Raw genomic sequence first — 144179 nt, forward strand, 5'->3', positions numbered from 1 at the left:
ATGCATGGAGAATGAACTCCAAAAGAAAATGATGGAATTGGATGCGAACACCATGATTACTGATCTCATAGAAATGTTCCAAGAGAGAGCAAGAATTGAAAGGTTCAATACCATCAAGGATTTGCTTTCTTGCAAGTTGACTACAAGCGGCTCAGTTAGTCCTCATGTTTTGAAGATGAAGGGTCATCTTGAACATTTGGACAGGCTCGGTCTCCCAATTGTCCAAGAGTTGGCTACAGACATTATTCTCCAATCTTTGCCTGAGACTTATGATGGTTTCATCATGAACTTCAATATGCATAATATGGAGAAGACCACCACTGAGTTGCATGGGATGCTTCAAACTGCTAAAAAGAACATCAAGAATGAGATTAAGGATGTTCTTATGGTCAACAAGGGAAAGGGTATGAAAAAGTCTGGTAAGGGCAAGGGAAAGGCTTTCAAGAAGTCTAAACCCAAGTCCAAGCCCAAGACCAAGGATGAACCCAAAGCAAAACCGCCAAAGGAAGGAACTTGCTTTTTCTGCAAGGAACCTGGACATTGGAAAAGGAATTGCAAGAAATATATGGATGGTCTGAAGAAGAACAAGGGTAGTGAGACTACCACTTCAGGTATTCATGTTATAGAAATTAATCTTTCTACTTCTGATTCATGGGTATTAGATACTGGATCTGGATTTCACATTTGTACTAATGTGCAGGGTCTCAAAAGGAGTAGGAGTTTGACAAAAGGCGAAGTGGACCTACGAGTTGGCAATGGAGCAAGAGTTGCTGCTTTAGCTGTAGGGACTTATGAGTTATCTTTGCCTAGTGGACTTATTTTATCTTTGAACAATTGTTATTATGTACCTACCATGTGTAGGAATATTATTTCTGTTTCTTGTTTGGACAAGGATGGTTTTGAATTTATTATTAGGAATAATAAATGCAGTATTTCGCATAATAACATTCTTTATTGATATGCTCCACGCAGTAGTGGTCTTTATATTTTAAATGTTGAAGACACTAATGAAAAATCAATCTATAACATCAATGCTAAGAAGTTTAAGTCAAATGAGTTAAACTCTACTTATCTCTGGCATTGTCGTTTAGGCCATATAAATGAGAAACGCATATCAAAACTTCGAAGAGATGGACTTTTGAATTCATTTGATTATGAATCATTTGAAACATGTGAATCTTGTCTAATGGGAAAAATGACAAAAACAACTTTTATTGGACAAGGTGAAAGAGCTAAAAATTTATTGGGCCTTATACATACAGATGTATGTGGTCCATTAAGTACAAATACTAGAGGTGGATTTCAGTACTTCATTACTTTTACTGATGATCTCAGTAGATATGGTTATGTTTATCTGATGAAATATAAATCTGAATCTTTTGAAAAGTTCAAAATATTTAAGAATGAAGTACAAAATCAACTTGGTAAAAATATTAAAACACTAAGATCTAATCGAGGTGGTGAATATTTAAGCCAAGAATTTGTAGATCATCTAAAAGATTGTGGGATCGTTTCTCAATTGACTCCACCTGGAACACCACAATGGAATGGTGTGTCTGAACGGAGAAATCGAACTCTATTGGATATGGTTCGATCAATGATGAGTCAAACTGATCTTCCAATCTCATTTTGGGGTTATGCTTTAGAAACCGCTGCATTCATTTTGAATAGAGTTCCATCAAAGGCAGTTGAAAAGACACCATATGAGATATGGACTGGAAAAACTCCTAGTTTGTCTTTTCTTAAGATTTGGGGATGTCAAGCTTATGTGAAGCGACTAATTTCAGATAAATTAGCACCCAAATCTGACAAATGCCTTTTTGTAGGATATCCTAAAGAAACTAAAGGATATTACTTCTACAATGCTTATGAGAACAAAGTGTTTGTTGCTCGAAATGGTATCTTTTTGGAAAGAGAATTTATTTCCAAAGGAACCAGTGGGAGTACAGTACAACTTAAAGAAATTCAAGAACCATAAAGTAGCATTATACCTAGAATGGAACCTCAAAAGAATCAACAAGCAATTGCTGAACCAGTACAAGTATCACAAGGCCAAAGGAGGTCTGATAGGACACGTCATAATCCTATGAGATATGGATTTCTCATTACTGAGAACAATGATGTGATGATTGTGGATCAAGAAGAACCCACATCCTATTAAGGGGCCATAAATAGTCCTGACTCTGAAAATGGCTCGAAGCCATGAGATCTGAAATGCAATCCATGTATGATAAGCTATGTAGAAATCCATGTATGATTGTAAAGGGTTACACAGACGCTAGCTTCCAAACTGACATTGATGATTATAAATCACAGTCAGGATATGTGTTTTGTTTGAATGGAGGTGCTTTCAGCTGGAAGAGCTCGAAGCAGGACACCGTTGCTGATTCTACAACAGAAGCTGAGTATATAGCTGCTTCAGACGCAGCTAACGAGGCTGTTTTGATCAAAAAGTTCATAACTGGATTAGGAGTTGTTCCTAGTATATCCGATCCAGTGAACTTGTTATGTGATAACAATGGGGCCATAGCACAAGCAAAGGACCCCAGATCACATCAGCGATCCAAACACATACTTAGACGTTATCATCTCATTCGAGAAATCATTGAGAGAGGAGACGTGAAGATATGCAGAGTTTCGACAAATGATAATGTTGCTGATCCGCTAACTAAGGCTCTTCCACAGCCTAAGCATGAGAGTCATACTAGGTCCATGGGAATTAAATTTAATGTAGATTGGGCCTAGTGCAAGTGGGAGATTGTTAGTGATATGCACTAGGTCAATCATGTTTGACCATATTTTGACTTTATCATTTTGTTATTTATTGATTGGCAGTTTTTATCATTTTATATTAATGATTAAAATACTTGAATGGTTAATTATTTCTAAGGTCATCAAGTATGTGACTTGATAGTAGAACCCTTAGGTTTAATAAAAGAATTATATACCATCTATCCCTAGTCTTAATACAACATTGAGACTAGTATGATGTTGACTGATGATTATGTTTTACTAATCATGTATATGAGATATTAAGTCAAATCATAGGTGCTATTTGAGAAATAAGGCACTGGATGACCCACTGTGAGAATATTACATAGATCACTGTCATAAGTAATTCTCATTACAGTTCTATTAGTATAATCCTTTGACCTTGAAATCATCATGGATTTCTACATAGCTATTTCATATTTTGATATAGTCTTACATTATCTTTAACAGGATAATGGAATAGATTGTCATTGGATATGAAAGTAACTATGTGAGAAATGTGAGTGACTGAGAAGGAATTTGTCCCTCATTTATTTGAGTAAGATATCTATGGGCCCCTTGAAGAAGATAGACTGAAGTAAATGCATGGCCATGCTAATTGATAAGGAGTTATCATTTTCAGTCTACTTAGAGTCAAGAAACTAATGATTGAATATTATAAGGATGACAGGACTATGCCTTATATTCAATCTGGATATCGAGTGACAAAGGGATTAAAATATTATTATAAATGGTTAAATCGGATTATCGATATTCGTATAACTTGGGTAGTCATAAAGTCTTGCTAGAGGCTACTTATGACTTGTGGGCTGAAATAGGGATTTCGAGCCTACTGCCAACGTTATATGAACCTACAGGGTCGCACACTAAGAACAGGCCCCCAAAACAGTTATGGGTTGTACAAGCCCAATGTGATTAATTATATATATATATATATATATATATATATATATATATATATATATATATAATTCGTAATATATATATATATATATATTAATACATATATATATTAATTCGAAATTTAAGGATAAGTGTTTTTCTTAATTTATTATTTTTGGAAGATAATAAATATAGTAATTAATATATATGGATGATTATCAAAAAAGGAGTTTTTGATAAACTTAAACTTTTAGAATTGCAATGAGATTGAAATTCGAATTTGTCTCAAACCCTAGTGTTGTTTATCACTATAAATACACATTAAGCAATTGGTTTGAAAATCACGAAATTCATTATTCACTAAATCACAAAAATTCGAAATTGCTTGTGAAGCAATAGTGCTAGCACACAAGCACTAGTTTTGGCTAAAGTCTGTTCGTGTGGATACTCGTAGAGGACGCGTTCTTTTGGAGGCGTTTCTGATCCGAGGCCAGGTATCATCAAAGTGAACCACCTCCTTCCTTCCTACATTGCTATTGAATTCGACATACAAGTAAGTAATTATTCTGTTAATTCGAATTACATGGATCTTGGTTTGGGTTTTTAGATAAATTTTTGAAATTCCGCTGCGTTATGAACCTATAAAACCCAACACCTCTCAATTCAGAGAGAAACGAGTAAACCTAGGTTACCGAAATCGTATACTTGAGGATGAAGATGATATGAACCTTCTGGATGCGTTTTCAAATCTACTTTTAAAATTATAGATGGATTGGTTAATATGCTCCTTTAATCCTTTGCTTAAACCCATTAACTTATTCATTCCTTTTCAATTTTGTTTACACATAATGATTAATGATATAACCAAATCCCTCACTTTTACTTACCAATTTATCCATCCTTCTCACTTTTGTTTTTAATATTAATATGTAACACGTATAATACTCTCTTTAATCCTTTACTTCTTTTACTTTTATATTTTTCTATTTTAACCTTTCGTTTATCCAAAGTGATTAATTAATCACTTTAATTCTAATAATTACATATTATTTATTATCAAATAAATAATACGATGTCATAGGCTTTATAAAATATTCTTGATAACTCTTTAATATAATTTTCCGAATACTAATAATAAAATTATTAATACGGAACTTAACTTTATTTATAATATTTTTCTTGTACTTATTCTTTAATCTCGATATCACTTTTCTTAACGGATATTAAAAATCCAAATTAACTTATTCAATTCTTAATATCTAAAAGCGACTTACTCAGATATATTGGCTAAGTTACCGTTTAACTCAAGAAACTCAATCATGCACTTTAACCTAAAAATACAATAAACGTTCGCGTCCAATTTTAAAAGAATCTAGAAATTCCACGAAACATTAACCATAAATTTTTAAAAAACAATTTCACGAACACTGGCGTGAAAATTATTAGCACGAGACCTATACTGTATTTTATATTAGTTTCCTTAATTTTTTCATAGTCCCGCTAATACCCGCTCTTATGAATAATAATTTTCAAATTAAATTATTATTTTGTGATCATCTTAATAAACTTATTTTAACCTTGATCCATAACATGATTTTCACCCCAACCTACTTGACCTTATGTCCTAAATTAGGGCACGTGGCACGATTTAATACCTTAACAATTTACAGGATATTACAATATCAATTTGGGACAATACATCGATATATTGGGTTCCCTTCACGCAAACTCCACTTTCATCGTAAGTTGTTCCTCCCCATAAGCTTGAGTCTGAAATTTGAATCCGTTTACACGGTATTCCTTAAATGTTATGACTAATCTAAAAGGTCCCTTTGCGAGAATAAGAATGAAGGGATTTGTACAGATAGTTGGATCTTGAACATGTAGCGTATGAATGTATTATAAATTGGAATATTTTATTGAACGAATCGAGAAATTTTGTAAAATACTTACATATTGTTGGAACCAATAGGAAAAGTCACTCTCGTACTTCGCTTCAATTTGCAAAGTGCTGATTTCGAGGTTTCTTCTACGCAACTTGCCTACGAAAATCCTTTTATTAAGAAGAAAACAAGAATTAAAAGCTGAATCGTTGTTAATTACATTAACAGTTGTATTAAAGATTACTCTCTGTAATTTTTAATTTCTAAACAATTCAAAAGAACATATGTTCGGGCAGCAACAATCTCATCATCTTTAAGATATCTCTTGCGACAAGGACCCACTGGTTGCTCGTGTGGCTTGAAAATAGATAGTCTGTCGACATCGTCGTCGACTTTAATATCACAAAATTCATTCCTTTTCAGTGGCTCAAGAATCATTGGATCACCTTCTGAAAAGTAATAAGCTGCAAAGTTTGCGGTTTCTTCATTCAAGTATCTGCTACTAATGCTTCCTTCCACCCTGCCTTTATTGGTGACATTTTTTCCAGTTTTCTCAAAAGAATTGTTTCCAGATGTCACACTTAGTAAACATTGCATGTTAATATACTGATAAACTGAACTGGGAAACTTCAGAAATATTACCTTTCAAATGGATACATCCAGCGATACTGAACCGACCATGCCATCATAGCTTTGTACGGTAGATTTACGGGTAGATGTTCCATGGAGTCAAAAAATATGGGAGGGAAAATATGTTCCAGCTTGCACAATATCATTGGGATGTCAAGTCTCATACGATCTAGATCTTCCTCTGTCAGCGACGTGGAAGTTAACTCACGAAAAAAATACTCAACTCTGTTAAAGGCTCCCACTCTTCCTTTGGTAATAGCTCACGGAAAGCGATTGGCAGAAGTCTTTGCATAAAAATGTTGCAGTCGTGACTTTTCATTCCATGCATTTTCAAAACGGTTGTATCGACACATCTAGACAAGTTGGACGCGAAGCCATCTAGAAACTTCGTTAACTTAATCCACTCAAGTAAAGTTTTTTTCTGTCCTTGTCCAAAGCGTACATCGCCTTAGGATATCTCCAGTGACCGGATCTTTTGCTAACTCAGGCCAATCGCATATGTCATTCAACTCTTCTCTAGATTTTGCATGAGCTTTTGTTTTCCCGGTAATATTTAGCACAGTATTGAAAATGTTGTCGAATACGTTATTCTCAATGTGCATGACATCGAAATTATGACGAATGAGATTCATTTTTCAATACGGAAAATCTCAGAAGATGCTTTTTTTTATTGCAACCATAATCTTTCAATTTTGTTGCATTATTTGTCGCAGCCTCAATTTCAGAAGACTTCATAAACCCCAGATTGTCCACCTCTGCCAATAATTCCTCTCCAGTTTTTGGCTGTCCAAATATTTTATTCTCGCGTACTCCTTTTTGGAAATCAGTAGTATTACGGCGGTAATGGTGAGCACGAGGCAAGAACTTTCTGTGGCAATCAAACCACGATTGTTTTCTACTCTTTGTAAGCGAGAATGCATTCGTATTTTCCATCCAGTGTGGGAAAGCCAGTCTCCTAGATGTGCTTCAGCCAGACAACATGGGATAAGCGGGAAAATCATTAATTGTCCACATAAGTGCCGCTTTCATTTGGAAATTCCGCCTCTTATGAACGTCGAATGTTTGGACTCCAAATTCTTACAATTTGCTCAGCTCAGCTATTAACGGCTGCATAAAAATATCCATTTGTTATTTAGGATTTCTGGGACCTGCGACAAGAACTATTAAAAATATGAGCTCATCTTTCACGAACATCTCTGAGGGGGGATTGTAAGGTGTCACTATTACTGGCCATGGTGAATATTGCTGTCCGAAGCCCCCAAATGGTTGAAACCCATCAGTACACAAGCCTAATTTGATAATTTAAACTTGTTCCGCAAACTCTGTATGCAATTCGCTGAAATGTTTGCAGACCGGGGAGTCTGACGGGTGACACATCTTACCATCAACCATCTCGTGTTCTGCGTGCCACGTCATATGCTTGGTGGTGGCTTTAGAAGCGTACAACCTCTGCAGCCTCGAAGTTATAGGAAACTAAAACATTTTCCTACAAGGGACGTTAACTCGCCTTTTCACAAAATTTCCTCTTGGGGGGAGGGGGGTTTCCACCGTTAGTAATTGCAGATTTTGCATCGCGTTAACCCCGCGTGCTCCCCCCAGTAAATCATGCAATTATGGAAACATCAATCGATAACCTCAACCAGCAACCCAAGACCTTTAACCATCTTCTTTATTTCAGCAAAGTTCTTTGGCATCTTGTTGTCCTCTGGGAGAAGTTCTTGTATAAATTCGATCACATCATCTACTAAAGATACTGACCCACTATGTCGACATTTTATGTCCAACATTTTAACAGCTGCAGACAAGAAAGAGTATTTACTATTACCGGGGGATATAGGTTATTCTGCCGTACGCATGATATCATAAAAATGTTTAGCTTCATTATTTGAGTCCTCCTCCGTGAACACTACTTGTGGTTCGGCAGCATCGATAACCGTTCTCTGAAAGGAACTGAACTCGTCACCCTCCCTCATTTTCTATGTCAACTTCATACTCGGGTAGCTGTGCAACGGGACGGGGATTTAAAACATTTTCCTCCCCCTGAAAACCCAGACTTGATAATCTTCCACAAACCCTTCTACAAAATGTGTAGTTTCATCGTTTCAACATCTCGATAACTCGTATTTTTACACCTTGTCCTAGAACAAGGGAATTTGATCTTGGACCCACTCATACACGCGGGATGGTATAAAGCAAAATTTACAAACTCTTGTACGCGCTCGTCAAAACCTGTGTATAGCAACCCGCCCAGCAGCCGCCTATACATCCAACTTTGGGGTTGGATCCATTTCTGTAGCACATATAATTATTAGGGGTTTTTACTCGAAGATGACAAATACAATATAATTGACTTCTTTTAAAGTATGGACCTATCCCATTCGCAAAACTGACGCCCCTTAACTCGGCCACGATATATGCCTAGCAACGGAGAAAAATATTAGGCAGCCTTCCGGAGTCGTTCTCTTTCAATGCGATATTTAGTATATGCTTTGTAAGGCTAATTATATATTCCGTGAGGAATAAGCGTTACAAGACATACACTATATATCCACCAGGAGATCAAACGCTGAAAAACAACCAAATATTTTTCTACCGCTACTAGACATATATGGTTTTTGTGATCGAGTTACGGAAGCACCAGTTTTAACTGTACAAACTGTACAATCCCGTGTCGTTCAATCTCTTGAAAACACGGGACGCGAACTCTACGGCTAGGTTTACAATTTTATTCGGTGGGAATAAAATTGAGGACAATTCTGGTTGAAACAGCTTATAAATTAACTAATTATAAACGACAACAAAAATTAAAAGAATAATTGTACTTACTTGTTGCAGAGCAGAACCACAACAGATAAAAAGGATCGATGTGCAATGTCGGACTGCTGCAACCAACTGACGGCTATCGAACCTGTCATGCAATTAGTTTCAATATTTTGTTATTAAATAATTAATGAATATATTAATATTCTGAAAAAACAAATTGGGCAGCACATCCCCTAAAAATGAGCATCGCCCATTTTTCAAGAAAGTCCTGCAAGCAAATTACAATTAACAAACCAAAATACAATCCACATTAAACAATTAATTGACCTAAACATTTTAATTAATAACAAATTAACCTAAAAAATCAAATTATCCTAATTTAACAATTAATTGATCTAAAATTAAAGATAAGTAAATAACCTAAAATTAATTTGTAGCCTAATTAAACAATTAATTAACCTAATAAAATAAAAAATCTAAAACTAATAATTATCCTAAGTATTTAACATAAATTACAGTAATTTATTTAAATTGTTAAATTCTCTTAAATTTACCTAACAATTAAACTAAAACTTTAACAACTAAACTAAAGTTCTATTTTAATAATAATTTAAACTAAGTATTAGCCTAATTATTGAAATATCCATTTAATTAATATTTTTACTAATAATTTTACACAAGTAATTAACCTATAATTAAATCGAATTTATCAATTTAAATTTAAATTAAACCTAAAAGTTAATCTAGATTACCAATTAATATTAAAATTAAACCTAACATTTAATCTAATAAACCAATTTAAACTAAAATTAAACCTAAAATGCAATCTAAATTACCAATCTAAACCCTAAAATTAAACCTGAATATTCTGCCCTAATTTAATTATATCTAACAAAAACATTTTAATATAACAAATCAATTGACAAATCAATTAAAAAATCAATTAATTAACGTAGCAAATAATTAAAAATTAAAATAATCAAATAATTAATAATGTAATAAAAACACTAACTGATGAACGGCGGCGAGCAGAGTAGAAGACGGCGGCGAAGGGGAAGGCGGTGGCTGTCGGGCTGTGCAGAGGAAAACGCCGGAGGAAGAGCAACACGCCAATGAAAGAGAAACGTCGGAGGAAGAGCGGAGGTCAGAAACGGAACGGCGGAGGAAGAGGGGAAATGTCGAAGGAAAAGGGGAAGAAGAAGAAGGGAGCAGCAGAGATGAGAATAGAAAAACAAAATCAAGAAGCACAAATCTGGAAGTTAATAGGTTTTGATATTAGCGATGGACATGATCCGTCGCTGTTGGATTAATGAAACAGTGTGTTTCATTGGTCCAACAATTTAGCGACGGATTATGAATTCCCTCGCTAATTTAGCGACGGAATTCATAATTTGTCGCTAAATTGACTAAATGAAAACGTAGTGTTTCAATTTTAGGTCAAGTTAGCGACGGATTAGGAGCTCCGTCGATATAAATTGCCAAAAAATTGGCGCTGAACTTTGTTGTCAAGTTCCCCCCAAGTTAGCGACGGACTGCCGACAGAAAGTCTGTCGCTAACTTGTTTTTGCTATGGATGTGATTACCTTAGCAAAATTCGTCGCAAAACAAAGAAATTAGCAACGGATATTACGTCCGTCACTAAAATCCGTCGCTAATTAACTGTTTTCTAGTAGTGTATTAACTATTGTGGAAATGAATGAGATTTCAGTTTTAAACTATTAGCTTTGAGATTTCAGTTCTATGTTTGGGTTTCATTCCATCATGAGTTATGGTAGATCACTTGGTTCTTCAATGAAAGTATGGTTGTCGATGTTATTTCATGAGTGGTGGTATATCATTTTGCCAATTATTTAGTCGATTGCTTAGACATTTCAGTTTTAAACATTATTTTTCAATCGTGTAATTGACTATGGATGAACTCTATCCATATTATTACATTATTACGTTAGTCTCGAATTCATATGGTGGGTTTCTATTGAAGTATTGCCGTTATTTTGTTTGGTTTTTAAAAGAGAAATTTAGGTTACTTTTAGTACAAATCGTATGGAAGTATTGTAGTTAATTGACTAATGGATGAACTCTATGCTAACTATTGTACTCGTTTGAAAAAATCACATATGCAATGCAATAGTAATTCCTACCGATTTACTTGTTTTCTTGGCTTTCTTGTATTCTTTAGGTTCTCTTTCTAAAAAGAATGGTGGAAGAAAAGTTAGAGGATTTAAAATAAAAAAATAAAATAAAAAATAGTTAAAAAATTGATGAAATTTTGAATGTAAAATGTAACAAATTACCAGTTGGTCCTCCAGAAAAAACATCAAAATAGAAATTGGTATTGTCATTAGATTAATGGCACCGCTAAATGAACTTTATTGGTTTGAGATAAAAGATGAAAAAAGAAAGCTTTAATTACAACTTTTCAAGTAAAATAAAATACTATTTTCTATCATATTTTCTATTTTAATTAATTATATTTTTATAATATGTGACTATTTGTGTGTTTTTTATTGATCATAGAGTGAATTTTATATTGATTTAAGTGATTTACATACAAAAGAAGTAGTATATGGATTAAAGGCTATGCGATTTAAAAACTACAAGTATCTACTGCATTATAAAAAGTTATCTACTCATCAGGAAGCTGAAAAACATCCACCCAAGGATGTAAAATTAACGACTGGAAGAAACTTTGTGAACATTATAATGGACATGAACCATTTAAAATAACTTTTCAGTTTTTATATGTAATTGTCTTTTATCATTTGCTAAAAATAAGTAGTTTATTATCTAATTAGTTGCAAGTATTATGATTCCAATTATGTCTAACTAAGCTTCACGCATTGTGTTCTGAAAGACAGTACTACTTTTTTTCAAAGAATTTCGCAATTAAACGAGTTTACATCATTTCCATGATTTTTTCATCTCTGCAGAAGCTGAAATTCGAGGAAAGACTTAAAACTCAAAGAGTATCAAGCCTATCCTCGAGTTGTGCTTGTATATTTACGAAGAAACTCGATGAAATGCTAAATACACACATCGAGTATTGTTCATTCCTCGAGTTTCTTCATAACTGGACGAGTAAAACTCGAGAGTTTCAAGCCTTTCCTCTAGTATGAGCTTGTCCAGAAATCCTTGCACTCAAGAAAAGGCTTGAATCTCATCAAGTATATGTTCTTTTACGACTTTATGCTACTGAAATACGAATAAATTAGACTAGCTTAGTATAAAATAGTATGTTTGTAATTGTATTAAGCTTGGATTATTAATAATATGGCATGGACCTATAAAACCTTTATATTTTGGCTTTATTATAATAAGTGCGAAGCACTGTAAACATTAATAATTGGACGAAAATAGCCTTTCCTCGCACTTTAAAATCCAAATCTTATTGCAAACATTTGTATAAAATGGTACATATCAGTTTATATATGATCTTTTTATTGATTTGGTATTTAAATATTTTATCCTTCATTTTTACTCCATTTATGTATTTTCTAGAAAACATATGAAGCTGTTGATAAAGAGCAACCTGAAATGAGGCTCTATGCACACCATAAAAAAGATGACTCCTGGATTGACCCACAAGCGGAAGAAAAACATATAAGATTATTTTTTATAGTTATCTAAATGAAATTTTATAAAATATTATTAAAGCATATTTCTACTCTTAGAAATAAATGGAAGTTATTCGCTCAAAAGCACTTAAGAAAGGCGTTGCAATTGATGGGAGGAAAAAAATTGAGATAAGCAAAAATCTGGTTATGTTTGTGGACTTGGATATGGACCCAAACGGATATCAGTTAAATAATCAAAGTTTGAACCTCATTTACGAGCTGAGAAGTTTGAGTCTGAAAAGCAAGTTAGTGAACTAAATGACCAAATTCAAAATCAACAGGTGAAAATTAATAACTTTTTTCAATCATATACAAAACATCTATTGATGGCGAAAAAATATATATTGATGGCGAAACATCTAATGATTGGTGTGTGATGCCTTACTTAAATATATTTTAGATTTCGTTACACTTTTATTTTTCCTGTATAATTTTAAAATTATTCACTTAAATATGTCAGTTTGAAAATTGATATGTATTTTATTTTATTAAATTTTTTTTCTTACAAATGAGAATTATTAGTATGAAATAAATGGATGTTCCCCTAATTCAGTTTATTTTCATTTTAGAAAATATTTTACATGTTTGCATGCTATTAGTTATTTTATTATTTCGAATACTTACTCATTTACAATTTTATGTAATTTTTGATTTGATTTAGTTTTTTATTCATTGATTTTAACAAGAATTTAACATATTCAATTGTTTGAATATAGATACAATTGTAAATAATAAAATGTAATAACAATTTTGTGATGAAATTTATCAAGGAATTTCATCACCATATAAATTATCACAAAATACATTTATTACAAAAAAATTGAAATTTATAAAAAATGTGACATGTCAATTTCGTCATTAAAATCATAGTATTTTTCTATGATAAATTAATATTATCACAATTAACTAATTATAATGACAACTAATTTTATCATGTTATGCTAAACTACTTATTATGATAAATTAAATTTATCACAATTAACTAGTTATATGACAATTTTATCATGTTATGTTAAATTATTTGTTGTGATAAATTAAATTTATCACAATTAACTAATTATAATGATGATTAATTTCATCATGTTATGGTCATATATTTGTTGTGATAAATCAAATTTGTCACGTTTAACTAATTGTAATGATAAATATTAATTTCATCATGTTATGATAAATTACATGTTATTGATAAATTAACTTTATCACAATTAACTAATTATAATGAAAAAAACATCCTATATTTTAGAAAAACCCTAAACCATGACAGCTCGCTCTGCATCCTTCCTGTAACACTCCGCATATTTCTAACTTATTCTGTTAAGCCTAAACGGTACCTTGGATTCGTTTGAGTGGTTCGGCCACTTAAATTTGCGTTTTGAAGGTTCCAAACCTTTTAAAATGTGTTTTAAGATGTATTAGAAGTAATCTCGGAGTTTGAAACGTTTTCGATTTCAATTTCAAAATCTCAAATTTTCATCGGAGGCAGTAGCATTTCGCGGGCGCGACATGCATGAATCACGGGCGCGATTCATGTTTTGCGGGCGCGAAAGAGGTGTAGCGGGCGCGACGCGTGCACTGTACAGTCCGCTGATTTCTATTTAAACTCACCTTAACTCGACCTAAAATAGATTTTAAACACTTTTAACTTCTCTAAGAACCCTAATTCGGCTGAGGCTCTATCTTAGGTCATTCCTCCATCATTTCATCTCAATTTTGGTTCTTGGTAAGTGTTCCTAATCATTCTCTTGTGATTTCATCTATAGTTCGTCAATTCTATGAGTTCTAAATCCTATAGCCTATATGTGTGTGATTGTAGGCTGATTTGGGTTGGTTGAATTCTGAGTTTTATTGCTATTAGCCTAATCAAGAGGTATGTGGTTCAATTCCCTTTTGTTATGTGGTGTAGAGATTGCTAGATCGTTGTATGAATCAATACTTTGGGTGGTTTGATTGTATTTCTATATTGCTTTGAATTATAAATTCTGGAAATCTTAATTTGATTTTATATTAGTCTCTTGAATTTCAATTGTACATTGGGTGATTTGGTTTTAATGTTACAATTGATAGACTTATCAAATTGCTAAAGATTTTGGGTTATAAACTGTTTTTGATGCTTATTTAAAAATTTGGAAATTTCTTAAAAGCTAATCTTAGGTTGTTAGACATCAAACGTACATTGGGTGTGTTGGGGGAATCTTGTGAATGGATTTTACTATCGTTTGATTAACGCTTTTGAGATAAAATTATGTTTTAAGATTAAACTAAAATCTAGAAATTTCAAAGTAATGGATCATAGGGTATTAGATGCTAAACAATACATGGGGTGATTTTGAAAAATCGTTTAAATGGAATAGCGTATAGTTTGGTTAACATTTTAAATTTAAACTCGGTTTGAACTTATTACTAAGGGTTGAAAATTGTTTAGGAGATGGTTTAAAACTTGTTAAGAGAATGTTAGATTATCTTAGGATGTGGTTTGTCTTGAATTAAATAATATAAGGCATACAAGGCGTTATATATCATGTAGGGTTTCGGTTGAACTATTTTAGCTTCAAGTTGATACTTGAATGGTGTTGAATCTTATTGGTTCTATTTGAGGAGGCATAATTAAATGTACTTGGGGTGCTACTTGCTAAGTGTTAGCAAGCTAAATTGTTTATGGCATTATTAAGCTACAGTGTGAGTTCTTATTTTAAATAACTTTGATTTCATTTAAGGTTTAATTAAAGACTTTGGTTTTTAAACTTGGTTTATGGATGGGTCGGGTTAGACGTGGTCTCCCGACATGTTGTGTTGAGCTATACTGCAGTAAGGCTAACACACTACTTTGGGAACTGTAATTGTTTTGTAAAGACTATTTAAGTATTTAAGTACTTTGGTTTCGTTTTAAAAGATAAGAACTCACCTAAGCTTAACTTGCCTCATTTGTTAATTAGTTGTATGGATACTTGGTGGTATTTTGATTACCTTGTTTGAATCTTTGATTGTGTTGTGAAATGCTAGTCCTATGTGTAGTCTAGTATTCTTAGAGTTAGGAATTGTTCGGATTTTGACTTATATAATGTTTTAGATCCGTAGACTGCTCGTGCTTCGGAGTCTACGCAGGGTTAGCTGTTTGTCAAGATTCACGTGGACAAGCAAGTAGTGAGTTTATAGTGTTATTTACCGCTTTATTAAGTATCGCACGTTATTTTAGTATATCAAATGTTTGTGAACTATTTTAAGGATTATGGATCTGGATTGAAACGAGCTACTCGATAGGCTTGTATCGAGACTGTGTGCACCGGTAAGTACTTTGGGATTGGCTGACCAATGTCTGGCCTGCTTTGGAAATCGATGAGGATCTGTTCCCATCTACTTTGGGTTAAATATTTTGGGACTTTATTTCAATACTGTTTGTCCATAATCAAGTATATATATTAGTATAAAAGGATTTGTTTTAAGGGTTTTAAACTTAATAAATGTAAATAGCATTATGAACTCATCTCAGTATATCTGACCCCGTTGTTTTCCAAACTTTTCAGGTTTATGATTTTGAGAGCGTTGGTCATCTCCGATCTTTTGATTCCTCGGAGGTCTTTTTATGTTATCAGACTAGTCAACTGTTTTACTTCTTAGACCGCAGTAGAACTAGTTGTCTCTATTATTGTACTTTGGTTTGTCGTAGTGGTACGACTTTTATATTATTATACTTTGGCATGTTACATTGGATTATTTTTTATATGAGGCATGTTTCATAGTTTTGAATTGCTATTAAGTAGTTATATTAGAACTGCTATATAAGTTGTTAGACTTAGGTTGAAGTCTCGGTTGCCCCCGAGCATTGGTTTTCTTGCAGGTTATATTGAATATAAGGTTTTCCGCGAGGCTTGCTACGGGTTTCGGTACGACCATACCCATACCCTAGCGCCGGTCGCGATCCATGAAATTGGATCGTGACACTTCCCTCCCCTCAATCACCACCGCCAGCCACCATCTACCACTCCTCACCACCTCCAGTCTTCGACTCCATTACCGACATCCATTTACTTTGAGAACTTCCCGGAGAATTGGAATTACTTGGATCTTAGAAAAGATTTTGCTAAATATAACATTCATGGAAGAGTTATTTTGGCTAGAAAGATGAATAGATTGAATCGTCGGTTTGGCTTTCTGCGTTTAGATGATGATTAGAATGTCATTGATTCCCTTTATTGGATTAATAGGGTGATTATTGGATCATACAGGGTTAGGGGTTTTATTTCTAAATACCCTAAACCTTCAACTCAACACTCCATGCAGAACAAACCTCATGTAAACGTCCAACCTCCTGCTGCTCGCCGTGCAAAACCTGTGTTTCATGAATCTGTCAGAGAATCACGTTCCTACGTTCAAGTGGTTAACAATCAGACTTTTGAGTATAACTCCACTAGAGATCAATCAGAATTAGCGACTTGCTCGCTTATTGTTTCGGTTAAATTGATTTCAGATATTGTTGGAAGTTATGAATGTAATTCATGACTCAAACTCCTTCTTAGGAGGTTCTTTTTCCTTATTAAGTTTAATAATCATTCAGAACTCTTGGCATTCCAAACAAGATTTTCGCACAATTCAGATAGTATTTTTGTTGGAATCAAACCTTGGGATGATTATTTTACCTCAGGTGAGAGATTTGTTTGGATTACGTTATCGGGGATTCCGTTGTGTGCTTGGGAGGAAGATTTCTTCATAGGTTTGGGCAATAGATTTGGCAAGACAGTTGACACGACCCGAATTCCACCCTAATCCAAGTCACGACCGGCGCTAGGGAATGGGAATGGTTGTTCCGAAACCCGTAGCAAGCCTAGGACCTCTAGAAATTTTTCGCAAATATAATTAAAAGATCGCACCTCGCGTGCGATCCGTTTTCAGAAAATGTCGTTAAAACGTTTCTCATTTAACCAAACACATTTCTGAAATTATACATATAAGCGAAATCCGGTTTTCAGAAGTACTGGTTGGATAACCTCATTATTTCAACTCTCGCTTCCTTCTGAAAACCTGGAGTGTAAGCATTGGAAAACCAGGGACTTATCTTTCGCTTGCCTTAACACATAGGCAGCCCTGTTCCAAGCCACACGCCACCGTTAATATTTTTAATAAAATAATGTAGAGAATTTCTACGTCTCGCAACGGTGGTATTAAACATATTAGAATACACAGCGGACCGGTTACACATAGCCGGCGTATATTAAACATACTGTTTTTGACCCTCACAAAAACACACGAGGCCGACTCAGTAACTAGATACAATATTCCATTAAGCAGTCACCCAGAAGGTATACACATGCACTAGATCCTATCAGAGTACCTAACAAAGGACTGGTGGCACGGTTGCTGGCACATTACACTTATACTATTGCAGCATACTAAGAGTACAAAATCCTATGTACATTACCAAAGAAGAGCTTTCCTGAAGAAGGGATGTGGAAGCTCGACTGACCTCAAAGCTCATTTCTTGAAAAATGGGAAACAACAACAGGGTCAGAAATATAAATATTTCTGAGTGAGTAAACAGTTTACAAATAAATACCAAAATCGCATAATATATATAAAACAGTTATATATATAAAATATTATCAATACGTCGATCCATATGAACCCTAATCCACAATTTTCCTTAAAGACACACTCTTATCACGAGCTTATAGACAACAGAATAAAGACCGTGACCCGAGTCACTGCCGTCCAATTCTGTATCTCTGGTACCTGGACTGTAATCATGAAACTGCCATCGCGGTTTTACCCACGACCGTAACTGTATTACTGTCGTCTCAGGGTTTACCCGTGAAGTCAGGGCATCTACTTTCCCAATGACTTACACGACAGACATACCTCTATACCTCGACAGAAGTACATCTAGAAATCGGTGTTGGTGATCACGCAACCCTATTGCTGCCCAATAGGTAGCTCGTTCCAATGGACCTTTCTTGGCTAAATTTATACTACTGCGATTTATGGATTTAAAACAGTTGAATATTGATATTTCAAAAGTAAACACGTAAACTCACAGTACTGCTAAGTTACTACTTAGCCCTGCCGTATGTGTGACAGACTCCCTGGAGTCCTGGTCTGACTGTTGGACAGCTAGTCGGATCAAACATACAAAATACACAAGACAGCACATCAATATCTATTTCTGGTATAAACATCTAGGTCCTGAAACCTAGGTCCAGACAAATCATACAAACATATAACACTTAACACTTATGTTCTCGTTCTTTTAAAAATTATTTAAATTGTTCTCATCTCAAGAAAACATTTAGACTTCACTCTAGAAGTCCTTTTAGGTATAGCAATACCTAATTAAAATCATTTAATAGTATAGACTTGATTGCCAAAACATCTCACAGTCGTATACTAATTATTTAGCAACATCGTTTGCTAAATATTTTAAACCGGTTAAACGTTGACTTTAACTCTTTTAAATTCCTTTTTTAAACGTTTAACTTTACTTTTAAAATCTCATTTTAAAAGTCTTAGCTTAGGTTTAAAAACTCTTTTCACTTTCTTCCAAAAGAAGTTATCATTTTTAAACGTTTTAGTTCGACGAAACTACGTCAAACGGATTGGGAAAAAAGCCCCTAAAAGAATTTGCCCTTTTGGCGTCGGCCTGGTGCACGTTCGTGCACCCCTGGCTAGTGCACGATCGTGCACCCTGGATAGTGCATGTTCGTGCACCTCCAGATTGGTGCACGTTCGTGTACCATATGTGCACGTCCGTGCACCAACGTGCACAGCTCCGGGGAAACTCGATTCCCGGGGCATTCCGACGTGTTACAACCTCATTTTTCCGCTCCTAACACATATACACAATCCAATCTATCTATATTCACATTCAGAACGTAAAAATAATAGGTATACGTTCGATTCGATACGGTAACCGTTTATAAACGAATATATATTCGAAATATATCGAAATATATTATAATAAACGTTTAATACGGAATTAATACCTCGATTACTCGAGTAATCGTCGAAGAAACGGAGTTAGAATCGAGAAACAGACGAATCGGCTCGGAATCGCATAAACCCTAACTCTCGCCTGTTTCAGAGAGCAAGTAGCTCTCTTTCCTTCTCTGAAAGAAGGAAATGAATTTGCTGTGCAAATTCTTTAAATGAAGTTGTATATATATATAAGTTTGGTTAATTTATCACTTTAACTCAAATTTTTAAATAGTCGTCCGTAGCTTAAACGGAAATGGCTTTCGAATTTTGTGAAACTTTACCCAAAAATCTAATAAAATATAATAAGAATAAAAATATAATTTTTATTTTCATCCGACTTATATTTTATTTTCAATAAATCTCGGAAGATTTATTAGGTCCAAATCAATCCCACTTGATTAAACTTTCTACGTCCAAATTTCATGAAACTTTGACGATAGCTTCCTCAAATTATTTCACGAATAATGACACCAAAATTATTCGCTCGGGACTTATTTTATTTTAATTTAGACTAACGAATAATACTTAATTAGTTTATAACTAAAACTAATTAAAGTAAAGAATCCAAGGACCAAATGATACCTTTTTTTTCATAACTTGCCGCCCACTCATTTTCTTTCTTTCTTATCCTCTTACTTTACTTTTTTATTATTATTTTTTTAATATATATATATATATATATATATATATATATATATATATATATATATATATATCTTAACTTATATTCGTTAATTACACGTCGAGACTTCCGAGTTTCGACATTTTGTCCGAAATATTAAACTCTCCGATAAGAGTGTTATATTGATATATTAATTATCAAACTCCAGTCGTATTTCCTGTTCTATTAGTCCCGTCATATTCCTTTATTAAAATTTAAATCCCCGATTTAAATTTCAAACTTCTATTATTACGATATACTTTTAGGGATACTTATAAATTAAATTTATGATTAAATTTAATTTACGTATTCCCGGCTAATAAAATTCTTACACGTGGCTTATAAGAATACGGGGTATTACAACAGTGACTGTTCATACTATGGTGATTACAAAGGAAAGAATGGATTCAGGATCCGTCCTCATTTCTACCAAAATTAATCATATAAACTGCCCTTTCACAGTTAAGATTAATGGAAAAGATTATTCAATTCTTGTGCATGAATCAGAATTCCCAGTTTGTCTGGCAGGTATCGATTCTTCTTCGGATTCGGAAACATGAGAGAGCTCATTACCTGCTACACCGAACAGGTCTGCTTCTTCAAAACAACCTGAGTCTAATTTTGATGGTGATAGTTCCTCTCCTGATTCAAAGAACTACTCGATTAACTCGAAAGTTACGTTTCCAAATCCTGATTTGCCAACATCACTGTCGGTCGTGAAGTCCAAAACTATAAATAATGAGGGGCACCTGAACTCGAAGGCAGTATCAGCAAGCAATCTTGAATCCTTCTCTAACAGTATTATTGGTAACCGAAACAAGATTATTCTATCTAACAAAAAGAATTCTTTGTTCATTCCTCCGGTAGCAATAGAGGCTATGAAGACATGGGAAGTTGGTGTTAAACTCTGGTTGTTCGCAGCAGAAAACGAAGATGCAATTCTGGATCTTATATCACAAGGACTCTCCAAGGAGATTATAGTTAATTCCTAGAGAGTTAACTGCCAGGTTAATATATTTTTCCATGTCTACTTCGTTTAATTTTGTCTCATGGAATTGCAGAGGTGGTATCACTTTTGCAAGAAAACAACGTCTTTTTCGTTCTTTTGTGTCTAAGCATAATCTGTCTATTATGGGGCTGATTGAGTCAAAAAAAGAAAGTTTTGATGATTTTGCTATCAGGAGATTGTGGCCTTTTAATGATTTTGATTATTGTTTTGTTCCTTCAATTGGTGCTTCGGGTGGTTTACTTTGTATTTGGAATGCTACTACTATCAAACCAACTAGAATTATCAAATCATCGAGATGGTTAAGCTTGGAATTTCCTTGGTGTTCTTTTGTCATTCGCTTTGTTTTGGTTTATGCGAGTAATTGCCAAAGGGAAAGAGCACAGCTTTGGGATGATTTGTTACCTGAAACTCAAACTGAAAATGTTTGCTTCTTAGTTGGCGATTTTAATGAAATTCTCAATGTTTCGGAAAGCCTTAATCAGCGTGTTTTGACTTCATCCATGGTCGAATTTTCTGAGTTTATTTCAGCTTCCTCTTTGGCTGATTTTCGTTAAATGGCAGATTTTTTACTTGGCAAAACAACGTTTCAAAATCCAAGTTGGATAGTTGTTTCCTTTCTTCTAATGCTTTCCTAGATTGGCCTGCTCTTCTTCTCAAAGCTTTGCCTCGTTCATTCTCGGATCACGTTCCGCTCTTGTTTAACTTAGAGATTTCTCAAGATTGGGGTCCTAAACCTTTCAAGTCCATTAACGCTTGGTGGTCTCATCCAGATTTTAATGACTTCGCTGCTGCTTCTTGGGCTTCTATTGCCATCAGACTTCCGAATGCAAACCTGGTTACAAGATTGAAGAAATTTAGGCAGTGTATTAAATCCGGAAATCATGATACTTTTGGTGATTTAAATGCCAAAATTAATTCAGTTCAGCTTGATATTCAAACTCTAGAGACGGATTCGGAGACTAGAGAGCTGTCAGTTATAGAGACAACCAAACTTTCAGAGTTGTATTCGGATTTTGCTTTCACGACCAAGCAATTGGATTCTCTTTGGTTTCAAAAATTGAGACTCAATTGGCACCTTCACGGGGACAAGAATTCCAAATGTTTCCATACCATGGGTTCGGTTAATTCTAAGGGCAACTTTGTTTCAAATATTGTGGTGGATAATATTTGTTACTCTGAACCGCAGGAAATTAAACTCAAACTTCATTCGTTTTTCAAAAAACAATATACGAGTAACCCGGTTGTGCTTTATTGCTTATACTCTCTGATCATCAATCAGTTATCGGATGCGCAGGCAAGTTCTCTTACCTGCACTTTTACTGAAGAAGAAATTCGCTCTGCTCTATTTAATAGTGATGACAATAAAGCCCCAAGGCCGGATGGTTTTAACAATTTCTTCTATAAGAAATCTTGGAGTTTTATGAAAAAGGATTTCTTGGATTTATTTTTGAACTTTCATCATTCGGGCTATTTTCCTCACGGTCTCAACACTGCTTTCTTTGTTCTTATTCCTAAAATTAAAGGAGCCACTGATGTGAAAGACTTTCGTCCAATTAGCTTCATTAATGGGGTTTTTAAACTTCTCTCAAATGTATTGGCTAATAGGCTATCTCCTCTCCTTCCATCGGTTATTTCGGAGAATCAATTTGGTTTCATAAAAGGGAGGAACATACACGACTGTCACATGATAGCCTCCGAGTTAATTCATTTAGTGAAGCGTCGAAAGGAAGAGATTTTCCTTATCAAGCTTGATTTCAAAAAAGCTTTTGATTCGATTTCTTGGGATTTTATACTCAAGATGCTCACTCGGATGAATTTCGGCATTACTTGGATTAATTGGATCTCGGGTCTTTTGAAATCTGCCCAAGTTTCAGTTCTAGCAAACGGGAGTCCTTCCGAGAATTTTTATATGGGCAAAGGTGTTCGCCAAGGTGATCCTATTTTCCGATGCTTTTTGTGTTAGCGGTGGAAGGTTTGAAAGCAATCTTAGAGGAAGCAACTGTTCAAGGGCTGATTGGTGGAGTTAAAGTTGGCGGGTCTGTTAATCCAATCTCATTGTTACAATTTGCAGATGATACACTCCTTTTTATGCCGAATGATTTGGTTATGATTCAGAATCTCCTCCGCATTCTTTGATGCTTCAAGCTGATTTCAGGTCTTCAAATCAATTACAACAAATCTTCAATTATTGGGATTAATATGGATGATTTTTTATCTTCGAGGTTGCTGCTGTTCTTAAATGTAAGATAGAGTCTTTACCTATAACTTATCTCGGCTTACCTCTATCTTTCAAAGCTGCAAATGCCAAGTTATGGGCTCCGGTCATGAACAACTTTCCGAAAAAACTATCTGTTTGGAAAGGAAATCTTTTATATCTGGCCAGAAGACTTGTGCTGATCAAATCGGTATTGAGTAGTTTACCGGTTTATTTCATGTGTTCTTTCCACACTCCGAAAGCTGTTTTGTTATCTCTTGAACAATGTATGAGAAAATTTCTTTGGGGTGGTTCTTCTTCTAGTTTGAGTTTTAGCAAAGTGGCTTGGCATGATGTTCGTCTTCCTCGTTATCTAGGGGGTTTAAATATTACTCCCCTAAGCATCAAGAACAAAAGTTTACTCTACAAGTGGATTTGGAAGTCGATTATTGTTGATAAAACCTCTCTTTGGTTTCTTTTGGTAAAAAATAGCTTAGAAATCTCCTCTTGGATTGATTTGGAGAATCATGGTATTTCTAAGCTCTCTCATTTTTGGAAGGGTATTCATAATTCTGGTGTTAAAGATGATATCTCATGGGTTAATTTTAAATTCGCTGTTTCGGCAAGCCTTAATAATGGTAGAGGAATTCGCTTTTGGGAGGATCATTAGTTGGGTGATGATTTGCTTCAAACCAAGTTTAGTAAGCTTTACTCAGTTTTAAGGCAACATAACGTTACTGTTTCATATCTTCTGGCTGTAGATAATAGTACCATCTCCAATTTTTGCTGGTTAAGACGTCTTCGTGTGGGTGAGGAACACGACTTCAGGCAGCTGCAATCTCTTCTTTCTTCGGCTGTGGTGGACAACAGTACAAACGACTTTTTTTTCTGGCTGGGGAAGACAACATTTTTAGCAGCTAAAATGGCAGATTTGCTGCAGAATTTTCCGACCAGAAACGTTAGGGCCAGCTCTCAATGCTTTATGCAGATTTGGAAGTTTAATATACCTCCAAGAATTAAGTTTTTTTGTTGGTTATTGATCAGAGATAGAATCTCATCGAAGGCATCTCTTGTTCTTCGCGGAATCATTCATGAATCTCAAGCTTTTTGCTCGGTTTGTTCTTTGCTTGAAACAGGTAATCACATTGTTTTTCACTGCAACTACGCTTGGCGTGTTTGGTCGTTCATTCTTCCGCTTTGCAATGTGGTTTGGGTAGTTCCTTTTTCGGTAGAGGATTTCTTTACTCAATGGTGTTCGATTTTCAGCAAGAAATATGGAGATTTGGGAAAAAGTATATGCTTTCATTGCATTTGGGATATTTGGAAAGTAAGAAATAACCGAGTCTTTAAGGAAGAATTTAAGGAGATTGAGAGTCTTGTTTTTAGTAGCATTTGCAGAGCGGTAGTTTTTTTATAGAACTTTTAGTAACGCATTTCCTTATTCAGGAAATGACGTTTCAAGAAGTTTAGATTCCTTTACGGACTTTACTTAGTTCGTTTTCTTGCCTCTTTCGCCTTCCACTTCTTTGTGGATGAGCTTAATAATACTACCGATCATTTATCAAAAAAAAAACTAATTATAATGACAATTAATTTCATCATGTTATGTTAAATTACGTGTTATGATAAATAAAATTTATCACAATTAATAAACAATAATGAAAATTTAATTCATCATATTATGATATACATTACTTGTTATGATAACATATTTGTGTCATGTTATAATCTTTTGTCTTAAAAATTTGGTGTACGTAATGACAAATTTATAATAATTGTGATAAATTATTTTTGTCAGTTCATCATCATCTTTGTCATTAATAACTCGGGGTATGTAATGAAAAATTTATGTTAATTGTAATAATTTTTTTTGTCAATTCATAATATTTTTGCCACTAATAACTCAGTGTATGTAATGACAAATTCAGTGTTTTAAAAACCAAACCAGTGGCCGAACCGGTGAGGCCACCGGTTTCCGGTTCAACCGGTTAAATGACCGGTTCAACCAGTTTAATAAATATAAAAAAATTAAAAAAATTCTAGTTCACCGGTTTTTTATCGGTTCAATCCGGTCCAATCATTAACACCCTTTTTTACAGGTTCAATCCGGTCCAATTCGGTCCAACCAAAAGATCCGGTTTTTTGCATTTTCAAACTGGACCACTGATCAGTTCACGGTTCAACGGGTCCGACCGGCCGGTCCGGTTTTTAAAACACTAGACAAATTTATATTAATTGTGATAAATTAGATTCGCCAAGTTATTAAAAAAATTTCACTAGAAATCGATGTATCTTATGACAAATTTATACGAATTATGACAAGATTTGATTACTTGTAAAATAAATATTCATCAAAATACATATACACATGACAAAAAACTTTTATCACAATAGGAAATTTATTGTGACAAATAATTTATTTTGTCATAATATACTTAATATGACAAGTTTGCTTTGACCAGAAAAATTAGGTTGTGCGACAAATTTCGGGCACTACGTGATAAGATTTGTTCACAATAACGTTGTTGTGATAAATTTTAGGCATAACATGATAAAAAAATTGAACAAAGGATCACTTTACCCCCTGAACTTGGCACAAAATATCAAAAACGTCCAAATTAGCAAAACAGGATCACTTTTACCCTAAACTTGTCAAATTTGGTACAAAAACACCCCTTCCCACTCTCACCTAGGAGAGTGAGAACCACTCTCCGGTTTTTTATAGTGGTTTTCTTTTCCTAGATGATTTTTAATGGCAAAAGGTTTAAAAAGATCCTAATTTTTATTAATTCATTTTAAATTAATACCTAAATATTAAAAAAAACAAATGAATCTTTTTTTTATTTTAAAACTTTACAAATCGAATTGATGTTAATTAAAAATAAAGAGGACCATTTTGTATATTTTACAAAAATAATTAAATTTTTTTAATTATATATTTTATTATTTTTAATAAAAAAAATATTTTTTTAACACCGGAGCAGCAGCTCCTCCTCGATGGGTTTGCCTCATCATCCGTCATCTGGGTTCGCCGGAACCCAGATGCGTTTTTCATTTGGGTTCCAGCAAACCCAGATGCAAAAGGCATCTGGGTTTGCCAGCGAACCCAGATGGCTAAAGAAACAGACCCGCTGGTGGGTCTGTTCCACCACCGGGTCTGTTTTTCTTCAACAGGTTGGCCGGAAATTTTTTCGGCCAACCTGTTGAAGAAAAAAAATTCAAACTCTTTTGAAAAAGTTCAAAAAGATCCCTGAAAATTTAGTTAGAATTAATTAGTATTTAAGTGTGATTAATTAGAGTTAATTATGATTTTATAAATCACACTCTCCAATTAAGTGCCACGTCAGCATAAAGGGGCTTTTTGAACCGGTTTTGCCAAGTTCAGGGTAAAAGTGATCCGGTTTTCTCAATTTGGACGTTTTTGATATTTTGTGCCAAGTTCAGGGGTAAAGTGATCCTTTGTTTAAAAAAATCATAACAAGTAACATAAAAGCTGTTACTTTGTCTATTATATGGAATTTTTAGTTTTATTGCGTTGTAGCTATATTTTCTATAAGAAAAAAATTCAGCTCTATCATTTTAAATTTTCTTGTTCCGCTACCGGGTATCGATATTTAATAGATATGATATAAGTTTTATGTGGATGTTCGAAGTAGTTGATTTGTTCAAAGTATTGTGAATAGTCTGTTGTTTTGTTGTTTGGTAAGCTTGTTGGTGTGCTGTTTAATGTAGTATATTTGCTCTATTTAGTATCTACCAAGAAACGTACGTAAATGTCCGTATATCTCAAAAATCTAAATTCCCACCAGGGCGATCGAGCAGCTAAGAGGTATTCATGGTCTACTTTTTAAGACGGAGGGTGACTGTCAACCCTCGGCCGAATCCACCTATTATGATTGTATTTACTGACTTTTTATTGATGGATTAAAAAAAGTATTAAAAAGAAAAATTCACTGAATCACTACCCATTACAAAAACATATTTCAAAAAATATATATATAAAACCAGTCTACCTATTAATTTCTTATGACAAGATTACATTCTCCATATAAAAACATTCACATAGGTTTATAAGCATTTCGTTTGGAGACGCTTACTCTCAAACCCTTTCTCATAAAAACTAAAGCAGAATTACTGGGACTGGCAACATGATCTTCTCTAACTCGGATCGAAAAATTCCATATAATAAACGAAGTAACCGCTTTTATTTGTTGAAAGGACGTTCTCTTGCCTAAGCAACTCCTTAATCCTGAACTAAAAGCTGAAAACTTGTAAGAAGGCACAATTTTGATGCTTCCTTGCTCTGTAGTCCACCATTCTGGCTTGAACTCCAAGTAATCTTTGCCCCATATTTCTTCCATTCTTCCCATTGAGTAGAACGAATAAATTATTTTCATGTCCTTACGAACATAATGCCCGCTCGGAAGAACGTCTGGTTTGATAGCTGATGTCGGAAGAAACGGAATTGGCACGTACAATCTTATAGCTTCCAATACGACTGCATGGAAATAAATTAATTTATTTAGTTCTGAAACGCTTAAAGGCAGCATATTATTATTGGTTTCCTTGAAATTATCATTTAACTCATCTAGAATTTTATTCTCAATCGATGGATTACTCGCAATAAATAGTGTCTCTTCCGGCCGCCATGAGATTAAATGTCATGTCTCTCAGAAATTTGTTTGATTTCGTGATTGCAACGTTTTCTCCTCCGTCTTCTTCCTCCAGAAAAGCTGTTAACATGTCAAAATTGTCTTCGGTTTGGTTTTCGCTTGGGGTTCGTTTTCGGGTTATTATCTCCTCTCTTTTTGTAGTAACGCAATCCATAACAAATTTTTCAAATAAGTCCCAGGATCTTCTCATCTTCTTCTCTTCTCCGATCTGAAGCCATCTCTGCAACTTCCAAAATACTCTCGGAACGATATGTCGGAAATGAATAGCCTCCTCCATTTCATGAAAAGCCTTCTCGAGCGCATTGTGAGGGAACCCTGAAGCAAGACAATTTGGGTCATATCCTAACAACAAAAGACAAATACCATCAAACGTTAATCTTTGGATTACATCCTGTAAATCAAATTCCGACCCGATTTGGTATGCATGATCCAAAACCTGGTACAGGCGTTTCAAGATTTTGTCTTCCAGTATTCTTTCTATGGCAGCATCATACCTGTTCGCCTGGAAATATTCCGGACTCGAATCTTTGAATTTATAATCGGGATCGGTTTGAGGTTTGATACTTTAATGAACCTATGCAGATATTCACATTGAAAAACACTTAACCACGTGATCTAAAAGTAATAATCTGGGAGCTACTAACTCAGGCGAGATTAATACCGAAAAACTACTCCTAAGTTAAAACAATCCAGAGATTGCGAGATAAAAAGCATTGGGCTTGGTTTTTGATTGATTGATTTGTTGATTCAAAAATAATGAAGCTCTGAGCTATTTATAGCTCCTCATAACCAAGACTCCTAATTTAACTAGGACTAAGACTCTAAAAAGAAAATCACTCCTAATGAATTATAAATTCCTAATAAATAGAAAAAGCAATAATAAAAAGACTTTCCTTTGGGCCTGACTCCCTTGTAAGCCCACATGAAAACTCCTTATCCAGTAACCCTTTGGGCCGGTGTAAACAATGCCCCCAATAAGATTGAAACATTCATTTTCGGGCTTGTTCTTTTCTCAATCCTTCTTTTGATACTACCTGGCCCAACACTAAAGCCCAAACCACTGCAAGAAGATTTTAAAGGGGTGCGCATCTATTGACCTTTCGATACCCCTTTCGTGCCACGTCATCACCAGCTGTCCTCTACGATGTCACGTCTTAACTCCACGACCTTTCGGCTTCCTCTGATTTTCTCTTTTAAGAAAAATACTATCTTATTTATTCATTCACCTAATCTCTCTCTACATTTGTAAGACTTTCTCTCTCTAGACAAATCTCAAGTGCTCTCCATATCTCCTCCTGGTAAGTGCTCGTCCTCACCCTTTCTAATTATGAATCGCCCCTTCTTATATTTGTCTGACTGAGGTGCCCTTACTTTGCAGTTACCATGGCTGCTCCTAATGATGCTATCGCCGCTCAAGTGACCGACAAGATGAATGGGATCCACGCTGCTGCCCCGAACACCGACCTTCAGGTAATAGTAAAAACCAACGACGACAAAGAATGTGTCGGTCCAATCCTTGTTTCGCCTAGTCACCTATGCGAAATAGCCACTCCATTTCATGAAGAAGTCCCACCACGCTTTTCACTGCCTCATCAGCCCTCCGTTTGGGTTAACACGATGTTCAGAAACTGGCCGACCGAACACAAGGGGTACCAAGATTGGGTAAATAGATTAAAACCGCACTACAGCCAGCTATGGAAAGACATTGGCATTTACGACATGATCGGTCTCTGTAAGGCGAGCAGGCCTATCGCAAAACACTGCATCATGGGTTCCTCACTTTTTTGGTCTACTGTCGTTCACTGCTTTTGCTTCAAGTTCGGCATGATGACAGTTACCCTACTTGACATGGCGGTCATGCTTAATATTCCCATCATCGGCGAACGCATTTCGCCTAATCTGGACGCCGAAGTTCCCCAGTTTAAATTAACAAAGGCTCAGAGAAGCTACGGTCCCTTCATCAAGCTTTTCATGGGCGAAGAGCATTACAAGCCAGATACCCGAGAGCATATCGCCTTTTTGGCTTTCTTTGTAGCGAAATTCGTCCTCTGCACTTCTTCTTTTAGAGTCACCACCGACTACTTCACCCTGGCTACCGCCCTTGTTGAAGGCCGAAAATGCAATCTCGGAGAATTCATGCTCGCCCATCTATACAGAAGTCTGAACGAAATCGCCCCCCATGGCGATACACGTGTCTTGCAATGGCCAAGTGGTCCCTTATGGGTGTTTCAATTATGGCTCGCCCTCTACCTTCCGGAACTTTTTGAAGTTGGTCCTTAAATCAAGGCCGAGTTGTGCGGTTATCAACTGATCGCTGCTGGCACTCGCCTTCCCCATGTATTAGACGTACTGGAAGTTTTCACCAACTCTGTCAGAGCTACCGAGTTATTCTGCCCCATTTTGTCCCTTCAATATCCCCCTACTTGGTTGTATCTCCCTTGGGATACTGCCGATTCTGAAGAGGCAAGGGCCGATCCTCGATTAAAACTTGGCGGCCAATATTGGGGCAGCGCCCTAAAGTCACGTAACCTGATCGCCGGACTGGAATACAACCGCAGCAGTATTGAGGCATACTGCCCGAATTACGTCGCCCATCAATTCGGCTATACTCAAGGAATTCCCTGTCCTTTATTGATTGCTGTCAATAATCGCGGGACCTATAAGCCTTCTCTAGAAAACTACCCAGACCTTCAGTTCATCTGTCGCCTTAACAAAGCTTATCTTCCCCCTATTTTTGAAATTTCTCGCTCGTCTTTGTCATTAATCCAGACCCCTGAGTACGAAAGCTGGTGGGCTTCAGTCGTAGAGTCTTACTTCGACCTTTCTCCAAAAGAAATCCTCAGTCTTCATAATTTTTCATTGCCTCCTTTATCACGAAACCCTACTCATGCCGATCTGTTTCTTTTGCAGGCACCAAATCGTCCAAAATTCGAAGGTAATCTTTTTCATCTTTTCGAAATAGCTGAATTCGAACGTTTCTATAAGTTCAAATATGATCCCTTAGATCGCCCTGGTATGAACCCTAGGATGCAAAAACATAGGCGAATGGCTAGGGTAAAATATGACGAAAAATGAAGAAAGTGTGGAAGGAACACAACGAACAAAAATATTCCTATGAATTTTATCTTGCTCATATTCGCCCTAAGTTTAAATACAAGAGCCCACCAGTACCCAAAGTCAATATGTCCATTGTTGACCAAATAAAACTTCCTAAGAAAAAATTAAAAAGACAAAAACCTGAAATAACGAGCGAAGGTGTAACGTATACCGGCATCAGATGCCCTTCTGATGTCTAGGCGATAGCCGAACTTGTTCGAGTTGGCTATAATAGGATACCAGGTAACTTGACCGTTTTTCTCTTAATCTCTATTGAATTCGCCTTCTGACTTTATATGTTTTTCTTTCCTTAGTTGGTGTTCCGAGGTGGAACAAGGGCGACGTGTTCGATACTGACGGCGAGGAGCACGCTGAGTCAAAGAGGGCGAAACAAAAACGTCCTGCAAAGAGACCATCAAAGAAGGAGCCCAAAGCAAAGAGGGCGAAAAAAGATGTTTTAGGATCCTGGATGTTTGATCCCACCCCTGTCGAAACCCCGTTTACCAGGCCTTCAAGCGCGCAATCCTCTTCGCGGGGCGATACTGAAACGGCCGAGGAGCATACTGGGGACGAATGCCGTTCAATGGAGCAAACACCTTCTCAAAAATCTCATTCTGAGGCGATACCCACCATGTCCCAGATGTTAACTTTTTCGCCATTGCCGAAACTACTATCTCCTCTGAGTTAGTCTTTGGCCAATCTGTCGGCACAGCTTGCTTCCAAATCCAAGGTACCTCATATTTGTTTTACATCGCTTTAATAGTAAATTTAGCAGCTGATTTTTTATTATGGTAAAACTTGACAGATCCCTGATGATGCCTCGGCTGACTGCGATGACGTAGCGGCGAAAGCAGCTGCTTTCCTGGACTCTGATAGTGAAGTAGATGATTCGCCTGCCCCGGAAAGTGAAGTGCATGAAGTGACAACGGGCTCTGAAAGCTGGGGAGATCATCTGGACGCCGTTTCTGCATTGAAATCCCAAGGCGTTTCCCTTTTCAAATCGCCCAAAGATGTTGAGAGGCTACAGAAATCGGCAACTGCCCTGGCCGACGCTCCTCCAGATGTCATTAGTGAGAAAGCTCGCAGCGCCATGGTCACGTTGTCAGCATCGCTACCAGCTTTTCGGACTATCTATGATGAATCTACGGCGATACAATCCGAGCATGACAAACTACTCGCCCAGGAAAACAGTGTCAAGGAAAAGCTCGAGGGGCTGAAGTCAAACGTAAAATCGGCCGTGTCGACCCTCACATCTCGCCGGAATCACGCCAAGGAGCTCCAAGAAAAGATTGCTGCAGTGAAGTCAGAGCTGGAGATTGAAAAAAATCTATCGGCGAGCTTGAAGTTTCGATGGACAAGGATCTACTTGAAGGCATCGCTGTCAAGAAAGATCGAAACGCCCTGAAACAAAGCCTGGCGAAGATGAAACCAAAAATGGCGGAGGCTCGCACGCAGTTCAGTACGCTTTGCAGCGAGATAGGCGATATGTTCAGCCACTTTCAATTTTTTTAAGTCCAGAACAATTTGAATATTTTGTGTTGTAATAGTTTTGAATTTTAGCACCCATTGATCGGCCTGGTGGCCGTATCTTGTTACAATTTAACAGTTCTAGTTTTATTTTAATCGGCTAGGTAGCCGTGTTTTTTTGCTTATACTTGATTTTATCGGTCTCAACTTAGTCTGATATTTGATAATTTATTAATGCAAAGCAAAATTATTACATGTGTTTGAGAAAAACGGAGGACCCCTTGAAAAAACTCAAACTGTGACTATTGAGAACCGAAATTACGTTAATATGGACATCGGTTTAAAGGAGCGCCGAACGTTCAATGTTTTTATGAGCATTCGTTGACTTCGTTCGTTCGGCGAAAAAAGGCGATATATTTATCACTCCTCGTCGGCTCTAAATAGTCGTCGGTCGATATTATCCCAACAACTGGGGATGTATTTCTTTAGAAACTGACCGTTGATCGCCCTATCGTGTTCTTCTCCGTCAATGTTCGCCAGCAAATACGCACCGCCTGTCATCTTATTGGTCACGATAAAGGGGCCTTCCCAATTCGGGCTCCATTTCCCGAGCCGATTGTCCTTATGGCCAATAGGCAAGATTGCCTTCCATACCAGATCGCCCACCGCGAATGCTTTTCGTTTCACCCGCTTGTTGTATGCCCTCTCAACTCTTCTTTTCTGAGCTTCAAGGTGATCTAACGCCGCCAATCTTTCTTCGTCGAGATCTAAAGCGTCTATCACCATTTTATCAAAGTAATCGCCTTTAGACAACTTATTCTGATACAGACGGCGAGTAGACATCACAGTAAGCTCCATTGGCAACATCACGTCGTACCCATATACCATCCGGAAAGGCGAAGTTCCTGTGGCCGATTTCTGGCTTGTTCTATTCGCCCATACTGCTTCAGACAGCAAAACGTGCCATTGTCTTGGGTTCTCCTCGATCATTTTTTGGACGATAAGCTTAATAGCCTTGTTCGTCGCTTCGGCCTGTCCGTTGGCTTGTGCATAGTACGGCGTTGAGTGAAGCATCTTGATCTTCATCTGAGACGCCCACCAAACTATATCACCTCCTGTGAACATCGTCCCTTGGTCTTAGTTATTGATTCAGGCAACCCGTGCCGGTGAACGATGTGCTCTTTGAAGAACTTAACCACTGCTTCCTGCGTGGGCGATTTCAGGGGCTTGGCTTCGACCCATTTGGTGAAATAACAAGTGGCGATAATGACAAAAGTATGGCCATATGACGAGTCAGGATATATCTTCCCTATGAGGTCGACTTCCCATCCTCTAAACGGCCATGGCTTGATAATAGAGTGTAATTCTTCGGCCGGGACATGCTGTATAGGACCACGTTCTGGCAGGCCTCGCACCCCTTAGCGTATCTTATGCAGTCTTGCTCCATCTTTGGCCAATAAAAACCGTATTTATGGATCAGCCATCTCATTCTGGGGCCCGCCTGATGAGCGCCGGCTATTCCTTCATGTACTTCGGCCATTGCAAGCATTGCTTCTTTTGGGCCGATGCATCTGAAAAGTAGTCCTTCAAAGCCCTTTTTGTACAAGTCACCTGCTAAAACCACGTAATTCAGGGCCAAGGTCCTCAACCTCCTATTCGTCAGATCTGGTTTTTCAAACCATTTCAAGATCCCGGTTCTCCAATCTTGGGTGATATCGAGTTGGTACGCCGAATATTTCTTTTCATCAAGAGTGATGCCCCCAGTATGGAGATTCAGCGATTCTCTTTCGATTGTATCGAACTAAAGGTTCACCTTGTAACCGCTACCGTGTTGAGCCAGATCATTCGCGATACCATTGTCTGCCCTATCGGTGTATTCTATCCTCGTGTCCTGAAACCCTTCGATCAGATGCTTCGCCTTATTGCAATATCTCACCAGTAGCTCGGACTCGCATTTGAATTCTCCTTTCACACTGATCGCCTTTGCCCCCAGCTCGGATAAAATCTCGAGGCCGAATATTAGGGCCTCATATTCCGCCTGATTGTTGGTACACTCAAAATAGAACCCGAATGACAATTGGTACGATGCCCCTAAGGGTGAAATGATATGTACTCCGGCGCCTGCCCCCTGGCTAGTCCTGGATCCATCGAACCACATCTCCCACATGGCTATCTCGCAGCAACTAATTGTCTCCTCGATAAGGGTAATGCCAGGATGATCGGCTAAGAAATCGGCCAACACTTGTCCTTTGACTGCCCTTTGGGGAACATATACCAATGTAAACTCGGACATTGCAATCGCCCACTTCCCAATCCAATTTCTTAAGTATGGTTTCGATAGAATATACTTAATGATATCGGTCTGGGATAGTACGTACACCACTACCGGCGACATGTAATACCGAAGCTTGCAACATGTGAAATACAAGCACAAGCACATTTTTTCTATGTCGGTATAGCGAATCTCCGTATCGGTCAATCCACGGCTCAAGTAATAGACCGCTCTTTCGACCCCGTTATCTTCTTGGGCGAGCATGCACCTCAGGGATTTGTGTGCAGTCGATAAATAAAGCATCAATGGCTTATTCGGCTTTGGGGGAGTCATAACCGGAGGCTTGGCCAAGTACTCTTTCAGGTCGTCGAAGACCCTCTATTTCTCGCCGGTCCATACCCAATCATCGGTCTCTTTTCCTCATAGCAAGACATTCCAACTGCGAAGTCGGCCTGCTCTGTTTGCTATAAACCGTCTGAGGAAATTAATTTGACCGATGAGCCTCTGGAGTTGCTTCTTGGTTTTGGGTAGTTCGGCATTGATGATCGCCTTGGCTTTATTTCTGTCTATTTCTACCCCCTGCTGGTGAACCAAGAAACCCAAGAAGTTTCCAGACGTAACACCGAACGCGCATTTTAGAGGATTCATTTTCAACCCGTTACATCGTATGCGTTCGAACCCTTTCCGAAGATCGGCCAGATGGACTTCACTAGTATTTGATTTGACCACCACGTCGTTGATGTAAACTCCAAGGCAATCGAGGCCTCTGAACATTTTGTTCATCGCTCTCTGGTATGTTGCCCCCGCATTCTTCAAGCCGAAAGGCATGACGACCCATTCGTACGCTCCAATCGGCCCGGGACATTGAAAAGCCGTTTTAGAAATGTCCTCTTTGCTGATCAGTACTTGGTTGTACCCAGAATGCGCGTCGAGAAAACTGAGTATCGTGTGCCCCGCTGCTCTGTCTATCAGCATATCAGCCACAGGCTTCGGGTATTCGTCTTTCGGCGTGGTCAGGTTGAGGTTTCGAAAATCTACGCACACCCTTAACTTTCCATTTTTCTTCATCACAGGTACGATGTTGGAGAGCCATTCGGTGTACTGGGCTTCCCGAATAAACTCCGCATCTTCCAGACGCTTAATTTTGTCCTGGATGAGGGTATCCACTTCCCTCGACATTCGTCGGGGAGGTTGCCGAAACGGCCGAAATCCACTTTTCAAGGGGAGCTTATGTTCGGCGATATTGGGATCAAGGCCGGGCATCTCATCGTATGACCAGGCGAAATAGTCGCGGAACTCAATGAGTAAAGCGATCAGCTGACCTTTGAATTCTTCGTCTAACCCGGCATTGACATATATAGGCTTGGGCGATTCATCTGTCCCCAAGTTCACTTCGAGAAGGTCATCTTGTACTTGGACAGGATCATCTTCTAATTTTCCCGTAGCAAGCTGTATATCTCCAACTTTCAGCGATCCTGTTGGGTCTTGATCTTGGTCCTCGTATATGCACTCGGCTGATAACGCGTCACTAAGTGAGGCTAGCTGTCTTATTTTTCCCCTTATTTCTTTATGCCGTGATATCATTCTAAATGCTTGAGGATAGTAGATCATCCATTACCTCCTAGGGTTACTAATACTGGCCGATCTGAGTTGATTAGTAAGCGACGGACATTTATCTCCCCTTTCGAACTAAGGGATTGTATGTTGAGTACCTCCTCGTCATATAAACGTGCTTCAAGCACATTATGATCTTCGCCGAAAGGGTTGGGATCGCCCTGAACGACTTCGGCTTCACCGTCGTCTCGCCATATGAACAACATCTAATGCATGGTCGACGGTATACACATATTGGAGTGTATCCAATCTCGTCCGAGTAAGTTGACGATAAAAAACCCTTCTTCGATTTCTACTCGCCCAACCTTTATTCGGAGGGTAATGTATCCCTCAGCCGGCGTCTCGCCTCCGGCGAAATCAGTCATGTAGACATCAGTCGGGTCAAGCTGATCCCGATTTATGCAGAGTTTCTTAAGCATTTTCGCCGGTAGTATGTTAACCCCAGCTCCGTTATCAATAAGGACCCTGTTGACTGACACTCCATTCAAATCGGCCTTGATGTAAAGCGGCCGAATGTGCCTTGTCATTCTTGTTGGGGGCTTGCTAAGGGATACTACTGCCGTGCTGTCGGCGCTATCTCCTTCCGGAACGATCACATCACCTTTCAACGTCGCCTTCTGTACAGGCTTGCTTCTGTACGAATCGGGGAGCGTGACTACTTTGACTCCAAACTCGTCTCTCACAACCGGGACCCAAGCTTTCAATACTCCCTTTTTGTGCGAAACAACGACCTCGCGGTCTTTGGGCAATTTCGCCTTCAACTGACCATCTTGGTGAGATACGAGTACATCTCCGTAAGACGGTTTCTCGCTAGTATCTACCTGGCCCTTGTGAATTTCTGATTTGCCGGTTGTGTTGGCCGAATCATCTGCTCCGGTTTCTTGCTTCGGAACCCATATCTTCCTGACCTTGGGGTGTCGCTGCTCATGCGGCTCGGCGATCGTATCGCCCCGGTTCTTGACTCCCAACCTTTCAATTATAGGTCTGTTCCCTTTCTCGTCTCTAGGAGCCAATTTCGCATCATGATTAGCTCTCGATTCTTGTCTCAACCTTTGCATTCGCCTCTTTTGGGTTTTCGTCATACGAGGGGTCGCCTCTGTTGGCCGAAAAATCCTTTTGAACACGGCGGTCTTAGATCCCTGCTGTGGCTGATGCCTCTGCCACTGCTCCGTGGGCGATCTAGGTTTAAAGGTCTTGGGATGTTCCCTCGTGTTTTCGCCTCCCTTGGCTTTGAAACACGTACTGCATGATGGGCATGTCATTTTTGCAGTAGGCGAGCTATGGCGCTTTCTTTTCTGTTGCTGAGATCGCCCTTTCTCTCCTCGCCATTTTGAACCATCTGTCTCCACTCTGGGCTTGGGCCTTCTAGGATTCCACTTGCTCTGTATTTTCCCTTGCTCCAGGAAACTATCAAAGTGAGGCTGAACGGTATTAATCGAAACATACTTTGCATCGGCCTCTCTCTTTTGTTGGAAACAAAAGTTTCCCCTCGTTGATCGCCTTCTGGATCACGTTTCTGAAGTTTACACAGTTGTTCGTGTTGTGTCTCCAGGAATTGCGGTACTTGCAATAATCCTTTCCGACCAGCTCCTCTGGCGGCGGGATTACATGACCCTCGCTTAGGGCGATCCGTCCATCCTTGAGCAAAGCATCGAATATATCGTCGGCTTTGGTTAGGTCGAACGAATATTCCTTCTGTACCACCGCGGTTTTATTTTTCTTAACAAAACCAGGCTTTCGCAAGGCCGAACACTCCAGGGGCTTTGTTCCCAAAAATTCGGCCATGTTGACTTCATCCTCGGAGCCACTATCCTCACTATCAGACACAACAGCCACGTCCAGTTGGTCTTTGTAGTAGGTCCCCTTAGATGCGCCTCTCCTCTGCTCCTTCTCTTGGAGAAGTCTCTCGTGGCTCGTCACCCTGTTCGTTACCTCGAACACGTCACGAAACTGATGGCCCTCGAAATGCTCCCTCATGGCGAAGCTCATACCCCTCACTACCATAGGAACGCAATCGGCCTCAGACATCTTGGTGGAGCATCTAGTTCTGAGGTTCCTGAATCGGCCGATATACTTTTCTGCCGATTCACTTGGTAGCTGCGAGATTCGGGCGAGGTCGGCCAGGGTGACATCAGGCGGTGCCCTGTAAAATTCCTCATGGAAGAGGATTTCGAGATCTTTCCACGTGTCCACTGAATTCGGAGATAGCCTAGAGTACCATGTAAATGCCATCTTTGTCAAAGAACTGGCGAACAATCGGAGCTTCCAAAAATCATGCGCTGCTGCTTCGCCACATTGGGCCGAGAACCGGGCAACATGTTCGACCGTCGATTGCCCTTTCTCCTCGCCTGAAAATAGACTGAATTCGGGCACTTTGTAGCCCCTCAGGAAAGGGTACAACTTGTCGATCCAGTCTGGGTATGGTTTCATGTATGATGGGCGAGACATAGGTCTCAAGTCCACCCCGAGTCTCTCTAACATGTCCACAAGTTGCCCCTGATTGTATATATTTGGATCTCCCCCCTCTGAAAATGAGCGTTCGCCCACATTAGGTTCCTGGGCGTTGGTTCCAGTGGCTGCTCCTTGTGATCTGGTTTCGCCTTGAGGGTTCGAAGGGCTTGCCCCCGGGTGATCGGCCCACTTGCAGATTCGGCCTCATTCCTTGTCAAGAGCTTGACCGAACCATACGTATACCCCATCTTGTTAGGTTGCTGCGTAGTTTCAGCCGAACCACCTGGATGACCGAAACGATTCGGTGTTTGGTTCTGTTCGGCTCGCCTGTAACCCTGATCGGCAGTGGATTGCCCGAAAAAAAGTCATTCTAGGTTCTCCATTGCCTTGTTGAGGCCATCCAAGTTTCCTTGGATCTGTCTTTGGACCGACGTTTGGTCGGCGATGATGTTCCTCATCACTTCAGACATTTGATGCATGGCACCATCGAACATCTGCTTGTTCTCCTGTGCTATCTCGCCGCTCATGGCCGAGAAATCGGCCTGTGATAAAGATGGGCGAGAAGGAGGAAGCTGACGTGAATAATCTATCCCATCATCGGTCGCGTCCTCACTCTTGTCCTTAGGAAGGTTCCCCTCGGTATCCGTGGTATTCGGCACCTTGTTTGACTGGTTCACCTGTTTGTCCTTGGCCATGGTTTCAGATCTGTCCGAATCAGATTCGTCTAATGCGTCACCCCCCTTCAGCTGTTGTCGGCGTATAGACCGAGCGTGCCTGGAATCGTCCTTAAAGTCCGTTTTTGTGCTAACCATAAACTGAGTCCCCAGTGGAGTCGCCAAAAGATGTTCGCCTGGAAATATCCCGGACTCGAATCTTTGAATTTATAATCGGATCGGTTTGAGATTTGATACTTTAACAAACCTATGCAGATATTCACAGGGCTTGTTTGGTTAAAAACACTTAACCACGTGATCTAAAAGTAATAATCTGGGAGCTACTAACTCAGGCGAGATTAATACCGAAAAACTACTCCTAAGTTAAAACAATCCGGAGATTGCGAGATAAAAAGCACTGCGCTTGGTTTTTGATAGATTGATTTGTTGATACAAAAGTAATGAAGCTCTGAGCTATTTATAGCTCCTCATAACCAAGACTCCTAATTTAACTAGGACTAAGACTCTAAAAAGAAAATCACTCCTAATGAATTACAAATTCCTAATAAATAGAAAAAGCAATAATAAAAAGGCTTTCCTTTGGGCCTGACTCCCTTGTAAGCTCACATAAAAACTCCTTATCCAGTAATCCTTTGGGCCGGTGTAAACAATACCTTAATTCTTGATTGACTAAAGAATGAATTATTCTTCTCAGAAATCTCCAATTATCTGAATCAGCAGAAATAATTCCATCACCAAGAGGATCGCAAATCTCTCTGAACAAAGGGTCCTTTTAGTAATTGGCGAAGTTCTTGTTTAGAAGATAATCAACATTCTTGGGATCACTTGTTAGCAGAAAATCCATACCGCTAAACCAAGGTCCTTTGAATAAAAACGTACCACCAGCTTCTTGAATTCGAGACATATTTTGAGCAAGCCCCGGAATCATACCGACAATAGGCCAGTTGATGATTATAGATTTTCTGTTCAGCAGCCAATGCATAACAAAAACAATGGCTGCACAAATTATGGCCATATAGCTAAGTGGTGTCATTCTATTTTTTTAATTTTTACTTTGTTGCTGTAAGTATTCCTGTTAACACTATACATGTAGAGGAAGATAGAAGGGTAGAATTGTAAATTGGATAATGCAACAAAATGTGTTTATCCTTTTTCCTGAAATAAGCTGAAATTTGGGTACATTAACATTTAACATTCCTTGTTTGCTTTGGGTTTAAATTTTACACGAAAATAACTATAGTTGTTAACCAGTTTCACATTTCTGTACCCATTTTTTTTTTTTGATGAATGTAAATTTTATTAAAAAAAGCCACAAGGTAAACGACCAAAAATCGAGAGCTTACGCACAAAGGCTACGACTCAAGAGCAAGGCAAACAAAATAATCTAGCAATAATACAATCTGGACTCCTAAAGAAGTCTATACTAGAATAAGGAAATGACGGATCACAGTACTTGTAAAAATTAGTCGCTTTAGTGAAAACGAAAAACACGATGTCGTCCGGAGTTGTAGCTTCATTTTTAAATATTCTTTTATTCCTGCTTTTTCAAATATTCCATATTGTCAAGTCCCAAATAGAAAGCCAAATTTTCTGATTCAGAAGCAATGCTTTCCATTGAATTATGAAATCTTCAAGATTCTTTGGCATAACCCAAATCAAGCCAAACTTAGAAATGATCTTCTGCCAAACTGTTCTTGCGAACCCACAGTGCATCAAAATATGACCATTTGTTTCATCTTCATTGCAAAAATCACAAGAAATTTCACCCACTGGCAGTATGTTTCTGTCTGTCAAGAAGCACCGCGTGACGGAATACGGCCATGTAAGGCTGTCCAGGTGAAGAAGATGACTCTTGGCGGAGATATGGACTTCCAAGCAATTATAAAACCCGGCTTAATTGAAACTGAAGAGCGAGTAAGCTTGACAAAGTAGATGTTGGAATTTTTTACTACCGAGAAACAAAATTTGAAGAAATTATATTATGTATCTGATATGAAATAAGAAGAACTACAAGAAATACTCTAATAGGTAACAAATAATTTTGCTGCTAAATAAGGATATATTATAGCAACAGTTTACAAAATTGTTATCGTCAGTTAATATTTACGTAGCAGTCTGAAAAGTTGTTGCCGTTAGTTAAATTTTACTTAACATTCTAAAAAGTTGTAGTTAGATAAGTTTTACGCAGTATTTTAAAAAGTTGTTGTCGTTAGTTAAGTTTACATTTTAAAAAGTTACTGTTGTCAGTTAAGTTTTACGCAACATTTTAAAAAATTGTTGTCGTTAGTTAAGTTCTACGCAACAGTTTTAAACAGTTGCTTCCGTTAGTTAAATTTTATGCAACATTTTAAAAAAAATTGCTTCTGTTAGTTAAGTTTTACGCTGCAGTTTTAAAAGTTGATGTCGTTAGCTAAATTTTTTCTGCCGTTAGTTAAGTTTTTGCAGCAGTTTAAAAAATTGCTGCTTAATTAAGTTTTACGTGCGCGGCAATTTAAAAAGTTGGCTTCTGCTAGTTATGTTTACACACATAAGTTAGGTTTTCTGCAACAATTAGTTAAGTTTTATGCAAAAATTATAGAAAAGAATTTACATTTTAAGTTTATCTATTTAATAAAGAGAATATATGTAAATCCAATTATTAAATAAAATTATAAATATATTTATTATTCTAATGGTTCAATAACTCAAACCAACTGCAAGACCCAGAACCCAAATTCTGAAGAGTGACCCATGTAATGAAAAAACACAATTTTTAAAAGAAACAAAAAAATACAATCAACAAGCTCCCGTTTTGATTTTTAATTTTAACGAAGAAAAACATCAATTTCAATTCTAATTATGTATGCTTCAAAGACAAAGATGGTGGAGAGAAGAGTTAATTATGAAAGACGAAGAGGACGCTCGTATTTCCGTATTTCATAAATTCCACAATTTTTATGGAATTCAATTCAATTTTTATAAAATATGTGTTTGGTTTAAGTGAATTTTCACAAATTTATTTTTATACTTAGAATACAATATTCAATTTAATTTTTTTTTTGTTTAAAACTAATTTTATATTTAAAATATCGGAAAATCACACATAAAATTCATTTTCAAATAAAATTTACTTAAAATTGAAATAAATTTTACACTAGAATTGATTCAAAGAGGCCTTAGTTCTTTCATCGTGAATCAAGTCCATTTCTTCTCTTCTCTCTAAGGTATGCAATTTATAGCAATTTACGTTGATTTGTAGTATTATCAACAGCTGCGGTTTCTAGGATTTTTAATCTTGGATTTTCAGTTTCCTACCAGGTTTGTTTGCTTTATTTAAATTTCTTTTAATTAGCTCGATTTCAGTTCTGCATTTTGTTTTTCGTATTTTTTCGTAATATTATGCGTTGACTGCACTTAATTTACTTTGTTACTTTGATTTTTTCCAATAAACTAGAAGATAATCATGTTTAAACTAGTATTTAATTGTGTTTCAGTGTCTTGTTTGTAAATTATAGATTTTCGATAAGATAAGTATGCGCACTTCAAACCGTTGAGAGTTCTTGATTAGGTTGATTGAATCAGATGGTGTTTGTTGTGATTTCCTTTTTTCAGTTATATTTATGTGATAAAGTTTCAATTTCATGGATTGATTCTTGCTCATTACAATTATCGGATAGGATTGGGATTCATAAGGTTACGAATTCTGTTCTCATCTATTTTGTCATAGCCACCCCTATTTTATATGTCTTTGCATTAAATCTTACGGAATCTTGAATTTCATTGTAGATATTGCAGTGGTTTTACATTGGGGAATATATCCATGGGAACTTCAAGTATGTATTTTATGTCTTTGCATTAAATCTTACTGAATTTTTAGGGCACTGGAGACGATGATTACGTGGTGTTTACACCGGCCCACGGAATTACTAGATAAAGTTTGGGACGATTACAAAAGTACCTAAAATTTTAAAAATATTTACAAAAGTACCTGTAAACTTTTTTTATTTACAAAAATACGACTGGTTTAAAATTAATTATAAAAGTACAAAAAAATAAAAATTAATTACAAAAGTACGATTTGTATAATGTCGGTATAATTATGGTATAATTTTGGAATATTAAAACTATAAATCAGATAATTTAAAAATAATATTAAGTTTATTATTGGTATAATTTCAGTATATTTTTGGTATATCGATTATAAATTTTATATATATATTTTCTAGTTGATAACATGTATATTTTTTTTATATGTATTTTTCACTATAGTTGGTAATGAACTAGAGAATTTGTATATTGTTGGTATACTTTTAGTATATTGTTATGTTAATATTTAGTATGCGATGTGGTGTAATGTTGATGTAATAGTAAAATTTCAGTATATTTTGATGTGTACACTCTTGGTATACTGTTGGTATAATTTTGTTATATTATTAATTTAATTTTTAGTATACGATTTGATATAATTTTGGTAAATTTTTATTTAATATTAATAAAATCTCAATATATATAATGTTGGTATAATTTTGGTATAATGTTGATATAATGTTGATATAATGTTAGCTTATTAGTATACTGACATTATACCCACAATATACACCGTATGTTTGATATTATTTTTATTTTTTTGTACTTTTGTAAATATTATTAAGATTTTTGTAAATGAAAAAAGTTAACATGTAGTTTTCTAATTATTTTTATTTTTTTTTGGTAAATGGTGTAATTTCCTCTAATTAAATTAGTAGTTGTTTGCACTGACCCAAAACGAGCTCATATGGGCTAATTCAGATTTTTTGAGCCCAAAAGCCATCAACTATCTTTTTATTCCTATCTTAGCTTAATAGTTATCTTTTTTAGTCATTGTCTTATTTTTAGTCATTATTTTAATTATTTAGTTTAGTATGATCTAAATAAGAGATTGTATCTCACTAGATTAGGTTTTCTATTTTAGGGTTTGTCCCCTATAAATAGCTAGATTTAGGTTTGTATTAACTACAACTCAAATCAATCAAACAAATACAACTTCAAAGCCCTGTGCTTTTCTATCCCCAACCTCCGCGGTTGGTTAATTTAGGAGTAGTTTTCAGTATTAATCTCGCCTGAGTTCATAGCTCCCAGATTATTACTATTAGATCACGTGGTTAAGTGTCTTTAACCAAACAACACACTTTTCTGACTAAATTTCGGTCTAAAGCATACTTTCATACAGAACCCATTATAAATTCAAAGATTCGCGTGTCTGGAAATTTTCCACGCAAACATTTTTTGGCGACTCCACTGGGGACGTGTTATGGTCGACACAAGGACTGCATTTAAGAAGGAAAGTGTCAAATTCAGAATCTTTGCAAGCTGTGGTGCGATCATAGTTTTGATCAAATCATGTCCTATTATTCGAGTCAACTATCGGTGATCATAGAGAATATGAGAGCCGAACGTGCTGCTATCCAAAGGGAGATCATGGCCGATTTTAATAAATTAAATTCGGCTATAAATAATCTTGCTAAGGTGTTAGGAGGCGAACAGATCAAAGAGCCAGCCTATGACTACGAGATCACCGAGTTTTCTTTAATCTCTACTGAAGAGATTGATAGTGTTGATGAAATCCACACCGATGATGACATCGACGCCGATCTTGACGTTAGTGATACTGAGACCGAAGAAGCTTGCATCAATGATGATCCTAATATTAGTATTAACCTTGATGATATCAAGGATGATATTTCTAGGCAAGTCAACGATACTGGGGGGCATGGGCGATCTCCATTCCTTTTAAGCGGTCAAATCCCATCGGATTTTGTACAAAACGATATTGCTGATGATGAAAACACCGAGAGGCAAGGCCGATCACCATTCGCATTGATAAGTCATCCCGAATTGATTGTTAAGAATCTACCAAGGTATGTGTCGCGGTCAATGATTCATGGAAAATAGAATGAAATTTTTAGTCAAGGTACAACTTACTTTTTACTATATTTTCGGTCAAAAATTCAATATATGAAAGAGCAGATTAAGCTGATTTATAATAAAAAGTTTCGCTTTAAATTTTGGACGATCTATTTAAAACAACCACGAAAGAAAAGAAAAGGTTGATCGTTTAAAATTGAAAGTAAGCTGATCACAATATTACAAATTGGTTGATGTTGTGTTAAGTGATCGACTAAAAACGTTTTAAATAAGCGAAGGTGGCCGATCAATAATGACATTATTTTTAAAAATTAAATTGATCGGCCAAGTGACGATCAATGCATTTTAAGAGTCCAAGTATGTCGATTCAATGGGTTAAGAAAGTGGTTCAGTGACATTGAGAATCGGCCAAGTAAATTATTTGTGGAATGGGAAAAGCTAATATGGTGACATGGCGATTAAAAAGAGATTCAGAGTTCAAAAATAAGGGTTGCTTCGGAGATCAAAGACACGCGATAAAAATACATCTTCTCACCTTACTTGACATTCAGCTAAAAAGACGTGGGGGGCATTGTTTGCACTGGCCCAAAAAGAGCTCATATGGGCTAATTCAGATTTTTTGAGCCCAAAAGCCATCAACTAACCTTTTGTTCCTATCTTAGCTTAATAGTTATCTTTTTTAGTCATTGTCTTATTTTTAGTCATTATCTTAATTATTTAGTTTAGTATTATCTAAATAAGAGATTGTATCTCACTAGATTAGGTTTTCTATTTTAGGGTTTGTCCCGTATAAATAGCTAGCTTTAGGTTTGTATTAATTACAACTCAAATCAATCAAACAAATACAACTTTAAAGCCTGTACTTTTCTATCCCCAACCTCCGCGGTTGGTTAATTTAGGAGTAGTTTTCAGTATTAATCTCGCCTGAGTTCATAGCTCCCAGATTATTACTATTAGATCACGTGGTTAAGTGTCTTTAACCAAACAACACACTTTTCTGACTAAATTTCGGTTTAAAGCATACTTCCATACTTCCAGACACGCGAATCTTTGAATTTATAATGAATTTATTATTGTAAATATGTTTAATATGACAGAAAAAAATATAGGAAGGATTTGGTTGGAATGGATGGAGAAAGTGGATAATTTATGGGCTACCATGTATATAGTTTTTTTTTTTTTGAGAATCAAGAAAGCGCTTTATTAATGATTAAACACGGTTACAAGTTCATTAACCGGATACGGCACATTGCCATCGATAACGCAATCTCTACCAAAGAAAATACCCCATTTGGCTAAAGCATGAGCCACTTGGTTACAGGATCGTTTCACATATTGAAACCTAACTTCACGCCCCATGCATGCAGCCCTGCAGTCCTCTACCATGACCTGCAAATAATCATCTGCCTCGCCTGGACTCTGAAGCCTATTTGCTACGTTTAATGCGTCCATTTCACAGACTATTTTATCAATCTGCAAATCTCTAGCTATCTGGAGACCGAAGGAGACAGCTTTAATCTCTGCAACTTCCGCATTAACACAGCCATTTAAAACAGACACCCCGCTGCGAATAACGATACCACTTGAATCTCTGCAAACCGCGCTAAGAATCGAGAGTTTCTTCTCAGCCGACACTGCAACATCTGAATTAATCTTACACCATAATGGTGGAGGAGGAATCCAGACCTGTCCGCAACTCTCTATTGGTACCTCCCTATTCTTCGAAGCGTTCCCAGTTGCAATCATTGATTGAATACCATTAAATAATAATGGCGTGGGGGAGCGATGATTCTCAAAGATGATGTTATTTCTATCCGTCCAGATAACCCATAACGACATGACAAACAGTTGAAGTTCCTCCTGATTCAGAGACCTACTCATGGTAGTAATCCAATCCGGGATAGAATCACACCGAATACCAACCGTTCGCAGATTTAAGGGAGAAACCAACCAAAGCCCTCTCACCACTTCGCATTCTTTCAGGCAGTGCAGTGTTGTCTCCTCTTCGGTTTTACATCTAGGACACAGGGGTGATATTTATACTTTCTTCTTAATCAAGTTCCCAGTGCAAGGTAACGTATTATGCCCAAGACGCCATAAGAAATGTTTTACCTTTGGAGGAATTGCCAAGCTCCAAATTTTATTCTAGTAGTCTGAACTACCCTGAATATTAGACGGCCCCGCAACATCACGTCTGAGCATTTTATCCGCTACATAGTACGCTGACCTGACTGTGAACATACCCTTCTTGTCGTGTGGCCAGTATAGCTTGTCCGGTGGCAAACGGTTACTTATTGGGAGCTGCAAGATATTATGGGCATCGTTTTCAGAAAATGTACGCCGGACCTTCTCCACATCCCAACACCCATTCGCTTCATCAATGAACGTACTAACCATGCAATCATCCGACAGCGATAAGGCCCCAATCGGTCTCATGAAACTTGAATTAGATATCCAGTTATCAGACTTAGCACTAACTGACCTGCCATTGCCAATTCGCCAAGCCAAACCTGCTTTCAGAACCATTCTCCCTTCTTCAAAACTCTGCCACACATAGCTAGATCGACTACTCTCTGAAGCATTAAGGACGTCCGAATTAGGGTAATACTTAGCTCGAAACACTTTCCCACACAACGAATCAGGGAACTGGTGCAATCTCCAAATTTGTTTCGCTAGCATAGCTAAGTTAAAAGCCCGTATATTCCTGAAACCTAATCCACCCAACTTCTTCGCTTTACATATCTTCTCCCAACTGATCCACGTGATTTTACGTTTGTTTTCCGAGCCACTCCAATAAAACCTTGCAGTTGACCGCTGCATATCGTTGCAAAATGAGACTGGCAACGCAAAACAACTCATGATATAAGTGGGGATATATTGAACGATGGACTTAGTCAACACTTCTCTCCCGGCCTTCGACAAATACTTCTCTTTCCACCCATCCATTCGTTTATGGAGTCTATCTCGAAGAAACGCAAAAATAGGTTTTCTAGAACGGCCAATCAAGGTTGGCATTCCAAGATACTTCTGAAAATGCCCTACTTCTCTCACTTCCAGAATGTCACCAATCGCTATCCGGTGTCGCCGAAGCGTGCCTGAACTGAAAAACATCTCTGACTTGTCAAAGTTCACCATTTGGCCCGACGCTCGTGAGGATACTATCGTCTGCAAAGAAGAGATGGTTTATATTAGGACCTCCTCTGCACACCTTTCCCCCAGTCAAAAATCCGTCAGCCTCCCCCTTCCTAAGCATTGCCGAAAAACCTTCCATGCATAGCAGAAAAAGGTACGGAGAAATAGGATCTCCTTGTCGCAATCCCCGCTGAGGAATGATACGCCCGTGAGGTCTCCCATTTACCATAACCGAAAACGAAACCGTCTCAACACAACTCATAATCAACCGGATAAAGTGAGAGGGGAACTTCATCTGCCGCATAACACCCTCTAAAAACGACCACTCCACGCGATCATACGCTTTGCTCATATCCAGTTTGATAGCCACAGACCCCCGTTTGCTCTTCGACCGCTTCGCCATAGAGTGAAACATTTCAAAAGCAACCAAAGCATTATCAGTAATAAGCCGCCCTGGCACAAAAGCACTTTGTGACTCATCAATAACAGATGACAGAACGCGTTTCAATCTATTTGCCAACGTTTTAGATATAATCTTGTAAATAACATTACAAAGACGAATGGGTCTAAATTCCTTCATCGTCGTTGCCTTCGCCACTTTCGGAATCAAGACAAGATTAGTATGATTCATGTTATCAGGCATCACTCCATCATCAAAGAATTTTTTCACACAAGCTATCACATCATTCCCCACTATTCTCCAGTACGAACTATAGAACAAAGCCGACATCCCATCTGGGCCTGGAGCTTTAGTTGGACCCATCTGTCTAATTACCTGAGTAATCTCCTCTGAAGTCACCAGTCTGCTAATATCAATTCCCTGCTCATGAGAAATGTACGACTTAATGCAAGTCAACACTTCTTCTTGGTCCGATGGCACAGATGAACGAAATAGCTGCTGGAAATAAGATATAGCAACTCTATTAACTCCTTCCCCAACCTGCCAGACGTCCAACTCATCTTTAATACGGAGAATCAAATTATTCTTTCTCCTATTAGAAGCTTTTTGGTGGAAAAATTGTGTATTCTTATCCCCACTCTGAAGCCAGTCCGCTCTCGACCTTTGTTTCCACAACATTTCCTCCTTAAGGAGAAGCTCATCTAGCTCTGTCTGAATTACCGCAACCTCCCCATGCTGACCATCTTCACCATCGGTAGCTTGAAGCAATTTCAACTTTTCAGCTTTCTTTTTAATCTGTTTTCGGAGGCTACCAATGTTGTGGAACGCCCAATCCCTCATGCTGAAACCACAACCACGAACCCTGTCCATTATATTACCGCTGTTACCCTCATTTCCCCACGCCTCAATCACACAGGTCTCGAAGCTACCATGGCGCATCCAAAACGGTTCAAACCGGAATGGTTTCATCGAGATATGTTGCCTCTCAGTCTTAGTACAAAGCAAAATCGGACAATGGTCTGAATGGTGTCTTACCAGGTGGGAAACTGTCCAGTCAACAAACATCTCTTGCCATTTGGCATTAGCAAAAAACCGATCCAACCGAGCCTGAATAAGATGTTCTCCCTCTCGCCTATTAGTCCAGGTAAAATCATGGCCTTCATAACCCAAATCCGCTACACCACAATCATCAATTGTGGACTGAAACTCGTCAAGCTCCCTTTGATCCCTGATCCGACCTCCTCTCTTCTCAGAATTATACAAACAAAGATTAAAGTCACCGAAAACCACTAAAGGACAGGATCTATCCGCACACACCCTTCTCAGAAGATCACAAGTAAGCTTCTTATTACCTCCTTCCGGCCAACCATACACCCCCACCCCCCTCCATTGCATATCCTGGCTCTCATTCATAGCTGTAAACGCAATGTGATTTTCCGAAAAATCATTAATCGAAACATCCAACCCCTTATTCCAAAAAATAGCTAACCCACCTCGCCTACCAATTGGATCAATAATAAAAGAATTAAAAGAGTCAAAACTTCTGCAAATAGCACCAAACTCACCTCGGTTAAGTTTAGTTTCCATCAAAAAGAAAAAATTTGGGGAATTATTTTGAACAACAAACTTAAGCGCACGTACCGTCCAAGGATTCCCCACACCTTGGAGGTTCCAGCTCAGGATTTTCATTGCGTCCGGCAAGACTGCTCCGCAGTCTCCGCCGATATCTCGATGTTTCCAAACTTGTCTGATAATCCATCTCTAACCCTCTTTGAGAAAAGATTATTCAGCTCTGCACTCTCCTGGATCGTTGAGTAATTCCGTTTGGTTGAAACTACCCCCGCCTCACCACTTGTGGTCCCCTTCTCTCCTTTCCTATTCAAGTTTCTACTCCATGTTTTCTTCTTGCTGCTACTCCCTTTAGCTGAAACTTTCTTCGAAACCCCACAACCTTGCTTTCCTCTACCATCAATCTGCCCCAAACTCACGTTAACCTCCACTAAACCGTCGACCCTTTCAGCTCCCACTTCTCCTGCATGGATTTCCTGGACAGCTACAGTACCATGCAGAGTTTGCACGTCTATAGCGTTGGTTTCCTCATCTTCGTCTCTCCCTTCATCTTCCCCAAATAGGTTACGACAGACCCCATTTTGAGCGTTCTCATTTGATACCATAGTCCTTGATTGGGCCTCCCAACTCCTGCCTCCTGACCCCGTTTGTGGTCTGTTACCCATCAATTTCCTCCTCCTGGGCGTAGCCCGCAGTATGGGGCCATATGGCCATTCAGAAACTTCCGTCTGCTCCGGTTTAAACTCACACTGAGCCTCTACATGGTCCAACATTCCGCACCAGTAACAGAAGTTATGGATCCGCTCATATTTAAATGAAATCCAAACTTTCTCCCCTAACGGATTGATGGCAGTCATTCCTCGCATAAGGGGTTTATTTGTATCTAAAACAATCCGTATTCGGCTATATCGATTCCATCCACCCCCATTATCATCATCCCGTTCCTCCACTTTGCCAATTTTTGACCCAATTTTATCAACTGCAGCTTTCCCACGACAGTTAAGGGGCAAATCATATATTCTCACCCACATCAGACAGCCATTTAATAGAAGATTATTTGGTTGCATATTTCCTTTGACTGGTTCCATCAAAATTAGTTGTTTATCAAAGTGCCACGGTCCTTCTCTAAGGATTCTCGCTCTATCAACTCTAGAGAAAAACTCATAGATGAATAAATTATCACCAATATCTCTCATATTGAAACCCTTCGCAAGACGCCAAGCGCTGGCCAAAGCGTTTTTCATATGATTTAAACTATATGGTTTCTTTGTAAGCAATCTCCCCACAACATAAAATTCAGACCTTTCCTCGACCACCTCGTCAACCACATCTTCAAGGTTGACAGCAGTTTGTTCCTCCTCCGTCAAACGCAATTGGGCACACGCTTCCGCTAGCCCTTCCTCCATCCTGAGATCAACTTCCAATCCTCCAACCACAACCAAACGAACAAACGTAAACGAAAAAGATCGGATAAAACCGAAAAAAGGCTTCACAATGAAGAGAAAACCCTAACCCTAGGAAACCCTAGAATAGGAAAGAGAAACTCCACGGAACGGGAGAGGACGGTTACTTAGAACCCTTAATGCAGTGTTGACTTTAATTCTTATTAGCATGTATATAGTTTCGTTATAACACAATAAGTGTGTTATAAATGAGTATATACTCCCGCGTCAAACAATTTCCTAGCTAAATCAAACAACAATTTTGTAGCTAAATTAAACCTCTGTTGTATTTAAACAGATTCCATTTAAAATAGAATTACTATTTATGTTTAACTATTAATGATAACAATTTACTATTTTAGTGGAGTAATGTCATGAATATCAATTACAGTCTTATACGTTTTTATCCTAAATGTTGCTCTTCCACTTCTACGCATTAGGAAGTATATAATAGATAAACTACATACATTATAATTATATTCTAATTAGAATTCTAATTATAATGTATCTTTGTTAATTAATTAAATAAATAATTAACTGAAAGACCATAAAATCTCTATTTAACAGTAAATTAAGAAGGATTATTCGGTAAATTTGTCTGTCCCCCCCTCCCCATCCGTACTTTTATATATAGTATAGATATGTTGTTAAAATTACTCTCTTAAATTCAAACTTAGCAAGCGTGCACTTTATTATTTTTTATTTTGCATAAATACGTGATTATTTGTTTCTCTTGCCAAACATGACAGACCTCATAACAAACCCAATTTATTATTTTTTCTTTTTAATTTAAAGGAAGATGTAGTAATAATTGTGGGGGGAAAGAAAAGTCATATACATTACATCAAATCATAAGTATAACATGTGTCAATCTCTTCATTTCTTTAAATAATAACTTTTACTTTAATTTATTATTATTTATTTTTAAAATAAACACTTGTCAGTTATCATTCAATTTTTTACATTTTTTATTATGAAACAATTATTAATTTAATTTTTTATTTAAAAAACTTATTGTATTATTTTTAATTAAAATAATTTTTACATTTTATAATTTAACATTTATATATATACATTTGTCATTTAAGACATTTGTGTTTTATATTAAGTCTCTTTTTGATTTTTTAATTTAATTTAATTATTATCTATATTATTCATTTAATGCTTTTTACCATGCCAATTATATAACTAAAAAAAATTAAACAACTCAAAAGATAAAATTTAAATATATTTTAAAAGTTATAATTGGTACTAGAGTGAAATTAAAAAAATTAAACAGGTAGAGAAAGAAAATGTCAAGTATTTGTTTTGGAAAGTCAAATAAGAGCCACCACTATAGTTATTGATGATACAAATGATACAAAAAATGAAATGATATAAAAATATTTTATGTTTCAAGTGTGAAATTTTACCGAAAAATATGCTCATGATAATATTAAAAAGAAATAAAAGATGATGTTTGTGATTGGCACGTTTTAAAGATTATATCTTTTTAAAAATTTAATGTAAAAGGTCAAAATTTAAATGAAGTAACCCTTTAGTTTTTGAGCAACTTGATTGAATTTTATTAGAAAAATAAATATATTGATTATAGACTTGTGTTATCTATAATTTGTACAGAAGGATAACACTTCTTCATTTAGTATTTAATTTTTTTACTGTTTGATTACTTTTTAACGTTGATGGCAGGGTTAGCTATGTAATATTTTCCATTTATCAACTACTGAGCAATTATTATTATTGTGATTGTCACTCTTATTGATGCTATGTTGATTATAATTGTTGTGAGTGATATTTCTATTTCCTTATATATATTTTTATATTTTTATTTTTATAATATATAATAGTTAATCGCCTTGAAATTTTTAAAACCTCACATTTTGTAAGATGATTATAAATGACATCAATTTTTGACTTTAATAAAAATAATGTTATTAATTTTTTTATATGTTATAAAAACTAATTAAGCAACTAATAATCTACTAAAAAGCAACCAATTAGCAACTACAAAGCAACAATTGAGCAACTAAAAAGCAATCAGTGACATAGAGCAACAAAAAAGAAGCCATTCAACAAAATCTAAATTAAACTATAATTATTTATGCAATTTGTATAAAAAAATTTAGATTCTTTAAACTATCATTAATATACTTATGTTGTTTATTTGTAACTCGTTTTATTGTATTATAATGAATGTATTGATAATATTAGAGTTGAAGATACTGAGACCAATTTATCATCAATCAATCACACATCTCCATTGACAAAAAAAAAATCACACATCTCCGCGTCATTTTAAAACTTCACCTAAAAATGACAGGAGTGCTCAAAATCTTTAAAATACATAAAATAGCTTAGCATAATAATTTTAATCTCAGCTTCAATCAATAAAAATAAAAATAAATCATCCCTTGTACAGCTTCAGAGGGACAATCCCACAAACAACTACTGATTAGTCAATTAAATTAACGGTTAGAAACCCTTTAAAGAAGAAAAAATATAATTGATTGCTTACCTGTAATTCAAGTTAAGCCAGAATTAATCAAATTAAGTTCTACAATTTATCAAAATAGAAAAATATTAAGAAGTAACTCTAGTTTGAATAATAATTAAATCACATATATTGAATTAATGATTGCGTACTCAATTAGATGAGTAATTAAAATCTATTAATCCGATCAGAAGCTCAAGAATCCGATTACATAAACTACGTAATTATTGAAACATCAATTGTTGGAAGGGAAAAAAGCATCAACGATTTAAAAATTTCTGGAATAGTTTTCTTAATGATATCTGTAGCTCTGATTATCTTCAGTTTAGGTTTTGGATGAATCTAATTGTTAGCTAGATTTTGTTGAGTTTGAAGAATAGTTTTTTCGTTCATTGGAGAAGAAGGTAGGAAATAATATTATGCATCTGTTAGTTGAAGGGAGGTATCTTTCAAATATAAAATTTAAAAAAGCGTAAATGTGATGGAGTTTTCTTGGAAGCGTATATGTGCATAGTCTTAGCCCATTTCAAGCCTTTATGTAAGAAGCCCTTTACAAAAGAGAAAATTAGCCCAGATACGGGCGTTGGGCTTTTTAATTTGAAAACTACGGCCCCAAAAGTATGTTTTATGTTTTACGGTTATCTTCTTTTTAATTTGAATTTTATCAAATTCTTCGGCAACTATAGACTTCTCAAATTAGAAGAATCCCGTTAACTGAAAATGGTAACCTCCCTTTTGAAAGTCAGATTGCATGTTTCAATTTGCAAAATGATTCTTCTAAAATCTAGCCGGAAATAACTCCACAATCAAAATCACAATCCGTATCTCCAAATCTTTCCCTTTTGTTTGATTTTTGGTTGACACAAAATCTGAACTAGGTCTTCTTCAACAATGATTCCTGATATGAAATCATCCTAAAAAAAGACACCCGCAATTGCAAAATCGAAGAGGGTATCTACAAAAAGGAAGGTTGATTTTATTGATGCTCCAACTTCCGAGTAAGAACCGTAGAGTTCTTAGTAATCAAGAAAAAAATCAAGAAGAAAGTGATAGTGATTTTTAGGCATTCACAGTCACTGATAAGAAAAAGAAGAAAATTCTTGCTCCTCTTCCTCATATTGGTGTTAAGGTATAATATTTTTAATTCTTTATTTTCTTACCTTTAATTAATTTTTGTTAATTGTTTCATGTGATTCAATAATGTATATAGGGTTGTATAACTAAATATTGTGTATTTGGTTATTTTGTTTTGGCTGTGTTTAAATTAATAAATATTTGTTATAATTGTTTTCAATTTTTTTAATGCATGCTAGATGTTTGTAATCTGTTTTATGAAAATCTATGTTGAAAACGTTGTCATTCCTGCATTTCTAAAAAATAATTACTGTCAGTATCCATGTTAGTTAACCATTAGGTAACTATTAGTACACTATTAGTTAACTTATAACAGAAACTTTAATTCTGCAAGCATTTCTAAAGTTTTTAAATCGTCTTTGTTATTTTTTATATTGCAGTTTTTTTCTGTCAAACTGATGAAAAAAACGATGAACGAAGGCGGTTTGAGTTGAACGAAGAAAGCAGTCGTTGGAGTGGGACAAAGATAGGCGAACGATGAATGAAAACGGTTTGAGTTGAACGAAGAAAGCAGTCGTTCGAGTGGGACGAAGATAGGCGAACGATGAACGAAAGCGAACGATGAACGAAGGCGCGGTGGCGGGTAGCTGTTGTCTTTTTTTATTGTAATTGGGATATTAGCAATGATGTAAAAATAATGGTTAATTATTGTAAGGTTAACTATATGTTTTCTAATGGTTAATTAATAATTAACTAACTTTGTATGATTTTTTTACATAAAACATGAATATATATTGATAATTACTCATTTTTAATTACAGTTAACTAATATGTGACTAATAGTTAACTAACAGTTATTTTTATACGTATGATTATTTTTAAAAGGGTTAATTCCATATAAAATCACCACCTTTACATGTTTTTTCATTTTAATCACGTCCTTTAAAAAGTGTCAAATAAAATCACCACCTTTCATTTTTTTGAAAATCTATCACGAATATGAAAATTCGGTGAATTTTTGTTGACTTGACAACCGGAATCAACAAAAAAAGAGTAAGAGGAATGTATTTTGTGTGTTAATAGGACATTAGTCAAATTAAAACATATATTTGGGAAGAAAAAGACATTAAATTTTACTCATCGGTGATAGATTTGCAAAAAAAATGAAAGGTGGTGATTTTATTTGACACTTTTTAAAGGACGTGATTAAAATGAAAAAAACGTTTAAAGGTGGTGATTTTATATGAAATTAACCCTTTTTAAAATAATTAAAATTTGATGTTCAGCTGTTTTTTTGTTATATTTGAATAATTTTAAAAATATTTAGGGGGTAATTATATGTTTCCTAACGGTTAATTGTTAGTTAACTATACTTGTGTTGGTTATCATAATGTTAATTATCTTTTTTTATTAGTTAAAGTTAACTAATAAGTGATTACTAGTTAACTAATTTGGTGTACTGTTAATTTTAGGATATATTATTATTAGATTTATCTAAAAATGATTTTATGATAATAATAGTTTTTTTATTAAAATTAATTTATTAATGGTTAACTACATGTAAACTGACTGTATATCAGTTTTTTTTTACAAATAAATGAATTTATACTGTGTATTCATATTTGTTGATTATTTATTGATGGATACCGAATCCTACGATAGTTATAATGGAGTCGAGTCACAAGAGACCTATTTTCAGGTGATACCGGACTCCTAATAAAGACCTGAATATATGAGGAAGGCGGGTGAATCCCTTGAGATCCGCCGACGTACCAATGAAGACCGAATCCCTTAGAATCCGCCCAAAGCGCGTTAATCCGGGATTCGGTAGATCACCATATCTAGAAGTATCTTCCCATTTGGACACAATCTCCAACATGGAAAGATGAGCTATATCTTAGGAAGACGAGACTATTTAGTAAGACGTTCCTAAATAGGACTCATGTCTGAATAAGGTAGATCACGACAAATCAGGGTGAATCTCTACAATAGCTCGATCCCTACAAAGTATGATTCACTTAGCTATTATGACTCTACAAGGTATGCATTCATCTACTATAAAAGGAGCATGAGGTATGCCTAGAATCACAATTACATTCATATACTAAAAATGCTGCTCGAAGCTCTAAACTGACTTTAGCATCGGAGAGTTAATCGGACCACCACCGTCCAGTTAGCTTCTACCCTGTTTTGCAGGTCTCATTCACCGGTTCAGAAGGCAGACTCCATCAATTGGCGCCGTTTGTGGGAAAAGCTTAAACTAAAATTCAATTCGAATGAGCTTTTCTGAACTCAACACAAATTTCATTGAAGAAGATGACTTCTGAAGGAGTGAACCTGAAAGACAAACAACCAATGAACCCAAAAGGCACGCCGAAAATAATCAACGTTACTGAAGATGGGCTCCATAACTCCGGGGGAAGAAGTGACACCGGAGTGCCCTGTTTTTCAACACCCCAATATCAAACTAATCCGATGAGAGGAAGCAACCCAATTGCTTTCAACCTGAGCACCGATGAATAATCAACGCCAGGCATGGCACCACAGGATTTACACAGTGAGATGCTGAAAAAGGTACTAGAATCTGTCCAGGCAAATCTGGATAAATTGCTAGTGAAGCAAAAAGAACGAATGATAGGCACGAAGAAACTATGAAAATCATGAGGGATAACTTCAGCCCGACAGCAACAAGAAGAAGAGGAAGAACAGAAAACACAAATCCAGGCCGACAAGAGCCAAGGGGAGAAAATAACAGAAGCAAGGAACCCCGAAACGGAGGAAATGAGGAAAGAGGCGAGACAAGAAACCGACGAGAAAATGGAAACAAGAGTGACGAAGAAAATCCAGGCAATCAAGAGAATGGAAAAGAAAAATCCAACGAGCAATCCCCCGAAACACACAGAAATGAGCAAAATCAAGACGATGCCTGAAGCGGGTTAAATTCAAAAGGAGAAGAATGAAGGGAGAAGGATAAAGAAGATGCCCCATCAAAAAGCAAGCGACAAGACAAAGATGCGGGGAAAGAGCAGCCGAAGAAAACACACCAAGAAGGAGAGGGCGAGTCCTCAGAATCGCCCCAGAAGAGCAAAGCCACATATGTAGTCGAGGAAGATTTGGAAGAAAGGATCGCCAAAGCACTCAAAAAGCTGAAGTCAGAGGAGCTGGATATTGATGATCTTAGGCTGAAGGGATCGCCCCTTTCACCCGAGATCATGGAGGAAACCATCCCATATAGCATGAAGCTTCCAGTTCTGCCAACCTTCAACGGAGAAGGGGACCCCCGAGATCACACTTCCAGATTCGAAAACAATCAATTCGCCCGAATTCACCTCCGCGGCCTCTTCCGGAACATCCAATGGAGTTGGAGGGGGAAGTGGGGATATAACAGCCTCATCGCCTATCGGTTCTTCAACCGCATCGCCATCAGCTATGACAATAACACCATCGCTAGCAAGCAACACTGCCTCACCAGGAATTACAGCAACTTCGGCGTCATCTCCCGAAATAGGCTCGGCGATGTGAGCTTCGGCACCGCCCATTGGAATATCCAAATCTACTTTAAATCTGGAAAGGAAATCGTCAAAAGAAGAAGACATCATACAAAAAGAAAAGAAACACCAAATAAACTTAAAACAATAAATATACCTTGAAGAAAGGAATAATGAAGATCCGTCAGGCCTTGAGAAGGATCCTCCAAAGGAAACCACCGATGCCGAAGATGACTATTAACTAAAACATCTAAGATAGGACGTTGAAAGACACTATGGAATGATAAATCAGAAGCAAGGATCGACTCAGATAAACTTAAGGAGACGAATAGCTTTGGACTTGATAAGTAGAAAAACCATCCGAAAAATGAGGAAAAGCAAAATTATGATAAACTACGAAGAAACGCCTTCGCCAGCGGCCGTTCAAACAAGGAAGATAAATATGGAATCGCCTTTTCCTACCAAGTGTAAACACAAAAAAACCATCGCACTTCCTAAAATCTACAAAATAATACAGCACATTAAGAGAAGGGACATAGCTCCGAAGCCTAGACGCTTCCACAAAGGCGAGCACCACCTTAATCGTACCAGGATAAAGCTGCCCTAAGGCAACTCCTAAATCCCTACATACTTCTACCAAAAATGGATCTAAGGGAAAATTAAGACCAGCAGCGAACTGCTCTTCAAAAACAATCACCCTACAAGATGAACCAGGAGAATCGGAAGCGGCCATATCGGCACCGGGTAGTATTACCCTGTAGTCAACTGGAAAACTATACTTAAAATAAACATCTAAGACTTCGTTCCTACGAAGCCCTGATCTGGTAATGGCCATGGTGGTGCATGCATCTTCCACTCGACTAAGGGGCATCCTAGAACAGGAAATCACAAACACAAATACAAATTACAGATCAAACAGAGAAGATATTGAAGAACACCAAGAACAATAAAACATTTCCCAGAACAACAATCGCAGAAAGAGAAAGAAAACAGAAAAGCATCTTCAACACTTTCAAAGCACAACAAACAAAGGAAGAACATACCTGAGAATCTGAAGAAGCAAACTGTGGAAAGTAGAATAAGCAAATGAAGAGCAAGGAGAAGATAACTGAAGAATGAGAGTCATTTCGAAATAGAAATGAAAAAAGAAAATAGAGATATGAAGAGTTTTAAAATGACAAACATTTATCAAATCATTAAATAATGACACGTGACAAGAAAGAGAATCTTATTGGAGAAGATAAGCGACTCGCCAATATATAAAACGACTCGCCCATAATATAAAAAGACTCAGCTCCAAAAGAGCTAAAATCTACTAAGGCATGAATACCAATTACTTCAGCTCACTTGCGGGGGGGCTAATGATGGATACCGAATCCTACGATAGTTATAATGGAGCCGAGTCACAGGAGACCCATTCTCAGGTGATACCGGACTCCTAATAAAGACCTGAATATATGAGGAAGGCAGCCAAATCCCTTGAGATCCGCCGACGTACCAATAAAGACCGAATCCCTTAGGATCCGCCCAAAGCACGTTAATCCGGGATTCGGGTAGATCGTCATATCTAGAAGTATCCTCCCATTTGGACACAATCTCCAACATGGAAAGATAAGCTCTATCTTAGAAAGACGAGATTATTTAGGAAGACGTTCCTAAATAGGACTCATGTCTGAATAAGGTAGATCACGACAAATCAGGGTGTATCTCTACAAAGTAGCTCGATCCCTACAAAGTAGGATTCACTTACCTATTATGACTCTACAAGATATGCATTCATCTACTATAAAAGGAGCATGAGGTATGCCTAGAATCACTATTACATTCATATACTAAAAACGCTGCTCGAAGCTCTAAACTGACTTTAGCATCGGAGAGTTAATCGGACCACCACCATCCAGTTAGCTTCTACCCTGTTTTGCAGGTCTCATTCACCAGTTCAGAAGGCAGACTCCATCATGAATATTACCAAATGAAAAGAGTTCATTTTAATGCTTCGGGATGCAATTGAAAATCAAAAATCCAAAATAGGGTAAAAATGAAAAATTTACTACGTCGGGGTGGAATTGAAAACCAAAATAAAGGTCAGAGTTTTTTCAGCTTATTAACCTTATTTTATTGAATATTTTGTTATCAATTAGTAATAAATTTTATAAATTATGAAATATGAAAACTTGAAATTTGTAGATATTAAAAAGTTCAATGTCTTCAAATTTCGAAATTTTCTAATGTATATTTAATGTCTTAAAGTAATATAATTTAAAGTTTTTTTTTAAAAATTAATAAAAAAGGCTTTAAAAAATTTAAGGTTATAAATTTTAAAATTTTAAATATATAAAATGTTTATAAGTTTTTGTATACTTAGAGATTTTATATAATTTAATCAATTAATTAATAAAAATTATTAGATTAAACTAATATTAATAGTACTAATACTTTAGTTTATTTTAAGTTGTAGAAATGATTTTTTTAAACCAATCAATAATTATTTTTTAATTGTATTAAATTAATAAAAAATTTAAAAATACATCTTATTGAACATTTCATATATTCAAAAGAACATTACATAAATTTAAAAATGAAATTATGAGATTAAAAGATATTTTATTGTCATGACCCAGATTATTGAGCCGCGACTGGCGCTAGGGAATGGGAGTGATAGCTCCAAAACCTGTAGCAAGCCTGAAAATACATATTAATTTTTCGCAAATCAAATTATATCTCGTATATCATAATAATATCAAAATATACACGACCCCTGTTTGAAATACACATCAGAGTTAAAGCGCTTCACAAATAGAGTCTGACTATTCTAAACTACTGCGAACTTGCTAGAATGAGAGCCTAGTCTCATGACTCGTACTACTTCCGAGAATTAAAAACTTCGGAAGCTTCGATCTCCACATCGTACCTAACTCAACCTGTAAAAATTGGAGTAACAACGGGGTCAGTATAAAACTGAGTGAATACACATAATTACAAGTAATATTGCATAAAGGGTGAAAACGTTTAAAACCTCTTTATGTAGAAAATATTCTTTTTGAATTATACTTCACACGATCTTACTCCCAAACATACTTTGTATGTTCGTTCATACTATTAGAGGCCATGTACGTGTCATAAACTAAGCGTTTATGTTATAGACGTACTTGATATCCTTGCCTCGTTCTTACGTCTCATGTACGTTTATACTGCGTACATGCTTGACATGTTTTGTTTACTGTTATAGTTTTGATTGTCTTTATTTTTCTTATTAAGCTTATCTAACTTCATTTTTCTGACATCGATAGCAAAGCCAACCGATGTGTTTCATCTGTCTGACATCGATAGCAAAGCCAACCGATGTGTTTCATCTGTCTGACATCGATAGCAAAGCCAACCGATGTGTTACGCATATCTGACATCGATAGCAAAGCCAACCGATGTGTTTTACATATCTGACATCGATAGCCAAGCCTACCGATGTGTCTTTAATCATCTGACATCGATAGCCACGCCAACCGATGTGTCTTATCTCATATCTTAATTATTACTCTTGTTTCATATTGATTCTCGATATATATATATATACTTGATTTTATCTTTATATGAGTCCTGAGGACTATTATCAAGAATGGGTAGATACAGGTCTCGGGATACCTCTACCGAGATCAACCTTGTATCTCAGTTCTTATATTTGGTTGTACCATCGTACAAATTCTCGTTTTACGTTTATTATTTAATTATATATTTTCCGTTATGTTGTATTGATCCTTTATGGACCATGACATGCACATTGCAATCTACAATCATACATATATAACACACGCACGTATGGTATTTGTTATAATTAAAAGTACGTATGAGAACGTACTATATTTCTTTATAAACATATGAATAATAGTACATATGGGAATGTACTATACTTTTCTCGTGCATATTTGGTTCGATACTTATATATTGCTTAACCCCTTTCCCAGTATTTTAAACATATATGTTCTTTTCATCTATTTATGTTATTCTTAAAATAACGCAGTAGGAAAGTAATCATTTTCAAAACATACATACATGTACTTTTTCAAACATATTATTAAACATATAAGTATTCATATAGTCGTCCGTATATGAAAATACGCGACTTTATGAATATTAACGAGTAATTAAAATGTACTCACAGTGACTGCTATCCAATCTACCGCAATGCTACCAATCTACCGCAATGCTACCAATCTATCACGCAGGTTCTATGCATTGTCCGATCTTGTAGCTATTCCAGCTCGTCGGCCTGGTAGCTCGTCGGTACGTCCATTACTTATCCAAATTACCTGTACGTTTAATTCATAAACGTAAACTTAGTACCGAAATCCTAAGTTGTAAACTTAGGTTATCACGATCTTATTCTAAATACGTCTTTTAACTTTGATCGTGTTCTAATACTTAGTCGAGATACTTGTTATATCTCTTAATCGTATTCCTATACGTATGATACTTTCAAACTTTAGGGTTTAGTTTCATTCCGATGAAGTTTCAAGTAGTTTTCAGGACAATGCGCAGGTGCTACCTGCGCACTGACACTGTTTAGTAAAACGACGATCTCTCCCAATTGAACCGTTGGATCAAGATGAAATTTGACAGAGGCGTTTCTAAAAGGCAAATCTATAAACTGACCGTTGAAATTTTGAATCTGACGAGTTTCGGGTAGTGTGCGAACGCACACCCTAATTTTTAAGGAGTGTGCAATGTGTGCGAACGCACACCCTTATTTTTTAAGGAGTGTGCGAACGCACACTCAATGTGTGCGAACGCACACCCTTAACAGCCCCCGGAAAGTCGTTTTCCGGGGCTTTTCAGCCATCCCGACGTGCTATACATCCAACTATACAAAACCCGCATCTCGGTTTTCATTAAAACGCTATTATAACTTCAAAAACGTCAAATTTACGCTTAATTCCCTAACCCTTCAAAACAGCCACCTATTTCATCATTTTCACACCAATAATCAACTTCTTACCTCAGTTTAATTCTCGGAGATGATAGAGCTTCCAATTCCGAAGAGATCGCCGCTTGAATCGCTTGAATCGGACGTCGGACGGAGAAACGGCGGCGAAACGATCGTAATCGACGATAATCCCTCAATTCTCTCGATCATTCTTCCCCCTTCTCTGATTCAATCTTCTTTATATGTATATCTTGGCTAAATTGCCATATTGATCCTTGTTCTTTTTGTTTACTATCCTTTATCCTTTAAACTTTTCTTTTGTACGATTTAGTCCATAACTAAATCGATAAATTCTTTTATTATAACTTATACGTATTATTTATATCCAATAAATAATACGAAACTCGATATTAATACTTTCCCGTCAAAATTTAGAATTTCCATTTTCGACACAAAGTGGCTAAATTACTACTTTGGTCCCTGTACTTTATTTTGGGCTTTTCTTGACATTTTTCCATTTAATTCCAATTCTAACTTTAGAATTCAACTGTAACCTTAATTTCCTCATAAATAATTTCCTGAAACCAACCTACTAAAACTTATTTATCTAAATTTTATCTGAAAACTTTCTGATAACGCTACCCTGACGAATCCAGACTGGACACGTTTTCCAATTAGCTAATTAATTATTTTGGGGTATTACATTTATATTGTTATATTTTAGAAATATTTATTTTTCTAAAATTTAATTGAATTAATTAAAATTTGAACCTATAAAATTTTAATAATTTGATGGTTATGAAATTGAAGAGTTCATATTTGCGTTTATAAGCTATAAATTTTAAAAGTTTTTATATATTATTAATATTTATGATTGTGAAACAAAATGTCTTTTAAAAAATTCTAATTCTATATTTAATAATTAATTTTTAATTAATATAATTTTAAATATTTACGGCTTTAAAATTTGAAAACTTATAATGTATTAAAAGTATATATAAGTTATTAAATATAATCATATTAAGTTTAATAACTAAATTTAATTTGTATTAAAAAGTTCAATAATTTAATCTAATGTAAATTTAAAATTTGCGCAAATTTTTATTTCTAATTTTATTAAATTTACAAATTTAATTTTAATACACACTTAATATAAAACATTAAATTTAAAAAATTAAAATTTATTCAATTTCACATGCGCAATTCACGGGAATCGGCCTAATTATATCATGGTATGATGAAGTTTGGGACATTTGCAAAATTACCTAAAAAAATAAGTAGTGTTGTAGAATTTAACCAAAAAACTGAATGTTTTTAATCGTAACTCAAAATTTTAAATATTTACTTTTTTACTTCGCAGTTTCAAACTGTTTTTACAAAAATAGTGTTTGAAAAACACAATTTGAAATTGTATTATAAATCGTTTTGAATACAATTTCTAATGAGGTTTCAAACGGTTTTCAAAAAAATATAATTTGAAACCGTTTTATAAACCGTTTCAAAGACAATTTCTAATGGATTTCAAACGGCTTCTAAAAAAATAATTTGAAACCGTTTTAAAAAAACCGTTTCTAATGAAGTGTCTAATGGGATTTCAAAGACAGTTTCTAATGGAGTTTCATACAATTTCTAAAAAATCGGAGTATTTTTATAAATTTCTAGAGTACGAAAATAAAAAAAATAAATTGTCAAATCCGAAGTATTTTTAGCCATAATTTTAAAATGGGAGTACTTTTTGACAAATTCCCATGAATTTCTTTCCTACATCAAATGTATATAAACCAATCTTTTGATAATTGGACACATATTCTGAATGTTTACAATTGTACAACTATATAAATATGTATTCAGACATGCAAGTCACTCTTACACTAAGGGTAAGATCTTGATATGTGTGTGCGATAGAATTGAATTTGCCGATAAGACTTTGAAAATGCTGTCCAAAGCAATCCAACCATCAAAACTAATTAATCATTGAGAAGCTAAAACATTGTTGATGTTTCAAGATTGCATTTGTTGCACAAATGTTAATTCTTGAATGCTCATACCAATGTGATAAAATCGCCTCTAAATGCCAATTAATTGCTCTCTCTAGTCTCTACCCTTCTTTTTTCTATATAAACACTTATTCATTTCCTTCAACAAATATCCAAACCAACACAAAACAATTGTACGTATATCTAGTTGAAGAAAATGGCAACTCTTTCGCCTGAGGCTGTCGTCGCCAAGGATCAGACATCCGTCGAGGAGAAGGCGAATGGCAATGGCGTAGAACACAAGGTTTCTAATGGGATGAATGGTGAAAATGGAGCTAATGGGGTGGCTCGTGACGACGAGCCGGCTAAGGAGAATGGTGAAAATGAGGAGATGATGAAGATGGTTGGAAAAGAAGAAGATGTGCAAAAGAAAGAAGAAGAAGTAGGAGTTGAGGTTGAAGCTAAGAGTGGAGTTGCTTTTCCGGTTAAGTTGGCTGATGGGAAGCACCTTATAAGTGTTGGCTTGAGGAAGAAATCTATGCTTGGCATGGGAATCAAGATTTATGCCTTTGGTATCTTTTTCTATCTTTTTTCTCTTCTCTCAATTTGCTAATAAAACTTTTAATTTTTATCAACATAGTACCTAAAATTCATTTCCATTTTTAAGTTGCTTCAAATTTATCTTATCAAAATTAGTCTTTATAGAAATAGCAATTTGTAACAACATATTTTTAGACATACTACTATATAAGAGGCTACATCAAATAATAAGTAGGACTGCGTAAAAATCAAACCGAAACTTAATTAATAAATTTGGGTTGGTTTGATTTGACAATATGAAAAATTGTTTTTTTTTGTTCGGTTTGATTTTGAATATACAAAAGTTTAAGTTTGGTTTTAGTACAAACAAACTAAATAAAAAAAAAAAATCAAATGAATGGATTAGTTTGGTTCTGTTTGATTGGAATTTTTTTATATCTTCATAAATTCGATTCAATATAAATAAAGTAGCATTTTTGTTCAGAGCGATATATGACGTCTGACACGACAACCAACGTGATACCCCATTTTAAGAATATGTTTTATCCGGTCGATCGCCATATCAGATAATAATGAAAATTACAGTTTAAGTACTATTTTGATATAAATTGAAATTTCGACACGGAATTGAAATATAAGATAAAAAATTTATATCACTCCTATTTTTAACCGATATTGCAAGTCTAACTGAAAAATTAAAGTGACAAAAAAAAGGTGCTGAAAAGATGGATGTGATGAGTGTTTGGAATATATTACAGGGATGTACACAGACAATGAGAAGCTGAAAGCAGTGATGAAGTCAAAGATAGGGAAAGCTCCAGCAAAGGCAACAAAGGAAATGTATGAGGCAGTGATTGACAGTGATTTGGAGATGATGGTGCGCTTGGTCATTGTCTTTTCTAACCTCACCATGAACATGGTCAAGAGGAACTTTGATGAAGGTTTAGGAGCTGCCATTAAAAAACTTAATGGTGGAAAGAAGAATGATGACCTTTCTAACAAGTAAAATCTCCTTCTCCTGAGCATTGCTCGTATAATACGTTAATTTTGCGAATTTTGTAGTAACAAAAAAATGGTGTTTGAAAATGATAGGGTGATGGGTGAAGCGTCGGATAACATAAAGCTAACAAGTGGATCGGTGATTGAGATTTCCCACCTTCCTGGCTATGTGCTCGAAACCAAAGGTAAAATGCTTCGGAACTTTGAGAAAGTTGCGTTTTCCGTTTCCGAAATCTAATGTAGTATGGATGTTTTACTTTTGATGAATGCAGTGAAGGGAGAAGTGGTTAGCAAAGTTGAGAGTGAGCTTCTGTGCAGGGCATACTTGCATATGTATCTTGGGGACGATCCTTTCGACAAAGATGCTAAAGAAAAATTCGGAATGTCTTTGCTTTCTCTTTTTTAGTTCACCACATTTCAATAATGTCTAGGTTCAGTTCCTAGCAAATTGCTCAATAATGGTGAGATTGTTGTCAATCCCCATTTTATGTTGCCCCATGTTATTCGCACAATATATCGAATTTGTTTTGTTCAAGTTACGGTTCTATCATGTCCTTTAAATTTGATAATGATATATATGCACCAACTTGATAAAATCTAAAGAAGTAAATGTTTTTCAAACAAAACCAAACTAATCGGGTTGGTTCACTTTGTTTAGAATTGCATCGATTCATGTCGAGGGGGAAACACGAAACTTGAATCCAATTATAGTTAGACATGTTTAATTGCATAATTTGATAATTATATTTCCAAGCTTTGAGCAAAACTGATTTATTATAAATCACTGTATCGACAGGTGCGCAGTATCATGAAGTTAGACACAAGAAGTTCTTACATATGTTACACAATTTGTAGTTTAAGTAAAAGATGTCTAAAATCCATAAAGAACCTTCCTAGGATCCAACTGCCCGCTGCAGTAGCTTGATGACACAGTAGACAGTTCTTGGTACCCTTTCCATTCTTCAAAAGGTTTCAAGATAATTGTGTTCTCAATAGCAGCACAATCCACTCGTAACATGCTTTTGTAGTCCTCATCCCCCAAATCTTGCAGAGCCTTCGCCTTTTTGTCCCATGGATTCCACACAACTGCATAATCAACCATTCCCATCAGTTGAGCCAACTTGTGAATTACACGGAAAAATTATTCAATATCGATTAAGTTTTTTATTGTCATTTCTACAAAACTACTTACTTTATACTAAAAAATAAATTTTAGATATTTATATAGATAACCAAGTCGAGCCGACTGGAACTCAATTTTTAATTATACTAACGAGCTTCGGCTCAAGCTTCTATAATAAAACTCTAACAAGTTCAAGTCGAGTTTTGAATTTTTTATGTTTAGATAGCCAGGATAGTGATATAATCCGAACCTGCATCAGGCATGCCATCTTTCCGCAGCACAAAAGTTCTCTTCTTCTCGTGGTCAATAATAGCCGTCTTTGTAGGAGTGCTCAAATATACTCTATCAATCTGAAATTACAGTATCCAGAAGGAATTACTTGAATGCATATTACATATATAAACAAACATATTGAATGCCTAATTACAGTACCTCAGAATCAAAAGTAATTGCATCCGCCTGCTCCGTGAACCTTTCTCTTCGCATTAGATTATCAAAGTAATCGAGCGTCTCCAAGCCCTCAACGCGCACTTCACTGCAGTTAAAACCGCATTTTACAAAAGTTTCTCGAACAAATAAAAAATGTATATCCACCAACAGAAAATTTTAATATATGTGAGTACAGCCAAATAGCAAGTTGTGTTAAATTTATAAGACTAACCTGATATCTGATACGGACAAGTAGTTGCAAAGTGCAAAATTATAAGAGAAAGCCTTGTTATCTATATTTCTCACACGTGGTATCAAAGTAAGCTTGCCGGGACTCAGAGTGATACGAAGCCGCAATTCGAAGCTGCAAAAGACAGCAGATGTAAATATTTATTTATGTGTTGTATGTCTTGGTCTAAAGCAAGCAGTACAAATATACAATTTGCACACATACCTACGCGGCCATGTCTTCAGATCCTCTTCTGTGGACTTCAAGATCAGATCCACGGATGACTGATGATTCACTAGCGGCAACGGAGAAGGATCACTGTCCAATGACCACAATTTGTTTTTTGAAAATCCATGTTGTTCAAGTAAACCAAGATTTCCAAACTGAAAAAGCAATTGGTTTATAATTTTGACGGTCAAAAATTGAAATAGAGTTTGCTTGGTTCAATGTCACAAGAATGACAAACCTGTGGAAAGCAGACTGATATACCTCCCCTGAAGGCTTTATGCGACTTCCAAACAGCCTAAAAGACAAGAATAAAGTAGATTTAGTTTACATAACAACTCTAATCAATATAACTGAGTTTGAGGCAAACATTAATCAGTCTCTTTTGAAAAACAACAGAAGTGCGTAACTAAGAACTCATGAAAAACTTAAATCGAAAGCAAATGACCGAGTTATATAAATTTAAAAGTAGGTTTAACATGTACTCATTATCAATTTCTTAAGTGTAAACATCTGACTAGACCAGCTAATTTGTTTACCATCCAGTTGAGACAAGACTGCAAGAAGAATAGTTGTTCGGAAACTGCTAGAAGGAAGTGGCGGCCTTCCCTTGACCAAAGTTCTCAAGATTGAATTACTTCAGACATCAAAAAGTTAAAACATAGAAACTAATTGCTCTTACCCCTTAAAGACAGAGCTATGTCACAAAAGGAGTCATTTCTAGATCATAGAATGCTTAAGCAACAGTGAGGGCTCAAAACTAGTTTAAAATAGCCATGAAAAATGGCACCTCACCTTGCTGCTCATAAAAAGTAATTCTTCCCGGCGTTCATTCTTCCACGAAACAACCTGCCCACCGTACAGAAGGACCTGAAACCATTTGGAGGAAACTGTTAAGGACTGCAAAAAGTTAAATTTTTGCCTATGTTCAACAGTAGAATCCTTCTATAGTACTTGGAAGGCACAGCAGTTGTTTGATCTTTCAAACTATAATCCTATGGTAAATTGGGTCCTACTAAAGCAAAGAAAAGACAGAGAGCGCTAGGTGATCGAATTCGAGACCCAGTGTCCCTCTTCCCCGAAGACTATGTAGCATAGAAACTTTTCGTGTTCTACGTTTCAGTGTTTCATTCATTTTCGGAAAGGTTTCTGAAACTCTTATCATATTATAATTATCTATCGCAATCAATTTCATCGAATCTTTCTCTCTCCGTTCTTCTAAATCATAACACCATCACCCCCAACCTTCAAACTTTTCAAAGAATCTAATCTCATAACTTCACCATAATGTTTCCTTTTTTTCCCTTTTCAGTTAAGATCATTGATTTTACAATTCTACATGTGGAAACTAAAAACTTTCTTTTTCCAACATCATCATTTGCACCAACCCACAACAATTGAATCATTAAAATTCCATGATACAAGAAAATAATCAAATTAGAATCAAGAAAACTCAAAGGAGACAACTTTAAAAAAGAAAAGAAAAAGAACCTCGGCTGATGAACCAGCAGGCTCAGTCAAGATAAGCCTGGGAAAACCATCAGCATCATGAAGTATATTCAAAGGCATGGGTTTCAGCTTTAATCTTCCCCTCAACAAGCTACTCACTTTCCCTTTCTTCCACTCCAGCTGCACACAAATTCATATCAGAAATCAACAAAAACAAAAATAAAACAAAAGGGTATGCAGTAAACTTACGTTTGTTGATGTAATAACAAGTATTATTAGTTCCTTAAAATTGAGAATAATTTTGTGAGAGAGTCGGCTTCGAGTATATATGAAAAACAAACCCACCACCAACTACTACATAATCATAATGCGTATGTTAAATAGATATATTTATATATAGTAAGTGGGCCTCCATGAAGTTGACATTAAGACAATGAAAACTAAAACTAATTACTACATTTTTTTTTTTCGAGTCATTGGATGCTCTGTTCGTTCATGTCTCTTTCACCTCAACCAGTGAAGGTGTGTTGTTAGTGTTTGATTGTCTCTACTTTTTTTTTTTTTTGAAATCATCAAATCTCATTAAATCGAATATGAAACAGTTACATTTGTAAGAAATTCGGAATAATTCGAAAACTAAATCCGATGACCTGACATGGAACAGACAACATGCTGCCTGATTCGCAGATCTTACTTACGAAAATAAAAATAAATTATTAACTGTTTCGCTAAATAAGTGCAGTCTTCGATCACTCGTCGATCAAAACTTATCCAATCACCCACAAACTCAGAGCATTCTATTCAATCACCACTTGATAACTCCTTCATAAAAAAGAGACAGCAAACTCCTACATAAAAAGGAGACAACAAACCTTTCACAGAGAAAGGACAACAAACCTTTCATAATGAAAGGACAACATAAAACATTCAGAAAAAAAACAAACAATGAAAAACAAATAAAACTAATATAGCTCATAAACGATTCCATTTTATTGATGAAAGATCTTCGATCTATCTTCACTTCTTGGTAAATGAATTACGCTTCGTTGATAGGTTTTAATCCATCAAAAAAATGAAAAAGAGTCGCTATTTATTATATTCTATCAAATTAAAATAACATAAATAAAGGGATGGCTACCGTCAACAACAAAAATCAAACCATTGACGGCAGCCGGAGAAGAAAGATTGTCTCTACTTTTTCTTTCCTTCTTTTTCTAAATCTTTCACAATATCTCTAAGTTAAAAATGGCTCAAATCTCAATAAATTATAGGCCTAATTACTCAAAAAACCTCATCTTATAATATTTTTTCGATTATATCCTCACATAGAAAAAAGTTCATTTGTATCATTTTTTTGATTTTTTGTTCTCATCTCTACCCTAAAATTTAAATTTTTGACAATTAAATTAATTAAATGATGAAAACATTATAGAGAAAACCACAGAAATATTAATATTTAAATAAAAAATAACAAAAATACACACCAATCTAATAATTTACATTGATACCAAAAAAGATAAAAGTTTACATATTCTAACCAAACCACTAAATAAGAGACACATGGCACACACAAAGCAAAAAAAAAGGACAAAAATGTGTCATAACTGGTCAAAAACGCGTCTGACATGCGTCAGAATCGCGTCTGACACGCGCGTCAGTCACGCGTCAGCGCGTGTCAGCGAATTTCAGCATGTCAAAATAATTTAAACATGTATCAGATATGTATACGCTATGTATCTGTTATGTATCTAGAATGTGTCACTGATTCATTTTCTCGTATTTTTAAAAATAAATGTAAATAATAAATATATGTGTGTGTATATATATATACACATATGTATTAGTTTATGTACTATTTATGTGTATATGTATAATATATTTTAAATTTAAAGATATATGTATCACATGTTTTAAAAACGCATAAATTACGTTATAAAAAAGTATATATATTATATATTATGTAATTAAAAATATATATATGTTGCTTCTAATATGTATTCGATATATGTATTTAAGCAATGTGTCTTCCTATTAAATATGTGATGTTTGCTCCGTCCTTTTATTTTTCCATGTTGCACGAAGTTTTGCATTTTAGCTCAATTTATTGTTTATATTTATAATATATTTACGATGTATCGGCCATGTATTTACAATGTATTGCAAGATATAGATGATACATCGGTAATGTATTAAAATTTTACTATTAATTTTTCTCCTCTATATCTATGATGTATTCATGATGTATCGATAATGTATTACGATATCTGTCATTTTAAAATTTATTTCGTTAAAATATCTAAAAAAATTAAACATGTATCATCTATGTATCTGCTACGTATCAGAAATGTATCATCTATATATCACTAATACACACATGTATCAGTCATTTTGAAATTTATTTTGTTGAAAATAATCATTTTGAATTGGAGATGGATTCTAAAAAATCGTAATCAATGGTGTATCAACTAAATTCATTTCGTTGAAATAATAATGAAAAAAGAACATGTATCTACAATGTATTAATGGTGTATTTTATGATGTGTCGACAATATGTATTTACGATATATCAAAAATGTATTTGGAATGTATCGGCGATTAACCTACAATGTATCAGTAGTGTATATATGATGTATTGTTAATGTATCAAATATGTATATACATAATAAATTGAACCAGTAACTATATAATGTCTTTATTAAATTTATCATTAGTTGAAATTAAATTTACACATTCAATTTTATATCAAAAACGTAAATATTTATATTTTTCTACTTTACATAACAAATCAAATTTCAAAAATAATTCAGATAAACCTCAAACATAACCAGTCGAACCTAAAATTTTAAACCGTTCAGCTAGGATTGCCACAAATTCTTGATCATATCATTCCCTTCAAATTCTGAATCAATGAAATCACCATTAAAAACAACACAAAATATACAAACATAAAATTGATTATAGCCTGACTACATTAGCTATATTTGGATTTGTTTCAGACTCCATGTCCATACAAGAAGAAGGCAATAATCTTTAACATCATCACGCAACAATACCTTAATTAAAATGATCAAATCCATAGATCTACCACTACATTATAAAAGAAAATCATTAGAATCACAAATCAAAACTCATAAAATAGAAATTATAATATAGCTATAAAAAAGTAAGGTTCTTTAAGAGTTATAGCTCCTAAATGCATCTGTAGTTGCTAATTAAATCATTCCTTCCTTTTGACTAACAAAATAAAACCATTAAATTACTCATTAAAAACCTCCATAACAAAGAGGTCAAAAGTCACACACTAAATCATTCATGTACTGCAAACAGTAAGCATGCTCCCACACATCAATACCCACAAAAGGAAGCAGAGTTGGTCCTTTAGTCATCAACAGATCCTAATTCATCATCGTCTCCACCGGCAACTTGTTATGTTCCTTCTCCAACCTCAGCCACACCCACCCAAATTCGTTGACGGCTCCGCCTTCTTTGTTCATTTTCTAAACCAGCTTCTCCAAAGACACGAAGGAGTTACTATGGTGGACGAGTCGCCGTTTCTAATGGCCGGTGAAGAAGCTCGAGAGAGTTGTTGTAGTTTTTCACATAGGCTTTGTGGTGCTTCTGATGATGAAGCATCTTGATCTCACTGCTGATTTATGGCTTAAGAGCATCGTAGGAGAACAGGAGATCGGGGAGAGTTAAGGTCTTCAGTTCCGCCATGGAAATTGCTCATTGGGTAATAGTGAAGAATCCAAAAGCAAAAATTAAAAGAAAAAGACAAGAAATTAGAAACCCAAAAGCAAGCCATGGCAGAAAATGAAGAAGTTGAGTGTTTGACAGATCTGTATAAAGAAAAGAAAAGTCATATGGGTATAAAATGTAATAATTATGTCAACTCAGCTATTTAGTGTAAAACCTATTGGATAGAAGAGAAAACTTAACAAAGTGTTGGTATTTGAGAAAGAAACTACCGCAATAGTAATTATTGTGTAATTTTCTCAACATTATAAATGATTAATAATATTAATATTTAATTAGAATATAAGCTGAATTTAAAGGATCATTTTGAATATTTTTCTAAATAAAAAAAGGTCAAATTAGCTCTTTAGGGTAGAGACGAAAATGAAAAATTCAAAAAAAGGTACAAATGAACTTTTTTTTAGGTCAGGGTATAAGAATAAATGTTAAAAGGTGGGATTTTTTTAAGTAATTAGGCCTAAATTATACCAATGAGTAAGTGTCAAGTCATTAAAAATGTAATTTTACAAAAACTTCTTAACAGAAGAATTGACGGAAAAAAAAAAGTCTCCTCTTCTCTCTAGGGTTTATCTAAAAAACTAGGGTTTGGTAGGTTTGTTCGTCTTGAATTTTTCAAGTTTTAGTCTAGACTCTCTAGTATTCAGTTTTTGCTGCAGTCCCTGTCCTCATGGAAGGAGGGGTGTTACGTATAAAAGCAAAGGAAAAAGAGTTGGCCCTAATAGAGGAGGAAGCGGAGGAGATAGTGCTTGAGGAGGTGGTTGGAAAGACGGATGATGTGAAAACCCTATTTAGTCTGAATGGGAAATTATTCATTAATAAAACCATAAACGTGGACGCGATGAGAAGAATGTTTAACTTAATATGGAAATTAAATAAGGGTTTTGGGTTGAAACCATGGCCGGATAATACGTTTGTTCTGCAATTTTATTCTTTGAGAGACAAAGAGAGGGTTATACAAGGCATCCCTTGGACCTTTGATAATCATCTCCTATTACTGAAGGAAACAAACCCTAACGCTACTCCCAATGGGATGGTATTTGACATGGAAGCCTTTTGGATACGAATTCTGAATGTCCTAATTGGACGAATGACAAAAGATATGGCGACTATAGCGGGGAGAAGGGCTGGAACAGTCATGATGGCCGATGAGGATAGGTTGGGCGGATGGTGCAGATACTTACGTGTTCTGGTTGAGATTGACGTTTCAAAACCATTGAGTAGAGGGGTTATGGTCAGAGATGGTAAGAACAACCCTAGATGGCTCGAATTTAAATATGAAAGGCTAGGGAACGTCTGCTATAAATGTGGAAAGCTGGGTCACCTAGACCAAGACTGTGAGTTGGAGCTGGAGTTATCAAAGAGGGAGAATCTCCAATATGGGGAAGAATTGCGTGCATCACCTCTCCAAAAAATCAAAAAAATTCAACAGCTTGATAAGGAGAGGGAGGAAGGATTAATAAAGGAAATCAATCGCAAGCTCAATTTCAACTGCGACAAAGTGGGTGATAAAGGTACTGAACAGAATCTAGATGTGGGGAAAGAAATGGAGGGGTGTGGAAGTTTTAATGGCAGTGTGGACATAATACATGAAGTGAACAGTAGCATGAAAAATTGTGAACTAAATGATGAGCTTACTCATAAAACAATAAAAACAAATGCGGAAAGGGCCTTAGTCTTGAGTAAAGGGGAGGCAACAAAGTTGGCTGCTGTGAATTTTGAGAAGGGGAGCAGTAAGGGGTTGTCTACGGGTGGAGGTAAAAAATGAAAGAAACATGCATATACTACGCCGGGAGGTAATGCTCCTATACAAATCATCCAGAAAATTCAGATGGGAGATGTGAATGAGTCCAGTAATATGGACATTGACGGTAAAGTGATTACCAAGAAAGTGAAAGAAGGTGGTGTTGGTGTATTAAATGCAATTATATCGGCTGACTCGGAAGTAGACCGGGTCCGCTAGGAGCCATGAAACACTTATTCTGGAACTGTCGGGGTATGGGAAACCCCCGAACAGTTATTTCTCTACGTTGTATTATCCAACGTTACTCCCCCGATTTGGTTTTCTTATCCGAAACCAAGTTGGACTTAGCAAGGATAAAATGTATTTTCAGTAGGTTGAATTTTGAAGTATCTATTCCAGTGGATAGTTGGGGTGCTAGTGGAGGCCTGGTCTTGGCATGGAGGGTGGGGTTCGAGGTGACTTTGCGTTCAAAATAACCAAATTACATAGATGTACAAGTTTCTTAGGGTCGAGGCGTTTGTAGCTAGCGTTTAACTGGGTTCTATGGTTTCCCTAAGGAGAACGAAAAGTTCCTTTCATGGGAGCTTCTTCGTAACTTGTCTTTAGAGGATCATGAGGAGTGGATAGTGGGCGGTGATTTTAATTAAATCTTTTGGCAAATTGAACGAACAGGGGGTCGTATAAGAGAATAGAGAATGATGAGAAACTTCAGGGAGGCGGTTTCGACGGCTCAGTTAGAGGAACTGCCATCAAAAGGTTCTCATTTTACTTGGTGCAGGGGCAATGGTGATCGTGAACCAATCCTAAAAAGACTTGACCGTATCCTTGGCAACTCAATTTATAGAAGTACTTTTCCTGCAGCCACGGTCTTTGTTTTTCCTAGGGAGAATTCTGATCACTCCCCGCTGCTTCTAGAGACAAAATATAGAAGCAGTTCTAAGCTTGAGAAAATATACAAAGCCCAACGATTCGAAGCAATGTGGGTCAGAAGAGCGGACTATGAGGAAGTTATTAGAGATGCTTGGGGTGCGGACATGGTGACAAACTCGGCTACAACCTGGAACAGAATTTCAAATTCTTTGCCGCAGCTTTGTAGTTGGAATAGAACGTGGTGGGGAACTTATCAAAACGTATCCGAAAGCAGAGAGAATAGTTGGCTAGCCTTCATGTGGGGGTTCCTAATGCCGAGCAATACCTAAATATGAATATGGTCGAAGAAGAGCTGAATGAAATGCTTCATAGTGAAGAAATGATGTGGAAGCGAAGGGCAAAAGTGTCATGGCTGAAAGATGGAGATAAAAACACCTCGTTTTTTTACCAAAACGCGTCATTGAGAATACAGAAAAAATAATATTGCTGGTCTCTATGACAACGATGGAGTGTGGAGGGAAAACACAGTGGGGATGGGTAAAGTAGCGATGGATTATTTTCAACATCTTTTCGCTAGCTCTAATCCTACAGATCAGGATGCAGCTCTTGAGGGAATCAGTAAGAGGTTATCTAATGATATGGTGGCTGATCTGAGCAGGCCAAATGCAGAAGAGGAAATTTTACGAGCTCTGAAACAAATTAATCCTTATAAGGCTCCGGGTCCAGATGGCATGTCGCCTTTATTTTATCAAAATTATTGGCACATTGTTGGGAGGGATGTGAAGTTTTGGTGCTAGATATTCTGAATGGGGGCAAGTTTCCAAATAGGTTTAACCATACGCATGTAGTGTTGATTCAAATAGTAAAAAACCCAGAAACTATGAAAGATTACAGGCCTATCAGTCTTTGCAACGTGATTTATAAAATTGTCTCTAAAGTTTTAACAAACAGACTGAAATATGTCCTCACTCACATTGTCTCGGAGAATCAAAGTGCGTTTGTGCCGGGTCGGCTGATCACGGATAACATTCTGGTTGCTTTTGAGTGTTCCAATCATATGCGCATGAAGAGGAAGTCCAAACAAGGTTTTATGGCCATGAAACTCGATATGAGCAAGGCCTATGATAGAGTGGAGTTTTGTAGACACGATTATGGAGAAGGTTGGTTTTCCTAGGAGGTTTATGGAGCTGATTATGCGGTGCATTACCTCGGTTTCGTTTTCGGTTCTTATCAACGGCTGTCCTTAAGATATTTTCGTTCCAAAGAGGGGACTCAGGCAAGAAGATCCGCTATCTCCATTCCTGTTCATTCTTTGCGCAGAAGCATTTTCTGGTATTATATCCAATGCGGTTGGGTCCAAAAAGCTGCATGGTATAAAGATTGCGAGAACTGCGCCGACTATTTCACATTTGTTTTTCGCTGACGACTCTGTTATTTTTCCTCGAGCAAATGAAACAAAGGGAGCTGAAGTTAAAAAAAAATATTAAATGCTATGAGATGGCTTCGGGACAGGTTATAAATTTTGATAAAATGGCTGTTTCTATTAGCCAAAATGTGGAAGCTGTCTCTCGGAGAGCTTTGGCTAGAAGTTTAGGTGTGAAGGAGGTGGTTCATCATGACCGATATTTGGGTCTTCCGACTTTTGTGGGTAAAAAGAGAAATCTTCAATATTCTTCTTGAAAGGGTGTGGAAGAAATTAAATGGATGGAAAGAAAAGTTCCTCTCGAAGAGTGCTAAAGAGGTGCTCCTCAAAGCGGTTATTCATGCTATTCCCACGTATACGATGGGGGTTTTTAAAATGCCTATCTCGGTTTGTAGAGAGCTTCAAAGTTTGATGTCTAATTTTTTATAATAGAAGGGGGACGGTCAGAAAGGTATGGCTTGGGTGGGTTGGGAAAAGATGTGTATGGCAAAGCGGATTGAAGGTCTTGGCTTCTGAAACATCGAATGCTTTAATACGGCAATGTTAGCTAAGCAGTGTTCGCGATTGGTTAATGCTGAAAATTCTCTAGCCTCAAAATTAATCAAAGCTAAGTCTTATCCGAGATCGTCTTTAATAGATGCAAAATTATGCCCGAGAGCTAGCTTCATGTGGAAAAGCATTCATAGCGCTATCCCAACTCTTCGGAAAGGGATGAGATGGAAAGTAGGTAGGGGTGACAGCATTAGAGTTTTCCATGATCCGTGGATCCCTCGTGACGGGTTGTTTCATGTGTTTCAGAAAAACCCTGCTGTGGATTCGAACATGATGGTTAGAAATTTTTTGTCTTCAGATGGTGCGTCTTGGGATATACAGGTGGTCCGAGATTCTTGTAGAGAATCAGATGCTGATGATCTCCTCCGCTTGCCAAGGAGAAATGTTAATGCAAATGATTCGTGGGTATGGAACTACTCAAAGACGAGTCATTTTTCGGTAAAATCAGCTTATTTTATGGCGTTAGATGGCAGCAGATCAGCGAGCTCTTCTGGGAACACAGGGACGGGTTTTTTGAAAAGCTGGAACAACATTTGGAAGCTTAAAATTCCTCCCAAGATCTAGCATTTTGTGTGGAGATTGATAAATCCAAGCTTCCCGACTAAGAGCTCCATCCTACATCGAACTCAGATGGGCGATGGTTTATGCTCCAGGTGTGGGATGATTGAAACAACAGATCATGTTTTCAAAGACTGCACATTGGTCTGTGGCATTTGGTTTGCTAGTTTTTTTGGTCTGGATTCGAATAGAGGGGACGGTGTGGATTTCTTAACCTGGACAGACTCTTACCTGCAATCTTTTCAGCAATCTGAAGTGGAAATGTTCTAGGTCATGTGTTGGTCGATTTGGTTCGCCAGAAACCAATTTTGTTTTAATAATGTGGATATTCCTTGCAACAAGGTTATAGCCTTGTGTAACAACACTCTCTCTGAGTATGTGGCTGCAAATTTGTTGGGTAAGGAAGAGATTGTGAGAGCTGAGGTTCATTGGGAGAAGCCTACGGAGAATTGGGTAAAGCTGAATACAGATGCAGGTAAAGTCGTGGGTGGAAAATGGGGTCTGGGTTGTATTGTCCGAGATAATGTAGGAGATACGATGATGGCAGGTCATAAGTTTTTGAATGACGACGTTGATATCACCATGGCTGAAGCTGAAGCCGTTTTGTTTGGGTTACAAGCAGCGAAAGATGATGGGTTTTTGAATATCTTTGTGGAGAGTGATAATCTCCAGATTATCAATGCATTACGGGGGGAAGTAGCTTATATCAACGAGCTGAATGATATTATCAGAACCATATTGGTTGAAGCTAGCTCGTTGGATTAGGTGACGTGGGGATTTGCTCCGAGCGATGCCAACAGAATGGCGCATGGTTTAGCTGCTTTAGCTGTGAGTGAAGAGTGCTGCATCTGCATGGAAGAGCATCTGCTGTTCTGAATGATATTGCAGTGGAGGACAAGAGAAATAGAGGAGATGGGTTAGCTGTTAGGTTATTTTAGTCTTGCTCTCTTTTGGCTGTTTTTTTGCTTTTTGCTATTAGTTTTTTCATTAAAAAAAATCATTACTGGGTATGAATTTGAGAAAAAAATGAAAGTTGGTGTATTTTTCTGAAATGTTTTAGAGAACATGATTAGATTGAGAAAACGTGTAAAATTAGTGAATTTTTATAACATTACCCCTTAAATAAAACACATCCGACTCAATCACCGTCTCCTTCGAGTCTGTCATCACCTACTTCAAACCCACCGCCGCCATTAGCCTCGTCTTCCATGGAAAGTACGAGATCTGGAAGACCAGCATGGAAGACAAGCTGAGCTCCGAAAGCGGGGGCAGTGGATGCAAAGGCGCGCGGTGGATTGGAAAGGGCAGCCTGCCTGTTTTTAATCAATTTATTTTTAATAAAAATTAAATAATTATATATTTCTATAATAATTTTTTTTATTTGAGACTTATTTGAATTTTTATAAGATAAAGAACTTTTTTGAATTTATTCAAGTAAAAATAATATGAAATGATTTTTAAAATTAATTGTTTAAATGTGTTAATTTTTATTGTAATAAAATCATCTTTTTTTTTTATTTATGATGATATTGAAAAGTTAAAATTGCAAAATAGAATAAAATGATTTATTAAAAAGTCGGAATGCTACAAAAAAAAAGTAAAATTTGGCTGTTTTTCAACCTATTAATCAATTAAAATCTATACTAAGACGGTATTATTTCTGATCTATTATGTCATATATCCTACTCGTGTCGTAATTTTAAAGAAGTCACGAAATAAAAAAGTACAACTAACAAATACAAGCAAATATCACAGTTGGATTCTAGTGGAGATGATAATATATTTTTTTCTAAAACAAATGATAATAGAGATTATGGAATATTTTAATAAATGTGATGTTTATAAAAGTTGGATAATTGATCACCACACACGTGTAAAGCTGGAGATATATAATATGAAAAAGTTTAAACCTCTTACCTAGTCTAAATAATTAAATATTAAATTTTTCATTGTTGACATTCATGAAGAAATATGTATAATGAATAAAAAGTTACATAAAACATATATGTTGAATGAAATCTATATAAACAATTCTTTTAAATACTTAATATTTAAAGAGGTAATGTCAAAAAAATTCACTAACTTTACACGTTTTTTTATTTTTATCACAGTATTTAAAAATCGTCATTTTCATACACTAACTATCAATTTTTCTCAAATCCATAGACTGTTCAAAAATCCGGCAAAAAATGCTGATGTGTCACAATCTGATTCGTTATGACATGTCACTATATAATTGCCAACTCAACAATTTTCACCGGATTTTTGAACGGTGTATGAATTTGAAAAAAATTAATAATTCGTGCAGAAAAATGACGATTTTTAAAGAGCGTGATTAAAATGAAACAACGCGTAATATTGTAAATTTTTATAACATTATCCCTTTTTTGTAGTTATGTTATTTTAGATATAAATTAATCTGATTCATAATTCTTAATTGATATTATATACATTCTTTTAAGGGACATGTACAAAAATGATAATGGACTGTAGCATACAATGTTTTTCAGATACATCCGTCTAGATGACGAGTTAGCGATCCGCTTCACAAAATTCAATAGGACTATATTGAGGTACATCAGCAAATTTAAAAGACTAAACATATTCATTGCAAATAAATCATAAAAAACTAAAATTATTGTGATAAAGTCAAAAAAATATGACTAATTCTTATCCCTTAAAAATTTATATGTAAATTCATTTTTTTTTATCCATTTACTCAAAAAGTTAACATTACCGTTTAAGCCGTTTTTATACTTTAAGAAAGTGGACTGTTAAATACCGTTCCAATTTAACTACATACCGCCTGTATTATTACCTTTCTATCCTTTACATAAAAAAACTCACATTCAAACTCTCTCAGCTCATATTGAAATCCGAAAAACGACGATTATTATATCGAGCTCAAATGTTCGATTCTACCGGGTAAGTAATCGTTTTTAGTTTTTTAAAATTTATAAAGGTTTTTTTCGATTTTTTTTAAATTTTTTTGCTGCTGACGCGATCCAGACGCCTTCGTATCGTGTCCGCCGGAGCCGTACTGCTGCACGTCCACAATGGACGTGCAACAAAGGGGACGTGCTGCACCACGTCCCCTTTTGATTTTTTTTCAATTTTTATTTAAAATTAATTATTTATAAAATAATTACCTGGTAAATTATTTAATTAATAAATTAAATAATTGTTTATAAATTAGATATTTAATAAATTAAATAGTTTAACGGTAAATTAGTTTGTTAATAAATTAAATAATTTATCGCTAAATTAATTAACATTTGTATTTTAAAGTTAGTTTAGTTGGTAAATTAATTAGTTGAATTTAATTTATGTTATTTAATTCAAATATTGTTATTTAACTAATATTATTTTAAATTGGTAAATGCAGAGACAACCTGGTAGAGGAAATGGTCCAATGATACGTATGGATATTGAGGGGTCGGGAGCTCGACATATCCAGACCCGTAATGTGGCCCCCTCACAATGACGACAGAGAAACCAGACGAGAACTAGTGATTCAGATGATGGTTAGCCCGATATCTTTCAGAGTGATGATGATCCGCAGAGTTTAGAGGAGCTAGCACCCCGCCCTCCCTCCCGATGGAGGACCGATTCATCGTCCCTTGGTAAGTATAATTCAATTATTACGTGAATTTGAAAATATTGATAAAAATATAAATTTGTATTAATAATTGAATTCATAATTACAGAGTCGACCAGACGATCTCAGGTAAACCCTGTTGATGATTGGATCGTTCGTGCTCCAGTGTCGGGTAGACCCCGTGACGTTACTGTGATTCTCAGTTTTCTTGGTCATGTTGCTTCCAACATATGGGAGGGGGAGTTTAGAGGCATGTTGAAGTGCCAGAACAGATACTCTATTTCTCAAAAGTTGGTGTTGTGGTATAAGAAAACCTCAGAAGAGGTTAGGGGTCTGATAAACCATACCGGTTTGGCACATCTCCCAAATACTATGTATGCTCACCTGGACGTTCCGTGGAGCGTTAGCAGCCTGACACTAGCTCCTTTCACATGACATTCGGGGAGATGACTATTACGCTGCATGACATGTGCTATATACTCCACATTCCAGTTGAGGGATCTTTGATTACAGATACGCCCGATAAGTTAGATTTGCAGCGTTCTTGTGTAAAGATTTTAGGTATCAGTGTAGAGAGATTATTAACTCATTCTGGGGGGCATTTGGCTCCCAGAGAGGAATTTTTATTGAGTCGGTAATCAAGTTATGTAGTTGGGGTGGTGCGGGTGAGGTTGAGACTGACGCCATAGCTTGGATTTGGCTGACGTTAGGTTGCACCTTATTTCTTGAAAAGAGTGGACACAAGTTCATACTGGTATGCCTTTGGGAGGTTAGGGATGGGTTGGGGGATGCGCCTTCTCAGTCTTAGGGCTCCGCTACATTGGCGTACCTGTACCGGCAGCTAGGAGTGGCTTCTAGGGGTGATTGTCAAGGGTTGTCTGACACTACTTCAGGCATGGATTTATGAGTACTTTGCTTTCGACCCAACCGTGAGCGACTAATTCTCGATCCTGTTTCTCCACGAGCTAGCACTTGGAGCGTATCATCTTCGGAGAGAACAGATACCCGGCTTTATGCATTACGCACCCGTTTAGACCAGCTTACTGCAGACGAGGTACGTAAATTAAAATAAAAAATTCTAATTACTTAGTTGTTGTTGTACTAATTTCTTGTTTCTTATTTTATTTTGGAACAGGTGACGTCGCTGCCTTTTGGCGTCGATCCTGCTATCACCGTTCCCAGGACTGCATACATGAGCTGGATACAGTACAAGGACATCTCAGAGCCATATATGCTTGTTAGGGTTGTGCGTCAGCTGGGTTACGTGCAAATTATACCTCCTCCTATTTATCGGCCTGAGAAGGCCGTGAGGCCGTGGAGTTCACTTCGGTACGTGATGCAGACCTTCAGAGTTGCTGCGACTGACAGATGGATATGTTTCCATTTGATCACATGCTTTCGTTCCTAAAGTTATATGCAGTGGCTGTTTCTCCTAGCGCATGTGCTCCAGAGTACTTGGAGTGGTACGCCCGACATTCGCACCCTCGGCTGCTCAATACTGATGCATTACCAGCACAAGCCCGCCCTTCTCGCTCCAACACCGACTATGTAAGTTTTTTTTAACTTTCTAATTGATAAATATATTAATTGTAACTCTAATTGTTAATTTTAGTTATAACTCAAATTGTCGTATCTTTGTTTTGTAGTGGCTTGCTCGTTCTACTGCTTTGAACCAGAGTTTCCTAGGCACCATGAGTACTATTCACGCGCAACATAGTCAACATTGCATGATGGATGACATTCCGGAGATGGAGCAAGCCATAGCTGCGCATGCAGAGGAGTTGGAACAGATGATGAGAGAGTTTAGACTGACTGATTGAGATGTATTTTGTATGTTGTATTTTGCACTCTGTTATGGATTATGTATGTTGTATTTTTCACTCTGTTATGGATTATTATATTTTCTTTATATTAATTAATGTTTTAGCATTTCCAGATCAATAATGGACTAAAAGGCTCCTTTTATTTAGATACTCAAATACAATAGTTTAAAAAGTTTACACATTGTTGGTATAATTCAAACACGGGGCATAAGAAAAACAGAAGAAAATGGTTAAAGAAAATCTTGTGAAATTGGCCAAGTGTCGTAAAAAGGCCAAACCTTTAATAAAAGTTTCACAAAAGTCCTGACCTTTTAATTTTGTCGATTTCGGCCAAAAAAAAAATATTTGGTTTCAATTGTGGCCAACTCTCAATTTGATTTTAATTTGCCTATGTGGCGCCTACGTGACCGCACATATATTGAAAGGTTAGGACTTTTGTGAGACCAAATAATCCATTTTGACCAAAATCGATAAAATTGAAAGGTCATGATTTTTGTGAAACCAAATAATCAATTTTTGGCCAAAATCGACAAAATTAAAAGGTCATGACTTTTGTGAAACGTTTGTAAAAGGTTTGGCTTTTTTTACGAAATTTTACCTTAAATTTAACACATGTAAAAACAACACATGCAATAATAAGTACTTAAATATATAATAAAACTGTAAACATACATTTGTAAGTCGCAGAATACGAAACAGGTCTGAATCCATTCAAACGGAAGCACCCTGACAATCGCCTCCACTATTCTCTCCTACTCTCATACAATCTAGCCCAAGTCGCAACAGTATTATCGCAGTGCCTATACCATATAAAGTGTATAGGTGGGGCAGACAAATTGTTAAGTAAATCTAAACGAACAAAGTGAGCGTAACTTCCTAAATGTAGGATGACCATCTCTACTTCAGGCCGTGTGTGGCGCTCGGAAGCATGTAAAGGCAGAACGGTACAACTACCCCAGTGCGGCTCTCCGGGTTTCCCCCTTTGTATAAAAATCACTGCTGCATTGAAAAGAGTGGCATTAGGGAACAAGTCATCCACTACCTGCATCCAATGTGCAGGTTCGCAACGACCGCCTTCCCACGTGATACGTGCGATGGCTTGGTTGATCCCTTCGACGCAAATACCAGCATAGTTGTACCGTTCGCGGTGGTCAGCTAATTCGTTTGCAATGTTCTTTCTCGCCAGATCCCAGCTTTCTTGGTTCCTGTATATGTAATCAGCCACAACGCCAAAGCCACAGTTGCAGTCTGCCCTCACATCAGTACACGCTGTAACAAACGCCAAAATGATTTCTGGAATAAGGTGCTCATACTTGATAGAATCTGTAAGAAAGTATATTAACAATATTGTTAAACCTAAATATAAAGATATGTTGAAAGTAAATATATTGACAACATTAATATATTAAAAATCACCTGATGTAGGAGGGATGGAAGCCCGACCTCGAGATGAACTACCACTGCCACGGCCACTGCCATTTAAACTGTACTCCCAACGACTCGGGTTCCGCCTAGTGGATGAACTCCCATTCGGTCTACCTCTGACATCGGTTTTCACCTTGGGTTCACTGTAACTTGATTCCTCTGGATGGAGTCGATTGTGGATCATAAGGGATATATCGCGAACCACGGAGCGATCCTGAGTCATCACCTCTCCAGCGATCCCTTAAAAATAGTGGTGATCCTCTAACTCGACAGCACACCCGACCTGTTTGGATATGTCAACCCCATCACTAATAACAAGCTTCATCCAAAAGGGGTGGATACTGTCCAGATTGATCGGGATACCTGATAATAATAAATCGCAAACATTTTAATTTTTAATAACAAAAAAATATTTATGATTAGTGAAAAAAACGTTTTGCGTGTTACCTGAATCAATAACTCCTCTCAGCTCTCATGCACATGGAATCTGATGTGTCGACCTCAGCACACAGCCACACCGTACATGAACATCGGTACTCAAATCTATTATACACTCCAGTTCCTTATCGATTAAATCCAGACAATAATATGAGACTTTGCATGATAGGTAGTTGAATGGGAAACCCTAACACCGGGAGCTTACATTCCGCCTTGACTGCTCGAGTGTGAACATGCCAATATATATAACATTTATATTAATAATACTACAATTATTAAGTATCACTAGTAGTAGTATCAAGTGTAACAATAACATACCGAATCTCACTGAGCTGTGACTGTATAACCATATCCACCTTCGTCCACACTGTATCCAGTGGACCGGTACTAGAATCAAGCCACTGCTTCAGATGAGCATGTGAACTCTCCACTCTACGTGTAGTGGTGTTTCCAAAATGCATCACATTATTCATCCACCCACAGCAGAACTTTTCTTTGTGTTCCAACCATGTCCCCTCAACATATTGTGCCACAGCTAGGAACGCCCTAGTTCAATTTCTCATGAGAATCACAGCCGCCTCATACTCTGTCTCAGTAGGAGCTTCAATAATATTTTTCACCTTCCGTTCTTGATTCCCTCTGCATAGCCTCTGTCTAACCCACATAGTCTGTAAACTTTGTCTTCCACATCCTTGATGATGTGCCACGTGCAATGTAGATGAGAAGTACGTGCGGATACCTATCTCACTGGTCTAACCAGGCCTAACTCCCGATCAGTAACAATAGCTGTCGGGTGGACATCATCATCAATCAAGAGCCTCAGTCTCTCTAATACCCATCTATAATTCTCCTCAGTTTTATCCTTTATAATTGCATACACAATAATAAAGTTCTTGTTGCACGGAGTCATCCCGATAATCTCAAAGAAAAACATCTTGTATTTGTTGGTCTTGTAGGTAGAATTCATATCGATTATCCAGCGGTAGTCTCAGAGTAATGATAGGAGTAAAATACTCCTATGTATTGTATTTTTCCCGCATGCTTTTGCTATGTTTCACCGTGCTTTTCTAGTATTATACCTTATAGCATGTGTGGGTATTTTAGGGATATTGGAGCATTGCGGAGTATTTTGGCATAGAAAGAGGGAAGAATCAAGGAAAGCAAGCAAAGAGCAAATCCGGGAGCGAAAGAATCGAAGACTTTGTGAAGTCTATAGGTTGCACGAATCGTGCAACAAGCTCCCCTAGCCTTGCACGATTCGTGCACATCAAAGAAAGGAAGCAGATTACTTCCAGGATTCTTGCACGGATCGTGCACTATTGAGTAAGTGGACTTGCACGATTCGTGCAAAGGCATAACTCTGGATTTCAGAACTGGAGCAAAAAGGACAAGGCTTGGGACCACTTCCTCTTTTGGATAGACACAACCTGTACATGGATGTTTTATTTTCCTCTTTTGTGTGGCCTATATAAGGCACATTATCTCTACACATCAAAGATACAACACTTATTCTCTACATATTTTTTAGTCATCTTTTAGGAGTAGAATAGTTTAGGGTTTGGTGCCTTCATAGTTTCCACCATTGTTGGTGCTTGGAAGCCTTTATTGCTTTGTAAGAACAAGATTTATTTATTGAATACAAGCTTTAATCTTTGATTCTTCATTATCTTCTTTATGATTTATTGTTCTTCATTGCTATTAAAGATAATCATTCTCACTTTTGTTATGTTTATTAATTATTGCTTAGTTATTGCTTTAAGTTTAATCATGAGTAGCTCAACTCCTAGTCTAGGGGTTGTTTATGAATGCCATACATGATTGCTAGGTGATTAGTTAGGGTTATGTGTGTTAGTGTTTTGTTGTGTTTATTAGTCTTAATGCCTATATTAAGTTGGCCTCTTAATCTTTGATTCGTGTTTGATTAGTAAGGGCAAGAGTTAAACTAATCAAATAGAACTAGTTAAGCATAAGATTCACACCTAGATGCACGAGAGTGATTTAGGAATTTAGCGGTTGTTTGAGTTTGCGGATTAATCGGATTGATTGGTGTAGTCGACATCCAATTGCGCGAGAGTGAGTTGGATTTCGACTTATTAATCAATTGTCGGTTCTTCGACTTCCGGCTCGAGAGAGCGGATTTGCATACCTTAGGATGGCTTGACCCGAACCAATACCCATATACCCGACCTATTACCTAGGAATTACTTGGCATGATTAGCAACTAGGCGCTTTTAATTACTGTTTTAATCCTTTAATTAATTAGTTGTTAGTTGCTTTTACTTTATTTATTATTGCTTGAGTTTATTTCCGTAGTGTTAATCAAAAACCAATCTCTCGTTAGCTAAACGAATTGAAGTTCAAAATCATATTTCATTCACTTTAAACCTCTCATCTCTGTGGGTTCGACAATCCGGACTTAAAGTCCACTTCATTACGAGTTGGAAAACTTGTCAACAAGTAACCTCACAGAATCTGGATGCGCCAGAAAAATGTGAGTCAACACACTAGTTTCCGAATCGGCAAGCGTCCAATGAACATAACGGCCCTCCACAGCCATATGATAAAACTGGCCCACCACGTCCCTACCCTCAAAATCCGACCTCTTCAGGTTATCTCTGTAGTTGTTAATTTGTCTTCTGGTAGGGTTGTCAGATGGATATTTCTACTGTAGGGCCGCCCAAATAGCACACGGCTTAGCTTGTGCCGTGCTCATATCCCGCACAATTTGTTTGGACGCGGGACTCAGTCCACTAATCTGACGATGTCCATTGGGATAGACAACCAAGTCAAGGTTATGCATACTCGTACTCCCGAATTTTGCAACGACTTTCTATGCATATCCCTTCAACAGCACCACAATCGCGAAAGGGTATTTACACGTCTTCGTCTTCGTATTCTTCTGTCCAGAGGATTTTGAATTTGTGAACGTTCCTCTATACCGCTCACCGCGAGAACATTTCAAAAGCTTTCGTGTCCCCCCATTTTTGTGGAAAGAAATAAACAGCTCGAACTCAATATGAATGGCAACTCATTTCAACGTCGCTTTTAAACTTTATTTCGGGATTAAACTGTGCACTATAATCGATACTGTTATCACTAAAAACTTCAAATTGAACCTGTAAAGTAAACATAAAAAAAACTATTAGGTGTATATATTAATAATTGGCTTATAAAATATTTTTAAAAAAATTAAAACGATACGGGAAGGCTTCTGCAAGTGAAAACGTCCCCCGTGAACGTTTCCACCTAGTTGAGACGTCGAGGAAGGACGTTTCAACTAGGTGGAAACCTCCTCGTTGGACGTCTCTTACTATTTGGGACGTCCTATGTGGACGTCCCTTTACCTGCCAGACGCGATTTTGGGACGTCCGGCAGGTGAACAGTGCGAAAAAAATTATAAAAACGTAAAAGAAACGTTAAAAACTTAAACAATACCTTGGGAGAAGCCGGAAAATTTGTTTCTGGTACTTGATACTCAAATCCCGATGAATTTGAAAACTTATCGGTCATTGCGTTTTTTGAGATTCGAATAGGTTGAGAGAATGTGTTTTTTTTTCAATTTTTAATAAAAGGTCGAAGTTGTAATAATTAGTGCTGTAATTAGTAAAATTAGGGCGGTATTTAACAACACCCTTGAGAAACCCAAAAGTGTTTTGCTGTCTTTTTATGGCTTTTGGTATTTAATCCGAAAATAACTAAATAAATTGTAAATAATAGCTAAATAAATAATTAATAATGCGGTATATATACTAACCCTATTCACATATACTATACTAACTTACAAAAACTTATTCTTTATGTATTCTACCACAACTCTTTCAAAATCCGAAAGTCTTGCAATAATGGCAAGTAAAGTCTAGTCTTGTGCCCTCCGACGACAAGTGGCAGAGATTGTTGTTAGTGTGTTTCCCAGTAAGATTGTTGTTACTCTCCAGCAATCATTGTGTTTTGTTCTTTTTTTTCTCAATATTAAAGAAATTTGTCTCCCACTTTAATTAAAGGTCACTGGGTAGTGTTTGTGCATGTATGGTGTGTACGTGAATCCATATTTGAGCATCATAATTCTGCGTTTTAAGCTCTTTTTGTGTGGTTTTTTTTACTGTTATGTTCCTCATGGATGGAAATCAAGGATTGATGGATTTTAATCAGAGAATAATAGTGGAGGGTGAGGAGGAGTTTGGTCTAGATTAGTCTGGAGTGGAGACTGAAGAGGAGATAGAGGAATTCAGATGGTATCTAGTGGGACGGTTTCTGACGGATAAACAAGTGAATTGGCTTGCTGTAAAATTGGTTCTTTCTCCTATTTGGAAGCCGGTGAAGGGTGTCCATATTACTGAGGCAGCTAAAAACTTATTTCTATTTCAGTTCTACCATGAACGTGATATGCGAAGGGTGATAGATGATGGACCTTGGACTTTTGAATATCACTTATTCATTTGTCGGCAGTTTGTGATTGGTGAAACGGCAGCGAGTGTCGAATTGTGGGATGCAGATTTATGGGTTCATTTGGTGGATATTCCGCTAGGGTTGGCATCTAAGAAGCTAGGGGAGGATGTGGGAAATTTCTTGGGAAATTTTATTAGTCATGACAATCGTGTTAATAAACTACAAGAAGGAAGTTCTTTGAGAATTCGAGTTAGTATCGATGTTAGGAAGCCGCTTAAGAGAAGGATGAAAGTAAAAATAAATGTGAATGCTTGGGGTTGGGGTTGGATTAATTTCCAATATGAACGTATCCCTATGTTTTGTTTCTATTGTGGTGTTATGGGGCACTCAGAAAATTTTTTGTTCAAAATACTTCGATAATCCAATACCGAAGGAGATGTTACCGTATGATTCTAGTTTGAGATATAATTTGATGAAGGGGAGAATGTCATTGCTGGATAAATGGTTGAGAGGCGAAAGTCCGACGAGGGAGGGGTTGGAGGTTGCGGTGATGAGGTGGAAAATTTGAATTCAAGAATCTCTAAAAATCTAACTCTTACCCAACCTGACCAGAAAATTGAATTTCAAAATAGAAGTAAGAGCAATCAACTAGATATGATTCGTGGGAGAGATCAGGGGAGAGATAACGGGTGGAGTTTGGAAAGTCAGCTAGAAATGTGGCTATTGGAGGAACAAGTAAGCAACAAATCCCTGTTTTCATGGGCAAGAAAAATAATTCGTTTGATTATGAAAATGATGCGGTAGTAGGGGATGCAAAGAGGAAGAGAGTGGCTAGTAAAATTGTGCTTCTAGAATTGGAGAATGGGCCTATTTTTCATTCAACTGATATGATGATAGACTCAAGTAGTGACAGATCGGCGGGCCTTTGAATCCAAGCCTGCCCAAAGCAATGAGTTGCTTAGCGTGGAATTTTCGGGGTATGGCCAGCCCACGTGCAATTAGATTTCTGAAGGAGATGGTCAAACATAAGAATCAAGCGATGCTGTTCTTGTGTGAAACATTGGTTACTCCTGTTCGTATTGGTGCGTTAAAGTCTGCTTTGAAGTTTGAGAGTATGTTTTGTGTTGATAGTGTGGGAAGAAAGGGTGGATTAGCTATGTTTTGGAAGGGCGATATGAATGTTGTGATCAATGGTGCATCTAACAATTACATAGATGCTGAAGTAGTGGAAGCAGATGGTCGAAGGCGGAAAGTTACTAGGTTTTATGGCTGTCCGGAACGAAGTAGAAGAAGAGAGTCTTGGAAGATTATTAGAAGGTTGAACGCTGAAAATAATGTCCCTTGGTGTATCCTAGGAGATTTTAAAGATATGTTGGATAATGAGGAAAAACGTGGTGGTGAACCTCAACTAAACTGGCTCTTAACTGGCTTTCGGTTGGTTATTATTGATTGTGGTCTAGTTGATATTGGGGCCAAATGTTATCAGTATACTTGGTCTAGAGGTAGAGGGGATGGAGGGCGTGTGGAGGAGAGACTGGACCGAGCTTTCTGTTCAGAAACATGGCTTCAATTATTTCCTGAGTCCGTGATGTGGAATCTTGAATCTACATCTTCAGATCACTTACCTGTTTTAATAAGCCGGAGAGATGATGATAATGTTGTGTATGATAGATCTTTTAAGTTTAATAATGTGTGGGTGGAGAAGAATGGATGTAAGGAGGTTGTTAAGGAAGTTTGGGGAGCTGAGAGGGGTAGAGATATTGTTGAGAAGCTGAAATGTAGTAAAGTGGCGTTGGAGGCTTGGGGGAAATCATAGAAGCATAATTATAAAAAAGAAATTAAGAAGAAGAGGAGAGAGCTTGTTCGGCTTCATGCTAGACAAGAAGGTGCTGGGTCAAGTCGTTAAAATATGGTTCAAGAAGAGTTTCATGATCTGTTACGAGAAGAAGAGAATTATTGGAAGCAGCGTTCTAAGGTTTTCTGGCTGCATAGTGATGATGCTAACACTAGATTATTCCGTAATTTCGTGTCAGCTAGAAGATCTCAAAACAGAATGTCAAAGATTAAAGACGGCAATGGTGTGTGGAGGTATTCAAAAGGAGAGATTGATGAAGTTATTGTAAGTCATTTATGATTTATTTAAAGATAACAATAATAATACTCAGTTTGGCTACGTGGCTATCCCAAATCGTGTTGATGAGGAACAAAATGTCGATTTATGTCGTTCTATTTTAGCTGCAGAGGTTAAAAGTGCCGTTTTTCCTTGCATAATGATAAATCACCTGGTCCAGATGGTTTTAACCCTGGAGTTTATAAAAAATATTTGGATATTGTCGGGGGGGATGTGGTACGTGTTTGTAAGGAGTTTTTTGAATCTGGGGTGTTGAAAGATGGGTTAACAAATACAGTTATTGTTCTTATTACTAAGATTAAAAACCCATAGACTGTTAGTGATCTGAGACTAATTTCTCTGTGTAATGATGTGTATAAAGTTATTGCAAAGGTCCTCGCTAATAGAATGAAGAAAATTATGCCTTGCATTATTTCAAAAAATCAAAGTGCGTTTGTTGAGAAGCGTTTGATCACAGACAATATCTTGATTGCGTTTGAATTTGGTCACTATCTAAGACAGAAAAGGAGAGGAAAGTTTTATGCAGCAGCTTTGAAAATTGACATAAGTAAGGCATATGAGTATGTCGTTCTATTTTATTAGAGTAATGATGTTGAATTTGGGTTTCAGTCACAGATGAGTTAATCTTGTTGTTGCTTGCATCACTGCTGTTCGCTACACTAGCATTAGCGATAATCATAGTATGAGTCCCATCCTGCTGAGTAGGGGTCTGAGACATGGTGACCCACTGTCCCCTTATTTGTTTATTATATGTGCTGAGAGGTTGTCGAGTATGTTAGTCGATAGTGAACGTCAGGAAAGAATTCATGGTATCTCGATTTGTAGAAGTGCTCCGTCAGTGAATCACTTATTCTTTGCAGATGACTGTTATCTTTTTTTTGTGCTAGTATGGAGGAGGCCGAGGAAGTGAAGTTTATTCTTGATCGATATGAGCAGCTATAAGGTCAAAGAGTAAACTTTAATAAATCCAATATTATGCTCAGCTCTAATGTTAATGCAGAGTTTGGGGTTATCATTGCGGGCATTCTTAATGTTATAATTGTGTTGGATCAAGGAAAATACCTAGGGCTACCATCGCTTATTGGTAGGAACGAAAGGTAAAGGTCAATATATCTGATTTATTCTCAGCAGAGGTTGCTGCCAATATATTTTGTGTTCCCCAGAGCTTAAGGAACGTTTCTGATAGTTGGTTTTGGCTCCCGTAGAAGAGAGGAAATTTTTCTGTTAAGAGCTGCTATAGGCTGATTAAGGGCAAAGAGGTTAGCGAAGTGAATGGGTTGTGGTCTAGAATTTGGAGCATGCAAATCCCCATGCACATACGTAATTTTATTTGGGAGGGTGCTCTGGTTTTCTTCCAACGTATGACGTCTTAGCTACCAAAAGAGTTTTCATTTATGCTGCTTGTCCGGTTTGTAGGTGTGAGGAGGAGTCAGCTAAGCATCTTTCTATCTCTTGTAGTTTTGCTCAAGTTTGTTGGAGAAATACAAGTATTGCATGTGTTTCCTGGTTTTAGTGGTGTGAGTTTTGCGGAGTGGGTTTTGTCTTGGCTGGGCATAGTGGACGAGGAGTCATCTTCCTTAGCTGCTATGATTTGTTGGCAGATCTGGGCTCATAGGAACAGTGTTGTTTGGTCGAAGAAGAGGTTAGCAATGGCCGATATTTTGAATTTGGCAGGTCACCAACTTGTTTCTTGGAGGAAAGCCCGTGTTAGTAACCCGGAAGCTGTTATCAGTAGAATGGTGAGAGGGGATGGGAGTGTCGTGTGGACGAAATCGGCAACGGGTGTATTGAAGGTGAATGTTGATGCTTCTTGTAGGGGTGATGGCAGCTCTATAGGAGTTGGGATTACAGTTCGTAATAGTTCAGGCATCCTTATTCAAGCTAGGGCTTTTAAGTTCATGGGTAATTTTGACCCTAGGGTGGCTGAAATAATGGGTATTCGTGAGGCATTAAATTGGATGAAAGGTGAACATACGTTGGTGGTTGAGTCTGACGCGATGGAGGTCGTGATGGATATTCGTAACCTAGAAGAAGCGGAGTCGGGTTTATTGGTATTAGATTGTGTTGATTTAGCGAAACAGTTTACTAGTTTGAATTTTGTTTTTGTAAGGCGATCTACGAATCAGGCCGCGCACGTTTTAGCGCATTATGCTCGTTCCATGTCAGGTCATCAAGAGTGGTATAGTCATTAGCCTGAATTTCTTACAGCTGTTATCGCTAAGGATATGATTTATCAATAAATATCATCTTTCCATTCAAAAAGAAAAGGCTAATCCTCTGAAAAACCCTCCACCTTTTTGTCCCAATTCGTTTGCACCCTCACGTTGTAAAATCTTCAATTTTGCCCAAATTTCCACCTTTCGTCTTTTAATTGCACCCTCAAGGTATTAAATTGACATCTTTCCACAGAAAAAAGTTCAAACCAATACTTTATATTTCAACAAATATTCTAAATAGTACCCAATATTAAAATTATAACAATAAAACCATCTTCTTTAAAAAATCCAAAAATTAATAAATTTCACATCCACATTCATTCAATCTTACCGTTTTTGGTTCTGCAAAATTAGTTAAATTAATTTTTTTGACATATAATCAACAATTTAGAAAAACAATCGGGTATTCCTCGATTAAGAACAACCCAGATATGGGTTGTTCAGAGCAGCCCAGATCTGAGCTGTTCTTCCTTGAATAACAGCCCAGAGCTGTTCTTCCGGCTGTTCTTCCTCCTTAGGAAGAACAGCCGAGCTGTTCTTCTCAAAGAAGAACAGCCCAGGGCTGTTCTTCATTGAAAAGAACAGCCACCGCCGGAAATTTTTTCCGATAGTCGGTTAGTGGTGGCTTTTTTTAAAAATTTTAAAAGATATTTTGTTTCGGTTTAAAATCGAAGGATACACAATTTTTTTTAATTAGATTTAAATTTAATTGATATAAAATTAAATTAATTTTACAGAGTAAAACTGGAAAAATATGGTCCGATTTAAAATTAATTTTATATTTTAAAAGTAATTTTTTTAATTTTTTTAATGATATTTTTAATTGATTTATATTTAATGTGAAATTTATCAACTTTTGAAATTTTAGGGAAGATGGTTTTATTGTTGAAATTTTAATGTTGGGTACTATTTAAAATATTTGTTGAAATATAAAGTATCGATTTGACTTTTTTCTGTGAAAAGAGGTTAATTTAATACCTTAAGGGTTCAATTGAAAGACGAAAGGTGGAAATTTGAGTAAAATTGAAAATTTTACAACGTGAGGGTGCAAACGAATTGGGGATAAAAGGTGAGAGTTTTTTTTCCAGAGGATAAGCCAAAAGAAAACTTACAAAAACTTACAGATAACACTTCAACTCTTATTTTTAATTTTGAAACTTAATATTACAAAATAATAATTAAACCAATACAACATATACAAAATCTTAACTAATACCCATTTGCAGCCACCATTAACAATGAAAAACGAATTAAATCAAGTTTATACGTTTCAGATTTTCAAGAACTGACTGGTTTAATTGAAATATCCTTATGAAAAAATTTGTTATTCGTACACTTTCGAATTCCACACAATAAAAAAAACCATAATAACTGTCATAATTTTCAATATAGACCCATAAAAATACTACTCTCCCACTGAATCATGAAATCCACACACGAACAAAGAGAAATTCAAACCACATCCTTTTTTTAAAGCATACTATATCAAATACTGCTAATAAAGCCACAATAAATTAAAAAATGTCCTTACGTTTCCACAATTTCATCAAGAAAGCACTTAAAACAAGAGATTATAGAATGTCTCGCCAAGAAGTCAAGAGTGGGCACTTTATTATGGAAAACAATCCAAATAAAAGTCTTGACCCGAGATAGAGCTTCAAACTTCCAAAGTTCAATGAAAGGAGAATAATTCGATGATCTAACGATTTCAAAATACACATCTCCGTCATAATTTCCAGCCAATTAATTTTCCCAGTTACGTGTACCACAGAACCATGAGTATTTGTAAAATTCTCATTAACCCCACCAGATACCTCTTCTCGACAAGCGACATTCCAAAAGGACTCACCGGCTGTTTAACGTCCATCACCAACAAACAAATCCATTGCTAAGTTGTCAATTTACAAATCAAATGAATTTTAATTTGGTTAAGAATTTATTTTAATTTTAATTTTTATAAATTTAGTCATTATTAATTCAAATAATTTCTATTAAAGAAATCAATTTATAGATGGAATGAATTGTAATTTTGACAATTAAATATTAGTCATAAATTTGAAAGAGATAAATAGAAAAGCAAAATTCTTTAATTGTTAATAGATCCAAATTAATTGAGATAAAATCTTCCATTCACATGTCCTCTTCTCTAAAGTGGTCCAAGATATTCAGAATTAGATATTTAATAGGCTTCCAAATTGATGAATTTGTTCATAGTTGAGATTGCGATTTTGTAATTTGTACAGAAAGAAAAAAAGTATTAAAATCAGATGGCTCAAAATTTATTTGGAGTCTATTTAAAATTAAGAAAATATTATCGATTAGCAAGATATTTCCTCGACCACGTAATGTCTTTATCTAATAATAAACAAAAATAATTCATTTGTTTTTAATAGATTTTATCCATAATAATTAGATATTACTAAATATTGCCCATAAATTATCAGGTACCACCTCTTTTTTTTTATCTTTTTATCTTTTTAATTAAAAATTTAAAAACATTAACTAGACGTTTACCGAAAATGTTTCCCCATTAAAAAATATTTACTGAAAACGTCTCCTCCTCTGGGGAGATGTTTGTCTCTCCAGAGGGGGGACGTTTATTAAAGGGAGACGTCTTTGAAAAACATAATCTGAAAACGTTCCCATTTTTTTGAAAAGAAAATTGAAATTAAACTAAAATTACTTTTAAAATTAAATGAATTTTTTTTTAAATTCAACGGAACACAGTTTTGAAACTAAACGAACTTTTTTAAATTAAGTAATTTTTTTGAAATTAAACAAAAAAAGTTTCATATTAAATTAAAAAATTTAAATTAAATTTTTGAAATTAAATGATAAATAAAATATTTATTATCCATTCTTTGTGCTTAAATGTGAGTTGAGATAATTTGAATGTGAGTTTTAGAATTAAAAAAAAAATTAGATAAAAAAAGAAGTCGTACCTAGTAACTTAGCGGAAATATTTAGTAGTACACACAGGGTATTACTATTTATCATTTGCTAAAATAAGTAAGGAATCAAAGATGACGACGAACTATTTTTACGATTCGTCCAATAAAGGAAGAACCCATCCTATGTTTTTGTATTATTCAAATTTTTGTTTAGTTTGTCTTTAGTTTATTTTATTTTTTTTGTTACTTTTTGTATTTTTATATTTATCGCCGTTTTATATAAAAATTGTTATTTATTTAGTATTTTTTAAGGACGAAAACATTACAAAATTTGGAGAAAAAAGGAAAAAAATTCAAAAATAAACCAAATATTACTCAATTAGCCAAAAGCAAATTCTTTACATTCACGACAAAATAAGGAGAAATTTTACATTTTCTAACCATTAAATAATAGACATATGACACTTAAATTATAAAAAACAAGTGAGAAAAAAGTGTGAAACAGCTGTAAAAACGCGTTAAAATGCGCTAGTAACTCGTCTGACACGCGTGTCAGAAAAACGCGCCAGTCACACGTCAGCGCGTGTCAGTTTGGTCAACGTGTCCGAATTATTTAATCATATACCATTTATGCATCTTTTATGTATAGTTAATGTATCATAACATATTTGCAACTCAATTTTAATTTTTATGATTTTATTTGGTTAATTAATCAACCAATTACACTAATTAAGCAATTGTACTAAATTTTCATTATTTATCTGTTTCAGGTCTCCAAGAACCCAGAAACTTGGATCATTTGAGAATATGGTTTTGTCATAATGGATTCATTAATGGTTAATTCCTAAAAAAATCACGAACTTTACACGAAGTTTCATTTTAATCATGACCTTTAAAAGTTGCCATTTAAAGGCACGAACTTTCATTTTGTTTCAAATCTATCATTTCAGTGTATTTTTGTTGACTAAATTCTTCAATAAACCATTAATGAAAGACCCAAATTATAAATCGACATTAAATCTTATTATCTTTTAGTTAGAGTATATAGGATTAGGAATTTTTGTTTCGATAAAATACACCGGATTTTACTTTGGCGATAGATTTGAAACAAAATGAAAGTTCGTGCCTTTAAATGACAACTTTTAAAGTTCATGATTAAAATGAAACTTCGTGTAAAGTTCATGATTTTTTTAGGAATTAACTCATTCTTTAAGTAGAGATATTTGAATTAGTTTTGTTCATTGAAAATAATATATCGGGATATTTGAATTATTTTTATTCATTGAAAATAATATATCGGCGATGTATTTATAATGTATCAGTCTCTTCAAAATTTATTCGTTGAAAATATTTATTATGAGTTGGAGTGTCTCTCTAAAAATTATAATAAATGGTGTATCCATGATGTATCAGTGATGTATTAATGTTGTATATATAATGTATCTAATATGTATACATAATCACATATACATAAAAAATAAACCAACTTAAATTTTAGTTAGAGAGTTAAAAGTTTAAGACAAATCAAGCAATATGTTGTGAATAAAAAAAATATAATTTAAAATTTATAATCTATGATGTATCTATAAAATTTATTTCATCAAAATAATCAAAAAAGGATAAAAAAAATGTATCTATGATGTATCCGTTGTGTATATGTGATGTATCGGCAATTTATCTATAATGTATCGGAAATTTATCTAATGTATCAGTGGTGTATATAAGATTTATTACTGATATATCCAATATGTATGTACATAATAAACTGAACAAACAAATATATAGTGCCTTCAGTAAATTTATCATCAGTTGAAGTTAATCTTACACATATGAGTTTATATCAAAAAATGTAAATATTTACATTAGAAACATAACAAATTTAACATCAAAAATAATTCAGATACATCTCAAAAACAAATCATGTACATTTCAATAACATTTCAGATACATCTAAAAAACAGCATAGATACGTCTCAGAACTATCTCAGCTACATTCTTCAAAATAAATGTAGTAGACTAAACTTCTTGCAAAATATATTGATGAAACTATCAAACTGCAAAACAGAAGAGAAAAATGAGTAAGTAAAAACATATTAATAAATATCACATAATATCAAAGATATAAAAATAATATATTTCAGATACATCGAATAAACAGATAAGATACACCTCAAAAACAGTATAGATGCGTTTCAGAATTTTTAAAGAATAATAACATTCTACATTTAGATTTTCAAAGCAAAATGAAGTATTTTAAACATCTTACAACCAAATGACAACTTTTTTCGCATCGAAATAGCTTCGCAAAATCAGGCCTATGTCATTCCTCAAATATTCTAGGAACCATTTAACTATTTCATTTTGTGCATATCTAGAGATAATAGTATTCCAAATAAAACCAAATTTCTCTCAGACATTCTATCAAACAACTTATATGTATCATTAATTACTCTATATTTAAAATATATATTTAAAACTTCACTCATAACAAACAAATTTCAAACAAACTCCACTATTAATAACTGTCAAATAGTTATTATTTAGTGATTGAACAAAAAGTTAGCTCTGCAACAAGAAAATATTGATCATAATACATGGACTATAGAATTAATAAATTTAATTGGAAATATTCATAAAATTAAACCCATCACACACCAAAATCAAGAAACAAAATAGTGGAAAAAGAATAACCATGGTGGGCTTAAACTTTCCCCTAATTTAACTCGAAGGATTGAGGTGAAAGCTTAAAGCGGTGGCCGTCGATTTCTATGTCCAATCATATCGAAAACTAAGTTATCGGCGGTCATACTATGAAGAAAGAAAAAAAATTGACGGTAAAATACATAGCTTAACTTGACGGAGCAATGAACAAAATTAAATTATTAAAAGTATGAAAAAAGAGGAAAAGAAAATTGACATACTGAACTTGACGGTGGCTTTGGAAGACGTTGATGATAGTAACAGTCATTATGTTTCTTGAATTAAATATTGTAGACATGTGTAAGCAATTAAGAATGGTTAGAAGATGAAATAATTTGAAATACTAAGTCATCAAAAGTAAAAAGAAATTGTCATGAAATGTTAGAAAAAATGAAAGTGGCTAATAGAGTTAAACATCAGCGTGAATGTGATGTTCTTATAAATTTCTCTAAAATTTAATTGTGGAGGGACGAAATAAATAATTTTTCACCGACCAAGTAACAAAAATAAAAAGTATAAAAATCTGAGAATGATTTATGTCTCTTGTAAAGTGTCTATTTATGTGTACGGCCAATTAAACATTTATTATTTGAATCATTCTGTTTGAGTTAAGATATTTATTATACGGTTCACGATTCATATTATTCAAGTATGGATTTTTCTTACTCAAATCGATATATTTTATCATCAGAATATATTTGATCTTCAGAACTTTAGGTGTTGGTTTATTCAATTGTAGATTGAAATATGTTTTACAAATAATTATCATTTGAATTTAATTTCAGATAAATTTTTATATTTGATATCAACAAAATTAAATAAACTTCATATGATTTTCTATTTTTACGAATTTCGTAATTGTAATTTAATCTCTTCAATGAATCCATATATATAAAAAAAATCATAACGATCAATAGAAAATCATTTTAAATGAAATGAATTAAATATTATGTGTAATAAGTACTTTTCTAAATGCTTTATGGAACAGTGGAACCCTAACCCTGCCAGCTCCAGCCTCCATGCTCCGTTCATCGCCATCTCCAGCCACTAGACTCCGTCAACCATCAACATCTCAACAATATTTGGACAGAAGCTGTTCGTCCCTCGTGCTAACTTGCAACAAGTTGTGAAAGGACACCATAACAAGATCAATTTGTTGATTTACTTTGAAAATTATCCGAGGACATGGAAATATCTTGATTTGGAGAAAGGTTTTGCTAGTTATGGGGTTATTGGTGACAACAAAACCTACCAAACGTAACGTTAGCTTTATTTTTCTTAGACATGAATCTAACAAGGAAACATCATGGATCATTGATCGGTTGAACATGATTGCGATTGAAAAATTTTAGGCTACGTGATTTTATCTCCAAGTTTCCGGAGAAGAAGACGGGTATTGTACCAGTGAAAACTTCTATCATAGTTCTTGCTACCATATTGTAATGCCCTAAATGTCTTGAGGTATTAGATTTTTCCAGGTGTTTTAATTTACGATAATTTTAACCAAGGAGGTCAAAAATAAGATAAAATATTAAGGATTACGACCAAAGGCATTCTATTATTATAGTCGCGAAATAATAATTGTGTTTGAAAATTATTATCCATAAGGACAAGTGTGAACACGACTAAGAAAAAGTTAAGAAAATTGATATAAAATAAATTATAGGTCCCGTGCTGATAATTTTCACACCAATATCCGTGAAATATTTTAAAATATTTATCGTTAAAGTTTCGTGAATTTCCGAGATTGTTTTGAAATTGGACGCGGACGTTAATTATGGAATTGAGTTAAAGTGCGACATTGAGCTGGTTGATCTAAATTGAAAATTAGCCAATGTATTCAAGGATTTGGAAATGAGATTTTGGTTTCCAGAAACCAAAATCTTCATCATTTCCTTTCATTTTCTCACGAATAAGAGTTCAAGCTAGGGTTATGCCGATTTCAATCAGTTTTTGACGTTTCTTGATTCGAAACTCTCGTAATTAAGCGGGTAATCAAGATACGATTCTCGATCTGTGATTCGGTTGGAAAAACTTTGGATGTATTTTGATAATAAAGGTTAGGGGTTTAATGGTTTGTATCATTTTTATCGTTTTTGGATTGGATTTAGAGTTTTGGATGCATTTTTGGATTAATATGTGTATTAATCTCGTTTCGGTAGCACAAATTTGAGTGGTAGTTGGTCGGTTTTAGCCCGGAGGTGAGAAACTTGGGGCTATGCGCTGCACAGCCATGTTATGCAGCCGCATAGTATGTAAATGAGATTGTGCGGTCGCACAGTCTGTCTTGCGACTGCACAACGATCTATTTAACGTTTCTTTGACTTTTTTGACCTATTTTCATATCCAACACCTGATATAGACTTGAGTGGACTTTAAGAGTGTTATAGAATAAGAACAAGAAAGAGTTTGAGAATGTATGTCGAGAAAGTTACAACTAGAACGCGATGAGTTATGTTTTACGTTTTATGGTGTGTCTTGTGTCTAGAGATGTCTCTACAATAGGATTTTCATACAAGTTGTGTTTTGAATCCTTTATAGATCCGAGGAGGCAACCATCGACCCGGAGCTTAGAGTTTCTTTGTTTTTTGTGTTTTGTGGATAATCGTTATCTATGAGTTTATATGTTTACTTTTGAGTATTTAAAAGTGCACAATTTTAATCGCAAAAGTTTTAATGATTTGCATATGATATTTGAAACTAGTATAAATCCGATGAAATATGCTTCCTATTACGCGGTAATAGGACTGCTTGATCACCCATTTTAATCAGAATTCTCGATGATAATACTCATGAAATATAAAGGAGGATAATGCATGATAAATACGAGGTTAATTTGGTGGAATGTTTTGGGACCTACATCTAGGGAGTTAACTCGGTAGAATTATTTCGGGACTCACAACTTAGGATAAAGTAATGGTAGCGATTACTTTGGTGGAATTATCTCGGGACCGTACCATATGGATCGATTTAATTTAATATGATATGAGATGGTTATGATACGAATGAAATACAAATTAAATATTTTGGATTAGGGTTTCAATCGGAATCAGTATTTGGATGCATATGAATGAAATGTTTATAGCACTTGTTTTATGTTCAATAAATACTTATCTATAAATTATATGAAGTCACTCAGTATAGCTGACCTATGGATTTCAAACATTTCAATTGAATAGTATTTTGAAGTGACGGACTTCTATCATTCCAAAAATCAGTATTTTTGAAGCATGTAAGGAAATAGTACTTTACTCCATAGCGCTGCATTAATCCATATATGTCAAAACTTATATGACAGTTTTTGTATAAAATAGCATAACCAAAGTCATAAGAATATCAAACCAAATTGAGTTCCCAGCTTTAAAGTGGTGTCCGGAAATCATTTCAATAACTTAAATATAATGTAAACCAATGTTTACAATCCCTAAGTAGTGAGTCAACAAGATACAATAATTATCAAGTTCAACCTCACATGTCGGGTGACACAAGTCTAACCCGACCTAATACATCCAATCGAAGTAAAAAAATCCATTTATATCCGGAAATACATTAATAAACCAAATTTACCATTTTAGAAATAAGGGAACTCAAATTTATCTTAAGAACTCACTTAAGCGCAAAATTAGTTAATTGGGCAATTAACAAAACGCACAATTTAAAACATCACTCACTGTAAACAACTTATATTGTTCATTAGGTATATCTCATATAAAAACTAAAACACTTTAAGATCAAATCCAAAATTAGGCCAAAGCACTGAAATAATCGAATTTGGCAAAATTGCCGAAAATTGCCTAAACTAGCCAAACGATTCAAAACCAACAATCGATGAACCAAAGTATGGTACTAATGATTTAAAAACATTAAAACATCATATAAAAAATATTAGATCTGTAGGTATAATACTCTTAGTCCCAATTTCACGTCCTTTATTCGATATAAATTTCCATATTGAAATTTCTTAACTGACCTTCTCGGGTTTATTTACTTTAGTTATTGCAGAAATCTTTCCAATGCCGCCACTCCAGCGATTCAAAACCTGACACGTGGTTCAATTGGCGATGTCAAAACTTTGGAGTATACATTCTTCCCCCCTTATAGAAATTCGTCCTCGAATGTTCATATACACTTTCTTGTTTACTTTGTACAATCGATATTCTTGCCATTTTCCATAATGATTATACCTTAATCATCTCATGATACTTGTCGATACGTGGAATTGTTATTCCAATTCATGTACTCCTTAAACAATAACGTCAACTGCCATTGACGACCTTCATATCATTATCTTTTTCCATAATGACTTCATTCGTACTCTTATGTATTATGACTTTTTACCTTTGATCTCTTCTCTTTATCTCTTTTCTTTGTCTTATATACACAACTCTTTTTATCTATTCTTTGTCTGATATTCAATACTATGAACTCTTGTCCTTGTAATAAAACTTTAACTTTCATTACTGATATCCAACGGTAGTTCATTATACTGATATCTTATTACTAGAGATGATAATCCTCGTCATTAAGCTTTATTCATCTGTCGTTTAATGATGTAAACAAGTAGCTCGTACCTATTAATCTTCTTTGTTTGGTCATTGTCACGACTTGATCTTGATCTCCAATATCTTCTTTTTATGGCGATGCTAGCAGCATCCACATGCACTTACGATTTTTCTTTCTCAATCCTTTCCCTTTGTCCAATACATTTAGTCATATCATCAATCCTTATTAAATGATGTGGACACTCGATTAACTCGTACTTCACTACTTACGTAGTCTCTTTCACTTTCTAGTCGTCGTGATGTTGAGAATTTAATTCTGTTATCAACTATCCTCCTATGTCTTGTCGTTCCACTTATCACATAAAAACTCCATTCTTTACTATCGTCTCTCATCGACGGTCATCCATGAAATGAATCCTCATGACGTATCCTTATAAGGTCTTTGCTTTCCTTGTAGGGGCTTACTTGATTTATCTTTTGCATTTTTATGCCTCATATACTCCTTCATTAGTTGTATACTCGTTGACTTACTCTTTTCATATAAGTGCGTTGCACTATTCTTTAAATTTCTCGTCTCTTCTTACCTTTAATTCATCTGTTCCTCTAATTTGGTTTACAACAAACTGGAATCATCATACTTATCGCTGAATTCTTATCTTAGTAAGACAACGTGTAACCAATACTTCGATAAGCTTCTTGTGCTTATACTCCCTGGCTCACTTACTTAAGTGCGACTCTATAATCCTTTTCCAATTTTTTACACACATCATAATGTTCTTTGGTGGCGTCGTCACTTGTTCTATGCTCAATTATTCTATTCATACTTTACATATCTTCCTATCTATTGGACGCATTATGTTTACTTATTTCCAATGAGGATTCTCGATCCTTTCATCTTTTCTCGTCGTGTGCTGCCTTTGGCAGTGTCATCATTCTCATTACAATTGCTTATCTTATTCATCTTTTATTGATTTACGGGTCTATCAACCCACTCTTTTCTATCCTTTCGAGTTTGTCCCCGTATCCTTGCGGAGATCCTTGCCAATCCTTATGGCAAGGGTAAACATTCTTTATAATCCTTATAATATGTTGATTCTTATGATCATTATTATATTTGAATCCTTGTTGCCGTATTTGGCACTTTACAATTTATCCTCATCAATTTCCTTTCGATATTACTTTCCTTGTTAGGTTACCCTTCGCAATTGTCTACTTCACTTTCTTACTCCATAAGAGTTATCCTTCCTTTACATTTTCATTTGCTTTATCGTCTTTTGTTCTTTAGGACTTCAATATTAACTTTGGTACTAACATTTAGGTTATACTTTAACGTTTATATCTTATTCATTTCCGTTTTATCTCGTCTATATTCGTCTTGTTCTCTTAATACATTATTGACATTGTTTATCCTTCGATCTTAAATATTCTTTTAGCATTCATCATCACAATCCAACTATTTTTCATTTATCTTCTCTTTCCAATACTCGATCTTAGTTTGGCTCTTAGTTTCCAAACTATCTCCTTTTTCTATCATGTAGCTTTAGGTTTACCTTTTCTTACTATCCATAATCCTATTAATTCCATTCGCAAATTCTTTCTTTCATCTATACCGTAGATATAGTCTCTACGATCTTTCTTCAATTTCTTATTCTTAATCATTCACTAGGATTAGTAGCGTTGGTACTATAATCCTATGGGACTCCTTTCTTATCCTTTACTCTTATTCTTGTCATATTTCTCGATCATATTCTATTATACTTTTCGTATTCATCTTCATCTTCATCGTATCTCGTATATCGTGTTTCTATCATCGATATTGTTTATCAATAGCGGTCGCGTTCTAATCCGTTTGAATTCCTCAACGTGTTGCGTTCTCGGTAACATGCATATCTTCTTGTCGTAGTCTTACCGACATCCTGACTGTCAGTGAGGCTGATTCTGTACTTATGTCAAATCGATCCCTTCAGTTCCTATATGTTTTATGACTACATAGAGTCGACACATCTTGTCTTCTTATTATCTTCCCATATGACGTTCTATTTTTCTTTCCTTGATTACTCTTATTGAGTACTATATGGTATATACAGGTTGTTCAAACCTTGCCGATACTGATTACCTTAACTGATCTCTTCGCATCCTTTATATCCTTATTCTTTCTTATATACGAATATGTCTTATGTGTACCTTGCTCCTATCTCTCATTTCATATTTTGATCATACTATGCTTTTACTCTTTATTAGCTGAACCTGAAATTTAAGATCTGAGATTCCACATCTATCAATCACGTTTATACTTTCTGTGGTTTGCTGATCCGCTTCATAATCGCCAACTTGGTGTTGGAAGTTCCCAACTTTCAATTCACTTACCACAATACTTATCGTCTATCTCTTAATATTTCTTATCATATACTTAAAACCATTCCATTCCATGTGGAGCTGGTGTTAACTATACTTAGTTGATCCAATTCTATACTCCATACTCTTGTCGCCAGTTTATTTGGCTAGTCACTTCTATCCATATATATCCATCATTGATACTCTTATAAAAACTACTTCGAGTTCTTAGTTTGATGATCATAACGGTTAATCTTCAAGTAACCATCTTAGGAACATCGCGTTCCAATAAAAATTTATCCAATGGTCCAATAAAAAAGTATTACAGTTTTACTAGACCTTCATGATTTGTAAATCATGTCTAAAGCTTATCTTATTGATGCATAGCAAACTGTGCATGTTCCTTGCGTTATAGTATACTCCAGTCGATCTTTCGATTACAGCTCTTTATACACGTTTCCTCTTATCCCGTAGCTTGATGTCCTCGAGATTTCGTCTAAAAGAGCGTTCACATTCTAACTCGCTCTATCAAGATTAACTGCATATACTAGAAGCATAAGTTCTATGTTCTCGCAATTATACGTATTCGTTCTTCTCGTGGCCTTGATTGCAACTTGATCTCGAGCATTTTACTTGCGTTACAGAGTTTTGGTCTAGGTATACTTACATTAAAAGCAAAACTCTTGAAAACTCTTTCAAATAAAACGACCCATCTTGAAATTTATATCAAAATTCCATTTAAATCTCAGCAAAATTGTGCACTAGGGTGATGACACCTCTCATCCCCAAACAGTTGCCACAGTTCACCTTTTCGTCTGAGCATAATGCATATGATGCATGTCCTATTGATGCATGTATTGACGTATGTAGTGATGCACTTCTATCAATATCGTGACAATGATTAATGACTATTGCGGTTTTAGGCACAATTATGCTTTCAAAATCGTTTAAACAAATAACTTTAAAAAGTTATAAATCTTGATTTTTGTAAGTTCTCTAGACCTTTAAACTCTGTAACTAGTAAGTTCTTCAACTTCAGTAACTTCTAACACTTTCTTTATTCACTACTTGACGTCTCGATCGATCAATTTTGATAACATTCTTTGCTTTACCCTAGGTATGCTGAAGTATGACTGTCTTATTGTGAAACTCCATCTCCCCATGATTCTATCTTAATATGCATATCGAGCATGCATATCCTATTGGAAGAGAAATACGTGTCTATATCTCGTATATGCATGTCACCAATAAACAAACAAGAGTCTCACAAAACAATCAATCATACTTATCGCAAAGCAACCCATGCAAAAGACTTGGATCAGACAGAACTCAACTCTATAGCTACAGTAGTTCCTAGGTCACTTAATCGACAAAACATATATTAGCAGAGGTAACTAAAGCAACTGCTCTGATACCAACTTTGTCACGATCCAAATTATTGAGCCACGACTAGGTCTAGGGAATGGGAGTGGTAGCTCCAAATCCCGTAGCAAGTCTAGAACCACTATAAATTTTTTGCAAAAATTGTATTATCATGCATAATACGTTTTCAGAAAACTCTTTTAAATGATATAATTATAGATATTAAAATATGATATTCCTTTTCTGAAAACCGATGTGAAGCGATACCTAGAAACTAGGGTTTTATAAAGCGATATTCCATATCCATCACTGCCCTGTTTTTAGTCATAACCATGACCAATTCCACTCCTGGCAATTGGTGCAGAAATCAAACGGATGCAAACATATCTTTATAAGCAATTTACTTGCAAAACCATATCAGAGTTTACATTTAAAATAATCCGTTTGAATTAAAAAAAAAAACTGAATCATTTACTGACACCTATTGACTACTGCAGCTCTATAGGAACTCGTACTTTGTGCAAGCCAAGTGACTTCTGACACAAAGGAGATGGTCTGTCTGATCCGACTCCGATCACATGAAAACATCAATAGTGTGGGGGGGGGGGGTCATTATTTGGGGAAATACTGAGTGAGTTTGCATATTACTAACGGTATTATACAAATATAACATCGCATGCTCGAAACGTATATAAATCAATGCATGTATAAGAAAATAATATAACGTTCTCAAGCGATAGATCCGATCGAAATCCTAACCTTAAACTCCTAACTTATCTTACTGTATCATATTCATATCGAATCATTTCATAACGAATCGTTTCATCCAAATGGTCCAGTCCCGAGATAATTCAACCGAGTTTAACCACGACCAATCAATTAATCTCAAGTCGTGGGTCCCGAGATAGTTTAACCGAGTTCAACCCACTGGATACGGGTCCCGGGATAGTTCCATCGAGTTCAACCTCGTATCTCTCATTCATATTCCAACTTCCATATTTATATCATGCGCATTCATCTCATCAATAACAATCTAGACACGCTAGACTGACTCAAATACTGATGATCACACAGCTTATTGACACCCAATAGGTAGTCAGTTTCTTAAATTTAAAACAATCAATAAAACAATATACCATAAGAACAAATCATATAAATGCGATGTGATTGATAGTAATAATCATAATATATGAAATAGCTTTTATAAAATAATACGCGAAAGTAAAATGCAACTCACTGTGACTGCTGTCCAAAAAAATGCAATATAAGTATCTAAATCACGCAAGTTCCATGCGTTGTTCGATCCTTTAGCTATTTCCGTTCGTCGCCCTGGTAGCTCGTCGATACGTCGATTACCTATTTAATTCACATGTACGTTTAATCTATAAACGTCATCTGAATACCAGAACCCTAATAGTAACTTAAGCCGATTCATCTCGCTCTTTAATACAATGCTTACCTTTGATGAATTCTTAATCGTATTTCGATTCTTATCTTAATTAGGTCTTTAGGTACCAATCTCAAATTGCGTCCCAGTCTATTACAAAACCCTAATCATAAACAATATGTTTTACGTCCAAAAATAACGTTTTCGGAGCACAGAAGTCACGATCAGGTCAGGGTACTTCATGCCGGGCCTTAGGATGGCATTTCCATGAAGAAACAAGCTTCGCACATCCTCCCAAGCCTCCCTCACTTCGTGAGGATGGTTCCTTACGTCGTGAGGATCCTTCCTCACGTCGTGAGGCATTCCTCACGTTGTGAGGCATCCCTTACGTCGTGAGGATCATTCCTTAAGTCGTGAGGAACCCCAAATGGACCAACAGTCCGTCTCGACATCATTCTAATTTCCAAAAGAACCTTAAATCCATTCCTTCATGCTTCCATATCAATACAACACGATTACGATTAGTTCGACATGTTCGTGACATAACAGCCCAAAACTCTTGATTTCCAGAGAATGAAACATCAAAATTACCTTGATTTGCAGGAGTTAGAAGATAGATAATCCTTTCCACTTTCCAACGCAACGAGAATCGATCAATTCCGAGTCCGAACGAAGAAATTATGCCGATTGAAAGTTTGATCGCGTCGCGAGACTATGTCTCACGTCGTGAGACACTTTCATACAGCTCCAAATGTCGTCTCGAGTTGCTTCTGACACCCCAAACTCATTGCGACATGCTTTTACATCAATATAACACCAAATCCAACTCGAAAATGTCAAAAACAACGTGGTTATGGTTGATACAATTGAACACATAATAACAGCCCTATTACTCTCAATTTCAGAAATCAAAACATAAATATTACCTTGATTTGAAGGGCTTAATTGATAGAAAATCAAATTTCTGAGAGATTGGCGCAAGAACCACTCGGTTCAGATGAGAAACGGTGAAACCGTGGCCGATCGAAGTTGATCGCCGTTTTCTTCATTTTCTATCTTCTGTAACCTTCTTCTTTTTTCTTAAATTATCTTGATTCATATGATTCCTAATATATAGTTTGGCTAATTAGCCATTTTATCCTTCATTTCTTTAACTTAAACCAATTCTCTTTCAAACTTTCTTTTCTAATCACACGGTTAATTATTCAATTTAACTCAAGTACGTACGTATTATTTATACCCAAATGAATAATACTAATCCAAAAATTATTATTTTCTGCTAATAATCTTTTAATTACAATTCCCGAATTAATATTTTATTTACTAATTTGGGACTTTAACTTTAGTTTAATAACTTTTCTAACCACTTCCCTTAATCCCAATCTCACCTTCTTTATTCGATATAAATTTTCAAAATTTCCATACTTAAATTTCTTAACCGACCTTCTCGGGTTTATTTACTTTAATTATTCCAAAAATCACTCCAATGCCGCCACTCCAGCGATTCAAAACCTGACACGTGGTCTAATTGGCGATGTCAAAACTTTGGGGTATTACATTTTCCTTGTGCTATCAATGCTCGGATAACCTCTTTTAGTTCTACACACTCTTCCGTAGAATGCCCAAAATCTCTATGATATTCGCACAACTTGCTGTTCAACAGGGAGTGGTCTATCAACCCTCGAGATTTCAACTGTCGAAATAGAGTCGTCAGCGGTTCTGTAATCGGGGGTGCCTCTGCAACCACTGACTTTTCAGGGTTGGCGGGATCAGTGTCGACGAAAGAATCCATAACCTCTTCATAGATTAGTCTAGAGTTTATGGTTTTCACGCCCTTTGGTGGGGGCATCGCACGATAGTTGGGCAGCAGATTCTTTTGCGTACTGAGCTGTCCTATTAATGGATCAGTGATTCTTCCATCGTCTATCAGGTCCTCGATAGCATGCTTCAGTGTGATGCAAGAATCAGGGTAGTGGCCCTGAGTCTGATGAAACTCGCAACAGGCGTTAGGGTTGTAGTTTGGCGAATTCGTATTCGGTGGATTCCTAGGTGGCCTAGGTTGCAGGAAGTCTTGCTTCATTAATATGTCTAAGACCTTTGTGAGAAGAATGAGAAATTATTAGAATCTTCTTCCTCCAGGACCCTGTCGTTGGACGAAATTCACACTGGCGCTTTTGCTAGCAGACTGGTAGTTCGACCGATAACCTCATGTCGGTTCGTTGTGTTTCTTCTCAGACTCTATCTCTTCCACTTGAATCCCATCTTTGAATAAATCCTCAAAAGTCTTGGGATTCATATTTTGCAGCCTCTCGACCCAGTGTGGGAAGACATTCCGGATGACAATTATGACCCGTTATTTCTCAGATGGCTTCTCTTTTAGTAGCGCAGCTTTGTCTAACCACCTCACGAGGAATTCAGAAAATGCTTCTCTAGGTTTTTGCTTTGTCATCTCCAGGTCCCTGAGGGTGACTTCTAGTTTGGAACCGCAACCGTATTGATTCATGAAGATGGTGGGAAATTCGTTCCAATCTCCCCTCGTCTTCATAGGAAGGTTATAGTACCATCGGGCTGCGTTCCCTTCTAACGACCTTGGGAAGGCCCTGATAATTTTCTTGTTTGTCAGGATGGTGGTAGTCATCCCATAGATGAATTGGTAAAGATGTATGCGGGGATCCCCCCCCCCCCCCCCCCTTCTGCTGAAATGGCTCAGATCTGGCATTTTGAATTTTGCCGGTAGGTTTTCATCCTCTGCTTGGGAATACTCATCCAAATAGATGAGCTAGTTTCCACCGATGGTGGCCGGGAGTTGTTCGATCTTCTTCACCAGATCCTAATAGGATTCAGATTGCACTGACTCCTGGTTTTTGGGCTTCTCATTCTCGACTTCCACTTTCAGCTGTTTTTCGTACAATGCATTAGTGAACCATTTTGGGCTGACTCTTTCCCCTCCGAGCATGTCATTGTCTGCTCTTTACTTCCTTCAAGACTCGTCGTTTCTTGTTGCTTCCGCTGTTTGGTCATCAGTGGTGTTCTGCTCATTGTTTTGGCCACCTAGTTGAGCCCTTATGATGTTCTCGAACCATTTCTTCAGGTCTTCATTCTGTTGCTTGACAGAATCCATGACTTCCCCTTTCATCTGGTTGAGTTGGCCTTGAATGACAGGAGCCCTGTATTCATTTCAGACATGCTGATTGAGCTGGCTGATCGAGAGAATATGCTGGAGGCACTTTTGGAACCGGTGTTACTGAGTCGGTCGCAGACTAACTTGGCTTGCTGTGCTTGCGTGAAAGGTGTTACTGGTGACTTGGGAGGGCTCTCGAGTCTGAAGAGTTTTCATGATTGCTTTTGTCAAAGAGCAGTAGGGCGAGTAATTTTGGTGGCTGCATCCACAAGGGGTTAGTGCATAATTTTTATGATACTGGATGTATGGGATGCATGATATGCAGATGCGTGAGATGCAGGGTCAGTTTTGAACACATAGCACGTAGCAAGTTTGGCACATAGAAAAGTTTGAAATCACAGAGACACGTTGTTCCTTCCAACCTTATTTCTCCCACACACATGTTCCGGGCGAGGTTTATTCCTATGTATTTTGGTCTGGACCCTCGCATCGCAATGCAAGGGTTGGATTTCCTGCAAAAACCTCTCTTCTAGCAATTCTGAGGCAGATAAACAACATTTGTCGATGTAATAACTATAAATCCCTTTCTGGAAGGAGTTTGAAAATATGTAGGGTGGACGTGGAAGTCTGCTTTGAAATCCGTAACTTGATTTAGCCCTGCGGCTTTATCTAGCGAAAGGAGTTTTCACTAGACTGGTTATTGGAGGTTTGATTAAGCGAAGGTGTATCACTTAATCGGATTTGTATCTTTTTAGATCTGGCTTAACAGGAAGTTTTGAAAATCTGATTTTTTGAAACTGGAAAATTTGTTAGGCCGAACCTAAGACTAAGATTGAAATGGTAGTGTTTTTGAAACACTGGATTTAGAACCATTACGTTGACAATCATGCCTTAAGTACAATCATTATATTGGGTATTTTCCTAGAGGGTAGTGCCTAAACTGGAATGCATGTGGGCTAAGTTATTGGGTTTTGGTAGTAACTGGTTTAAGGCTCCCACAGACAGATATACCTTTGATAGGTTTCCTCAATCATGAGTACAAACGACCGAGGTACTAGGCTGTGAGTGATACTGGTCCGCATAAGACGTTCTAGGCAGTGGAGTGCAAAGCCAGAGCGTGAGAGCGGCTATGAGTATCGGGGCTGGAAAGGGACTCCTAGAAAGTATGTGAGAAGAGAAATTTCTAATGCAATGCAACAGGTGCGAATATGTCTGGAAAATAAAGCCGATGATTGATAAGGCGCAAGCCGTGCGGTTTAGGTCAATCGCAACTGTTTTTGTAAAAAATTCTGAAAACATTTTTATGTTTATGTTTTAAAAACTATTGATTTTAATCCCCAGTGGAGTCGCCATTGTGAATGGAGCGGGGTTCGGGGGCCCCTCACCCTAGGCTTATGGCTGACTTCTCGATCTGGAAATGGTTTGAAAAATGGAGTCGCCACCTAGTTAAACTAGGAAATTCCTTTTAACAGATTAGATAGCCTTACTCGCCTCCGTTACGATTATCGTGCATCGGACTAAAGACTAGGGTTTGTGGACCTCCCCGAGACACTTGTGCTTAGCTTATCGGTTACCGGATTTATTTAATGTACATATTCGTATTATATCTCATCTCAACAGTATATGCAGTTCACAAGATATAAATAGCTTAAGTCTGGCTGGTCTGGATTGATTCCATGCACAAAGCCTAAAACCGGATGTATAAATGTGAATGATTGATTTTATCAGGTGAGTCTTGAAAAACCTATACAACCGTTTACTACATTTTCGTATTAGTCCTACGATGTCTAAGTGATGGGCTGGAATTGCATTAATGGGCCAATTTTAGGTGATTAGTCCTTTAACCGGTTATTATTTGATTTGGAATACTTTTGGAAAGTAGTAAACAGTGCTGGCATGCTCACGGACAGTTGGATATATGATAGGAGTAAAATACTCCTATTTACTCGAGTCGTTTCATTATGTTTTTATCCTATTCATCGTGCATTTTGAGGTGTTTGTGTGCCTTATTATGTGTTTGAGCTTTTCAGGGCATTGAAGCGTTTTGGACCATTTTGGAGCGTTTTTGGCCAAAGAAAGTGGAAGAATCGAAAAAGAATACAAGGAGCGAAGTCTTATCGAAAAAAGCATGATTGAAGCCTGTCTCGATCGAGACAGACACTTATGGAAGTGTCTCGATCGAGACAAGAAAGGAATTTCAGGCAGTAGCTTTTGGAGAAGCTTGTCTCGATCGAGACACATTCCTTTAATGAATATCTCGATCGAGACAAAGGTTAAACATTGGGCTCAGATTTCGAATTTTGAAGACACAAGACTTGAGGCCCACTTCCTTATTTGGCCAAACACTCATGTAATAGGTTGTTTTTTATTCCCTTTTTGGAGAGTACTATATAAATATTTTTATCTCTATTTTTTAGGGTATGTCTCATTAGTGTAGGAGACATCAATTTTTAGTGTAGTTGTAATTTCTTTTGCTCTCACTTTTATGTGGGGATCTTTATTGTTCTTGGTGTTTTTCATAAAGAATTTCCAGATTTTGTTCTTTTTGGGATTGATCCTTATTAATGCAAGCTTTTATTATTGAATCTTCATTATCTTGTTTATGTTAGTGCTCTACAACCTACTTAAGGTAATCTTTCTTACTTTTAATATGTTTATTGAATGTTGTTTAGTGATTAATGTTAGAGTAGTTATGGTTTGCTAAACCCCTTGTATGGGGGTTCCTTTTGATAGTTGTGTGATGATTAGTTGATTAGGGGTGGTTTGTAATTAGGTTTTGATGTGATTTTTGTGCTTATTGACCTAGGTTAGATTGATTTCCTAATCTATGGTTGTTGGACTAATTGCTTAGGCGAGGGTCACTTAATTAGTCGGATTTAGAAATCACATGTTTAATGCTTAATCACGCGAGAGCGGTTTAGGTTTTATTTGGTTATAAGTTAGCTTCGTGATTGGATTCAATTGGTATTATCGAAATCTAATTACGCGAGAGCTGTTTAGGTTTAGGTTTTCATAAAGAATTTCCCGATTAGCAACCCTTAAACGCTTTTTATTTCTTGTTTATTCCGTTGTTTAGTTAATCGTTGCTTGATTAGTTTATTGTTAAATTTTAGTCTTGTTTACTTTAGTTGTTTTTAATTAATTGTGATCCAAAACTCATGCTATTTGTGTGCTAAACGAATTGAGTGGCAACTAAACTCATTCTCATCATAACTCTACATTCCTCGTGGGTTCGACAACCCGGACTTAAAGTCCACTTTTATTACAAGTTGGTGAGTAAAAATCCTCCAACAAGGTTTTGGCGCCGTTGCCGGGGAATGAGAGCACTTTATGATTGATTGAAATTAGTTGAAACTCGGTCGAGTTAACTTTATTTTCTATTTTTGCTTTTATTACTTTTATATTTTGTTTTCGTGGTTTACGCTTGGTGCTCTTGTCTTTGGTTGTGTAGGAAAATTGTATATTTGTTGGTTAATCTTCAAATGTTATTTTTATGGTGAATCTATTTGGACGTGAGTGATGGCATGGGATCCGAATTGTGAGATTTGTGGGGATTTTAGTCATATTGGAGCCGAGTGTCCCACACTCTATTCAAATTGAAATGACCATGACAACTATGTGGGTGATCAATGGCAAGCTAGTGACCCTTGTTTCGACATGTATGATCCGGAGTGGCACAACCCTCAAAACTATGGTTGGGACAACAATTGGGAGAACTTCAATGAAAACTTGAACTTCTATTCAAGCTATTACCCACATCAAACCAGTGGGACCTCAATTCCAATTTTGGCAATGAACCACAACAATCACATGGTTTTCAACAAGATGAAATGTTTGGTGAATCTAGCAAAATCGACAAGATCATGGAGATGTTAGATAGAATGGAGGTACATCATGAAATTCAATCTACACATCTTCATAACCTAGAGATACAAGTTGCTCGGTTAGCTAGTGCTTTGCAAGAGACAAACCAAGAAGGATTACCGGTCGTAATAGAAGATACTCCAACACATCATGTCATAGCCATCGAGTTGGAAGATGAAAATGCTTTAGTAGAACATCCTCCCACAAAGCTTCACATAGAGATCGAAAGAGAAAAGTGCGAGGATGTTGAACTTGAAGCTCCAATTTTCAAGCCACTTACTTGTCCCATGAGCTTAAATGATGAAAGTGGAGAAAAATTTGGTATAACGGTACTCTACGAGGAATTCAACAAATTTTTGACTATAAAGATCCATACTTAGAGGGATTTGATTCCGAGTATGAAGGAAATAATACCAAACCTATGAATATGCTTCATGCTCCCCATGTTCATTATTATAGAGAACAAGCATATTCCATATCATCTAAGCTTTATTCGAACGAGCCAACAAGGAAAAAGAGGGAGAAGATGCTACCACGACGGCTTCCGCATGTTAGGTTGTATTTTTAACAATCTTACGCAAAGAGTCTAGCTTTGGACTCCAACTAAAGCGCACTCGGGAGGCATTCCCGAGAGGTTCGAATTAATTTCTTGTCTTTTAACTTGTTTTTAGCTTAGTTATTTTCAGTATTTTATTTGTTGTTTTAATTTTTGTTGTTCGATCTTATGCTGGGTGTGTGTGATTTGTGTTGTGTAGGCAAAAAGGAAAAAATTCAATTCTACTCAGATATGGGTGTCTCGATCGAGACATTCATTAAAAGAATGTGTCTCGATCGAGACAAGAGTAAAAAAACAGGCAGAAAGTTTTGGAGGGGTGTGTCTCGATCGAGACACACATCAAGTCCATGTGTCTCGATCGAGACAATCATTTAAAAAGGAGAGACTTTTTGATTCAAACACAAGCACATGGATAGATGAGGTGGCACGATCCTAGTCATTCCATGAAAACACAAAAGACATGGATTGATGAAGTGGCAACATCTTAGGCTTTCATTTTGAATTAAGAATTTATCCATAAAAGTCTACCTACCACTTCATCTTCTCCACCATTCTTTGCCATTTTTAACAAAAACAAAGCTTCTCTATCTCTCCTCTAGTAAAATCCAACCACCACTTTTTTCACCACCAAACAACCACCAAAAGAATCCAAACAAAATACATTTCCGAGCATCCTTTTTGCCAATCTCAACATGGTATTGATGCGGCAAGGCGAGCGGAATTTCCTACGGCGGAGGGGCCGGTGGAGTAACCTAACCAAAGGCCGGCAAAGGAAAGAGTGAGGAGGATAGGCAAGGTAAATTGGGTGAATCTTCCCAACCCAAGCAAGGGGGGCCAGTGGTCGGCTTTTGACCATCGCTTCAATGAATTGACCGAACAAAACCGCCAGGCTTGGGAAGACCAAAAAGAGATGCTAGAGCGGATGGAAGCAAGTCAAAGGAGGGGAATGGCAAGGATCGAATACAAGCAAGGCCGGTTGAAGGCCAACATGGACAAGCAAATGGAGAATTTCTGAGACTATGTCAATGGTTCGGGGATAACTTGGATCGATACACCACCTCAATCTCCCGCCACTCCGGACTTCGATTGAACAAGATTTGATTTTCTAACTCAACTCCTATTCAATTTTTTTTATGTCTTATTTCGTAGCATTGAGGGCATTGCTTAGAAATGTGTGAGGAGGGTTGGAAAATTGAATGTAGTTGTCTAGGATATTTTTGTTTGTTGTTTGTTGTTTTGTGTGTTGTTTTAGCTATGTTTCTTTTTGATTGATGTCTTTTAATAGAATTTTGGGTCAAACCTTTAGCATATCCCCCTAGCTTAGTATTTTGAGCATGTTAGTTAAGTTGATCAAATGCTTGCAATTGTATCAAATTTTATGTCCCGCATAATGAATGTTTGAATGGTGTCTCTCGGGCTTACAATTCTTGTGTGATGCTTACTTAGCGAGATGCCAATTAGATGACATAATTTAATAGGATTAGGGTGAAGTCACTTGTGAGCAATTTTGACCCTTATTTCATGATCGACCTAGCTTGATGCGGATTCATGATGTGTATGTAATAGAATTGTTAAATTCTAGGTAAAATTTGGGCATGCTTGACATAGTTGTTTAAGTCTCTAGCAATGGAAAAAACACAACCTTATTACTTAAAATTTCGAGCCAAAAATTCTTTGTTGTGTGTTTTGCATGTTTAAGTCCTAGAACTTGCTCTTATGTCCGTTTGAGATTACATTGTTGAGTTTTAAACAATCAAATGATTTTGGCACTAGGATTAACCCCTTCTTAACCCACTTTAAAAAGCCTACCCTTTTACCCTTAGATAACACAATTTGAGCCTAAAACCAATTTCTTGTTTCAACCCAAAAATTCACACAATTAGACCTTTTCAAAAATTTACCTAGAAAACACCCTAATTTGACTTGATGAGCTTATATGAAGAAAAATGAATCTTAGCTTGATGGCTATGAAAAATTTATGAACTTGTGCTTCAAGAAAAGTTGCCTTGAGAAAAAGAAAGATAGAAAAATAAAAGAAAGAAAGAAAGAATAAAGAAAATCAAGAAAAAGAGAAAAATATAAAAAAAATATAAAGTGAATAAAGGCATTGATTATTTAGAAAAAGTTCATGTGTTAGAAAATTTTCCAAGTTAGATCATTTGTGTATTAAAAGTGTTTGTCAAGTCAAGTTTTAACCAAAAAAACCACCTCTTTTACCTACCCTTAACCCTTAGCCCCATTACAACCCTTAAAAGTCCAATTGATGATTGTTGAGAACCGAACTAAATAGTGGAGTCCGGACTTTGAGCAAGCCTATGATGACTTTGCATGCGTATTGTTTATACCCCTTGATGTTGAGCGAGTGAAATCTAGAGAGGAGTATGCATTGCTTGAAATAGACAATTATGCCTTGTTTTGCCCAAAATAGCTTGTATCTAATTTGTTTACACGTCCCGCATATGATAGCAAATTCGTAATGTGTATTGTGTTGATAAGCATGCTTTCGTGATTGTAGTCTTAATGCTATCATCTTATGTCGTTGACATTGCATCTATCGCTTGTTTGCATCATCTTGAGTTGTAAATCCTTGAAGCATTCATTTGGGCATTCATTGTTTGGAACATTTTGTAAATATGTTGCGGGTGTGAGTTCATTAGTTAACATGCGTCCTCGAGTAAGGTTCATTTCTTGCTTGAGGACAAGCAAGGGGTTAGTGTGAGGAGGTTTTGATAGGAGTAAAATACTCCTATTTACTCGAGTCGTTTCATTACGTTTTTATGCTATTCATCGTGCATTTTGAGGTGTTTGTGTGCCTTATTATGTGTTTGAGCTTTTCAGGGCATTGAAGCGTTTTGGACCGTTTTGGAGCGTTTTTGGCCAAAGAAAGTGAAAGAATCGACAAAGAATACAAGGAGCGAAGTCTTATCGAAAAAAGCATGATTGAAGCCTGTCTTGATCGAGACAAACACTTATGGAAGTGTCTCGATCGAGACAAGAGAGGAATTTCAGGCAGTAGCTTTTGGAGAAGCTTGTCTCGATCGAGACACATTCCTTTAATGAATATCTCGATCGAGACAAAGGTTAAACATTGGGCTCAGATTTCGAATTTTGAAGACACAAGACTTGAGGCCCACTTCCTTATTTGGCCAAACACTCATGTAATAGGTTGTTTTTTATTCCCTTTTTGGAGAGTACTATATAAACATTTTTATCTCTATTTTTTAGGGTATGTCTCATTAGTGTAGGAGACATCAATTTTTAGTGTAGTTGTAATTCCTTTTGCTCTCACTTTTATGTGGGGATCTTTATTGTTCTTGGTGTTTTTCATAAAGAATTTCCAGATTTTGTTCTTTTTGGGATTGATCCTTATTAATGCAAGCTTTTATTATTGAATCTTCATTATCTTGTTTATGTTAGTGCTCTACAACCTACTTAAGGTAATCTTTCTTACTTTTAATATGTTTATTGAATGTTGTTTAGTGATTAATGTTAGAGTAGTTATGGTTTGCTAAACCCCTGTTTGGGGGTTGCTTATGATAGTTGTGTGATGATTAGTTGATTAGGGGTGGTTTGTAATTAGGGTTTGATGTGATTTTTGTGCTTATTGACCTAGGTTAGATTGATCTCCTAATCTATGGTTGTTGGACTAATTGCTTAGGCGAGGGTCACTTAATTAGTCGGATTTAGAAATCACATGTTCAATGCTTAATCACGCGAGAGCGGTTTAGGTTTTATTTGGTTATAAGTTAGCTTCGTGATTGGATTCGATTGGTATTATCGAAATCTAATTACGCGAGAGCGATTTAGATTTCGGTATATTAATATAATTTCAATTAACTCTAATTGCGGACTCGAGAGAGCGGATTAGACATTTTAGAAAGACTTGACCCAAACCAATATTTCAAACAACCCCCGGTTACCTAGGATTCATAGATTTGATTAGCAACCCTTAAACGCTTTTTACTTCTTGTTTGTTCCGTTGTTTAGTTAATCGTTGCTTGATTAGTTTATTGTTAAATTTTAGTCTTGTCTACTTTAGTTGTTTTTAATTAATTGTGATCCAAAACTCATGCTATTTGTGTGCTAAACAAATTGAGTGGCAACTAAACTCATTCTCATCATAACTCTACATTCCTCGTGGGTTCGACAACCCGGACTTAAAGTCCACTTTTATTACAAGTTGGTGAGTAAAAATCCTCCAACAATATACATACAAGGTTAGAGAGACTTTTAAACCTCATTGACTTTGAGTGTCTAGCACTCACGCGGGTTTTGACCATCAGTCTGATCAGAATGGGCTCTCGGTCAGATCACGGAAGTTATGCGTCTCGTCGATCTAGTTCTACTGGTTTAATCCGGATTCAATTCCGTGTTCGGGTTAGCCCAAAATCGGCTCTGGAAGATGCTGGTTTGTTGGGCCTCGGGCTCGCGGGCCCGGTTTATACACTATGTTACATATTTGGACTTCTGAGTCCGTTTTACATCGGGTCTAGCCCGTCGCATTATAGATGATTCTACACTAAATTATCTACGTATGGGTTTAAACTGGGCCTGATTTGGAGTCCGGATGAGCCCGGAAACATATTTTGAAGTTCGGATTGCGTTTGGAAGGATCTGGGAGCAAATTTGGAGGGCTGGCGAAGGAGGAACACGGCGCCAGCTTAAGCTGCCGGCGCCGGCAGGATGAGGTGGCGGCGCCACCAGTTAGATCATGTTTCGCTTCGTTCTCACTCATTTCATGTCCGTTTCTCATGCAAAAATAGTCAAAACCGCATAAAATTGAACAATGAATCCAAAAACAGTAAAGCTCATCTAGGCAAAAAAAATTCGAGGCAGCAACTATTTTGCGGTTTTTTTATGACAAAAATAGCTAAAATATACCTAGAAACATGCATTCTAATGCACCTAATTGACTGTTTTCTGGTTTTGAATATTAAAACAGCTAATTGTAGTGATTAACATGATTTTCATCGAATTTTATGGCTCTTTGGCAATTCAGTGATTAAGCTATTTATGGCAATTTTATAGCTAAAATTAACACACAAGCTAACAATACACCTTAAAACACATAATAATAGCAATTATGATATTCATGACATGGAAAATCAAAGGAATAATTATAGAGGGTCCTCATAATTACCGGTCTGAGTCCTTGGCTCGTTTGCTGGTGAAGTGGATGCGGAATCCAGCTTCGAATCCGTGCGGATGTCGCGTTCTTGGAGAATTAACATGTGTTTAATGTTTTTATGACTGAATCTTAGTGTGCGTGTGTGTGTGGTGGCCGAATTTTATTGTCTAATACTAAGGTTTGTGTGCCGCCCTTGGCTAGACTGATTAAGGGTTCTATTTATAGTGGTAAGGGATGACCTAGGGTTAGCTAGAGGTTCAGTTAGTTTTAAATTACTATTTACCTAGATAGAGTTTGATTAGGGGTTGAAGAAGTGTTAAATGCTATGCTTCTAAGATTAGGATTAGGTTTTTAATTATTTAATTAGGATTTTATATATCAAATTCATATTTACACTTGGTGGTTAAGCAAAAAGGTGCCAAAAATTAGTTTTGGTGCCTAAAAGTGTTAAAAAATGCTACTAAAGTCCTATAGGTTTGGTTATGGTCAATTTCAATCCGTAAAACGTGCAAATTGACCCATAAACTTCTAAGACATTGCAATTAGTCCAATTTCTGGACTTATACTACAATCTCATTGGATTTTTTATGGGCTATTCACGCCTAACTAATCCTCCAAATTTGCAACTGTGCACAAATTACGCTTGCTTAAATTCCAGCAAGCAAATCGTAAGCTCGTCAACCGGACGGGTTTCTCTGAAAATCATCATTGGACGTTTCAGTTTCTTATCACTTTTTACCTGTCCGAAAAATAGGTGTCTACACCGAACTTGGATAAAATATTTAAAGCCCAAACCGGGCTTGGGCGGGTTTGGGCTTGCCATTAAAAAAGTCAAGCCCTCCTAAACCCGGCCCCGAACCCGCTCAAACCCATGAACAGATCTAGTTTAAAGTAAATGATTAAGTTTGGGGAATATAATAATTTGTCTTAAGAAGACCAATTTGCTGAAAATTAATCCTCACGCCTACCGTCTAGTTTTCTAGTATACACTACAAAAAGATCTTAATTTTATTTAGGAATTTGTGAAGGAAAAAATCCGTCACAAATATCTGACGGAATTGTCAAAGAATTTTCTGTACAGATTGTTCATATGTTTAGTTATTTGTTTAATGTTAAGAATTTGATACCTTTTCATGAAGATTCTTCATATGATGAAAATTTGAGAATGAATTTGTATGTTGTGGAGAATGATATGACATGGTTTATGCGTATTTGGAATATGATAAAAATTTAAATAGTGGCAGTTTTATAAAGGAAATTTTTTATCTAAAGGTCCTTTTATTTTTATTTTTTTATTTCATCCCCAAATTTTTTATGTTTGAGAGGGGATTTTCACACTCAAAATATTATAACAGTGCTCCAAAATGTTTATATATAGACAAATATTCCCTAGACATACATAATTTCAAAGTAACAGTTCAAATTCTCACAAACTAATCATTTTTATTACTTTCATTTTTGTTTTAGAGTTATTACTTTTGGTTTTTAGTGGCCTATTATTCTTACCATATAGATTAAAATATAGTATAATTAAAGAATATATCATAGCTAAAAAATTACTTCAGATTTTAATTTATCTTTAAATATTTTGTTATTTGATATTAGTATAACATAAATAGACCTAATCATTGGATTAGATGCCCTTGAACCCTATTTGTATGTTATTTTTTCTATGTCAAGTCCAATGCCTCTATTAAACCTGTCTTTTTATGTGAAATTTATATTTTGTAATTAACAAAATTTTAATATAGACCTAAATAGTTCCGATATAAGACACTTTAAATTTAAAATATTGTTTAAACTTAAAAGTAAATGATAAATCACCAAATGAGGATCCAATTTACTAACCTGCACATACCAAAAACAGAGGTAAGATGGAACTTCCAGTGGGGTCACCGGAAGTTCGCTCCGACGCTCTAGTAAGTTTCGGTGGGGGAAAGAAGAAGAAGAGAAAGAAAGAAGATAAGTCCGTGAGAGAAAAATAAAAATTACCTAGGGTTTGCACCTTAAACCCCTTTTTATAGTTAGGGTTTTGGTGCAAACCTTGCTTTGCTGACAGACTCTCCTTCTTGTGGTCCCTATATTCTGCTATGCCTACGTGGCGAAATCCCCGTATTGGGGTCAGGTGTCGGGATTTTTTCTCACGCACCTGTCAGAGGATCTTATGTGGTCCCAGGATCAGTTACACGTGAGTATGGACCGCTGCAAGATCTCGTAGCTCGTCTTTCCAATCTCGCTAAACTGATCTTCTATGTTTCAAATTCCAAAGCTCGGGCAGTGCGTCGAATCTGACGTCGTCTAAGCATACATCCGAGATGATACTTTGACACTTTTGGTCCTCTGACCCCCAAGTCATGAGGTCTATGAATCTAGAAGAATTGGGTCCGACCTGTGAAACCGACAATTACAAGTAAAGGTCGTTCGTATATGCATTCCCGGGTTTTGGTGTTGGGTAAAGTGCCCTTTGTTTGTCACAGCTCGGCATCCATCATGGGGACCAGGTCGGTAAAAATGCTTGACTTAGCGATATCTGTTCTTGGCGAGGTTGCTTCGCCCCTACTAATTATACTACTACGTTATCATTAATATCAATTATAAACTAGGCTCGAGCCGTAATTTGATGTCTATTTAAAAGAGAAGAGACAAGTGTGATTGCACCTAATTTGAAATGAGAAAATTATACATATGGGCTGATAACGGGCTTTTATTACAAAATTGCTAAGTCTGTCAAAATCTTTCAACTGTGCTAACTTTTTCTTTACATTAAAATACTAATAACGGGATTATATTACATGTTGTACGAGAAGCATCCCTACCTTACATGTGTCATTCCAATTACAATCAACCCACTTTCTCGATCTTTTCAATCTCACCCTCCCCACACCATTTTCAAATTCTGAGCAGTGGTAGATTGTTCTTTGGCGTTGTCTTGTAACTTTATTTCCTCTTCTTTCCATGGATATTCAGATACTCTATACGGAGACAACAATCTCGCAGCTCGCCGGCGGCTCGCAGTAGATGTTAAACTCGCCGGACTTCTATCTCTACCTCTTTGATTTCGAGTATTTTCAGCAGCTGTAGCAAATGGATCTGAATAATCTTTCTTCTTCCTCGGCGAGAAAGCCTCATGAAACATCTTTTTCCCTTGAGCCAGCGGCGATCTCGGCGACAAAAGAGGACTCCTGTCTTCGTACTGTAGTCTTGGAGGAGGCTTCAGCGGCTTGATTTTACCTCCGTCGAAAAGATCTTCAGCAGAAAGAGAAGTTTCTTCTAACTCAGACCTGAAATCAAAAGCGAATTCATCCCCTTTTGGCGACGGAGATCTAGGCGAACCAGATCTTTCCTCCCAATTAAAAACAAATCCTCCGCTGTTACTATCTTCAAACTCGTCAAAAGTACGATAAAACTCAACGATTCTGGAAGGACTGGAAGGATCACTGAGAGAAAAATCACCCAAACGCCTAGGCGTAGACGGAGCACTCAAGACGGAGCACTGTTTCTCTTTACTATTTTTCTACTTAATTTCTCTTTAAGCTTCTTATTCTACTTCTGGGTCTGCTTGTTTTGATAAAAAGTTGCATTTTTTTATCTGTGTACTCAACTTTTTCACCACAAAAAATATGAAAGTTCAACATTTTCTCATGCCTTGGTTGAATTTGTGCTTTGAATTTGTTTATTAACTGAAATTGGTTAATTATAAAAGCCCATTTTAGTAAGTTAGTTATTGGCAATGAAATTTATCGTATTTCATAGATTTGCCTTTTTTTTGGTTTCAAATGCTTATGGAGAAGTATGTGTACACTATCCTTGGATGATTCCTTTATTGTGTTGTAAAAAAAATTGATTCATAATAAAATAGATGTATTATTAAATTTATATTCGTTATGTAATTTTTTATATATTTAACATGTATTATTTAAATAAAATATTGTCAAATTTTATATGGCGAATACATTGTTGATACATTTTTTATACATCTATAATACATTTTCGACACATCTCAAATATGTTAGATAATTATAAATTTATTATTTAAGAAAAATAGTTAATCGACGCATAGATCAATTAATGTTTTTTTATTAATCTTGAATCAAAAAGTGAACTAGATGTAGTAAATTGAAGTTTAATTAATTGAAATAAATTAAATTTTTTATTTTTTATTTTTTATTTTTATCGATTTAATTGAATCAACCGATGAATATTTGATACATACAAAAGATATTTGAAAAACATATTTGATACATCTACGATACATATACGATACATATCCAATACATATGCAATACATATTTGATACATATTCGTTGTTCAGAACTTTTTTCTTATTGTCTTTTTTTAAGTTTTATTACTAACATTTTTATACATCTCAAAGACTTATCAAAAATTTATTACATGTATTATATATATATATTTTATATACATATTTGATATATCTCTAATAAATAATTTATATATATGATAGATATATTTTTTTAAATATATTAAACATACACATCGTTAAATACGTATCATTGATAAATAATTTATAAAATTTACAGAGCATATGGCATGTTTTTTATTTAAATATATGTTATACATAAATTTCAACTACTCGTAAGTTATATATTCAATGCGTTAAATATATAACTCAAATACAAATAATATACATATTCGACACATCTTTTGTACATATCAGAAATAGTTTAAACCTATGTTTTTTATTTTAATATATGTATAATATGTGTATTTTGAGATGTAGTATAATCGATAGATCTCTTATACATTGTGTATAATAGTGGTTGTAATTCAAGTGAGGATGTTTATATTGATAAAAGTTGAGTTAAATAAATCACAACTTATTATTTTTATATTTCAATTTATAGTGAATTATTATAGTTGTAGAGTAACCGTTGGTACATGATTTAGAATAATTGAAGATAAAAGGACATGTTTATCTGAGTGATAGTTAGAACTTTTAGCATCACTTTTTTCTTGATCATTTTATGAACTTGAAAATTAAGTTTACTCAGCCACACCTTGAAAAAAATAAAATGTATATATGACGTATTTGAAATGTATCTTGGATGTATTTGTTAGATACACATTTAATATATAAATTATACATATAAAAAACAGATCAAATGTATACATTTTTAAATATATATTAATTTATTAGACGTATTTTGACATGTTTCTTACTTGTATTTGTTAGATAAATTTCTAATATTTAATTTATACATGATATGTATATATATATATATATATATATATATATATATATATATATATATATATATATATATATATTAATATGATATATGTTCTAGATACATTTCAGATACACGTCATACATTTTGATAGATATATCAGAAAAAATGATGCTTAAAATATGTTAGAAATATTTTCTAGATACATACAAAATACACATAATTTTTAAGTGTTAGGCGACCGAGTTAAAAAAATACAACCAAAAAAATCTAAATTATAAAGATGTTTATATCGAGTAATAAATTAAAATGTTATTGATGCGTGAATTTCAATTAGAAATATTTTCTAGATACATACAAAATACACATAATTTTTAAGTGTTAGGCGACCGAGTTAAAAAAATACAACCAAAAAAATCTAAATTATAAAGATGTTTATATCGAGTAATAAATTAAAATGTTATTGATGCGTGAATTTCAATTAAAGTATATGATAGATGTAGCTTTAATTTAAAATATGTTATACATACACATTAAAGACACATTATTAATACATATAAATAATATGTGTGTGTGTGTGTGTGTGTGTGTGTGTGTGTGTGTGTGTGTGTGTGTGTGTGTGTGTGTGTGTGTGTGTGTGTGTGTGTGTGTGTGTGTGTGTGTGTGTGTCTATATATATATATATATATATATATATATAAAATTAACAAAAAATAAGGCAAGCATCAAACATGTAATAGGAAGAACATTTTTTATGGATACTCTTTTATAACATAATTTATGTATTTTTAAAGTATGTGATACATGCTTCTTTTAATTTAAAATATTCTACACATACACCTTATATGCACATAAATAATAAATATAAATAATATGTGTGTTTGTATGTATATATATACATACATATTTGTTTTAGAAATAAGAGATAATGATAATTAAATATGTCTCTGATACATTGTGGATACATCGCGGATATATAAATGATACATGTGAATAATTTTGACAAATTGACGCGTGACTGACGCGCGTGTCAAACGCATGTCAGACGCGTTTGTGACGCTTTTTTGACCCATTCTGACGCGTTTTTGAATTTTTTTTATTTGTTTTGAGTGTGTCATGTGTTACATCCTTATTGGCAAGGTATTAAATGTAAACTTTTAGCTTTTTTAGGTGCTTATGTAATTTTTCAGTAAACTTAGCATTTTTGTTATTTTCTTCCTCTTTTTGAATATTTTGTTATTTTCTCATTTGAAACCTCACAAACTCGATCCATTAAGACGTATAAACATATATAATTATATAACAATTTTTTGGATTAACTGCAAATTAAATCACGAATTTTAAAGTAAATTGAAAAAATACATCACGAATTTTGAAATGTCAGTCACCAGCTTTTTTTGGCAAATCAGAACAGTGAACTAAAAAAATACTGATGTGAACATTATAATATACAAGCACATTGACATTTTTGTTGTTGTATGATTGGCCACTGTTCTAATTTGTCTAAAAAGGAAAATTGGTAACTGACTCTGTCAGATTTTAAAGTTCGTGATATAATTACAAACCACGCTAAAATTCGTGATAAAATATGTAATTAATAATAATTTTTCTTATAGTAAAATAATATTTATCAGTTTTTAGTGAAATAAAATAATTTATATTATCATTTCGCTGATGCAATAAAAAGTTGTTATTATTTTTGTGGATATTAAAATTTGACGGACATAATAATATTTATCAAAGTAAAATAATTTAATAGTCAAAATTTAATTATTTTGAATAAATTGTGATAACCGCAAATAAATTTAATTTTGAAAAAATTTATATTCAAATAGACTTATGAATTTGAAAGGACAAAATATTTATAAGACTTAGAAAAATTTAAGACTAAAAATTATAGTACACGTAAATTAAATTATAAAGTATTAAAAAAAATTCTTTTACCTTTTAAGATGATTTTAAAAATATAAGTTCATGGATAGAGAATATAAAAAGAAGACATTAGGGATATTATTAAGGCTTAATTCCCTAAAGAAATTCCACCTTGCATTTTTTTTCGTTTATACCCTGATCTTATAAAAACACCATTTGTACCCAATTTTGAGTTTTTATGTTTCATCTCTATCCAAAAGCATTAAATTGTACTCTTTTCATTTGAGAAAGAGTTTAAAACAATCTTTCATTTTTAACTTATGTATTAATTAGATATTAATGTTATTAATAGTACAAGAATACCATCTTCTTCAAAAAAATTAAAAATAACAATAATTTTTTAATTTTTTTCAAAAGTATTTCCGAATTTTTTTTTAAATTTTTTTTAAAAATATTTCCAACAAAAGAATTAAAAATAATAATTTTTTTTAATTATTTTATTATTTTATAAAATTAAAAAAATTAATTAATTATTTGGATGTATTTAATTATTTTTTAAGTTTAAGGATTTATTTGTATTTTTTAAAATAGAAAAAAAATATTTTTTAAACTCTTTTTCAAATGAAAAGATTACCATTTAATGTTTTTTGATAGGGATAAAACATAAAAACCCAAAACTGAGTACAAATGGTTTTTTTATAAATTTAGGGTACAAACGAAAAAAAAGTACAAGGTGGGTAATCAACCCACAATAATTTTGAGTGCAATTATAAAGTCATGGAGTGTAAAAATGGTTTCCCTTATTCTTTTAATTAATTGGTTCCTTTACTTTCTTTCTTTTTTTGAGAAGGATTGGTTCCTTTACTTTCAAAAATAGTTTTATGAACTTCTTTTATTTCTTTATTTCGTCTTTCTAATTTCAAAAAATAGTAGACCTAATGAGTCAAGTACTTCTCAAGTTCAATTAATATTAGGCCAAATGATTAAAAAAAGTTAAAATTTTCATAAAATTTTCATAAAAATAATCGTACAATTTTATCTAATTTGTCCTAAAACGCAAGATTTCATTTTAATAATATTCAACTCTAAAATGGTACACAATTTTTTTTATGTGGTGTTGATGTGGCGTACCACATATATGCCATCATGGCAAACACTAGGTTAAAAGTGTAAATAAGTTCTTAAATTTTTCTTTAAAAATGTGTACACCCTAAAACTTTAAATCGTTTCAACTTAATTTTTAAACTTTAAGCACTTATTTGCACTTTTACCTTATATTTTTCATGGTGGCATATGTGTTGCATGCCACGTCAGAGCCACGTAGGCGTCACACAAGTAAAATCACGTGCCATTTTAGAGTTGGACATAATTAATACCAAATCCTGCATTTCAGGACGAACTAGATAAAATTGAATAATTTGGACTTTTATGAAATTTTCTTCAGAAATTTGGCCTTTTTTAATCATTTCACCTTAATTTTTATAATTTATATCAACCTTCAAAAACAGTTTTGAATCAACAGCATGAAGCATTATAAAGCTAAATTTACATAGATTTTGAGAACGGTTATATAGATGTTACTTTTCTACTGTTTTGTAAATATAATTTTGGCGCCAAATATTAGTGGGATATAGAGGTTAGTCCGTTGATAAAGTTTTTTTTTTCCTTTTATAACATTTACAACTAAAGATTGATTAAGCGAAATTAAAACAGATAAATGGAGCTATAACCTAAGCTAACACAGATAAATGGACCTATACAGTCAGTTTAGTCAGTAAAATTGAATAACTCAGACGACAAATTTACTTGGATCAAATTTATATTATGAATATTATTCGATATATAATATTCATAATATTGCCATGTTTGGTTAATGGAATGTAATAACATGAAATAAAATAGCTATTCTATAAGGAATGGAATAGCCATTCTTTAGTTTTTGAGAAGAGTATTTATTTCACAAAATCATGGAATAGCAACTCCGTGGAATACCTATTCCATGAACCAAGCAAAGAATTTTCATTCTATACGGAATAGCTATTCCATTTCGTACCTATTTCATGAACCAAACATGGCCGTAAATTAAAAGAATGCAGTTAAATTTTAGTAGAAATTAGGCCAAATTAATCGCGTAAAACCGACTTATACAATTCAGCTTGAAACATTTTACATTTTTATAAATTTTGTTCAGTCCAATGTTAATTTTTTGACAAAAGAGTCCTCAATTTTTAATTTTCGGTAAATCAAAATAACATACTTTCCATTTAAAAAAATGCTATTATGGGCATGCACTAGAAGTATTTCTCTATTTTTTGCGTTTTTATCTTAAAGAGGAAAGATAGCTGAAATGTCAAACTGGTTAACAACTTTTATAGTTGTTTTCGTGTAAAATTCAAACCCAATGCAAATGAGAACTCTTATACCCTAATTTCAGCTTATTTCAGGAAAAAGGATAAACACATTTTGTTGCAATTTTTGTTTTTTAAAACATACACCTTCAACTTTTTTTTAAAAAAATATAGTTATTTTTATACAGCCCCTCAAAAAAAGATTTGCATAATTACATTTTCCCATTTCACAAAAGCTAGTATAGTCGTAACATATAGATTTACAGCAACATAGTAAAAGTTTCCAATTATAGTAAAAAAGAAGAAGAATGGCAACACTTAGTTATGCAGCGATAATTTCAATTTGTGCTGCCATTGCTGTTGTTATGCATTGGCTGCTGAACAGAAAATCTTTACTCACCAGCTGGCCTATATTCGGTATGATTCCGGCGCTTGCTCGAAATATGTCTCGAGTTCATGATTTTGCTACCTATATACTCCAACAAGCTGGTGGTACGTTTTTATTCAAAGGTCCTTGGTTTACTGCTATGGATTTATTGATAACAAGTGATCCCAACAATGTTGATTATCTTCTAAATAAGAACTATGCCAATTACCAAAAGGGTCCTATGTTTAGAGAGACTTGCGATCCTCTTGGGGATGGAATTATTGCTGCAGATTCAGACAACTGGAGATTTCTAAGAAGAATAACTCATTCTCTGATCAATCAAGATTTAAGGTATGATGCTGCCATAGAAAGAATACTGGACGGAAAAATCTTGAAGCGACTGTACCAAGTTCTTGATAATGCGTCGGAATTCGGGTCGGAAGTTGATTTACAAGATGTAATTCAAAGATTAACGTTTGATGGTATTTGTCTTTTGTTGTTAGGATATGACCCGAAATGTCTTGCTGTCGGATTCCCTCATAATGCTCTTGAGAAGGCTTTTCATGAAATGGAGCAGGCTGTTCATTTCCGACATGCCGTTCCGACAGGATTTTGGAAGTTGAAGAGATGGCTTCAGATGGGAGAAGAGAAGAAGATGAGAAGATCCTGGGACTTATTTGAAAAATTTGTTATGGATTGCATTACTACAAAAAGAGAGGAGATCATTGCCCGAAACCGAACCCCTAGCAAAAACCAAACAGAAGACAGTTTTGACATGTTAACAGCTTTTCTGGAGGAAGAAGACGAAGGAGAAGACGTGGCGATCACGAATTCAAACAAATTTCTGAGAGATATGACATTTAATCTCATGGCGGCCGGAAGAGACACTATCAGCAGTGCAATGGTGTGGCTTCTCTGGGTTATTGCGAGTAATCCATCGATCGAGAAAAAAATTCTAGACGAGTTAAATGATAATTACAAAGAAGCCACTAATAACAAGATGATGCCTCTAAGTATTGCAGAGCTAAACAAATTAATTTATTTTCAGGCAGTCGTATTGGAAGCTATAAGACTTTACCCACCAATTCCATTTCTTGCGACATCAGCCATCGAACCAGACGTTCTTCCGAGCGGGCATTACGTTGGTAAGGACATGAAAATAATTTATTCGTTCTACTCAATGGGAAGAATGGAAGAAATATGGGGCAAAGATTACTTGGAGTTCAAGCCAGAAAGGTGGATTACGGAGCAAGGAAGCGTAAAGCATGTACCTTCTTACAGATTTTCAGCTTTTAGTGCAGGATTAAGGAGTTGCTTAGGCAAGAAAACTTCCTTTCAACAAATTAAAGCTGTTGCTTCTTTTATCATATGGAATTTTTCGATCCGAGTTAGTGAAAATCATATTGCTAGTCCGAGTAATTCTGTAATTCTTTTTATGAGAAATGGTTTGAGAGTAAGTGTCTCCAAACGAAATGCTTGTAAAAATCTGTGAAAGTTTATATTATTTATGTGGACAATGTAATCTTGTCTTATAAAATAAATTGTCACGATGGTTTTATTTATATACAGTAATATGCTTATGTAATGGGTTGCAAATTTTCTTTTTTTACTAATTTTTGCATGTGGTAACGAATGTAAATTTGGAATTGATGAGGCTATTTTAGCTTCAGCTGCTAATCGGATTAATGATATAGTGCATGTGGTAACGAATGTAAATTTGGATGGAACAGAATCTAATTCAGCAGCAAACAACAGTGCTTTGTGGAAAGATGGACCGTGGAATCATTTTACTCAGGTTTGGAAATCTAAAATTCCTCCTCATGTGAAGTTCTTTATTTGCGTTGCGCTACACAATAGGATTCCTATTCTTGATTTTTTAGCAAGATGAGATATTATTTCTTTTGATAATTCTATGTGATCGATTTGTGCTATTGGAAAAACGCAAAACCATCTTTTTATTCACTGTTGTTTTGCAAAGAGTGTTTGGATGAGGTGCTTCAGAAGATGGATGTCGTTTGGGTATGCCCTCTTTCTTTGGTTGATTTCATGAATCAGTGGCAGAATATTCTTTGGTTTATGATTATATGGGAGATTTGGAAAAGCAGGAACTCGAGAGTTTTCGGGAATGCGACTATTACGAAAGATATGGTGATCTTCAATTGTTTTAACAAGGCGGCTTTTCTTTATAAAAATTGTAATAGGAGTTTTTGTTACTCTGATTTGGATTTCTTCAGAAGTCCAAACTGTATTTTGTTTTCGAGTAGTTGATCTTGTGTTTTGTTCCGTTGCCCATTGTCTAAGCCTTTAGTGTGCCATTTTAGGTGTGCCACTTCTTGTGCGAAAGTTTTGAGTAGCGGTTTTGACACTTTTTATGGGTTTTAATATAATTTTATTCAAAATGAAATTTGGGGTAAACATTATGGCCTTTTATACCCTTTTCCATATTTTTACGTCTGAACATCAAGGCCAACGTAAAGGCAAACCGCTGAGGGAATGCCGCTGGTGCCGCTGCTCTTCCCTCCGCCGCCGTCGATTAATAACAGAGAATGCAGAATCATCAAAGCCGGACGTTTCAACAATTCACAATCTCTAATTTCTAAATCATAAATAGCACAGAGATAAGTATTACTTTTATCCTTTTTTAATTATGAATTATATCATGCATATATCATGAAGAGTTTATGCATTTTGAAGACTGTTATTGAATTTTTGTCCCTGAAAAAAAACTAACCAAAGCAACAAAGCTAACTGTTCCATTAAGCATCTCCACCGTTGCCAAGTAAGTTTCTCTTTTTCACCTTTTCCAAATTATGGGATAATGGAGGATCTCAAGTGAGTAGGGGCTTGGAAAGTTTTAATTTCAATTGCGTTCCTGTAATTTTCCTTAAACAAAATATAGGGCTTTCACTTTGTTCAGTGTAATTGATCTTTAATCAACTTGCAATTAATCTCTGAACTATAACATTACGGATAATTCATGATGGAGGAAGCGGTTGAATCTATGGAAGCGGTTATTAACGGTTACATCCGGCCATTGTGATTTATCCAAGGGCTTAAAAAGTGGTTTCAAAATTCATTTTGAGGCGACAACCGCATTTCCGGCGCAGGCGACAGTTATACTATTGAAAGGAATTTCCTTGATAATGGGTGCACTACTTGCATGAGTCACAACACAATACTGATGCATTATATTGGTAAGTTATTCTGAACTAATTACATGAGTCATAAAAATAGGTGCTTCCAGGAGAATTATTTAAAATCTCTTAAACAAACACTTTTTTCCTGTTCGAATAAAGTGAATAACGTTTTCATTTTCATTAAATTTTTCTTTTAAAAATAATTTTCATGATGTTTCCCTTTTTGTGTGTTTTACGGTTTTCCTTTTTCATTGTTAGTTTTTGGCATATATATGAAGATCATAGGGTTGATAAAGTTATTAAAAATAATTTTTGGAATTGCATATTTAATTTTTTTTTTAATTAATCAAGATTTTGAGTTTTGATTGAGGAAGGTATAGAAATTGGGTACTCTTAAAGTCGAAAAGTTTTCAAATTTAAGTCAGATAATTTGAGACGGTTATTTTCTTTGTTTGTAAATCTTGTATTTTGCAAATGGAATAATCAGCCATCCGGTCAGATTATGCATTTTCTAATAGAAATGGAATTCCTCTTTCAAATGCATTTCCTCTTTCTTTTCTTAATTTGAGGCTATGATTAAGTTTGGTTACTTAGTGTTCCTTTAAAAAATGATCCAATATATCTTGCAACACATAAAATCTCATATATATGCCAAAATAGTTTGTTTTTTTATTTATTATTTTATTAAAAAATCACTTGATATTGTTCTATCTTTAATATTAGATACATCTTTTGAAGCAAAAAGCCTTGATGTTGAAAGTATTAGCGTGTTTTTAGATGTTTTTTATTGTTTAATTTAATCTTTATAATGAACTGGCTAAGTTAATAATGCGAATTTTGTCTTGTCGTATTAACTCTCTATCCCCAATTGGGTGTTTATTGCCCCTTTATGGGTGTTTATATCACATATGGCGAGTTTTCTTTATCACGTTTACTTATACAAGAGGGGTTTCTCAAATAGCCCCTCTAGCTCACATCCTTCCTCGGTTATCTCATTGGACACCGCTACTGTCAGGTAAGATCGAATTAATTTTATTATTGTTCATAATTTAAATAATCAGGTATTCTATTATGGTGATTGTTGCTCTGGATGATCTCGACATTTCAATTTTTGCTTTCCTACAAAATCAAGGTAATATTTATAGCACATTAGCCGCTACCAACTGTAAGTAATTGCTTTATTTTTTATTATTTTATGTTTATTATTTATAATTGCTACCGTTTGTTTAACAAATTATCCATATATTGGTATTTAATTTGTTAAATGAATGTGTAATTGGATGGCTCAAATAGTAGCCGCAAAGTCCACTTTTAGTTCTTTTATTTCAAGAGGGTTTCATCATCTTCATGAGATGGCCTTTCTTACTATATGTTTATATATTGTTATCTTTGGCAAAAAAAAAATAATATAATTTTATTCATAAAAAAAAATATCTATCTATCTATCTATATCTATAACTATCTTATATGTGGGAAGGGGGGGGACAGGCAAAATTACGATATTAGCCTTTAATAACTAAAATATTTACGAAGTTAAAAACAAATGTAATTCTAATAAAGATAACAATTAGAAGTTGAGTTATAGTTTAAGTTTAACAATGAATAGTTGAGTATAAGTTAGATTCTAACAAATTAAGGTAGATTTAAACTCTTATACGATTATTTAATTAAAAATTACAAGCCATTGCTTAACCTAGGTTATGACTGTTAAACTCCATACTTTGCAGACCATTTTGTGTTCTAATGTTTTGAAAAAATTGGCAGAGGATGATAAGTTGGTAAGTCCTAATTCCTAAAGGTTTAATCTTTTTATAGCATAATCTCAATTCTATGGCATACTTTCACTTATAATTCAACGCTAATCATCTGTTTTCATAGTTGTCTTTGCTAATTATTTTTTATGAATATATAGATTGCTCTAACTAGCTCTTAGATAATAAGTAAAACACATTAAAGATCACTTTTGTTTTGTACAGTAAAATTATTAACGAGAATTTTCTTCCTCCATTCTTGGCGAGATTCAATGAGATTAGGGTATGGTAATTTTATCTTTAATTTTTCGTTCATATTCTTATTATTTTCACTTTATTGTAGGATATAATTACATATAACGGAATTCATGAATGGAATTGGACTTGAATTTTTAGTATCTGTAATGTTTAGGCAAAAGTTATTTTTATATATTGAATTTTATTTCTTTAGTGCTTTTGTCATGTCATAATTTGAATTATATTTTATTTACATGAATATTTCAGTTCAATATGTGTTCAAATTATTGAATTGATTAATAATTACATCAGTTCTTTTTTTTATTCATGTATTTGTTATTAGTTAAGTTTGTTATTCTGCGATAATATTTGTTAATAACTAAATCAAAATAATGTAGTACATATTATACGTTGAAATGGTGACATTCCATAAATATAAGTTCACTTAATAGTAAAGTTACACCATTCGAGTAGCGTAGATCCTTTACAAAAGGTAGACTCTGTCTCAAATTTAAAATTTAATATAATTTAGTTGATATAGTTTTACTCAAAGTCTAATTGTATGTAAGAATCTAACTATAATTTAAAAAGTAATTAGCGAAAAAATTTAATATAAATTAGTTGGTATAGTTTTATTCAAAGTCTAATTCTAATTAGACACATATTCGAGCCACGCAATTTTTTGAAATTCAATTTGAATAAAATAACATAGATAAAGATATTACAAATTAATGAAGAGTTTAACTCCAATTTATATTAGAAAATACAAAATTAAAAACAATCTCTTCCAAAAAAAATATAAATTAAATTATATTAGCCTCAATTAATTAAAAAAATTATTATAATATATTTAAAGTTTAAGCAGTATATTTAATAATTTGATTAATATTTAATATATACAACGGATCCGATAAATATCATTGACAATTAAAAAAATTATGAAGCTATATTCAAGTTTAATTCTAATAAAAAAAGTACACTCTTAGTTATTAAAATTACACATATAATAAATTTTAAATATTAAATTTAATACTAGAAAATATGCGAGGAATAATCCAAAAATAGTTCAAGAAGTGGTTAAGAGTTTCAACAAACATTAAAATCCAGTAAGAGTTCGAATTTGTAATAATAACATCAACTAACTCCTTGATATGTTTATGATTGGATTGTGGCATGTGATTATGTGCTTGGTAACTCAAGTTTTGGCTTAGTGCTTGGTAAAATATATATATGGTGACCATATTGTTAACCACATCAATAACAATCGATAGAAATCAGAATTTTAAAATTAGTCTTTAAAATTAAATTTAACATAATTTAAGAGTAGAATTAAATATAATAAAATTGGAATACTATAATAATTTTAAATTTAATATAATTATCAAAGTATTTGAATACTATAACGGGTTTAAGTTGAATAGGTTTTTCAAGCAGTTTTATTAGTCTTCGATAGTTAAAAAAATTTGACAAAATTAAAATAAATTTGATTCTAATAAAAATAATAATCAACTAAGAGTTTGTTTTTAATATCTATAACAAATATAAAAGTGTATTCGCGGGGGGGACACTTCCATTCACAGACAAAAATACCCTTTACATATTTGTGCTTAACAAATAAAAAAATGACATTCCTAATCCATAAAGGAAACATATTAAAAATAATTATCACAGTAGCTACCATTATATATTAAATTCCTAATCCTAAAAGGAATTGTGCAATAACTATCATTATGTGTTAAATTCCTAATTCTAATAGAAATTGCGCAGATATATCATTATATATAAAAGAATATGACGAGTTTCATTAATATTAAATAATCATATTACAATATTTGTGTTAAAACTTTGATATTTTTAATATTTATTAGTTATTTACAATGAAAAATAATATAAATTTGTTTCAATCATATTATCATTTTTTAATTAAAACATTGATATTTTTTATATTTATTATTTATTTACAATGAAAAATAATATAAATTTGTTTTAATCATATTATCATTTTTTAATAACGACAATATCAAAAATTAAATCTATTGCTTAATTCTAATTTTTTAACATTTCCAATAAAAGAAATTAAAATTTTATAAAATAATTAAACAAAACAAATAAAAAAATACAAGTCTAATAAAATTTAAATAATAATATATTATTAAAAAAATGTACAATTATAATATTAAATAACGGGTCATATAGATATCGTTAACGTGCGTAGCACGTGGCCAAAAAAACTAGTAACTCTAAATGAGTATATACTAACATTAGTGATATTACGATTCTTACAAGATTAGTTAATTAAAATTTATAATCATACTTTTTACTTTTAATTATAAATTTGCTCTGCAACCTAATATAAAAGGAAGTTGTTGGGTTTATGGGAATAAAGGTATAATTATTTTCTGCTATAGTCAATTAATACAAAATTATTAAGTAATGTAATTTTAATAGAACACAAAAAATTAAGCAGGAGTCTGAGCGTAGGATCGATAGAGTTAAAAAAAATGATTAAGAGTTAGAACTCTGATAAAAAAACATTATCAAAAGATAACTCTTTATAACTATTAACATTAAGCAGTGACAGAGTCAGAGTCAGAATTTTAACTTTGAGGAGGCCAAATTACAATAAGTATTATATGAAACGACAATATTAACGGGTCATATAGGTATCGCTCACGTGCGTAGCACGTGGCGAAAAACTAGTACTATATATAAAAGCACGGATGGGGGGGGGGGACAGGCAAATTTACTGAATAATCATTTTCAGTTTACTACTAAATAAAAGTTTTATAGTCATTAATTAATTAGTTATTTAATTAATCACTATTGTAATTAAAGTCCTAATTAGAATAGGTAGTTAAATTATCTCCAATTTAATTTTTAGTATGTAAAAAATAACTAAATAGTCTCCAAATTAGTAGGAATATCTATCTTTTAGTTTGATTGAACTACAAAATTAAAATATTATATTTGATCAATATTTTTAAAAATATTATTAATAAAATAAAATTAATTATTTTTAAAGTAATCACATCATTATCCTAATTTAGATAAATTAAAATTCGACTATGTTATGTGATCAAACTAAAAGTTTGCTAACCTAATAATATGAAGGTGCTTAACTATTTTTTCGATAATAATTTCAACGAAAAAAGAGAATGGCTATTCATGTTCGTAATATTGGCTGTAAGAATTAATGATTTTTTCTTTTATGAATTATTATAATTATTAGTTAATCTATGATCTATCCATAAATAAAACTAAGAATATTCTTTGCCAAACTTGCATGCACATGGCTCTAATAAAATAATTATTTAACTTATATACGTATTAAAAATAACTCTATTAATAAATAAATATTATATACTATTAGTGTATTTTTATATTTTATAGTACGTGTTTCATAATCGAATAAAAACCCTCATTAATTTAATATCAATTATGCAGTACCGAGAGCAATTCAATCTGTTTGCTCTTTTTGTTATATGGAGGAAACAAGTATGCATATTATTCTTCACTGTGATTATGCATGGCGAGTGTGGTCTTTGATTATTGATTTGGCGCATTTGACGTGGGTTGTTCCGGAGGCTCTAGAAGATTTCTTCTTTCAGTGGTTTTATTTGGTTAACAGAAAATACCGTCATCTTTGGCAATTGATTTGGTTCTTTTGTTTGTGGGATATTTGGAAAGCAAGAAACAAACGGGTTTTTCGAGATGAATTTACTGAAGCTCATTGGCTTGCTTATAGTTGTATTTGCAAAGCGGTGGAATTCTACAAGGCGAGGCATTCGAACTTTTGTTACTCGGGAAATGATGTGTATAGAAACTTGAATTATTTCTGTAATTTTTATCCTACTTGAATTTTTTCATAGGATTTTTTTGCCATCCATCTTTTTGTGGATGTGCTAATAAAATCATCATTTACCAAAAAAAAATTGTAAATAAATGTTATTAACTTTAATTAATTTAAACAATAATTAAATTAAAATATTAAATTTATTTAATCTAAAAATTATATTTAATTTTAAATAAAATATATTGGTATAATTATGATGAATTTAATTAATATAATAAATTGACAAGTTATATTACGAGCCACGTGCGTAGCACGTAATGCGAAACTAGTCACTACAAAAAATTTGGTTTGTTGCGATGAAAAAATTCATCACATTAGAATCAAATTTTGTCACAAGTGACATATTGTGACAAATTATATTTGTCACCGAGTTCGTCAAAACAACCCCGTCTCAATAACGTTATTATGACAAATAAATAATTTGTCACCATAAAATTGTTATTATGATGAATTTTTTTGTCATATTAAATATGTATTATGACGATTAATTATGTCACAATTAATAAAATTTTATCATAATTAATGTTAATTTGTCATAACATATATTCTATTTTTAGTGACAAAATTTAATTACTTGGCAAATTCTTTTTATCACAATTTCAAATCATGATGGAATTAATTTTAATTTTGATAAAATTTATTTTTGTCACAAATTTTTAATTTGATAAAATGTATTGTCATAATTTTATCAATTTTATCAACAAAATTATTATAATTTTTTATAAATAATAAAAACAATCAATGCAATATCTTTTGGCTGACGTAAATTAATAAAAAATAACATTTTCACTTTTAAAAAAAAAAACTCAACAAAGGTCACATAATATCGTAAATGCCAGATTCTTAATTTATTAAAATAATAAATTATTCAAATAGAGTACAAGATTTCGCTAATAATAAAATAAATTAATTAAACAATAAATTTTGATGGAAGAAGATGTATGTTTTGTTCCAATGACTCACTCTTCCAACTGATATTCCATTCGGTGTGCGCCATATTGCAAACCCAAAATCAGCAACCTAAAACAATGTAATAATAGAATATTTGAAAGATCAGTGTGACCCAAGTAAGTAAGACACTGCTAATGAATGTGTCCAAATAATAATAAATTCCATAATCACGAAAAGGAACTTCAAGATCCAAACAAAATTCATATTAATAAAGAGTGCAGACAATTCAACAATTTATGATCCCATATGATTTACCAAATACATGATTTCATCCAGCTAGCTGGATTAGCATAATAGTCAATTCATCTGATATACCTCCCCCAAAAATATGTTTATCTTCCACGCAAATAAAAATCACTACTTTTTTTTTCTTCATGATCAAATTTCCAGAAAACATTGTCTTTACCATTTCCATGCAAATTAGGAACAGAAAACAAATTTAAAATAAGAAAAAGAATTCTCCATGATCATTTTAAATTGACATGCTAAAATTTAACAAACACCAAATTTTTCCTAAACAAACAAACAGATCATTAAACAAAATATACAAATAAATTCAAAACCCAGTCCACTTTAGCAAAAAAAAAAGAATACAAAAGGAATAAAAATTATACCTTTGGATGAGATCGGGGAATTTTCCAAAAATTGTCCAAATCTGTTAAGTAGAGTATCGAAAATTTTAATCAATCTCAAAACCATAAAATTCATAAACCAGCAAAAAATAAAAGAA

At 35.0% G+C, this 144179-nt stretch overlaps 8 protein-coding genes and 2 long non-coding RNA genes across 10 annotated transcripts in view; 5 read left to right on the forward strand and 5 right to left on the reverse strand.

The window, feature by feature from the left end:
* Positions 1–21191: 21191 nt before the first annotated feature.
* LOC126672364 (uncharacterized) lies at positions 21192–24864 on the forward strand. Its single transcript, XM_050366315.1, has 8 exons — positions 21192–21726; positions 21813–23096; positions 23141–23280; positions 23400–23969; positions 24042–24240; positions 24416–24507; positions 24638–24698; positions 24818–24864. Exons 1-8 carry the CDS (start codon positions 21192–21194, stop codon positions 24862–24864), a joined length of 2928 nt encoding a protein of 975 aa, XP_050222272.1.
* Positions 24865–27985: 3121 nt separating this feature from the next.
* Positions 27986–40633, reverse strand: LOC126672365 (alkane hydroxylase MAH1-like). Its single transcript, XM_050366316.1, has 3 exons — positions 40430–40633; positions 40272–40387; positions 27986–28538 (listed from the first exon to the last, which is right to left on the reverse strand). The coding sequence occupies exons 1-3, from the start codon at positions 40631–40633 to the stop codon at positions 27986–27988; spliced, it is 873 nt and encodes a 290-aa protein (XP_050222273.1).
* Positions 40634–50718: 10085 nt separating this feature from the next.
* Positions 50719–52008, reverse strand: LOC126672366 (uncharacterized). Its single transcript, XM_050366317.1, has one exon. It carries the CDS (start codon positions 52006–52008, stop codon positions 50719–50721), a length of 1290 nt encoding a protein of 429 aa, XP_050222274.1.
* Positions 52009–66023: 14015 nt separating this feature from the next.
* Positions 66024–68063, forward strand: LOC126674027 (chalcone isomerase-like protein 1). Its single transcript, XM_050368382.2, has 4 exons — positions 66024–66563; positions 67290–67533; positions 67624–67715; positions 67803–68063. Exons 1-4 carry the CDS (start codon positions 66209–66211, stop codon positions 67934–67936), a joined length of 825 nt encoding a protein of 274 aa, XP_050224339.1. The 5' UTR covers positions 66024–66208; the 3' UTR covers positions 67937–68063.
* A 222-nt stretch (positions 68064–68285) lies between these two features.
* LOC126674723 (putative glucose-6-phosphate 1-epimerase) lies at positions 68286–71351 on the reverse strand. The gene is made up of 9 exons (XM_050369216.2): positions 71235–71351; positions 71028–71165; positions 70332–70406; positions 69778–69834; positions 69537–69694; positions 69315–69446; positions 69086–69188; positions 68904–69003; positions 68286–68616 (listed from the first exon to the last, which is right to left on the reverse strand). Exons 2-9 carry the CDS (start codon positions 71103–71105, stop codon positions 68402–68404), a joined length of 918 nt encoding a protein of 305 aa, XP_050225173.1. The 5' UTR covers positions 71106–71165; positions 71235–71351; the 3' UTR covers positions 68286–68401.
* A 21153-nt stretch (positions 71352–92504) lies between these two features.
* Positions 92505–93371, forward strand: LOC126672367 (uncharacterized). Its single transcript, XM_050366318.1, has one exon. The coding sequence runs from the start codon at positions 92505–92507 to the stop codon at positions 93369–93371; it is 867 nt and encodes a 288-aa protein (XP_050222275.1).
* Positions 93372–126616: 33245 nt separating this feature from the next.
* LOC126672368 (uncharacterized) lies at positions 126617–132337 on the reverse strand. Its single transcript, XM_050366319.1, has 2 exons — positions 132302–132337; positions 126617–127261 (listed from the first exon to the last, which is right to left on the reverse strand). Exons 1-2 carry the CDS (start codon positions 132335–132337, stop codon positions 126617–126619), a joined length of 681 nt encoding a protein of 226 aa, XP_050222276.1.
* Positions 132338–133461: 1124 nt separating this feature from the next.
* Positions 133462–135688, forward strand: LOC126672370 (alkane hydroxylase MAH1-like). The gene is made up of 3 exons (XM_050366320.1): positions 133462–134973; positions 135175–135315; positions 135626–135688. The coding sequence occupies exons 1-3, from the start codon at positions 133462–133464 to the stop codon at positions 135686–135688; spliced, it is 1716 nt and encodes a 571-aa protein (XP_050222277.1).
* A 110-nt stretch (positions 135689–135798) lies between these two features.
* LOC130015220 (uncharacterized) lies at positions 135799–137822 on the forward strand. Its single transcript, XR_008790292.1, has 2 exons — positions 135799–136142; positions 136282–137822. It is a non-coding gene; the product is annotated as an uncharacterized LOC130015220 (long non-coding RNA).
* A 5500-nt stretch (positions 137823–143322) lies between these two features.
* LOC126671712 (uncharacterized) overlaps positions 143323–144179 on the reverse strand; it is a 3780-nt gene continuing 2923 nt past the window's right edge. Inside the window, exons 2-3 of the long non-coding RNA XR_007639089.2 lie at positions 144064–144104; positions 143323–143518 (exon numbers count right to left, since the gene is read on the reverse strand). This is a non-coding gene — a long non-coding RNA (uncharacterized LOC126671712). The remainder of the gene's footprint in view (positions 143519–144063; positions 144105–144179) is intronic.

Source organism: Mercurialis annua, linkage group LG3, assembly GCF_937616625.2.
Source record: "Mercurialis annua linkage group LG3, ddMerAnnu1.2, whole genome shotgun sequence".
In the NCBI taxonomy this organism is placed as follows: domain Eukaryota; kingdom Viridiplantae; phylum Streptophyta; class Magnoliopsida; order Malpighiales; family Euphorbiaceae; genus Mercurialis; species Mercurialis annua.

What these genes read in the sequence shown, in the direction of transcription:
- LOC126672364 (XM_050366315.1), top strand. Translation starts at nt 21,192, where the DNA reads ATGTCTACTTCGTTTAATTTTGTCTCATGGAATTGCAGAGGTGGTATC. An exon ending in TTTTTATGCCGAATGATTTG is followed by an intron (nt 23,281 to 23,399) that starts GTTATGATTCAG and finishes TTTATCTTCGAG; the next exon opens with GTTGCTGCTGTTCTTAAATG. An exon ending in TTGTTCTTTGCTTGAAACAG is followed by an intron (nt 24,508 to 24,637) that starts GTAATCACATTG and finishes TTCGATTTTCAG; the next exon opens with CAAGAAATATGGAGATTTGG.
- LOC126672365 (XM_050366316.1), bottom strand. Translation starts at nt 40,633, where the DNA reads ATGGCCATAATTTGTGCAGCCATTGTTTTTGTTATGCATTGGCTGCTG. An exon ending in TAACAAGTGATCCCAAGAAT is followed by an intron (nt 40,388 to 40,429) that starts GTTGATTATCTT and finishes AATTACTAAAAG; the next exon opens with GACCCTTTGTTCAGAGAGAT. An exon ending in TTAGTCAATCAAGAATTAAG is followed by an intron (nt 28,539 to 40,271) that starts GTATTGTTTACA and finishes CCAGGCGAACAG; the next exon opens with GTATGATGCTGCCATAGAAA.
- LOC126672366 (XM_050366317.1), bottom strand. Translation starts at nt 52,008, where the DNA reads ATGGAGGAAGGGCTAGCGGAAGCGTGTGCCCAATTGCGTTTGACGGAG.
- LOC126674027 (XM_050368382.2), top strand. Translation starts at nt 66,209, where the DNA reads ATGGCAACTCTTTCGCCTGAGGCTGTCGTCGCCAAGGATCAGACATCC. An exon ending in AATCAAGATTTATGCCTTTG is followed by an intron (nt 66,564 to 67,289) that starts GTATCTTTTTCT and finishes AATATATTACAG; the next exon opens with GGATGTACACAGACAATGAG. An exon ending in CTATGTGCTCGAAACCAAAG is followed by an intron (nt 67,716 to 67,802) that starts GTAAAATGCTTC and finishes TGATGAATGCAG; the next exon opens with TGAAGGGAGAAGTGGTTAGC.
- LOC126674723 (XM_050369216.2), bottom strand. Translation starts at nt 71,105, where the DNA reads ATGCCTTTGAATATACTTCATGATGCTGATGGTTTTCCCAGGCTTATC. An exon ending in TATCAGTCTGCTTTCCACAG is followed by an intron (nt 69,695 to 69,777) that starts GTTTGTCATTCT and finishes TTGCTTTTTCAG; the next exon opens with TTTGGAAATCTTGGTTTACT. An exon ending in TTGTCCGTATCAGATATCAG is followed by an intron (nt 69,189 to 69,314) that starts GTTAGTCTTATA and finishes TTTTAACTGCAG; the next exon opens with TGAAGTGCGCGTTGAGGGCT.
- LOC126672367 (XM_050366318.1), top strand. Translation starts at nt 92,505, where the DNA reads ATGAGTTGCTTAGCGTGGAATTTTCGGGGTATGGCCAGCCCACGTGCA.
- LOC126672368 (XM_050366319.1), bottom strand. Translation starts at nt 132,337, where the DNA reads ATGCTTCATGCTGTTGATTCAAAACTGTTTTTGAAG. An exon ending in ATTCAAAACTGTTTTTGAAG is followed by an intron (nt 127,262 to 132,301) that starts GTTGATATAAAT and finishes GAAATTAAGTAG; the next exon opens with AAAAATAGTAAAGAGAAACA.
- LOC126672370 (XM_050366320.1), top strand. Translation starts at nt 133,462, where the DNA reads ATGGCAACACTTAGTTATGCAGCGATAATTTCAATTTGTGCTGCCATT. An exon ending in TTATGAGAAATGGTTTGAGA is followed by an intron (nt 134,974 to 135,174) that starts GTAAGTGTCTCC and finishes GGAATTGATGAG; the next exon opens with GCTATTTTAGCTTCAGCTGC. An exon ending in CGTGGAATCATTTTACTCAG is followed by an intron (nt 135,316 to 135,625) that starts GTTTGGAAATCT and finishes TTGGAAAAGCAG; the next exon opens with GAACTCGAGAGTTTTCGGGA.